The sequence below is a fragment of the Nicotiana tomentosiformis genome, chromosome 3, assembly GCF_000390325.3.
Source record: "Nicotiana tomentosiformis chromosome 3, ASM39032v3, whole genome shotgun sequence".
Lineage (NCBI taxonomy): Eukaryota > Viridiplantae > Streptophyta > Magnoliopsida > Solanales > Solanaceae > Nicotiana > Nicotiana tomentosiformis.
The window spans coordinates 44,952,113-45,096,291 of NC_090814.1; the positions used below are offsets into that span (position 1 = coordinate 44,952,113).

Genomic DNA, 144,179 nt, shown 5'->3' on the forward strand with positions numbered 1-144,179 from the left:
TGAGTTGGTTGAATAACATTGAGTGTACTTGGGCTAGTTTAAAAACAGGAAGAATGTGAAATTCGCGTGTTCATGCTTAATTGCCGATATCGATCATAGTAAAAAAGGTAGGGTGCTTGATTGAATTAATTGTGAAGTGCTCTTTCATAGTGATAAGTACATTTTGGGGGTGTTAATATAGTTCCATTGCTAGAGGACGAGCAAGAGTCTAAGTGTGGGGTGTTGATAATCGGCTTAATGTATGCATATTTTGATATATATCGCGTCACATTTTGCTCATGTCTCGTAGATTTCGGATGTATAATATAATGATTTGTGCTAAATTGTGATATTTCTATGTGTAAGAATCATTCGGATGCAATTTGGGACGAAATGGCGCGAATTGGAGCGAAATTGGGAAGAAAAGGCAAAGAGTGAAATTTGAGGGCCACAAGCATCGTGGGGCGCTGCCTGTGGCGCAATTTACAGTAGCCTTAGTTTTTGAGCGCCAGGGCAGCGCCCCACGCTGCCCTAGACGCTCAAGATGGGAAAATGGCCTTTTTCGACTAGGACTCGGTTATTTCGACCCCTAGACGCCCCAACTCATATAAAAGCCAACCTAAACCTATTTTGAAGGGGGGAACGTGACTTTGAGTGAAGAACAAAAGTGCCAAACACTCGGAAGCACGGATTTGATCAATTCTTCCATCCCTTTCCTAGTACTCATTGATTTTATGTTTGAAAACCTTATTTTTGACACTTCCTTGCTTGTAAGATTCTTCCATCCCTTTCCTAGTACTCATCCACGTATCACTTAACACTTTTTGGCTTGTAAGAATGTTAAGAGACTCTCCATCAAGTCCAGATGCACTCTTGGGTTGTTATCACATCACATTTATCTCTCCCACTCATTCCGTATTTCTTAAAGCCTTGGAACTTTAGCTAAATCGCAAATATGTGATTAACTCATACTAAGAACTCGCAAGCCTTTCACATTTAATCTATATTACTTCCTTGGGTTCCATTGTTCCTGACCCCCTAACAAGTATAAAATCCCTTTGTAAACCTACCCTTAGTTTTTAGGATCGTTGACCCTCTCATTCACATTGCCATGTATGAAGAATTTACCTTCCTTAACCTTTCACTTTTTTGGGGTACTAGTGGTCTATCATTAGCATATCCTTTCAGAGAATCATGCTACCCATTATCTCTTTTCTAGACTACACCTGTCTTCAACAAAATATTCAAACATCATAGCTACATGGTCTTACTCTTATTTCATTGTATTTAAGTGGCCTCTCTATGGCCCTTCCTCCCCCACTTGGGGTGAATGATTCACATTTTGACACAAGTCTTGAATTTAGCAACTTCAAGGGACATATGTCTCATGTCTCTATCCCTTATATATATGTTCGACTATTAGGGAGATTTAAGTCACCATGGTATTAACCTCATACGTTCTCTACTCTTATTCAGCCACATAGGCTTGTGATCCAACTCCCTCATGTCAATATCCTTTTTGGAGTGTAACACCACTTTGCACATTCCTAGGATTCTTATAACGTTCATAGTGCTAGGGTCTTCTCATTGTGGGTTCAATCAACTCTCCTTTCATAACTTCTTGTCTCCCGTGAGAGACCTACACATTTATCATTACTCTCCAGGCCATGCCTTTCATATATCACGTGCCTATGTAACATGTTTACATCTTAGAATCATATACATGGTTCCCACACCATCCACATGTACTAGTTAAGCTTATGTCTCATTTATCACGTCAATGCCTCTTTGGAGGTGGGTAATCACTTCTAGCACTCTTCTCATATAAAGTATGCTCATGGTACTATATACTTGTCTCATATGGTCATACCGTTCATTCAACATGATACACGTGCCATCTATTTAATATTCAGGCCTTTACCCATTCGTCATGTCACATGACAACATTACATGGAATAAACCAAAAGAGCATTTAAACTTACCTTGAACCTCAACGCACGAGTTAGAGGAAGAACGGTTTAACAATCAGTTTCATCGCACGATTCAGAATATCAAAGAAGGGTATTATTCCTAAATGCCCATGTAGCATCCTAATTATAGATGTGATCGGCAACACACTAATAATAAGGACTCTACTAGACACAGCTCCGAGACATCCTAGGATACTTTAAAACCTTAGGCTCTGATACCAAGTTTGTCACGCCCCAAAACCGAGGAGCGCGACCGGCGCCCAACCGAGTGAACCCGACCGAGCAAGCCTCTTAGATTTCATTCTACCCAAACTCATCTACGAATAGAGATAATACATATTTTCATTAATTAGACGAAAATGTATTCATGTCTACAATACCAATTCATCTCCAATAGTTTCATCATTTTTAAAGTCTCAAATGGACAAGTAATACATCCACAACATAACATAGTTTGTCTTTCCCAGCACCAATACACAACCCACACTATGTCTACGGAGCCTCTATAGATAAAGAAGAGTATAATAATAATGCCGGCAACAAGGCGGCTCAGGCTATACCTCAAACAGAATACACAAAGTACAAAAGATTCATGAACCCGGAATGAAGTGGGTCTTACCAAGTAGCTGGGAAGAAGGTGCACTGCTATCACTGACCAATATCTCCTGCTGTGGAACCACCTGCATCCATTGAAAGATGCAGCGCCCCCGGCAAAAGGGACGTTAGTACTGTCGAATAGCACTAGTATGTATAACTAAACACCCTCTTAATAGAATGACAAATAATACAAACAAAATTATCATAATATCAAAGGAAGCTTTAATCAACATCAAACCTCAATTTAGGATCAAGACACTGTGCAAATTAATTTCCATATCTCACATTGGGAGATTTTTAGTATCGATATACCATTATTCACAATACCATTATTCCCCATACCAATACCACCGTACTCTCAGCACGGAGTCCGATCACGACCCGATCGGCTAGGCTATCTCATTAGAGACATCAACCACAATTACTCTCAATATCAATACCACCGTCTTTAACACGGAGTCCGATCACGACCCGATCGGCTAGGCTATCCATTAGGGACATCAACCACAATTACTCTTAATATCAATACCACCGTCTTTAACACGGAGTCCGATCACGACTCGATCAACTAGGCTGTCTTATTTGAAGACATCAACCAAAATATCAATTTCAGTTACAATTTCCAACACAATCACCGCCATGTGTGCGGCATGTGTACGATCACGACCCGACCGGCTAGGCTGTCTTATTTGAGACATCAACCTTTTTATATCAATCATCACATTTCATAATACTTTCGCATCTTTTCATTTCATTGGCACTAGTGGCCATAATTATAAGATCATTCTTCGCACGTTGGCCATATTCAGTATTTCATGCTCACCTTATCAATTTCAAATATCATCCTCATCATCAACAACAAACACAATTCAAATCAAAGTGTGTAGTACACATGTGAGCAATTTAGAGTCTAATGCACATAGAGATATTTCACAAAATTTGGCATAATAGCCTTTATTTGAACTTGACTTAAAGTCGAAACATTATTAATGTACAACCCATATTTTAACACATTCTTAATTGGTAACATAACATGAATAAAGCATTTCAGATGCTTGTTGAACATATATCTTTCAACCCAATCTTACTCGGAATAGCCAGTTTCATAATGAATCACTCGGGACTTACATAATTTACATGAATATTGTGGGATTCAATTCTAAGAGAAGAGTTTAGCCAACATACCTCAATTGAGCTTTCTTAAACTCTAAAACATTCCAGAATTCTTAGCAACTTCAATCTCTAGGATGAAGACCTAGTGAGCTTGCCTTCTTAATCTTCCAAAACTTGAGCAAGAATTGAAGAACAATTATTGAAGAACACCTTCTCACTCTACCGCATATCGGTCGCATAATTGGTTACAAATAGCCAAAAGAACTGTCTGTGTATGCGGTCACTATGCGATCCGCATAACTGTTATGCGGTCGCATAATGCACTGCATAACAGTTATGCGGTCGCATAGTCGACCGCATAGTTGCTTCCAACTGACCCAATTAATTGCCTCACTCTGCGGCCATTATGCGGTCCATAGAGTGGTTTTGCGGTCGCATAATGGACCGCATAAATGTATTTTTCCGCCAAAAATTTTCTTTTACTTTCCTGTGCATTGTTCAACCCAAAAAGTCCTAGCCGCGGCAGAATTTTTACAATCCTCAAACACGTAAGCCTAGTCCGGCACCATAAAATATTATTTTCTTTGCAAAGTTTACCGGGCTTTACACTTAAGTACTTCAAAAATTTTTCGGGGTATTACAGAACACGAGTGGCTAAGAACCCTATTATTCTAGGGTCATGGGTGATACATGAATGTTGATGTTTGAAGTTTAATTTGACGAAGTTGATTTTATCATATTGGGTTGTTTATTTAATTATGTTCTTAATTATTTTGCTGAGTAGCTAACAGTGAAATACTATCTACGAATCTAGAGTTGAACTCGAAAGTGGGAATTCTAGATTGCATATAGAATTAAATAGAGCAAGTTCTTGAACCTGGGCACCGGGGAATAGATTCACAATTAGGATAGACATATACCTAATTGTCTTGCTTGGTTGAAATACATGAATTGTAAATGCATTCTTGTTAATCTTAATTCCATTGACATATAGGCATTAAGTTAGATTGAATAGGCGAGTAAGGACTCGACAGATTCTTATGAGTAATATCAACCCTGTCAATCAACAATCCAGATAAATCAATTAGTCATTTTAAGCTAAGAACGCAACATGATTGTTAGCTAACCCGTGACCCTGGAATATTATCTCCTATTGATTGTTATTTGAAATTATTTAAGTGTTGTGGTTGATTTCTAGTATTTCATTACTTGACAGTTTTTAGGTAGTAAATTAGGAAATTATCTATTTTGTGAGAAATCGCTTGAATCGATAAGTTATTTGAGTTTGAATTAGTCAAAAGTTAATCATAAGTCTTCGTGGGAATGATACTCTACTCACTACTCTATTTTGACGACCACGTATACTTGCGTGAGTATGTTTTGTCGCAACACACACTCAATCATATTCATTCATTTCATATCATGTCTCAGTCTCTGCTGCTATTTATTGATACGTCATATTATTATTTTTGGGCTGATTTTCATGACATCTTGATCCCGAGAGACTGGAGAGGTTGATGACTGAGTGAGGCCGAGGGCCAAATTATGAGAATATTTATGGGATCGAGCTGCGCGCCACAACATGTTTCATTGTTATATGCCATGATTGGCTTGATATAGCGCTTGGGCTAAAGAAGCTCCTCCGGAGTCTGTACACACTCCCAGTGAGCGCAGGTACCTACTGAGTGCGAGTATCGAGTGGCGAGTGGCGAGTGACAAGTACTGAGCGACTGAGAGGAATGAGTGATCGTAAGGATAGAGTGACTGTGGTTGGAGTGAATGGGAGGACTGAGTGACTATTACTCCGAGAGGATGCATTAATTCCATTATTGCTGCATTTCAGCTGTCTATCATTGTTTTGGAAAAATATGAAAGACATTATTTCTGTTTCAGTCAAATTTGATATGAAATTACTGTGGAGTTTTAAATGTTGAACTTGAAAGCATGCCTACCTTTTATGTTGGAAAGTATTGTATTTGGACTTAGCTATGAAGCTCGTCACTACTTTCACTTCTTTATTTATTATTGTTACTTGCTGAGTTGGTTGTACTCATATTACACCCTGCACTTCGTGTGCAGATCCAGGTGATCCCGGACACAGTGGGCGTTGATTCTTTCACACAGTCGATTTTTTCGGAGATTCAGAGGTAGCTTCCATGTTTAGCAGACCTTGTCTCTCCTTCCCTATCATTTTGTTTATTGTATTTGGTCTCAGATTATTATAGACCGTGCTTTCCATACTTGTAATGTATAGATTCTCATGTACTCAGTGACATCAAGTTTTGGGAGTATATTTATGTTCGATATTTGTCGGATTTTTCCCTTAGAAATTAATTATTATGTTTTCAATATTTAAAAGAAATTGTGGGTTATCAAGGGTTTCAACTTGCCTAGTATTGGGATAGGCGCCATCACGACATGTGTGATTTTTGGGTCGTGACAAGTTGGTATCAGAGCCTAGGTTACATAGGTCTCACGAGTCATGAGTAGGTTTAGTAGAGTCTTGCGGATCAGTACAGAGACGTCTGTACTTATCTTTGAGAGGCTGTCGAACCCTTAGGAAAATTTCACCTCCTTGTAGTCTGTCGTGCAAATTTGTTGATTCCGGAAACTAAATTTCTGTTATTCTATTCTCTCACAGATGGTGAGGACATGTACTACCGGATCGGAAGGTCAACCATCAGTGCCACCAGTTAGGGTCGTGAGAGGTTGAGGTCATGGTAGAGGCCGGGGCCGAGGTAGAGGTCGAGGTGTAGCTTGTACAACAGTTGGAGCCAGGACCTGTAACACCACCAATTGCTCCAGCTCAGGAACAAATTTTGGATATAGTTGAGCCGGCGGGACCAGCTCATGCACCAGCTACACCTATTATGATTCTAGGCCTTCAGGACACTTTGGCCCAGATATTGACAGTTTGCACTGGCCTTACTCAGGTGGTTTCGGTTCAGGCCGCACCTGCCACTTCTCAGGCCGAGGGAGGTACTCATACCCCTGTTGCCCGTACTCCAGATCAGGTAGTACAGGGACTTCAGATACCGGGGGCACTACCAGCCCAGCCGGCTATAGCTGCTCAAGCCTCAGTAGTTCTTGTTATGGAAGATGATGAGCAGAGGAGACTTGAGAGATTTGGGAGGCTTCGACCTCCATCATTTAGCGGTGCTGAGTCAGAGGATGCTCAGGGTTTTCTGTATAAGTGCCAGCGAATGCTTCGGACAACGGGTATTTTGGAGACCAGTGGGGTCTCGTTCACTACTTTTCAGTTTTCTGGAGCTGCCTTCAGTTGGTGGGAGGCTTATGAGAGACGCAGGCCGGTCGGTGCAGTACCACTTACATAGCAGGAGTTCTTCATTCTCATTTTTGGAGAAGTTTATGCCGCAGTCTCTCAAAAAGGAGCTGCGCAGACAGTTTGAGAAGTTACGTCAGGATGGCATGTCTGTGACGCAGTACGAGATGAGATTTTTTGAGTTGGCTCATCACACAGTTTGGTTGGTTCCCACTAATAGGGAGAGGATTAGGAGGTTCATTGATGGCCTCACATATCAGCTACGGTTACTTATGACTCGGGAGAGAGTATCTGGTGCTACTTTTGATGAGGTTGTTGTCATTGCTCGGCAAATAGAGATAGTTCGTAGTTAGGAACATGGAGAGAGGGAGGCCAAGAGGCCTTGTGGTCCAGGTGATTTCAGCGGTGTTCCTTCAGGGGTCAGTTTTACCATGGTAGGGGTCGTTCTTACAGACACGCTCAGACAGTCGTCCAGTTCACCGTGGTGCGTCATCCGGCCATGGTTCATATAGTTCTCATCAGGGCCAGTCATCTCTCAGTGCCCTTCCAGCCTAGAGTTCGTTCCATGCCCCTTCAGTTCAGGGTTTATTTGCACCGGGTGCTTCTAGCAGTTATTCTGGTTCTCGGGGCTCGATTCAGTCTGCACCACCACTAGTACCGGGGAGCTGCTTTGAGTGCGGGGAATATGGGCATATATGGAGACAGTGTCCTCGTCGCTCGGGAGGTCCAGTGCAGCAGAGGAGTTAGACTATGACTTCACCACCCGCCCAGCCAGCTTGAGGTCAGCTAGGGGTCGCCCAAGAGGGGAAGGCCGATCAGGTGGCGGTCAGGTCCGATTCTATGCTTTTCCTGCCAGGCAAGATGTTGTTTCTTCAGATGCAGTGATCATATGCATTGTTTCAATGTGCCACAGGGAGGCTTCTATATTATTTGACCCTGGTTCCACTTATTTGTATGTTTTATCGTATTTTACTCATTATCTGGATATGCCCCGTGAGTCCTTAGTTTCACCTATTCGTGTATCTACACCGGTGGGCGATACTATTATTGTGGACCGTGTGTACCGGTCGTGTGTGGTAACTATTGGGGTACTAGAGACTAGAGTTGATCTTTTATTGCCCAATATGGTAAATTTCGATATAATTCTGGGTATGGATTGGTTGTCTCCATGTCATGCTATTCTGGACTATCATGCAAAACCTGTGACATTGGCGATGCCGGGGTTGCCAAAGATCGAATGGAGAAGTTCTCTAGATTATGTTCCCAGCAGGGTAATTTTTTATTTGAAATCCCAACGTATGGTTGGGAAGGGGTGTTTGTCATATTTGGCTATTGGGAGACATGTTGATGCAGATACTCCTACTATTGATTCAGTACCTGTCGTGCGAGACTTTCCAAATGTATTTCCTGCAGACCTGTCTGGTATGCCACCCGACAGGGATATTGATTTCGTTATTTACTTGGTGTCGGACACTCAGCCCATTTCTATTCCTCCGTATCGTATGACACCAGTTGAGTTGAAAGAATTGAAAGAGCAACTTCAGGAACTCCTTGATAAGGGGTTTATTAGGCCTAGTGTGTTACCTTGGGGTGCACCGGTTCTGTTTGTGAAAAAAAAGATGGTACTATGCGGATGTGCCTCAATTACAGACAACTGAACAAAGTTACAATCAAGAATAAGTATCCTTTACCGCGCATTGATGATTTATTTGACCAGCTACATAGAGCGAAGGTATTCTCTAAAATTGATTTGAGATCGGGGTATCACCAGTTGAAAATTTGGGATTCGGATGTCATTTGGGCTGAACAACGCCCCAGAAACATTTATGCACTTCATGAATAGCGTATTCCAGCCGTATCTTGATTCGTTTATCGTGGTATTTATTGATGATATCCTGGTGTATTCACGTAGCCAGGAGGAGCATGCACGACACTTGGGTATTGTATTACAGAGGCAGAGAGATGAGAGACTTTATGCCAAATTCTCTAAGTATGAGTTCTGGCTTAGTTCAGTGGCATTCTTGGGACACATAGTGTCTAGTGAAGGAATTAAGGTGGATCCGAAGAAAATAGAGGTAGTTCAGAGTTGGTCCAGTCCATCTTCAGCTACTGAGATTTGGAGTTTTCTCAGCTTGGCCGGTTATTATCATCGCTTTGTGGAGGTTTTCTCGTCTATTCCATCGCCTTTGACTAAATTGACCCAGAAAGGTGCTCCGTTCGGGTGGTCAAATGAGTGTGAAGAGAGCTTTCAAAAGCTCAAGACAGCTTTGACTACAGCCCCAGTATTAGTGTTGCTTATAGGTTCATAGTCTTATACTGTGTATTGTGATATGTCATGTATTGGTCTTGGTGCAGTGTTGATGCAAGACGGTAGGGTAATTTCCTATGCGTCCAGACAGTTAAAGGTACATGAGAAGAATTATCCGGTCCACGACCTTGAGTTAGCAGCTATTGTTCATGCCTTGAAGATTTGGCGACATTATTTGTACGGTGTCCATTGTGAGGTTTATACCGATCACCGGAGTTTACATCATCTGTTTAAACAGAAGGATCTTAATTTGCAGCAGTGGAGGGGGTTGGAGTTGCTTAAGGATTATGACATCACCATTCTCTATCATCCCGGAAAGGCCAATGTGGTGGCTGATGCCTTGAGTCGTAAGGCGGAGAGTTTGGGCAGCTTAGCATACTTACCGGTAGCAGAAAGGCCTTTAGCCTTAGATGTTCAGGCTTTGGCTAACCAGTTTGTTAGATTGGATGTTTCGGAGCCGAATCGAGTTTTGGCTTGTGTGATTTCTCAGTCTTCTCTTTATGATCATATCAGAGAAAGTTAGTATGATGACCCCCATTTGCTTGTCCTTAAGGACACGGTTCAACAAGGTGATGCCAAGGAAGTCACTATTGGGGATGACGACATATTATGAATGCAGGGAGGCTATGTGTGCTTAATGTAGATGGTTTGCATAAGTTGATTCTCCAGGAAGCTCACAGTTCGCGGTACTCCATTCATCCAGGTACCGCGAAGATGTATCAGGATTTGAGGCAGCACTATTGGTAGAGGCGAATGAAGAAAGATATAGTTGAGTTTGTAGCTCGGTGTTTAAATTGTCAACAGGTAAAGTATGAGCATCAAAGACCGTGAGGATTGCTTTAGAGACTTGAAATTTCGAAGTGGAAATGGGAGCGTATTACCCTGGATTTTGTAGTAGGGCTTCCACGGACCTTGAGGAAGTTTGACGCTGTTTGGGTGATTATGGATCAGTTGACCAAATCCGCGCATTTTATTCCAGTTGATACTAATTATTCTTCGGAGCGGTTGGCTGAGATTTATATCCGCGAGATTGTTCACCTACACGGTGTGCCGGTGTCCATCATTTCAGAACGGGGCATGCAGTTTACATCACAGTTTTGGAGAGCAGTGCAGCGAGAATTGGGCACACAGGTTCAGTTGAGTACAACATTTCACCCTTAGACGGACGGACAGTCCTAGCGCACTATCCAGATATTGGAAGATATGCTACGCGCTTGTGTAATTGATTTTGGGGGTTCTTGGGATCAATTTCTGCCACTCGCGGAGTTCGCTTACAATAACAGCTACCAATCTAGCATTCAGATGGATCCGTATGAGGCTTTATATAGGAGATGGTGTTGGTCTCCGGTGGGTTAGTTTGAGCCGGGTGAGGATAGACTATTGGGTACTGACTTGGTTCAGGATGCTTTGCAAAAGGTTAAATTGATTCAGGAGTGGCTTCGCACGGCGCATTCTAGACAGAATAGTCATGCCGACTGGAAGGTCCGTGATGTTGCTTACATGGTTGGGGAGAAGGTTCTGCTCAAGATTTCACCCATGAAAGGTGTGTTGAGGTTCAGGAAGAAGGGCAAGTTGAGTCCTCGGTATATTGGGCCTTTTGAGGTACTTAAGAAGATTGGAGAGGTGGCTTATGAACTTGCTTTGCCACCTAGTCTATCAGGTGTTCATCTAGTGTTCCATGTATCCATGCTCTGAAAGTATGTTGGGGATCCGTCTCATATTTTGGATTTCAGTACAGTGCAGATCAGTGAAGGTTCAGTGGAGAGGCCAGCCAGTTGGAGAAGCTACTTGGGAGATTGAGCGCAAATATCCACACCTTTTTGAGACTCCAGGTATGATTCTAAATCCGTTCGGGGACGAACGTTTGTTTAAAAGGGGGAGAATGTAACGACCCGACCAGTGTTTTTGAGTATTATAACCCCGTTCCCCCATTTACTGCTCAATTTATGCTTTATAGTTGTTTTATGACTCACCGGGTTAGTTGATTCGGGTCCGGAAGGATTTCGGAGTGAAATGAGACACTTAGTCTCATAATTGAAAATTTAAGTTGAAAAAGTTGACCGGATATTGACTTATGTGTAAACGACCTCGAATTTGAATTCTGATAATTTCAATAGCCCCGTATGGTGATTTTAGACTTAGGAGCGCGTCCGGAAAATTATTTGGAGGTTTGTAGTGGAATTAGGCTTGAAATGGCAAAAGTTGCATTTTTAGGAAGTTTGACCGGGGGTTGACTTTTTGATATCAGGGTCAGAATCTGATTCTGAAAATTTGAATAGGTCCGTTATGTCATTTATGACTTTTCTACAAAATTTGAGGTCAATCGGACGTGATTTGATAGGTTCGGGCGTCGTTTGTAGAAATTGGAAGTTTCAAAGTTCATTAGGCTTGAATTGGGGTATGATTCGTGGTTTTAGCATTGTTTGATGTGATTTGAAGGCTCAACTAAGTTCGTGTGGTGTTTTAGTACTTGTTGGTATATTTGGTTGAAGTCCCGAGGGTCTCGGGTGAGTTTCGGATGGCTAACGGATAAATTCGGACTTAAAACCACTGATGGAAATTTTGCTTCTGGTTTTCTCGCACCTGCGGAGGTCTGATCGCAGGTGCGAAGCCGCATGTGCGCACCAGCCCAACGCAGATGCGGCCAAGCTTGAAGAGGGGCAGTGGTCACAGGTGCGAAGAAATTTTCGCACCTGCGAGGTCGCAGGTACGAAGCAATGCACGCAGAAGCGGAAAAAGGGAAGGGAGATGGCTTCGCAGAAGCGAAGAAAACGTCGCATGTGCGACTCTGCAGAAGCAGACTTCTTTTCTGCAGAAGCCATGAAGCCGCAGAAGCAAAGGAATTATTGCATCTATGAGACCGCAGGTGCAGTTAAAAATTTCATAGAAGCGAAAACCCCTGGGCAGTACAAAAAACAGAGGGGTTCCGAGCTTTTGTCATTTTTGGGCATTTCAAGCTCGGGTTGGGCGATTTTTGAGCGATGTTTTCACGGGAAAACTTGAGGTAAGTCCCTTGTGATCATTTATACTCCTTAATATTGAATTATCATCGAATAATACGACTAGATTACATGTTTTTGAGGTGTAAATCGGGGATTTGAACTTAGGGATTTGAAAATAAGATTTGAAGATTTGGAGGTCGAGTTGAGGTCGGATTTTGGTAAAATTGGTATGGTTAGACTCATGGTTGAATGGCTTTTGGATTTTATAACTTTTGCCAGGTTCTGAGATATGGGCCCCACAAGCGATTTTTGAGCTAAATTTTGAATTTTGTTGGAAAATTAATATTTTTTATGGAATTAATTTCAATAAATTTTATTGACTGAATTGAATTATTTGTGGCTAGATTCGAGGCATTTGGAGGTCAATTCACGAGGCAAAGGTATAGCGGAATAAAAAATTACACGGTTTGAGGTAAGTAACCGTTCTAAATTTGGTCCTGGGGTATGAAACCCCGGATTATGTGTTATGTGATTGGTTTTGAGGTGACGCACATGCTAGGTGACGGGCGTGTGGGCGGGCACCATAGGAATTGTGACTTGGTCAAATTTCATGGAAATGTATAGTTGAATAATCTGTTGATATCCGTGCATTCTCTACGTGTTAGAGAAAATTGAGCTGAGACTCGTATTAAAAATCATGCTTAGACATATGTTGTTATTATTGGTACCCACTGGGGCCATTTCTGTGGTTGAATTATATGTTCAAATTGTAATTTCATACTCAGTCATGTTCATTCATTTCATATCATGTCTCAATCTCTGTTGCTATTTATTGATACATCATATTATCATTTTTGGCTTGATTTTCATGACATCTTGAGCCCGAGAGACTGGAGAGGTTGATAACTGAGTGAGGCCGAGGGCCTAATTGTGAGGATATTTATGGGATCGAGCTGCGCACCGCAGTATGTTTTATTGTTATATGCCATGATTGGCTTGATATAGCGCTTGGGCTGAAGGAGCCCCTCCGGAGTCTGTACACACCCCAGTGAGCGCAGGTGTATACTGAGTGCGAGTGCCGAGTGCCGAGTGCTGAGTGACTGAGAGGAATGAGTGATTGTGAGGAAAGAGTGACTGAGGTTGGAGTGAATGGGAGGACTGAGTGACTGTTACTCTGAGAGGATGCATTGATTCCATTATTGCTGCATTTCAGCTGTCATATATATATCATTGTTTTGGAAAACTCTGAAAGACATTATTTCCGTTTCAGTCAAATTTGATATGAAATTACTGTGGAATTAAATGTTGAACTTGAATTCATGCCTACCTTTTATGTTGGAAAGTACTATATTTGGACTTAGTTGTGAAGCTAGTCACTACTTTCAGTTCTTTATTTATTATTGTTACTTGCTGAGTTGGTTGTACTCATACTACACCTTGCACTTCGTGTGCAGATCCAGGTGATCCCGGATACAGTGGGTGTTGATTCTTTCACACAGTCGATTTTTCGGAGATTTAGAGGAAGCTGCCATGTTTCGCAGACCTTGTCTCTCCTTCCCTATCCTTTTGTTTATTGTAGTTGGTCTCAGATTATTATAGACCATATTTTTCAGACTTGTAATGTATAGATGCTCATGTACTCAATGACACCAGGTTTTGGGAGTATATTTATATTCGGTATTTGTGGGAAATTTTCCTTAGAAATTAATTATTATGTTTTCAATATTTAAAAGAAATTGTGGGTTATCAAGGTTGTCAGCTTGCCTAGTATTGGGATAGGCTGCATCACGATAGGTGTGATTTTTGGGTAGTGACAAGCCACAAATGCATTGTGATATTTAGTCGGTTTGTGAGGCTAGGATTGTTATGAGCATGTTGTGTTGTTGTTGAATAAAATTTTGAATTATGGCATAAAGTAAAGGGAAGTGTGTGTTGAAGGAATGCTAAAGTTTATCTGTTTCTATCAACAATAGTCATAGGTATGATGTGCTTCGGATGTTCTAAAAGAAAATAAAGTGCTCAGGGTTAGTGTGAATTGGTGGTTGACTCGAGGACGAGCAACGTTTAAGTGTGGGGTAGTGATGTTTGTCCAAAATGCTATATTTTTAGTACATTACTCGCCTTACATATTGTTAGTTTAGTAATTAATTGTGCGACGTTTGAGCTAAATTATGTTGTTTTATGTGTAGGAGTATCGCAAGATAAAGATGAGTGAAGGTTGCACAAAAAGAGGACGAAAATACAAGAAAAGAACACAAAAATGCCAAGCACCTAAACTATGCTACAAGCCAAGCATAGCCAGCTCGACCGCAGTACAGGCCAGGCGTAGCCAGCTCTGTAGCCAAGTTGACCGCGCTATAAGCCTGGCCTCGCGAGGTTTATAGCCCGGTGATCAAAAGTGCGTGAATTAAAAGACTCGGACCCAGATTTGGACTGGGAGACTTCAACCCTAGCCTATAAATACTCCCTAAACATGTCTAAGAGGGAGAACTTTTTTTGAGAGGGGATTCGACCTAAGAAGAGAAGAACACACTAAGAGCAAGGTGGAGAATTCTTCTACGAGTTTTTCATTTCCTTCTTCCTATTTTCATTTTTTGTTATGAATTCTAGTATTGTAGTTTTGCATACTATTATGAATAGCTAACTTGTTATCTAGGGTTTTGATGAAACCTTTTGTAGGATGAAGTCTTATTACCTTTTTATATAATCGAGCCATTGGATTTCTCTACTTGTTCAACTACGTGTTTATTGTTGTTGATTGAATGGACATCAATTGTTTGCGCCTATTTAGTATGTGTTGCTTAGAAAAGGCTACATATTTAGATAGTTGTAGAACAACATCACTCCTAACGTATGTGAGGAATCAATATAGAGGGTTTAAAGGTGGGATTAGGAATAATAAAACCTTGGTGTAATCTTAGTGATCGGTGAATTAGTGACAGCTAGCGTAGTTTAGATGAATATGTCTAGTAGATTGTGGTACTTGCTCGGATGAGAATTACGACACCCAAAGTACTCACGATCGATGTAGAATACTTAGGCGAAATTATAAACGGCGCAGCGGGAAGCATTCTGACAATTGAGAAAATCATAACTCTAAACCTCCTTAATCTTGTCTCCAACCCTTAGTCTTGTTAGTTGATAATTTTACTGCTTTTAGTATTCGATAATTAATTAGTTTAAAATAAAAATTACAACATTTATAACTAGAAAATTATTTGAATTTGTATTTCTTAGCAATACTGAACAGTTGTAGCTAAGCCTTAGTTGTATTTCTTAGCAACATTTATCACTTCTTCTTTTACTGATTCCATGAATTCTAAACAATCAAATACCGAATGGACAAAGCAAAAAATAACATGAATCTGGTTCAGAAATTAACAAGGACAAAAAAAAGGCAAAAGGAAAAATCCAGAAAAGAAACTCCATGCAGAAGGGATCACATAACATGAAAAATAAATCTAAGGAATGAAAGCATTAGGTCACACACTAGTATTGTGGTTATCACTACAATTAGGCATAATCATCTGATCTCCATATCCAAATCTAATCTGTTGTTCACTTGTATTGTTATTCATCCAATCATTAAACCACTCTGTTTGTGTCCTCTGTATCCCCTCCAACCCTAATTCCACCACTGACTTTTGCTCCACTAGTGGAGGAGCAGCAGCCTGTGAAACAATAGCAGAAGAAGAAGAAGAAGAAGTGGAAGCCCCTTTTTTAAATGCTTCAATCCCCTTATTAATCTCCTTCAAATTGATGAACAACCCAACCAAGATCATTCAAAAGGGCTATCAAGAGCACGCGTTGGGCTCCCATGGTGTTTGGCCATACCTCAGGTTGATTTTCATAAGGGCTATAAATAATAGCACAAGCATCAATTCCACAAAGTGTGCTCAATTCACTCACCTTCTTCATCAGACCCTTCTTCCTTTTCTTGAATGTTGCTTTTCTTGCCGAGTCATTAGTTATGAAAGCTAACTTCACCTTCTTCCTTGTCATTTTCTTTCTTCCTTGGATGCAACAAATAGGCAAACAAGGTAGAAGTATTTGGTAGATATGTGCTAGTTTTGACAAGAGATGTTGGGATGTTTTTTGTTGCTTGGAATGGAAATGTTATATACAAATATGAACATGTTCTCTAATTAGTAGTGCTGGATTTCCTAAGGTTCTTGTTCAAATCCCCATGTTTAATGAAAGAGAGGTAACTAAATTCATCATTATGTGTGTTTAATTTCTCGATTTGCTTAAAAATACGTAGAGATTTGTTTAATTTGTGTTTAGTTTTTTGTTATTGAAATCCTTATGGCTTGTTTGGTTTAGGTGTATAAGATCTCTATTGGAGTTGTGTGTAATCTTTCCCGGCCGTCGGATCGTCTCGTGATTCAAGTTCTTGATGATTCTACTGATTCTATCATTAAGGTAATTTAAACAGTCCTTTAAAACTGCATTTCCAATGTAATTATGTAAGCATCTTTTTTTTTTTACAATTTAAATCATAATCATTGCGAAATACAAACAACAATGCACATGGTACTACATTTAATAGCGTACTTCGATAAATATTTTTTAATCACAGCCTTTTTAAGAAAATGCTTGGATTTCAAGTTTGGTACCTTGATCTTTGTAATGTAATCCTTATATAAGATTTGGAGTTTTGACCATTTACTTAATGTTTACACTTCTTCCTATATATTCCGACCCTCTAATCTGGAGTACAACTGTTGAATTTTGGCCCTTCTTTTGAAATGCATTTAATTTAGTTTTAATTGAAAATGTCGACCTTTTATGACACATTATTCACCTACCAAAACCGACATTATTTCCCTTAAATTTCTCCTTACACTAGATGTGTAACTCAATTAATAACGATTAATATTGATGTATTTTTTCTTAATTAAACATTTATTATTATGATAGGATATGGTTGAGACAGAATCCCTAAGGTGGGCAAGCAAAGGACTTAACATAACATACCAAATAAGAGAATCCCGCGGTAATACAAAGTTGGAGCTCTTAAAGAAGGATTAAAGCATAATTATGTCAAAAATTGTGAGTACGTCGTAATTTTCGACGCCGATTTCTGACCCGAACCCGATTTTCTCCGTCGATCCATCCCGTTTCTCATACATAACCCAGAAATCGCCCTCGTTCAAAGTCAATGGCGATGTTTGTGCTGTATACATGATGTGACAGCTCACTTAAAATGTGATATTCAAAGATTGAGATATGCCAGATAACACTACAAGGAATAAAGTTTTCAGTGACGATATTACGTGGTGATCACTTAAGTCGTCACCAAGAGTGGTTCTATATTATTTTTATGATTAGATTTTGTAGCGACTAATCTTGCCACAAAAAGTAAGTAAATGCATCACGAAATAAAGTTTAGATAAATTGCCACAAAACGACATTAATAAAAATTTTATTTCATGTAGTGCTCTAATAGTAACGAACATAGAGTGAGTTGTTGAAGCCAAGTAGATTATTCTTCAAAGTATTATTTTTCCCATAAAAAATATTGGCTAATTGAGACCATTTTATTTTTATTTTAGAAGTTTTTCAACCAAGACTTGGAGCCGTTTGAATTTGCATCCGCTCATGTTGTGTTGCTAGTATTAGCTTTTGTAGCGACTAAACTCGCTACTAAAAGTAAACAAATGCGCCACAGCATATCATACTACTTTTGGTGGCGACTAAAGAGGTCGCAACAAAATATCACCACCGAAAATCTTATTTCATGTGGTGCATATACTAAGTTGGAAATAAAGTTGAAATTAATGGGCAGATCGGGTTCATTATCAAAAATATTATGTACCATTCATCATTATCTCCTAAATTTCACAATAATGCAAAGAATTCATGGTCGGATTATATACTTTGTAGAACGTTATCTATTGTATTGTAACATTATAAGTTTCCAAATTCCAATCACGTCCATAATTCATAAAACAAGCAATAGTAACTTCATATGTGATATCAACATAAATGAAATCCCCATCCCATTTCTTCTTCTCATATTAGCACTTTGATATAAAAGAGCAACTCTTGGATTTCTCTCGTGTTATGTTCTTGCACAAGGAGTACTGCCAACTTTAATTAACCGCATTAGCTTAATTTATCCCTTTTTTTTTTTTTTTTTTTTTACTGAAACCATGAATTATAAACAATCAAAAGGAAGGAATAAATTTCTGATTGTTACAAGAGGCGACTAGAGGGTGAAGCAAGTGAGACAATTGTTTTAGGCCCCACATTGTTTGGAGCCCCAAATTTCTACCAATAATACAATATAGGTTTTTAAAAAAAAATAAAAAGAAGTAGACTTATACGTAGTCTCTTGCGGGTAGAAATAGACCAGTCCACTTTCAAGAGTGGAGTATATGACTTTGATTAATGTGACAATTTAAGCTAAAATTGGAAATTGAAAAAGACTCCTAAAATATAGTGCTTCCTTTTTAGTTTTCTCCAAAAGTTCGTAATTTTCTTGTTCCTTTTCTCCGACACGTATATTGAAGATGTCAGAGGTTATCAACTAGAAAGTATGAATCTATTTATTAAAAATTTTTATTCTTTTTTAAATGACTATATTTTTTATAAAATATTGTTAACAGTTTCGATAATAGTTGTTTAAGTGGAAAAAAGTTTTTAAAATTAAAGTTGATACAATATTCCTTTAAATCAATATTGTTTCAAGAGAGATTAAACGGGTTGACTGTATTATCAACTAGGAAAAACAATCTTTCTAAAAATCTATTACAAAATATTATTAGTAGCAATAATTTTGCATCTCAAAAGTATATATGATATTTCTTCTAAGAAAATTTAAGACCTCTCTTTAAAGTTTGGCTTTAGGATATTGAGCCGCCCCCGATTGTTACTGAAAAGTATTGCGGGAGGAATGGCTTGGTTTCAAATACCAAATGGACAAAGCAAAAAATAAGGATTAATTAGAGGATAAAAACCCATTATGAATTGAATCTGTTTCAGAAAGTAACAAGGATTAAAAAAACGGAAAAAGAAAAAAACCCAGAAATAAACTCCATGCAAAAGGAATCACATAACATGAAAAATAAATCTAAGGAAAGAAAGCATTAGGCCACACACTAGTGTTGTGGTTATCACTAAAATTATGCATAATCATCTCATCTCCATGTCCAAATCCAATCTGCTGTTCACTTGTGTTGTTATTCATCCAATCATTAAACCACTCTGTTTGTGCCCTCTGCATCCCTTCCAACCCTAATTCCACCACTGGCTTTTGCTCCACTGGTAGAGGAGTAGCAACCTGTGAAACAAGAACAACAGAAGAAGAAGAAAAAGAAGAAGAAGTGGAAGCCCTTTTTTTAAATGCTTCAATCCTCTTATTAATCTCCTTCAAATTTTGATCAACAACCCAACCAAGATCATTCAAATCTCCCAAGTTCAAATTTTGCAGCCCTTTTCCAGCCAAACACTGGTACATAACTTCAGTCATCTCCTTTTCTCTGTTCTCTTTGCTTTGTTTCTTCAGCTGCTCGCTCGCTTTTGCAATCCTTTGTCTGATAAAACTCTCTTGATTCACCATTTTCTTGCTCTGTTCCATCTCTGGCATTCTCTTGAACTCCGCGAGCACGCGTTGAGCTCCCATGGTGTTTGGCCATACCTCAGGTTGATTTTCATAAGGGCTATAAATAATAGCACAAGCATCAATTCCACAAAGGGTGCTCAATTCACTCACCTTCTTCATCAGACCCTTCTTCCTTTTCTTAAATGTTGCTTTTCTTGCCGAGTCATTAGTTATGAAAGCTAACTTCACCTTCTTTCTTGTCATTTTTTTCCCTCAACAAATTTGCAAAAAAGGTGGAAGTATTTGGTAGATATGTGCTTTTTGTTGCTTGGAATGGCAATGTTATATACAAAAGTGAAGATGTTCTCTAATTAATATGGAAGATATTGCATTTGTTTGCATAGCTGGAAGGAGACATTGATGACCCAAGATATTTGGAAACAATTTAGTACTACCAAATTTTTGCATTAATTACATTTCATTTAACTAGAGCAATGCAATTTTGTTTTTCCTGATTACTACTAATATATGTTTTTTCAAGAAAAAAAGATTAAACTTATAAATAAATAATATTTGTAAGAAGTTTTCTGTAATCATATATGATATTTTATCAACCAAGTCGTAATATTATAAGCTAGCTAAGTTTGTACAGAAACATAAAAGATTGAGTAACTTGGGGCTTTGTTGAACTACTGTAATATATACTTTGTACCAGAATTTGATTAATCTTTTTTTTGAGGGTTAAAAAGAGCTAGTACTATATTATATATAATTAATATGCGTCATTACAAAAGTAGGAGCCATTGATAGCCTGATGTTCATACTACCACTACTGTCCGAATTATAGCGGAATAATCCTACGAAAAATATTCCTAATTTTGTTTGCCTTTAATGCTTTCAAAAAGCAAACATAGAAAGAGGTACAAAATTGATTATCCTTCCTTAGCCAGTAAATGCGTAGTTTTTTTCCTTCATATTTAACCAACTAATAATACATCTTTTTATTGACGAACAAAAATAAAATCTGCAGTATTTAATACCAAAAAAGAGGTTTTTTCTACCCTTGAAATATCAAGAAAATCTTCATAATAGTTCTACAACAAAATACGACTAATAGTAACAAAATTTGCAAGATGAAATTTGTCTTTGACTTATCCACAGGCTTTAATATGATCAACAAAAGGTGCGATGTGTGTAACTTTCATACATTTTACGGATCCTATGGTGCATGTAAATATTTTAATACACAAGCCGTATAGAAGGTAACTTTGGTGAACTTTAAGATCAAATTATAACTGTTATTCTATGTGATCTCATGTAATTATTAGATACATGGATACAAATGTAGTCAATCAATTTGGAAATTAATAGATAAATCATACATTAGAGACACTACATTTCTTTCCCATTAGAGCCCACAATTTTATAGACGGAAAATAAATTATAATTAATGTGCAAATTAACCAAGACATACATGAATCACATGCTGAAAATTGATTAAAACGTAAAATAGGGAAAAACTTAAATACTACTACTAAGTACTCACCCGTTTCAATTTATATAATACTTCTTGCATTTTTAGTTTTTTAAAATATTTGACACCATTCTATTTCTACTCAACTTTCACAAATGTCAATAATTTAAATTCATTAACTTATTTACAATTTAACTATATGATGTGAGCATTTCTCTCTTTTCAACTGCCACTCTTTTTTATCATTACTGGTGCATACTAAAAGTCGAATTAACATCTGAAATTTCATACTCAATCAAATACCATAACATATAATAATATACAGTGGTAGTAACAACTACTTTTAACTCCCCCACCCCCACCCCACCAAAATAAATAAATAAATTAAGTGTGCATACACATATAAAGTTGTAATAAAACTTAGCATCCAATAATTAAGGCTACAAAAGAGCAATTTGAATACTATACAGATTTTATTAGAAACCTTTGCCCTTGCCCAAAAAAAAATAAAAATTAGCCGTAACATGTCAAAACACAAGAGAGGTATGTTATACAAAAATAAGTGTGAAGGGTGATCTCTTGAATTTTTCTTAAACATGACCAATTAACCAACCAAAATAATCATTTGTTACTAATAAAATCTCAAGATGTTATTTTCTTCCTATTTCCTTTTATCAGTCAAAACGGAGGAGAAAATATGCTTCACCTTTTGCTTATGCTGTAAATACACTTGCCATAGGGTGCTAAATAGTTGAATTGCTTTTACATTACAAACTTATATACAAAGCATCTCGAATTCTTACATACAATCTTACATAACTGGATGAATTGGTTGAAGTTCAAGAAAGAACTACTACTAATTTAGACTGGGCCAGGCTCCCTTGTAAGATAGTAAAATCATGGAAATTTTACCTCCTATGGCAAAAGTATACACCCTATTTATTATAAATCAAAATTATTTTAAAATATTATTTTCTATAGCTACCTTTTATATTTTATAACAAAATAAGTATTTATGGTATATACTACTATTGACGCATGAAATACGCTATTTATGTTTTTCTTCTCTCTTAAACAGCTGGACATACTTATTTTTAAGGTGATTGCCGTTACTGTATTCATGAATACATGACGCAAATACATGCACATACAACTGGATTGTGTAACACCCCAAAATTTTTTGAAGTATTTCAGTGTAAAGCCCCGTAAATTTCACAAGTGAATTCAAGGTATCGTGGTGCCGGAGTAGGCTTACGTGTTTGAGGATGGTATAAAATCTTCGTGGCGAGCTTGCGAGCCACGGTTCAAACTTTTTAGGTTGAAGAATGCATCGGAAAGTAAAGGAAAATTTTTGGCAGAAAAGCGCGTTTATGCGGTCCATTATGCGACCGCATAATCACTCTGCAGGCCGCATAATGGCCGTAGAAGTAAGCAGGAGAAGGGCCAGTCTGGGGGAAATTATGCGGTCGGCTATGCGATCACATAACTATTATGCGGTGCATTATGCGATCGCATAACAGTTATGCGGACCGCATACACGGGCAGATTTTTGATCGTTTTGGTCTATAATTATGTGACCGATATGCGGTCCGCATATCCATTATGCGGTCGCATATGCGACTGCAGAACCTGTTCCGGAGCACCATTTTTGAGTTTTAAAAACCCGACCCTACTTCGTTAAATACACGCTTTGGGTTATTTTTGAGCAAAAATTTGATATTTTAGAGAGAAGGGAGAGTGTTTTAGAGAGAGGAAAACCCTAGGCTAATTATTCATCAAGTCTTGCTCAAATCTTGGAAGATTAATAAGGAAAACTCACAAGTTCTTCATCTAAGAGGTAAGGTTCTATAACCTAGTTTTTAATTTCGAATTTGGGTAGAAGATGGTTAATTAGGAGTATGATTCATGGGTATGAGATTATTATTTATACATGCATGTACCAATAAGAATTGTGGGAAGATTGCTCAGCTGAAATAAGTAAGGATTGGGTTGTGGAGTGAAGAAAATCTTGTAGGAGAACCTTGTGGTTAAAATTGCACACCTAGTGTCTGATAAAATGCTCAAATGAGCCGAGACCATGAATATCTTCCTAATAGTTGTTAAATTTTGTTATGTCTCAAAATAGATTGGGATTGCTAAAATTTTCGGAATGTTGTAGTAATTTAAGGAAAGCTCAATTGAGGTATGTTGGCTAAACTTTCTCTCTTGGAATTGAATTCCACAATGTTTCCGTGAGTTTCAAAGTATGGGTTGCGTATTAAAATTTCTAGTTCAATTCCCAACATTAACCATATCCCACAACCTATCTACGGAGCCTCTAAGTACAACTGAAGAGTAATATGGAAATACCGGCAATAAGGTCCCGGCTATACCTTAACCATAAAGTACATGAGAAACAAAAGATACATGACCCCGAAATGAAGTGCGGCTCACCAAATTGGCTGAAAGGAGTGTACTGCTATCACTGATCAATGCCACCTGCTGTAGAACCACCTGCATCCATTAAAGATGCAGCGCCCCCGGCAAAAGGGACGTTAGTACTGTCGAATAGCACTAGTATGTATAGCTAGAAATCCTCTTTCAAAATAGAATACCCATATGATCTATACGTGGAACACATAATATAATGTAATTGAAACAACCTGTACAAAAAAGGACAACAAAAGGGACACCTATTGTCTGCATTAATAATGTGTCTCATTAGACCGTCCTTAGTGTTCACATATCATATTATACACTTATGCGTTTCATAGACCGTCCATAGTATTTATTCATACCGTACATCTATACCTCTTATACACAATGTACCTATGTATTTCATAGACCGTCCACAGGATTTCATATCACAATGGATTTCATAACACAATGTACCTATGCGTTCATAGACCGTCCACAGGGTTTCATATCGCAGTGTACCTATGCATTCATAGACCGTCCACAGGATTTCATAACACAATGTACCTATGCGTTTCATAGACCGTCCACAGGATTTTATAATACAATATACCTATGCATTTTATAGACCGTCCATAGGGTTTCATAACATAATATACCTATGCGTTTCATAGACCATCCATAGGGTTTCATAACACAATATACCTATGCGTTTTATAGACCGTCCATAGGGTTTCATAACACATTGGAAACAAAAGTACAAATGCGTACATCTCATAACCTTTCACACCACATATCACCTAATCCGTACTTTCAATCACTTATAACATTATTATTTCATTGGCTCTCTTGGCCATGCATATGATTCTTTATTCATGGCACAATGGTTGTATTTTATATTTCACGCTTTCATTTCTTCCCTTTCATAGATCATCATCATAATTATCAACAAGTAGAATATTCCGGAAATCATAACTTTAAATTCGTTAGTAATGAAGGCTTTAAACACAATCAATTTCTTTCCAATAAATGGAGTAAAATGATTGGCAATCGAAGGACAAGTTAAAATCATATACAGTTTCCACTAACGAATATGTAAGAACGCAACACACATTAAAAATTACTTACAAAGCATAGCATTAGCTAAAACTGCCACATATGGGCATCACTTGAGTTCATAAACGTTTAGCTGATTATATTGTCGAAGTCAATTTTAGAATAGTTGAGTCAAAGCTCATTTCATAATATTTCTCACATTATTTTATTTTATTGGTATCATTGGTCACAAGTATAACTTTCACTATTGGCATGTTGGCCAAACTTTATATTCCCAATTTACTGATTTCACTTCCAACCATCTTTATAAGTTATCAACAATAAGACATTCCAAATCAAGACTTTAGGTACACATATGAGAAATTAAAACTCTTAAGAATATTGAGATTTTCTCACACAATTTGGCATACTAGCTTTCATTTGAAATACGATTCAAGCCACCACATGGTTAATCATTTTGATGACATCATTGATTCGACAAATGAGGCATAGAGTTGCATAGTAGGCATTGATAATGTAGGGACCATGTTCGTGATTATGAGATTTAAAAGAAATGAGTCATTTAGACATGTGACATATGAAAGGCATGGTCGGGAGGATAAAGACATTAGCGTCAGTTATTCTTGGAAGACTTTGAGTCATGAAAAGGACAACAACAATTGTTTCATTCCATATGTGCCTTGTTTGGCAATAGTAGGCCTCAAAGAGAAATAGCCAAGTACGTGACACCAGTCGCCTCTTGGAATGTAGGGAAAATCAGTTCAACTCAAAATGAGAATATTTTGGCACCCCGAATGTGATATGGGTTTCAAAATACATGAAATTGCATTATGCTCTTAACAGTAACTAGCACAAGGAATCTATGCCACAAGCCTACAAGGATGAAAAAGAAGTTGAACACTTGTTATATTATTATCATTCTGACGTCTTAACCCTTTACAATAGTTGATCCTATATGAGAGGACTAGAGATACAACAAACTTGTCTTTCAATTCAATATGCTCATCATAAGGTTGTTGAACTTTCAACCACACACGAGTGAAATCATGTAGATAGGACATCTTAATGTTTGGATGAAATCATGTGTTGGTTAGAGAGAATGAATACTTTGCTGTGAGCTAGACATGTTTTTGCCATAACAACTCTCAAGATGCAATACTAGGCCACTTCATGGGCAACTACAATGCTAGGAACAATGTGAGTTACTCGCTAAGGCATGATCTAAGTTGACATGAAAGTCATACTAAGATGGGCGAACCATAAGATCTTCCTATGACGAATTAGTGAAAATCTCAAATTTCCAGAAACTTTATGCGGACAAGTGACCCCTTTCAATTGACAGGTACACATATGATGGTGCTGAGATATACTCTCATGTTACTAGACAGTGAAAAAGATTCATGATACTATTCATAAATGAGTAAAGTGACTGTTCCAATCATAGGAGCCACATACATGGAAGAGTGGCTCAAGAAGGATCTCAACACTAGGCTGCTATAAATTGGATTTGATACCACACAAGTAAACTTTATACTGTGCATGCATAAACACAAGTGAGCGGATGTTATCTATTTGAATCAAAAGGTTCTGAACAAAATTCATCAGGTATGGTCTCTTGTTCAGAATTTAGGAAATCAAGTGGGAAGTATTATTCCTAGAGTTATAACTCAATTCAAGGACATACTTATAGAGCTCAATTCCTCAAGAGGTCGTAAATAAGAGAATTTGTGATAGAGTGGCTTCATGAATACTGCGTCTCGTTCAAAGAGTAGGTACATGCAATAATTTGTGATTCAACATTTTGGTTACGACCATATTTATAAGGCTCTTCAATATGGATGCACATATACAACAAGAAAAAATAATGCGATGTTCATAATGATGTACTAAGGAGTGACTTACTTGATGACTTTAGATTGACAGGGCAGTACCTTAATTGAAGCCCCTCTACTCCAGATCCAAAACATACATTAGTACCATAGTGCCATATCCCCAAATGACATCTCATACACTTCACACAACGAGGATGGGGTTCGCTAAACTGACTCACCCCACTTACCTGATATTTACCCTTTTTGCATACATCATAAGCATTCCCCTTATTCTTCCTCCAGGACCCGTGACAGGATTAACAATCTCTACAATAGCTCGTTGTATGGGCTTTTGGAATTGCCCAAATCTACCACCCCCAACACGCTTCTGAGCGTACTCACCACACGACGCCAAATGTTCCTTCCCGCACATCGGGCAGACCGGGATGGGTGTACCCAACCTAGGGCATTTATTCTTCTTGTGCCCCCCTCTTTCCACAACCGTAACATATTTAAAGAGTGACCCAACATAAACCCGAGTGGCTCTTCTTTCATATCAAACATTCTGGCTCATTGATGCCAATAATCCTCTTTAATTTCTTAGGTGCTCTCACCACATAATCTGGTGGCATGGTGACATTAAACACTTCCCCGGCAATTGGTTCTTTCATTCCCTCCTCGATGTCTCAAACTCGTGGTTTACTCACATTGAAAATGAGACATGACGAGGAATTTAGCTTCCTATCTTTAGCTCTATCGAACGATCTGGAGTATCAAAGAAGGGTGAAATTCCTAAATGTCCAAGTAGCCTCCTCATTATAGATGTGGTCGACAACACACCGATAAGAAGGACTCTACTAGACACGGCTCCGAGACATCCTAGGACACTTTAAAACCTTAGGCTCTGATACCAAGTTTGTCACGTCCCAAAATTGGGAAGCGCGACCGGCGCTCAACCGAGTGAACCCGGCCGAGCAAGACTGTTAGATTTTCTTCTACCCAAACTCATCCATGAATAAAGAGGAGATGTACTCCATTAATCAAACTTTCAAAAGATTTCATTAACAACTCTCATTTCATTCCCATTAAGCAGCTTCATTCATAATTTCCAAAATATTACGAGTTTATAGAATTAATAAAAAACATGATTTCCAAATACCAACATTTTTAGTTCAATTCCCAATATCAACCACAACCCACAACCTGTCTACAGAGCCTCTAAGTACAATAGAAGAGTAATGTGGAAAATGCCGGCAATAAGGCCCCGACTATACCTCAAAACACAGTACATGAGAAACAAAAGATACATGACTCCGAAAAAAAGTGGGGCTCACCAAATTAGCTAAAAGAATGTACTGCTAACACTGATCAATGCCGCCTGCTGTAGAACTACCTGCATCTTTAATGGATGCAGCAACCCCAGCAAAAGCGACATTAGTACTGTCGAATAGCACTAGTATGTATAGCTAAAAATCCTCTTTCAAAATAGAATGCCCATATAAGAAAAGGCAACACATAGAGATAGCAAGTCACAATTAACAATATCCAAATGTCCAGTTAAAACATAATAATTTTCAAAATACGAACTTCATATATAATTTTTGGTTGGGAGATCATTAGCACCGATATTCCACCGTCTTTGTTAGCACGGAGTCCGATCACGCCCGATCGACTAGTCCATCTCCCCACGGACAATGTGGTTTGACAGGTGATGCGAAAGAAAGTTGTTACCAAGCGTAGTACCACCATGTGCACAACATGGAGTCCGATCTCCACTCGATCAGCTAGGCCGTCTTCCCACATATGCCGTGTGGGTTGACTTTTCCATTCCACAATTATTACCAGTTCATCCCAATTAAGGAAAATAATATCACAATTTCATCCCAAATAAGGGGAATAACCACAATTCACCCCTACACCGGCACATGTAGTTTCAGGTGTGGGCCTTATGACCCACCCTTCCTCGGTTTTACTAATGATGCTCCCAAAAGCATTTTATTTTTGTTTTGCACGCAGAGGTAAGATAATAAAAATTGTACTCACCTCAACATCTTTCACATTGTATAAATTCTCATTAGTATTTCCAGTCTTTCATAACGACAATATTTCCTTGGCTCATTAGGCCATTCACAAGATTTTTTATTCCTAGCAAGATGGCCGTATTTCATATTTCACAATTTCACCTCTTTCAATTTTAAATATCACCATCAAATATCAATATATAGAAAATTTCAGAAATCATATACTTCAAATCCATTTGAAATGGGAACTTCAAACACAAATGGTTTCTTCCCAAAGAATGAGGCATACCAACCAACAATAGAAACACACATGAAAAATTATAAACAATCAATACACCATTTACTCTTGCAATACTCTTCCCCAGAAATGACAATGCACAATTTCAACACATGAGTATATAGAACTCGTATCACACTGGATATATTTATGAAGCAAAGCATTAGTTAAAGCAGTCACTGATGGGCATGAATTGAGTATAAAAGCTCTTAGGCAAATTCTATTTTCCAAATAACTTTTAAAACAATGGAGTCGAGGGTCATTTCATATTCTTTATCGCATCCTCTCAAATTATTTGCACTACTAGCCACAACCATACTAAAATTCTTGGCACGTTGGCCGCACTTTATTTTTTCAATCCGCTTATTTCATTTTCAAGCATCTTTAAAAATTGTCAACAACAAGACACTTCCAATCAAGTCTTTAGGTACACATATGAGCAATTATGAGTCTTAAGCATATCGAGTTTTTCTCACCCAATTGGTATACTAGTTCTCATTTAAAACACGACTCAAAGCCACAATATTTTAATACGGAAACCATACTTTGAACATCTATCTTTCGATATATGGCTCATTCGAAATAAACAAGTTTATAGGGAATAACCCGGAATATAGAAGTTAGGAATCTTGAGCCAATCATACTTGATCTTACGGAAACATTATGGAATTCGATTCTAAGAGAGAAATGTTTAGCCAATATACCTTGATGGAGCTCTTTAGCGATATTAAAACCACCAACTACTCTTACAACTTCAATATACATCAACATAATTCAATTGGATCAATATTAGTAAATATTTCCAGGTTTTTGGTCATTTTGGCATTTTATCAAACACCTAGAGTGCATAGCATTCAACTACCTCTAGTAATGGTGTTTATTCCTCCAACAATACCTCCTTACCACCAACAAGAGATACTACAATATCCTTTGTCCACTAACTACCTTCTTAGCACCATTATAATCATCAATGAACTCACATCTATCAAATTTTACTAATTAACTCATTACAAAATCTCTACCACACCCAATAATCTAGTTTAAGTATTTATGGCTTCCAATCACCATCTCATAAGTGCTAGTACTTATTCCTTGCTCATTTATTCACTAACAATCCATGTATGTAGGTTTAAGGGTGAAAGATTACCTCTTGTAGACCAAATCTTGAAAGTCAACCTTTGGGATGTTCTTGATATTTTGAAGAAATCCTACGGAATTCAATACAAAACCTTGTTGTAACTAGTGATTGAGAAGTGAAATCATCATAAAAACACACTTAAAAACTCACCTTAGATGTGTATTTGAATCCTTGGCCGGATGGGTGGTGGAGACAAAAGCCCTAGTCTTGAAGAAATGACTTAGTCCTTCTCTATACTCGTCCTTGGGGTTATTTAATGAGTTCCTACATGCGCGGCCGCGCATTGGCCACGCACCTGAGGTAGAAACTCTCAAATATGCGCGGCCGAGCATCTGGGCGCGCATATGACACATGTCCAGTAAAATGGCCATAACATTCTGTATACATATCAAAATGGCAAACGGCTTGATGCGTTGGAAACTAGGTGCAAAGGGCTTTACTTTGATAGGTAGATCACCACCTAAGTCATTATATTGAGGGAGTTCTATTCATTTGAAGTTGGGTCTTGTGCCAATTGAAACATCCTTTCCACTTAATGTGTCCAACTTGTTCCACACAAGTTCTTGCCAATTCCAAAACCCCTTAGTATGTTCCAACACACCTTAAATACATTATCAATTCAACATGATGTGGCTCTATCCCATAGGTCTCCTTTAATACTCAAATACGTTATTCCCAAATACCGTTGGCGCACTTTAAAATCTTAAATCATTAGAAAATGTTTACGGGGCCTTACAACCGACCTCTAAAATCTATGACACAAACTCTCAACATATCCTCCAAAAATCTGAATGGTCCGCACTGATTGCCCCTCCGTCTGAGAGTGAAATGTGGTACTTAAATCAACATGCGTGCCCAACTCACAATGCAAAGCTCTAGAAATGCGAAGTAAATTGAGTGCATTAATCCTAGATGATAGACACAAGCACACCATACAAGTGGACAACTTCCTTGATGTAGATCTTAGCCAATTTCTCTGAGGTGTAGGAAGTCATGACTGGAATGAAATGTGCAGACTTGGTCAGTCTATACACAATGACCCAAACAACATCAAATCTCCTCAATGTCTGTGGCGAACCTACCAAAAGTCCATAGTGATGCACTCCCACTTCTACTCTGGTATCTCAATCTTCTGAAGCAATCGATTATGTCTTTGATGCTCAGTCTTGACCTTCTAACAATTCAAACACCGATCAACATATCGAACAATGTCTTTCTTCATACTCCGCCACTAATAATGCTACTTTAAATCATGGTACATCTTCGTAACCCCCAGATGAATAGAATTCCGCAAACTAATAGCCTCCTCAAGAATAAACTCTCTCAACCCATCCACATTAGGAACAAAAATCCGGCCCTGAAGCTGCAATACACCATCATCACCAATAGACACTTCCTTAGCACCACCTCCTAGCACTGTGTCCTTAAGGACAAGCAAGCGGGGATCATCCTACTGACAAGCCTTGATGTACTCAAACAAAGATGAATGGGATACAACACAAGTATGAACCTGTTGGCCAAAGCCTGAACTTCCATAGCCAAGGGTCTCTCCCTTGGTAGAATAAATTCCAAACTCCCCATGCTCTCTGCTTTTCTACTCAGGGCATCTGCCACCACATTGGCCTTTCTCGAATGATAAAGAATGGTGATATCATAGTTCTTTAATTGCTCCAACCACATTTGATGCCTCAAGTTAAATCCTTTTGCTTGAATAGATTTTGAAGACTCTGATGATCTATATAAACCTCAAAATACACGCCATATAAGTAATGCCTCCAAATCTTGAGCATGTGTACAATAGATCCTAACTCCAAATCATGCATTGGGTTGTTCTTCTCATAGGGCTTCAATTGGCGCGACGCGTAGGCAATCACCCTACAGTTCTGCATCAACAAACACCCAATTCCAACCCGCGAAGCATCATAATAAACCATATATGACCCTAATCTTGTAGGTAAAATCAACACTAAAGCTGTAGTCAAGGATGTCTTGAGCTTAGAAAAGCTCTCCTCGCATTCATCCAACCACTTGAACAGAGCGCCGTTCCAAGTCAAATTAGTTAATGAGGCTTCAATAGATGAAAATCCCTCGATGCAGTGACTGTAATAACAAGCCAAACCCAAGAATCTCCTGATATCTATAGTGGTAGAAGGTCTGGGCCAACTATAAACTGCCTCGGTATTCTTCGGGTCCACCTTGATCCCATCAGTAGATACCACATGACCCAAAAATGCGACCGAGTCTAACCAAAACATACACTTGGATAACTTAGCATATAACTTCTTCTCCCTCAATGTCTAAAGCATGGTCCTCAAATGCTGCTCATTCTCCTCCCTACTTCGGGAATACACCAATATATCATCAAAAAAAATGATAAACGAATCCAAATAAGGCTGGAACACACTTCATCAAATGCATGAAAGCTGCTAGGGCATTAGCCAACCCAAACAACATCACCAAAAACTCATAATGCCCATAACGAGTTCGAAAATCAGTCTTAGGAATGTTTGAAGCCCTAATCTTCAACTGGAGATACTCCGATCTCAAATCAATCTTCAAGAACACTCTGGCACCCTTAAGCTGGTCAAATAAGTCATTAATGCACGACAATGGATACTTGTTCTTGATGGTCACCTTTTTCAACTGCTGATAGTCAATACACATTCTCATAGACTAATCTTTTTCTTAACAAACAACACTGGTGCATCCCAAGGTAAAACACTAGGTCTGATGAACCCCTTAGCCAACAACTCATGTAACTGTTCCTTCAATTCCTTCAACTCCGCTGAAGCTATACGATATGGAAGAATAAATATAGGCTGCGTTCTCGGCACCAAATCAATGCCAAAATCAATATCCCTATTGGGTGGCATTCCCGGTAGGTCTACTGGAAACACATCCGAAAATGCCTTCACTACTGGAACTGATTCAATTATATGGGTATCAACACTAACATCTTTGACAAAGGCTAAATGTGCTAAACATCCCTTCTCAACCATCTGTCGAGCCTTCAAAAATGAGATCACTTTACTAGGAGTGGAACCAAGAGATCCCTTCCACTCTAACCTCGATAACGCCGACATTTCAAATGTCACAGTCTTAGTGTGACAATCAAGAATAACATGGTACGGAGATAACCAAGACATACCCAAGATCCTACAAAGTCCACAATATTTAACAATACAAAGTCTGCCCTCATCTCAAAACCACAAATAGTAATCACACAAGACCGATATACTCGATCCATCATAATGGAATCACCAACAGGTGAAGACACATGCACATGAGCATCAAGACAACACGAGGCATATCCAGACAAGAAGCAAAGTATGATGACACATTAGAATAAGTAGAACCAGGATCAAACAATACTAAAGTATCCTTGTGGCACACAGAAATAATACCTGTAATCACTGTATCAGAAGCAATAATCTCAGTCCTCTGCGGGAATGCATAGAATCTGGACTGACCTCCACTAGACTGAGCTCCCCCTTTAGGACAAACACATCCTTGATGATCTCCACCCCGAACTATCTGAGAGGGTGGTGTAGCAACTGGCACGGGAATCATAGTTTGACTTCCTTGCTGCATTGGACCTCTGCAAAAATGGGGGCAATATTTCCTGACATGCCCCAACTCTCTACACTCATAGCAACCTCTGACTAGGAATGACTGCGGGGCTTGGGCCAAAGCACGTGAACCAGAATAGCCACTAGAAGAACCATGTACTGATGAGCCCTAAACAGATGGAGTACGATGAGAACTCTGTGCTTGAAGTGCAGTAAATAAAGACTGCAAAGAGGCTACTCGACTGGGTAGCAGTAAATGATAAGTTGTCCTTCTAGACTCGCCTATCCGAAATCGACCTCGTCCTCCAGATGAGGCACCACTGAAACTCCCTAAACTTTATGACCTCTTGTCCTTACCCTGCATCATCTCTTTGGTCTCAATGCAAATGTGCTCAATACGACATGCCATCGATACAACCTGGTGAAATGGTGTCCCAATATCCACCTCTCTAGCCATAGCAATGCAAATACCATGGTGAAGTACATCAATGAATATCATCACTCTTGTCATGCCCCAAACTCAGGGAGTGCAACCCAGCCGAGCAAGCCTATTAGACTTACTTCTACCCAAACTCATCCATGAATAAAGAGGAGATGTACTCCATTTATCAATCACTGAAAAGATTTTATTAACAACTTCCTTTTCATTTCCATTAGTAGCTTCATTCATAATTTCCAAAACATTACAAGTTTATAGAATTAATGAAAAACATAATTTCCAAGTACCAACATTTCTAGTTCAATTCCCGACATCAACCATAACCCACAACCTGTCTACGGAGCCTCTAAATACAATAGAAGAGTAATATGGAAATGCCGGCAACAGGGTCCCGGCTATACCTCAAAACACTGTACATGAGAAGCAAAAGATACATGACCCTGAAATGAAGTGGGGCTCACCCAATCAGCTGGAAAGAGTGTACTGCTATCACTGATCAATGCTTCCTGCTGAAGAACCACCTGCATCCATTAAAGATGCAGCGCCCCCGGCAAAAGAGACGTTAGTACTGTAGAATAGCACTAGTATGTATAGCTAAAAATCCTTTTTCAAAATAGAATGCCGATATAAGAAAAGGCAACACATAAAAATAGCAAGTCACAATCAACAATATCCAAACGTCCAGTTAAAACATAATAATTTCCAAAATACAAACTTCATATATAATTTTGGTTGGGAAATCATTAGCACCGATATACCACCGTCTTTGTTAGCACGGAGTCCTATCACTCCCGATCAGCTAGTCTATCTCCCCACGAACAATGTGGTTTGACATGTGATACGAAAGAAAGTTTTTACCAAGAGTAGTACCACCATATGCGCAATATGGCGTTTGATCTCCACCCGATCAGCTAGGCCGCCTTCCCACATATGCCGTGCGGGTTGACTTTTCCAATCCACAAAGGTTCCAGTTTCATCCCAATTAAGGGGAATAATATCACAATCCACCCCTACACCGGCACGTGTAGTTTCAAGTGTGGGCCTTATGACCCACCCTTCCTCGGTATTGCTAATGATGCTCCCAAAAATAGTTTTGATTTGATTTGCAAACAGAAATATCATAAATACAATTGTACTCACCTCAACATCTTTCACATTTTATGAATTCTCATTAGTATTTCCAGTCATTCACAACGACAATATTTCCTTGGCTCATTAGGCCATTCACAAGATTCTTTATTCCTGGCACGATGGCCATATTTCATATTCCACACTTTCACCTCTTTCAATTTCAAAGATCACCATCAAGTATCAACATATAGGATATTTAAAAAATCATATACTTCAAATCCATTTGAAATGGAAACTTCAAACACAAATGGTTTCTTCCTAAAAAATGAAGCATATCAACCAACAATAGAATCACACATGAAAAATCGTAAACAGTCAATACACCATTTACTCTTGCAATACTCTCCCCTAGAAATGACAATGTACAATTTCAACACATGAGTATATAGAACTCGAATTACACTGGATATATTTATAAATCAAATCATTAGTTAAAGCAGCCACTAATGGGCATGAATTTAGTACAAAAGCTTTTAGACAATTCTATCTTTCATTGAAACACGACTCAAAGCCATAACCTTTTAATACGTAACCCACACTTTGAAACTTACAGAAACATTATGGAATTCAATTCCAAGAGAAAAAGTTTAGCCAACATACCTCAATTGCGCTTCTTTAGACTCTACAATTTTCGGAACCCTTAGCAACCTCAATCTATTTTAGCAATATACAAATTGAACCCAAAATTAGGAAAACGTTCATCGTTCTAGTTCGATTTTTTTTTTTATTTTTCCCACACTCTTTATCACATGTATGCAAGATGAACCACCCTCATACCCATGAAGTATCACATTAATACCCCATTATAACTATGTTTGAAATTGAGAGCTGCGGTGATGAAGCCTTACCTTTTAGGGTGAAGAATTTTGGTGCTCTACTTGAATATTTCCAAGGCTTTGAGTGATGATTGAAGATCAATTTGATGAAAACTTAGACCCTCCCTCTTGAACCCCCTCTCTCTCACTCTAGAAGTATCAGAAAATGAGCTCAAAATAGACCTAAGGGGTGTTTTAACGGAATGGGGGTCGGGTTTTAAATTAAGAAAAATGGTGCCCTGACACAGGTCTGCGGTCGCATATGCGACGCATAATGGTTATGCGGTCCGTAAAGTGACCGCAGAAATGGCCCTCAGGGGCCTAAACATTCGGCTCAGGTATGCGACCAGTATGCGGTCCGCATACTCATTCTGCGATCGCATAATGTACCACAGAACTCCCTCCGCAAAAACTCAAGAGGGATTATGCGGTCGCATAATTGACCGCAAAACTGACCCCAAGTTGGCCAAACTTACCGCTTTACTCTGTGGCCATTATGCGGTCCGCAGAGTGATTATGCGGCCGCATAATGGGCCGCATAAACGCGCTTTTCTGCCAAAAATTTTTCTTTACTTTCCGGTGTATTGTTCAACCCAAAAAGTCCGAACTGCGGCGAGCAAGCTCGCCGCGAAGATCTTATACCATCCTCAAACACGTAAGCCTTCTCCGGCACCACGAAACCTTGAATTCACTTGCAAATATTACGGGGCTTTACACTGAAATACTTCAAAATATTCCGGGGCTTTACCAGCTTACAAGATACGACGAGTTTGTCTTTCAATTCAATATGCTCATCATAAGGCTGCTCAACTTTCAATCTCACACAAGTGGAATCATGTAACTAGGACATCTTAATGTTAGATAAAATCATGTATTAGTTAGAGAGAATGAACACTTTGCCGTGAGCTAGACATGTTTTTGCCATAACCACTCTCAAGTTTCCATTTCATGCCAATTCACGGGCAACCAAAATACTAGGAACAAGGTGCGTTACTCACTGAGGCATGATGTAGGTGGACATGAAAGTCATACTGAGATGGGTAAACAACAACACCTCCCTGTGACGAATTTGTGATAAATCTCAAGTTGCTCAGAAACTTTATGCTGATAAGTGGCCCCTTTCAATTGGCATGTACGCACATGATAGGTGCTAAGATATACTCTCATGTTACTAGACAATGAAAAGGATTCATGATATTATTCATAAAGGAGTAAAGTAAATGTTCCAACCATAGGAATCACATATACCGGAGAGGAAAACAGTGACTCAAGAAGGATCTCAACACTAGGCTGCTTTCCATTGGATATGATACCGCATAGGTAAATATTATAGTGATGCATGTATAGGCACAAATGAGCAGATGTTATCTATTTGAATCAAAAGGTTCTGTACGAAATTCATCAGGTATTGTCCCTTGTTGAGAATTTAGCGAAGCAGTGGGAAGTATTAACCTAGGGCTATAACGCAATTCAAGGAACCCATTATAGAACTCAATTTCTCAAGAGGTTGTAAATATAAGGAATTGTGATAAAGAGTCTTCACGAATACTGTGCCTCGTTCTAAGAGTAGATACAGAGAACGACTCATAAAGTTGTTTCGGTTCTATCCCAACTTCCATAGTAACATAAGAGGTGACATATCTTGACATATGCCGCAGAAATGACATATGTCAGCTGGCGTCACATTTTTTGAGTATAAACCTTTCTTTACCTCTTCTGACCACCTTGATATATCTGAGATATTACCTATACCGACCTTTGAGGAGTTTACTATAGCTCCTCCTTCACCTTCCGCCATAAAAGTTTTACCCATTCCAACCATTGAGGAGTCTAGTGTTGCTCCTCCTAGATCCCCAGCCAAGGAATACCATTCTTGACTTATCATCTTTGTCCGCGCCCAGCATCAAGCCCAACTGATTCACGTCCTGAAGCTGACCCTGCTCCTACTGTGGACTTGTCTCTTCCTAGTACACCGATTGCACTTTGGAAAGCTATACAAACCATACTTAATCCTAATCATCATTATGTCGGTTTAAGTTATCATTGTCTGTCATCACCTATATATGCTTTTATATCTTCTTTGTCCTTTGTTTCCATCCCTAAGTCCACATGTGAAGCATTGTCTCATCCAGAATGGCATCAAGCTATGATTGACGAGATGTGTGTTTTACATACAAGTGGTACTTGGGAGCTTGTTCCTCTTCCTTCAGATAAATCTACTATTGGTTGTCGTTGGGTTTATGCAGTCAAGGTTGGTCTAGATGGCAAGGTTGATCGACTTAAGGCCCGTCTTATTTCCAAGGTATATACTTAGATATTTGGGCTCGATTACAGTGATACCTTCTCTCCCGTGGCTAACATAGCATCAGTCCGCCTATGCGACCAGTATGCAGTCCGCATACTCATTCTGCGCTCGCATAATGCACCGCAGAACTCCCTCCGCAAAAACTCAAGAGGGATTATGCGGTCGCACAATCGACCGCACAACTGACCCCAAGTTGGCCAAACTTACTGCTTCACTCTGTGGCCATTATGCGGTCCGCAGAGTGATTATGCGGCCGCATAATGGGCCGCATAAATGCGCTTTTCCGCAAAAAAATTTCCTTTACTTTTCGGTGCATTGTTCAACCCAAAATGTCTGAACCGCTACGAGCAAGCTCGCCGCGAAGATCTTATACCATCCTCAAACACGTAAGCCTACTCCGGCACCACGAAACCTTGAATTCACTTGCAAATATTACGGGGCTTTACACTAAAATACTTCAAAATTTTCTGGGGTGTTACAAATCTCTCCTCCTCAGTGGGTATCAAAATAATAACATGACGGGATAGCTCCGTGAACCTCATCTCATACTCAGTAACTGACATTGGACCATGCTAAAGGCACTCAAATTGCCTCCTCAGCTCCTCTCTCCTAGTGTGGGGTATGAAATACTCCAAAACAACCTTGGAGAACTGAGCCTAGGTAAGAGGAGGTGATCCTACTGGTCGACCCATCTTGTAAACCTTCCACCACCTCTTTGCTAGACCCTGCAGGGTGAAATCAACTCCATTGGACTCTACTAGTCCCCAAATTGCACAAAATCTTAAAGTAACAATGCAAGGGTCCTTGAGCACCCTCTGAAGGCATACCACTGAAGTGATGAGGATGCAAGTTGGTGAACTTATCTAGTCTCTTCAGCTCATCATCAAAACTCACAGGCCTATCCCCAGGCTGCACTACAATAGTAGGCTGAACTCCTCCAACTAGTAACACTATAGGAGTATGATAACCATGGGCCACCTACTTTGTTGGTACGGGTAGCTAGAGTCTGTGCACCGCCCCTGCATGTAAAGTAGCTAGTATAGCAGGAAATACCCCAACCTAAGCCAAACTCTTGAACAAGCCAACCATATAGATCAAAGCATCCTGAACAGCTGGTGAAATATGTAGGCCTTAGGGTAGATAGTACCTCCAGCCCCTCATAGTCATGAAATAGGTCCTTAACAAGAGCGACTGGTGGCTCCACAGTAGTTGCACAAGCAGGCGCTCTAGCTACGGCGCATGTTCTTGCCCTACCTCGGCTTCGACCCTCCCACGGCCCTAGCTCGGGGTACCGGCGCATGCTCAACTAAACTATATCGCATCCTCACCATTTGTAAGAAAATAGAAAATAATCGATTCAAACATAGGGATAAATAAATCTACATGATATAATAGCCCTGTAGCCTCTCAAAGATAAGTATATATGTCCCCATACCGATCCACAAGACTCTACTAGACTTGCTCATGACTCGTGAGACCTAAGCAACCTAGTGCTCAGATACCAACTTGTTACGACCCCAAATCACACTAAAGCCATGACGGTGCCTAACCCCACTTACTAGGCAAGTTAACATCAAATATACATAAATAAACCCTAACAATAATAAGAACTATCCTCCAAAGAGGTATAATAAATATAACTGAAGGAATATAGCGATACAACTTAAATACCATCCCAGAACCTGGTGTAAACGATTATATGAGCTCTATGGAATAAATAAGTACAACTTCCTGAATAATGAAGGGACTCCAAGGCCTGTGAACAGAAAACAACAGTGCTACCTAAAACTCGCTAGCGGAAACTGGTGCAACTCTCTAACGATCAGCTTTATCAACATCACCTACAGAGTATAATATGAGTACAACTGACTCTATGTATTCAATAAGTAGCAAGCCTAACCTCGGACTGAAGATAGTGACGAGATTATCAAAGTCCGCTACTCACTTTTCAGTAATCAGCAATGACAGAAACAACCTAATAATAACAAAAAGGAAAACAACTCAAGAATAACAAGTCCAAGTTATTCACATTAACAAAAAAAGCATGCTTTCTAATCAAATTAGTTAAATCATCAAAATGACTATAAGATATACCTTAACCCTAAAACCTAATTTTTTTCTCTCTAGACAAGAAACTGCTTTCTACAGTGCTTTTGTAGTGCCTTTATGGCCATTAATCCGCCATTAGGCGGTGGAATTCCCCTAGATTTGTATCAAAAGAACCCCATCATCACTATGCACAACCACCAGTTGGTTTCATCGCAAAATTCCAAACGACATGATGCATATTTACAAATGGGTGAAGGGTTCACTGTAGCACCGAATCGTTTAAAGACGTCAAATGATGCCCAGAACAATGCTGGGAAAATTCCAAGTACACACGGCAATAGAGTTTCTTCTTCACTACAAACACTACCTCCCAACCAAGCCTTAGAGATCTCGACTATGGGAATTAAGAGTTCCATTCATTCCCAAATCGGTTGCAACCACAAAGCTGATGGAGAAGACGAAGAATGTATCCAATCAGATCCAAACCAATGGGAAATAGCTTCTGCACATTTGGAGAATATATCTGAGCAAGAAAATCAACACTTCATCGATCCAATTTTCACAACAATCAAAACAACTTTACCTTCAAGTCCTTCCACTAAGGTTGCTCGACAAAATGTCTCAACTAGGTTTACCACTCCAATTGTGATCCAATTGGATGGAAAAGATTCAATGCAGGGTGCTGAAAGTCGTCAGCATGTCCAACTTCAATTACAACATAGGAATTCTGATGATTGATCAAATGTTGTCCCTTCTACTATGCTGATGAATGTCTAGATTGTTCCCACTTCTTCAAGTGGCAAAAGAACAAGTAAGCAAATTTCTTTAGCTGAGGAGAAGGTCACTAAACCAACTCCTACTGATCGACCTTAGCCAATTCTTTCATCTTCAAATTTGCCATCATCGGGTAATGCATCTGCAACTCCTCTGCCAAACGAACATCTGACCACAAACAATGTTAGAACTCCATATGAGCAGACACAAATAGTTACTACAACAGCAAATGTGTTAACTATAAATGTAGATGTTCATACAAAGCCCCAACTCAATCCCATACCTCCACCATCGACATTTCCTAAAGTTTCTACTAATTTTGATAAAACTCATCCCACTCAGACTCAAAAACCAACTACAAGACAACACCAAAACACCAATACTCCTAACTCAACTCCAAAGAAATTACTCCTCAAGAAAAAGATTACAGTCAAAACCCAACTTTACTACCTGCATACACTAATCCAATGACCGCAACCACTCTTGTCCAGCCAAAACATCCAAACACCTCCAAACCACCTGCATATGTGAACTAAAATGCCCAGCTTTAGAACATTAAAACAGCTGCCCCAACAAATCAAAAAGATTACTACACCCAACCAAATAAACTACCTTCCTATCCTACACCACCACCTCCTACTATCACACAGTCCCTAGCTACTAGGTTAAGAGCAAGGCAGGCTGCAGAGATAGCCCCAATACAGTTCACAACTCCTAGAATAACTACCAAGCGGCGCCAATTAGCTGTCATCTTCACCAGAAAATATTACATGTTCACTCTAGCAAACAGATGCCAATATACCATTGTAGGCAAGTTTCTAAATACAATGCCTAGAATGGAACAGATTAGGAGAAGTTTTATTTTACAAACTGAACTAAGAGGATGAGCTAAAATAGCTCATTTCAATGCTAGAACAGTTTACATTGCTCTAGACAATGAGTATGATCACTCCACAGTCTAGACAAAAGAGTTCATGTATATTCAGGGTCAAAGGATGGAACTACATGCTTGGACACCCAACTTCAATCTAAAAGAGGACACTCTTAAAGTCCCTGTTTGGATTGTGATCCCTGACCTTCCATGGCATTTCTACTATAGGGAGGTCTTATCAGTTTTATTATCTCCTATTGGGAAAGTTCTGGATCTTGATCTAGCATCAATGCAAAAAACAAGGGGAAGTGTAGCAAAGGTTAAGATGCAGGTAGATTTAACTCAAGACAGGCCACATCATGTGTAGCTTGGATTTGATGATGACTGGGATGTTAATGGGGATGGACAGTGGCTAGAAGTTGTGTATGAAGACATCCCAACATACTGTCTACACTACAGGCACATTGGACATAAAGACTACTACTGCTCTATTAAAAAAAGATAAGACCAAGAAACAAAGAAGACTGCAGCAGAAACATCAAGCACAAATGAAATCCAAACAACCAAAAGGAATGAAGGATCAAATGGCACACAACACCAACATGAGCAGATTATACAGGGGCAGAACAAAAACCAGAATTCAAAACCAACATTGGGGGAAAAAGACCAAAGTGCAGAACAACAAGGCAGAATAAACCTCAATTTAACAGCAAAACAGCCAACAAAGGACAATAATCCCAAGGATCAATGGCAGTCTCAAAAGAAGAAGAACTTAAGAGGTATCAACCACAGAAGCAAACAACAGAAATTCAAACAGTGAATTGTTCAAATATCTGAAGAACAAGTCACTAAGCCAGACCAGATTCCAAACATCAATCCCATATCACACAATGCTCATCCAAATACTTCAGAGAGTGTGAAGGATCCACTACCCAATAACACAGTTGCTATTACTGAATCTGATGAAGGTAAGATGTATGAACATAAACTCCCTGTACTTGATCACTCAGGGGAGCCAGAAGGTTTGAATTCTTCTCAAGTCCTACATGCCAGTGCTGATGAACAAACACATGCTTCTCCTACTGGCAAATGTCCAATTGCTGAAATTGAAACATATGTGGTTGATGATTCTGCAATCAAAGAAAAGGATACTAATACAGCCTAACAGAAGAAACATCTAACAATGAATCCCACAAGAATCGGGAGAACCAGCATATTGGGGTTCTGGAAAATCACAGCTCTAATCCTAAATATAAAGGGAGTTCTAGGAGAAACACTCGTACTGGTACTGGGTTGAAAGGAGCAGCTACAAAGGAGAACACACTAGACTTGGTGCAAAGGAGCTTTGGAATACAAAGCAAGTTCATAATGTAACTCTAAATCACTCATGCTAGGAATTACCCTCACAGACTTTTGTGGAAACATCTAATTCCACTAGAAGTGCTACAAAACTCTTCAATTATGAAGCACAACAAGTTGAATACAACTCAGAAACAAATATAGGGCAGACGTCACCAACTGTTGCAGGTGCTCTATCGAAGGTTTTACCTAGGGAGCATGGTCCTGGTGTTGTTGAAGAGGTGTCACATTAAATAGTTAGGTCAACATTATAACTTATTTGTCAACAGAAGTCTAACATGGGGGATGACCAGATAGAGCTTGCAACAGTATAGAGGGATTCAACAACAATTGAGACAATTCCCATTGCATGTTCTTTATGTACTCGATCTCCAATGAAAATCAAAATCAATGTACCACTGATCTCTCCCAATCAGATTTTACATGATATCATCACCCATAAGGAGTTGCATGTGAAAATTCATACTGCTCTGGTTGATAAACAGCAACTCGAAGATGAAGGTGATGATGAAGCAACTGCTGGGAACTTTAAAGTTGTGGCAAAAGAAGGAGATTTGTCACCCAGGATCTCATCCAGAAATAGAACGAAAGGCAAGAAGGAAACACATTCTAAGGAAACACTACCACCAACCAGGATCTTGCCCAAAAGGGCAGCCTCAACAACTAGATGATGGTTAAGACACTAATATGGAATATAAGATCTGTTAAGACTCAGCAGGCCTTCCAAAGAGTTATCACCATGCAAAAGGAACATGGGTTTTTCATTGTGGCACTTATGGAGCCTTTTCAAACGCAAGGGTTAATTCAGACCTACAGGAGAAGACTGGGTATGGAATTTGCAATATCAAATGTCAATGGGAAGATATGGTTATTTCTAGATGCTTCGGTAGAGTGGGAGTTGTTGATTGATACTGATCAACAACTAATAATCAAAGTATACCATCAAGAATTGAGTAAGCACATTATGATGACTTTCGTATATGCAAAGTGTTCATCACTTGATTGATTAGAATTGTGGGATAATCTATACTACCTTGATACTGATATGGAGTTACCTTGGGTGGTCGGAGAGGATTTTAGTGTGATTCTTGCTGAAGAAGAGAAGATAGGAGGACTTCCAGTTTATCCCCCAGAGATTGAGGATTTTGCATTCTGTGTTAATTCCTGTGGTTTATTTGATACTAGTTACAAAGGAAGTGTTTTTACATGGTGGAATGGTAGATCCAGTACATAATGCATATTTAAGAGACTTGACAGAATTTTTGTTAATCAACATTTCCAGGCTATCTTCCCAAACATTGAGGTGGAGCATCTTATAAGGACTGGATCTGACCATGCACCATTACTAATGCATTGTAGGGAGGATGCTATGCAGTTTGTCAAACCATTTAAGTTTCTCAATTTCTGGACAACACATGATCTTTTAAAGAGGTGGTAGGGCAGAATTAGGTGGCAAATTTTGTTGGAGATTCTTTTCTAATGTTAAAACAGAAGTTGAAGAGAGTGAAAATTGCACTATCACGTTGGAGTAATCTTACATTTGGTGACATCTCCAAGCAATTAGCTATTAGGGAAGATATTGTCAAGATTAAGGAGATACTTTTTGAAGAGGATCCAATAATGGAGAACAGGATTATGCTACAACAGGCAGAATTGAAGAGGTATCTTAGCATTGAAGAGCAGTATTGAAAAAAAAAGGTAGTAATGAAATGGTTTTCTGAAGGTGATAGAAACACCACATTCTTTCACAACCATGTTAATGGCAAGAGACAAAAGTTACAGCTTAAAAGAATTCAGAATCTTGATGGTGATTGGATTGACACACAAGAACATAATGCTATTGCTGCAGTTGAATACTTCCAAAATTAGTTCACACAAGAAGGTGATTTTACAAATTCTGATTTACTTAACAATGTACCTTCAATGGTCAACTCAAAATCTAGAGCTTTGTAAATTTTCCAACCATTGAATGGGGATAGTGCTAGTGGACCTGATGGCTTTACAGACTTGTTCTACCAACACTGCTGGGACACTGTGGGAGAAGACATATTCACCATGCTTCAACAATTCTATGGAGGGGCATCTCTGCCAAAATCAATAACACATACAAACCTGGTGCTGCTGCCTAAGACACAACAAGTCCAAACATTTTCTGATCTAAGACCTATAAGTCTTAGTAATTTCATCAACAAGGTTATTTCAAGGGTGTTACATGACAAATTGGAGAAGATCCTTCCATCACTAATCTTTCACAACCAGTCTTGCTTTGTGAAAGGAAGGAGCATATTTGAAAATATCTTGCTCACTGAGGAGATTGTCACTAATATAAGGTTAAGAGGAAAACCAGCTAATGTGGTCATCAAGCTTGATATGGAAAAGGCATATGACACGGTTTCCTCGAAATACTTGTTACATGTTCTTAGGAAGATGGGATTTTCTAAACAATTTATAAACATGATATGGAACTTATTGGCTAATAACTGGTATTCGATTCTAATAAATGGTCAAGCTTCAGGGTTTTTCAAATCCAGTCGAGGGCTGAAACAAGGTGACCCTTTATCACCATCATTGTTCATTCTTTCTACAGAAGTTCTGTCAAGATCACTGAACAAACTATTTGAAGACAAGAGGCTCATAGGTTTTGGAATGCCATAGTGGAAAGATCCACTAAACCACTTGGCATATGCTGATGATACAATAATCTTTTCTTCTACAGACCCTTACTCTCTAAGGAAAGTGATGGAAGTACTCACCCTATATGAACAAATATCAGGTCAGCTTATTAACAAGACTAAGAGCTCTCATTACTCGCATGGTAAGGTGGCAAGGAACTTAGTTGATTTTGTGGGTTCTATAACAGGTTTTCAAAAAGGTAGATTCCCATTCACGTACCTTGGGTGTCCAATTTTCTACACAAGGAAAAAGAAGGACTACTAAAATGATCTCATCAAGAAAGTGAAAGCAAAGCTACATTCCTGGAAAGGTAAAGTACTATGTTTTGGAGGCAAAGCAACTCTCATAACTAGTGTGCTTCAAAGTTTACCTACTCACATCCTATCAATAGTGGACCCTCCTAATAATGTCCTTCAACATTTACACAAGATATTTGCTAGATTCTTTTGGAGTACAAAGGAAGAAGGCAGATGTAGGCACTGGTCAAAATGGACAAATTTGCGTCTACCAAGGAGGATTAGGGTTCAAGTCTCTTTTTGATGTTTCCAAAGCATTATTTGCCAAGCTATGCTGGAGGTTTATGACTCTTAAATCATTGTGGTCAAATTTTATATGGAATAAGTACTGTAAAATGGAGATGCCTACTGTGGTGCAGTTTAGAGGAGGATCACATGTGTGGAGAAAGATGTTAAAAGCAAGAGAAGAAACTAAATATCAAATCCTATAGAAGATGAATACATGTCCCACCAACATATGGCATGAAAATTGGACTGGTATTGGAGCTCTATATCATGTCCTCCCCCAAGAATTCAATATCAATAAAGATCTACAGGAGGTGGCATAGTTAAGGCATGGCAATGAATGGGATGAGAAACTTCTTCATCAACTTTTCCTAGAAGATATAGCTGAGCATAAAATAGAGGTAGTAAACTTTGGAAAGTAATATCAGAGTAGTTAGAACTAGGATACACCTAAATGGATGCAAACTACCTCAGGAAAGTTTTCTGTTGGTAGTGTTTGGGATTTACTTAGGCATAGGGCTCCTAATAATCCAGAATACAAAAACCTATGGACTAAAGGTTTACCTTTCAAAATCTCCTTCTTCATATGGAAATTGTGGAAATGGAAGATTCCTATAGATGATCTATGGAGAAGAAATGGATATATGGTTGTCTCAGAGTGCTGGTGTTGCTTACAACCATATGAGGATTCATTCCAGCATCTATTTCTCAAGAATGCTACTGCAGAAAGAGTGTGGAATTATTTCATCCAGGAAGCAAGTTTATAATGAACATGGTTTAGGTACATCAACTGATAAGGGCATGGTGGAATGAACCATGTTTCTCAAAACTAAAGCCATTGTTTCAGGCTGCACCAACAATTATTACTTGGGAACTCTGGGAGAGGATAAACACAATGAAGCATGGAGGAACTGTCTCTGCAAACAGGGTGATACATAAGGTTAACAAGACTTTGCTTTTTCTGGAAAAAGTAAGGTACCCATGGCTGTCAAACATCCTAGATGGCTAGATATGATAAAATATTTTGAATGCTACAAACCTTATGTAGTGACCAGAAGAATGAACTGGCAGCTCCCCAATGAAAGGTGGATCAAATCTAACACTGATGGGGCATCTAAAGAAAATCCTGGACCTAGCTCCTACGGATTCTGTGTACGAGATAGTTCTAGTTATTTGATGTACGCAAAAGCAGTGTGCTTGCCCTTACTTAGATACAACCAACATAGTGGAATAAGCAAAAGAAATTCTACATGGGCTCATATACTGTGTTGAGAAGCAGCTGCATCCCCTTATAATGGAAACTGTCTCTTTGGTTATGATGAAGATCATTGATGGGGAATGGTAATATCCATGGAATATAAGGACAAAAGTAAAGAGGATAAAGAAGATCAAGAATAGCTACAATGTCCTGTTTCAACACGTGCTTAAGGAGGGCAATGTGCTTGCCGATTACTTAGCTAACTTAGTTTTTTCTTTTGCAGGTAATATCACCTTTCATTCATTCCAAATTCTTCCTACTGCATGAAAAACACTTCTGAACATGGACAAAGCACAAATTCCTAACCTTCGGATTAGGAGTGCAAAAAGGAAATCAACTGACTGTTAAATAAATTCCTTTTGCCAATTCATATTCTGATTATTACACATTATGCATATCTTACCTGTATAATGTATAACAAATATCCATTTGTATTGGCAAAATGATGTTCTCAACCTAGAGTATCAAGCTGCTCTCCAGTGGTGATAACATAGACAAATGATATACCTGTTGGTTTCTTGATGTTGTATGGGTTCTCAACTGTCGTAGAGCATCTACATCTGTTGCACTCACTGCTACCAGCTGAGGTATTATTCACATACATGAACAGTTATGTAGCTCAGTCCACATACCGTTGGGTGCCCAATGCAGTACAAATAAAAAGATTATCACAAGTATACCACAAGGGGATCAGAGATGTCAAGCTGCACTTACACAGATTGATTGTGCTAGACTGTTTTGGAGAGTTTGCCTACTGCATTGAGATGTGCCAATACTCAGTGGTATTAGCATTACATAATGCTCAATCCGGGACTGGTGCATCGCCAGATGGGAGGATACTCTTCAATGTGACCATAAACGATATGCCTAGATTTGCTTGGTTGTTTTTGTATTCAAAACTACATCACAAATATGCTTGGCTACTCCTACTACTATCATGCTGTGCATACATAAAGCATCATATCCAGACTTCTAATTGTCATCTAGTACTTTGAGTGGTGTCGTTTGAAAATTCACATCAGCATTGACCTTTGGACATCAGAACTTGGCGATTGGTGAGAGGTGCTACATTGAGGTTTTGCACTTGGCTAGTGGATACACGCATCATGCTTTGTTAGGAATAGACAAAGCCATCAGATGTAACTTGCACTTATCAATTCTGTGCTTTAGGCTAGTTTTATTTACACTCTCTTCGACAATTTGTAATTTTGGATTCTTTGTTTTCTTTCACATATATTTATATAATACACTAGGCATGCTGCCTAGTGGTCTATTTGCTTAAAAAAAGTTAGGTCATCAATTTCAAGATATAGAATTTCAATTAGCATGAGGAAGATACATTTCTATGCTTGCATGACAAGTAACAATGCCAAAATCAACGAATTCATAGTGAAATCATCAAATAAGCACACTCTCAGCATTGTACTAGTGCCTAACATAAAGCCCCTCACTCAGCACATATCAAGTGCCTGCACTCACATGGCCCAAAGACCATAGGTTATCACATGACTTCAGAGGGGCATAGCCTAGCCTAGGCGCTGATCGGATCAAAAGTCAACGATCATCCTAACTCACCCCAAATGGGCTGGTGTACATTTCACCTTAATTTCAATACCACTCAGCCCAATAATGTGGCCTAGCTCATGCGTCACCTCAATATCATTATAATTATGGCTCTATGACCCCAGTTCTGTCATTGATCCACTTAAATCACAATATGCTAATATCTCACAATATCAGAAATCATTAAACCACACAAATTATATCAACGCCATGTGAGATAACATGTAAGACATATGCATAATGATGATATAACACACAGATATAATATCATGACTGAAGAAAGTATGTCTACAATCAAGGCAAATAGCTCAACATAGCAACATAGCCTATCATGTAGGTGCATTGCACTCAACACATAGCAAACATTGAAATCTATGGGGAAAATACCCTTAAGCCAAGCCTAGGTAAGATACTTACCCCAAAGTACGACAATCAATACTCCAAAAAGCCCACCCCATGCGAATCGACCTCCAACGGCTCGAATCTAGTCAAAAATAACTCAACAATATCAAACACGGCTATAGAAAATCACTCCAAGAAATAAAGCTCCAATCTTTATCAAATATCAAAAAGTCAACCTGGGCTTGCCTCCCGGAACAAGAAAAAAGTAACAAATCCCGACTACCCTTTAGAATATGAGTACAAATATCAAGGTTCTCTGAATTGGGGTCCAAATCTCCATTTTCACTCTCCAAAATCATAGACAAAAGTCCCAAATATCTCCTTAAAAATCATAATATATGTGTAATAATCCATGGGTAATCAAAATATAATGTAAAAATAAAGTAAAAATCATTTACCCTCTTACCTTGTGTGAAAACACCCTTCAAAAAGCGCCCCTCTCCAAGTCAAGGGCTAAAAATATAAAATAATGGGTCTTAAAATTAGATAACTTATAATTCTGCCCAGTGATACCCTTCGCAAACGTGGCCCAAGACTCACGTTCGCGAAGCATAAACTGACCCAAGCTCAAAAATTCTCTTCGCGAATGCGGTCTGCCACCTGCGAACGCGATGCTCAAAATCAACTGGCCTACATGAACGTGGTCAACCCATCGTGAACACGAAGGCTTAGCCCCAGCCGACTCCCAACATAGCTCTCATCTATGCGAACGCGAACCCTTCGCACGCGAACACGAAGACCAACTGCTTCAATACATCGCGAACGTGATGCCATCTTTGCGAACACGAATAACAAAATACTGCTGCTCCAAAATAAGCATTTGCGATTGTGAGACATGCTCAACTATAGTGAAGCATACCAAACACACCTGCAATCTTCAGCATTTCAACAAGCTCCAAATGATCCGAAATCCATCTGAAATACTCCCAAGCCCCTCAGACCCTGTTCAAACATACCAACCAGTTCCAAAATATAACACGGACCTACTCGAGGTCTCAAACACACAAAGAAATATCAAAACTATAAATCACACCTCAATTCAAGCTTAATGAACTAATCGACCTCCAACTTTTAAAACTCATGCCGAACCATGCCAAACAAACTTGGAATAACCCAATAGTTTGCACACATATCCCAGATGACATAATAAACCTATTCCAACCCTTAGAACAACAATATGAACCTGATAAAATCAAAGTAAACTACCGGTCAAACCTATAAAGCTTCCAAACCTTCAAATTTCTAACTTTCATCAAATAGAGGCAAATCAACCTAGGAGCCTCCAAATCTAAATTAGGACATACGCCTCAGTTCAGAATCACAAAAAAAACTATTGAAATTGTCAAAATACCATTCCGAGGTTGTTCACATAAAAGTCAAACCTCAGTCAACTTTTATAACTTAAGCTTCCAACCTTGGATCTAAGTATTCCAATCCATTCCGAAACTTTCTCAAAAGAAAACCAGCCATCCCCGCAAGTCATAAAAAAATAAGAAGCATATGGGAAGCATCAAATAGGGGAATGAGGTTCAAATAAATAAAATGATCGGCCGGGTCGTTGCATCGATGCACCAAAACTTGAATTGCCAAATGACACCAAAATGCTCCAAAATCATTCTAAAACACACCCGAGGCTCCCGGATCCCTGTTCAATTATGCCAAAAAGTCCTAATACCTTATCCAAACTTATACAAATTCTCAAAACACCACATTTATCATCAAAACCATGAATCAACAATAAAATCTACCTCTTAACTTCCAAAAGTTCTAACTTCAATAAATACATTGATGGTAGGCGATAATTACATGTTTTAGTCGCTTATTGCACTATAATTTACTGTACTTTAATTGAGTTTGAGCTTTAATGGCTAGTGTTTTGCACTTATTGTGTGTTTTACGCCTTGTAGGAGTGATTTTGAGTGATATAGATGTTATGAAGCTAATTCGAATGATTTGGAGATTTGAAGTTTGAGTAAAAGCCCAAGAGATTAAGCCGGGATCGTGTTCGGGGTCGAGGACCAAGTCTGGATGTCAAAATAGAAGCAAAATCCGTACTTTGAGAAATTTACACTAATGCGACACACTGTGCGATGCGCTAGTGCAAATTCCTGCTCCTATCAAATTACATGCTCTCTGAAGTTTCCCACTGCCGCCCGCCTGGTGCGTCGCCCCATGCGGCGTGCCTGTGCAAATTTTACAGAGCAATTGTCCTATTTTGCGTAAGAAAAGTTGTTTTCGTTTGGGCCCGACCTTACTTAGTATAAATACATGGAAAAATATTTTTTTTGGGACTTTGGATACATCTAAGACTGAAGGAGGTGAAGAAGGAGGTGGAGAAGAGAAAGCACAAGGAATTCATCATTCAATCCTCACTCAAGACAAGAGTTTGGATGGTTTTATATTTTTCTTTATATTTGTGATGAATTACTCCATATCTATGGAGTAGTTCTCTTTAGGGATTGATGAATTTGGTGTATTGATATTTGTTTATGGATATTAACTCTAGTTGTTATGCATTGAATCGTTTTGGGTGTTTTAATTATTGCATCTATATTCACATGTTCATGTAATCGAGAGAGGCATACTTGTGATATCTTGCATTATCTTGTTGGTTGAATTCATTAATTCTTCTTAGTAATCGAAAGAGTCTAGTTGAATTATTGTTTAGACCTAGTTAGGAGGATAATCGAGAGAGTTTCTCCTACAGACCAATCCACTACGAACTCTTGCATAATTTCACCGAGCTTAAATTGGTTCACATTGTGAGTTGAGACTTAATCGAGAGAGGAGTTTCTACTAAAAGTTTGAACTAATAATTGAGTGAATTCGAGAGACTCACTCGAATATTAGAATTGAATTAACTAGAGTTAAATCTCACACAATTATCTTGCACCTATCCAATCAACCCCTATTTTCTCCCATTGATATCTTCCTTGCTTACTTTTGTTGCGATTGTCATAGTTTAGTTCTAGATTCTTAGTTAATTTTAGTTTTAATCACATAATTCTCAACTGTTGATCATCTTGGATAGTAATCTAGCTACAAACTACGATAATAATATTTAACTCCAATCCTTGTGGATACGATATTATACTATATTATATTCGACTAGCGAGCATATTTAAGTATGTATTTTGCGCTCGGCAAATTTTGACATCGTTGCCGGTGATTGGCGATCAATAGTGTTTGAAATATATATATTGGCAAATTATACTACTAGGTTGTTCACGTAGTAGCTATTTTAATTAATAATTCCTAAATTGGGTCAAAATTACAAATTGTTCAATTAAATCAGACCAAAAAATAATAAAAGAAAACTAATGGCTACTGCTATGAAATACATGTAGGAGTAGTGTAATAATAGATGAAAACTAAAAAGGTAGTAATTTTGAAACGTCCAAATGTTGCCGACTCAAGCAAAGCATTGCGAACATCTTCTCGGTGGGGCTGAAAACTTAATGCAACTTTATTTGTAAAGAATACTCGTTTTCTTTGGTTGTGATCCACTTTTCTATGGTACATTTTGTATAAAACTCAGCTACGTGGCCATGACTCATCTCCAGAATTTGAAGTGCCATATCCAGCGCATCCAGTGAATGAAAACACCAGCTCCATAGTATAAGTACAGCAGGTCAGATAGTCCCTTGAAGTTGCTGAGTACCAGATATCTTCCATGATGTCCAGGATTTCCTCTTGATTTTTATCTTTGAATATGAGTCCTTTTCCACAAAACCTTCCTTGTAGCTCAGTAGTATTATTGATGTAGAGCAGTTCCTTGATATCTATCTAGTATAGCCCGTGCAAACCAATGAACTACCCTGCCTCGACCTTATGAATCTGGGCAATGCTATAACTGTGGTCTCTTGTGTCCAGAATTGCAGCTCAATCCTTGACCACATGTGTGACTTCTCTTCAAGAACAACTTCTTTGCATGTTAGTAGTGTTGTTGGTATAAAGCAACTACCTATTGTCCAGCTTGTGCATCTTGTGAATTCCTTTGAAATACACTGCCTTGTGCATGTAAATCTGGGCAGTGACTGTGTCTTGTGTCTTTTTGGATCGTTGACAGCTTGTATCTTCAAGCAATTGCTGAGTTAATTACATTCCTGATCAAAATAGAACCATGAACATGGAAATTCTCGTGACAAAGTTCCCAAGAAGCACGTAATATCTTAGTGTTTTGCTGAGTATCTCCAATGCCATGCTTGTGTCTACCCCTGCTTCTCTCCCATTGGAATGAGTACATAGTACTAATACCACCAAATGGGAGTTGTTCAAAGGATAGGGCATGACCACAGTAACATTCCCTGCAAAAAAGAAAACTAGGTTAGTAAAATTTATCACCATACTCTCTTCCATATGGATTTGAGCATGATGATCTAGTGTGTTCCCAGCATTCCTCATGCTCCTGCTACTTCTTTCCTCCTCTCCTTCTAGCTTCTTGCAACCTTCACTCTTAGATATGGGCATTGAAACTTATCACTATTCACAATCTTTCTCCCTTTGACATCCAAATCCCAGAAACAGTGGCATTTCAAAGGTCCTGTGTCTAGAGCATATTAGCAATGTGATCTGCTAATTGGTTGCCTTTTCTGAGTGTGTGTGAGAGCTTCAGATTACATCCTTCCATTAACTCCTTTATCTCCTCCACTTCTGCTGCAACTGTCCATGGGACAACCCATACCCCTTGTAACACATTCTTGATTATCATCAAGTCTATATGTAAGTCAATGAGTATGTAGTCATTGTCCATACAGTATTTCAAGGCTTCTACAATGGCTCTTACTTCAGCTTCTGAATTTGTTCCTTCCTAAATCTCTTTGCCACATGCATAGACAACATTCCCTTCTTCATTACTCAAGACATAACCAAATGAACTCCTTCCTGGGTTGCCTCTTGATGCACCATCTGTATTCACTTTTTATCCAGCCCTGCTCAGGAAGTTCCCAGAGAACTTTAGTGTATTTCAACTTAGGAGTGTACTGCTCCATCATGTTTATTAAATCTGGCCATTTGTGTGGGACATTCTGCATGCTTGGTTTCCTGTGTTTCACCGGTGATTGAAGCATAGTTGAGACTTGGTATATCACCCTATTGACAGAAACTGGATCCCCATACTTATAACCATTTTTCCTTTTCCATAATTCCCAAACAATGATCGAAGGCAGATCTTGAAGAGTTGGTTGCAGCCTTGGGATAACCTGCACTGTCCAGCATTTCACGATAGCTTGAAGGAATGCCAATCCTTCCACAGCAATTCCTGCAGTTGCAATAAAATAATGCCACTTTTCTGGCAGTATATGATGTGAAAAATAAATGTGACATTGTTTCTTCTTGTGGTAGCACACAACACCAGCACTTTGATGCCATTAAATATCCCAACCTCTTGAAGAAATCATCCAATGGTAACTTATTTTTCAAAACCTTCCATATGAAGAAGGATACTTTGAATGGCAGAACCTTCACCCAAATATTCCTATATGCAGTGCTTGGATCTTTTCTTTTCCTAACATATTCCTATGCAGACTTAACATTGAATTCACCTCTTGGTTCAAGCTTCCACATAGGTTTGTCTAAAGTATCTTGATGAACTGGAGGCTTCAGATTGTTCTATATATAGTCAGCCAAATCCTCAGGTAACAGTTCCCTTAAACGAGTTATATTCCACCTATTCCCCTGTACCACTTCATATACATTTTGAACTATTTCATCCCACAAGAAATCTGGGGGAGTTACAAAATGTAGATTACCTAAGTCTGTCCAGTTTTCAAACCAGAAGAGAGATGAGACCATTTTTGGCTGCCATGCAATTTAATGCTCTATGTAGTCTCTACATTCTAACATTTTCCTCCACACATGTGACCCATCCCTCCAAGGAACTACCATAGCGTTCAACATTTTACAATATTTTTGGCTCATGAATGAACTCCACAAGGAAGGCTTCGTTCTAAAATTCCACCATAGCTTGCAAAATAAAGCTTTAGACACATCGTGCAATGATCTAAAACCTATTCCTCCTTCTTTATATGGCAAACATAGATTATCCCAAGAAGCCCAATCTCTGCTCCTCCCATCAACTAAGTTACTCCAAAAGAATCTATCCATAAGCTTATGTATTTTGGTGATCACAAATCCAGGTGCATTGATTGCTGAGAGTAGGTGTATTGGCATACTTTGTAGGACATAAGAGATTAAAACTGCTCGACCTCCTATAGAAAATAGTTTCCCTTTCCACGACTGTATCTTACTTTAATGATGAGTCCTTGATAATATGCTAGCTTTCTTCTAGCATAAAAGATTGGACATCCCAAGTAGATGAATGAAAACTCTTGCCTCCCTATTCCAGTTGCTCTTTCTACCTTCCTTATCACAGCTTCATCAGTAAGGTGATGCATGTACACAACTGATTTAGCTTTGTTTATCCACTGACCAGATGCTACCTCATAAGCTGCCAGTACTTCCATTATCAAATGCAGAGAAGATTCATCAGAAGAGAATAAAATTATTGTGTCGTCTGCATAAGCCAAATGGTTGATCTTGGGGCTCTATTTAGGCAAACCATAACCACAAAAATAAAAGTTCAAATGAAGAGCATTCAATCCCCTTGATAATGCCTCTGCTGTAATGATGAACAAGGCAGGTGGTAGACGATCACCTTGCTTGACCCCCCTAGTCGACTTGAAAAGTCCATGAAGCTGCCCATTTATAACCACTGAGTGCCAGTTATTTGAGATAGTTCCAAGCACTAGGCCAATAAATCTCTCATCAAAGTCCATCCTTCGCAGCACCTTTGTCAAAAAGATCCATGACAATCTATCATACGCCTTTGTCATGTCTAGTTTGATAACTACATTAGGTCCTGCCTTAGTTCTCAACCTAATATCTGTGATAATTTCCTGAGTTAACAGGACATTTTCAACAATGCTTCAACCTTTGACAAAGCCTGCCTGTTCATAAAAAATAAGATTGGGAAGCAAACCAGCTAGTCTTTCATGAATGACTCTAGAGAAGACTTTGTTTATGAAGTTACTGAGGCTTATTGGCCTCATGTTTGAGAAGGTGTTGATCTCTTTTTTCTTTGGTAATAGCACTAGGTTCGTATGGGTAATGAAACTAGGAAGTTCCTGCCAGTAAAGAATGCCTTCAATATTTCCACCACATCTGCACCAACTATATCCCAGCAGACATGAAAGAAGTTGCCATTGAATCCATCAGGACCCCAGCACAGTCTCCATTAAGTCCAAACACTGTCTGCTTCACTTCCTGTGCAGTAGGTAATCTTGTCAAGTTCTGGTTCTGTTCCCTAGTGATCATACGAGGTACATGATTGATACTTCCAAAATGTGTAGGCACATTATATTCATGGAATTGAGCTTGAAAGAACTTCACTGCTTCCTCAGCCATTGCCTCTGTATCTTCAATCCAGCTCCCTTCACTATTTTGTATTCTCTTCAATTGTAATCTCTTCCTTTACCCATTAACATGTGCATGGAAAATTTGATATTACTGTCACCCTCATTAAACCAGGTCATCCCTGATTTCTACTTCCAAAACTGCTCCTCCAAAGCTAAATATCTAAACAGCTCTGCCTGGACTTTCTGCAATCTTTCTTTATTTTGCAAAGTAGGACTGAATTCAAATTGTGCTTCATGAACTCTTACCACCTCTTCTATACTCGAGATCTTTTGGAATATATCACCATAAGTTGTCCTGCTCTATGATGTCAGTGCCTTTTCAACTTCTTAAGCTTGTGATTGAACAAAACAAAAGGATTGGCATGAAACTATGCTTGCTAATTCTCCTTAACAACTACCTTGAATGTATCATGCTTTGTTTAGAAAGATAAGAATCTGAAGCTCTTCTTAATTTGGACAACATCTGGATTACATGTGATCAGTAAAGGGCAGTGATCTGAACCAATCTTGGGTAGGTGTGCAACTTCTATTCCTTGCCACAACTGTTGTAACTCAATATTTTCAAAACATCCATCCAATCACTTGAAAATACAGTCTTCTTCTGCTCTTCCATTCCACTAAGTGTAGATACTTCCTTTGAACCCCAGATCAGATAAGTTGCACGTGTTCATAGAATGTCTAAAGTCAGCTACTTCATTAAATGAGACTGGTAGGCCTCCAAACTTTTCTTCTTCATCCCATATATCCCCCCTACCGGCCATGGTATAGTCATGTCTCTAGCTAGGTAATACAAAGAATCCCAGAGCTCAATTCTCTCTATAGCATCACACTTAGCATAGACACTACATGAAAGTGGAGATACGGCGACATTTAATAAATGTCGTACTAAGCTGTTTAAATGTCACAAATTCATTTACCGACATTTAATTTACATTTGCATCAAATGTCGTTAATTTCAATGTCGGTAATTTTCTGACATTTAGGTAAATGTCAGTAAGAAATTATGACACTTATTTTATGACATTTAGGTAAATGTCAATAAAATATTTATGACACTTATTTTACGACATCTAGGTAAATGTCAATAAGAAATTTATGACATTTAATTTACGACATTTAGGTAAATATCGGTAAGAATGTTACGACATTTAATTTACGACATCTAGGAGAAACGTCAATTAAAATTTTTGACGTATGATCTTCACAAAATGTCGTATTGAAATTTTCGACATTTTGGTAAATGTCAATAAGAAAATTCACAACATATACAAAATGTCGTATCCACTTTACGTGAATGACATTAAAAAAATTAGTGACATATCTTTTACAACATAGCAAAATGATGCATTAAATGTTTGACATTTAAATTAATGTAAGTATCATATTTTCTAGAATGTAAATAATAATGCTCTGTTTAGTTTCATCATGAATACATTTACATTCACAAATGTCAACTTTTATAACAAACATGAAATAAATGTAAAGCAAATTTTTTTAATACTGTAACCAAAGAATAAAGTAGCAATATAAAATGTACTTAGTACAAGATAGATAATGTCAAATCAAATAATTTGTTCTCATGTAAAACTCAAATATAACTAAATCATAAAAGATAGTAACTTCAACGTGTAAGTACATTAAGATCACTCCTAATTCGAATTAATTTCCTTAACTTCTAGACTAAATCTTATAAAACCAGCTCTCCACAGGTTAAGCTTTTCATTGCCAGTAATTGACATGTATCACTTCCTTCAAAAATGCTGCACAAGAAGTCATAAAAAAAAGAATTATAACTTTTTAATAAAGTGAATTATTTCCTTCTCTAAAACAATTGGAATACCAAAAATAATAACTGATTGAGGTTCTAAAAGAGAAACAAATTGATAATGAATGTAATACTAGCAGCTGAAGAGAGAAAGAAACAACAACATAAAGCAAAAAATCCAACAAAGTAAACGTAACCGCCCAAACCCAACAACAACGGAAATAATCTAATATCATAATGAGAAGGGTTGAATTTTGAAATATTAGTTTCCGTAAATGGTATAGTGAGTTGAAAACTAATGAATGTTATATAAGTTTTGTAAACTATAACATGAAGAGTGGGTTGCTCTAGTGGTGAGCGCCCTCCACTTCCAACCAAGAGGTTGTGAGTTCGAGTCACCCCAAGAGTAAGGTGGGGAGTTCTTGGAGGGAGGGAGCCGAGGGTTTATCGAAAACAGCCTCTCTTCCCTAGGGTAGGGGTAAGGTCTGTGTACAAACTACCCTCCCTATACCCCACTAGCGGATTATACTGGGTTGTTGTTGTTGTTGTTGTAAACTATAACATGAAGGGTTTCTCCCTTTGAAAAGGAAGAACAAGAATCTTATAATTTTTTCAAACTTACCCGCTTCTTTTTCTTTGTGCCAACTTCACTAACTCCGGTCTTCTTGATTATGTTAACCTGAGAAAAAATATAAGATTGGTATAGTTTAGAAAATTATGAATACAAGATATAAAGAACAGGACAAAGTCAAATAATAATTTTTATTTCCTAATATGATGGCGTTTCAATCATAGATCTTTATTTCCCTGATCTAGGCAAGAGTCTTTAACTTACTCTTTCTTCCAGGTTCTACAAGAGTACAAATACCTTATGTAGGAGGGTAAAATCATGCTTGATGGGAATCTTATCAACATACTGGAACTTAACTACTAATAAAAATTTCTCAATCAAAACCCTTTATAATATGTTTCATATTAGTAATGACATCTCCAAAATCACTCAAGATACTTCTATTAATTGCATTTGGAAGATAAGGTCGCTAAATAAGATAAAGTAAATTTGACTTCTATGCCAAGTAAAACTGCCCACTAATTATCTCTTAAGTAAGGGATCAATTTAGCTAGCTGAAATGAACCATACATCAGAATATACCCTTCAAATTATTTTACACTCAAGCAGCACATAATAGCCACATATCCCAAAAAAAAGAAAAAAGGCAGACATTAGAATTCTGAACCTTATAAGAAATATGCAAGAGAAGAAACCAAATAACTTATAAATCAAACATCATATGATGTTAAAAAATAATCCAACCTTCTATGTGAATAAAGAACAATTGAATCAAATATATGAGCAAAAATAAACTTGTAAAAACTTACGGTGTGACCTATTTTATACGACCAATCAGCCGCACTCCAACCACAAACATAAGAAAATAACTTTTACATAATCCAATACAACATTTTCTTAATCCTTAAGCCCTTGGTAAAGTAATTTTTCTTTTTCATGGCAGAGATAAATCAAATTGTGCAACTAAATGTGGCAAACATAAACCGCCTTTTAGATTTGATTGTCGCATTAACTTCTTTAGGTCACAGGATTACATGGAATTGTCCTAAAGAAAGCTCCCTATCAATAAAAGTTACTTGAAAGAGGGAGACTAACCCATGTCCCTACAAAAGACCACCGAGTCAATATGCTAGAGATAATTCAGTTAAGAAGATGGGGAAAATGGTGTGGAATTGGCTAGAGAGAAACAATGAAGATGATAACCCAGGCTATTAAAACTAATCCACTCTGACTTCCCCTGCTGGCTTAGGGCCGACTGCTAGCCTCTATGATCATCACAGTGCCACAAACGTTAGCCACTATTACTGACCACCCACGTTTATTACAGCTTGAATTTCAATCAAATGCACATATGCAAGAAAAGGAGAAATACTCGGTCACTGCAAAGTTTTTACCAATAACTTAAACCGACTATGTGTGCTTAAACAAAGCATTGTTCTTTTGAAATTATCGGAGCCCATCTGGTTAAAGTGCAACTAGCACAATTACACCCTTAGGCAATAACTCCAATATAATGTAGACACATAAAAGATTATAATTAACATTTTCCCAAAATAGCACAAGCTACAAATCCAAGATTCTTTAAAATGGGAATGCAACTATCCCTGAAACCCATGTGAGGTACATACCCAAAAAACATATACATAACTTTCTTAAGTTAAAATTAGACACGAATAGAAAGTAAAATCAATAAACTAAGGCTGCAACCATAGTAACATCAATTCGTAATTTATAGTTAAAAAGATATAGTTAAAATGAGTTGATGAACTCACCTTCTTTGTGTGAACAACTGAAACATGTGATAGTGATTGTTGGTGATCGTCCATTGAGTTATCATAAACCTATCACAAACTAGTGAATCTTACAAACTAGTTCACTCCATTGCCACAATATATAATATTTTATCATGACTAAGCAAAATCAAACTATAGAATACCATAATTAACATCTTGAGTAAATATAACTTTTAAAAAATAAGTATCAAATTGATGTTCGATTGAACTTTATTTAGCACTATTTTAGATTGAACTAGTAAATGACATCATACTAATCCAATCTTTTCAAATAGTACCATTATTTCTATACATAAAGTTTAAGTATTACAAACATACTTTGCAAGCAAACTTAAATAGCCTAAACAACTAGGAAAGAAGAAACCTAGTAAGTATTTTTAGAACACAAAAATCTTATATTAGAGATATGAATAAAGCAAAATAAATTAAAGAACTGCCCCAAATAAATGAACTTTCTTCCATCCATCAATTTGTCAAACTATGTCTCATCCCCAAATAAGTTAGAGTTGCCTATAAAAATCTAGGTCTATTGTGTTCGTTATTATTTATCTGTTCTTTTATATTTAAATCAATATACTATTTCTATGTTGGTCAAACAACCTACGGGAATCTCTTCCTTTATCAGGTTAAAAAGATTAACATTCTTCAAAAAAAAATCTGAACAACTAAGAAAAAGAAAGAAAATGTTTAACCCAAATCCGAACAATTAAGAAAAAGAAAGAAATCTGTTAACCCAAATCCAAATAACTAAGGAAAAAAAAGAAATCTGTTAACTAAACTGGTACCTTGACTTTGTAGAAAATAAGCTTTGTGAATCTCAGCAGCAAAAACCTCGGTGATAAAACTTTTTTCTACTCCAAGTATCTATTATAGCACAGCCAATTGTAAAAAATTAGGTTTTTTGAAGAATTATAACTAAGGAAGGAAACTGTATTTTTTAGAATTGGGAGGAGGTAAGCAAGATTCTTACCGCCAAAATTTTTTCCTTCTGAATCTCCAATACTCTCCATACATAGCTCCTTGTAAAAATTCTGGCCAAACCCAATTTGAGATTTTGAGCCAAACCCGATTCCAGATTTAGATCGAGAAAGGAGCGGATAGGTACTGAGGACTTCTAAGGCTTGGAGTACGGCTAATTTCACTTATGTTTTAAATTGTGGTCAATTGTGGGTTCCTTGGTTGTATCAATATTTTTGTTTTATTTTAAATATTTCATCTTTAAATAAATCCAACATCTAGTAAGTAGTAGTAATAATAATATATATTTTTTTACTAAACATATATATTTTAATAAAAAGTTTTAAATAGGCACAATATTTTAAAATGCGAGGCATACGTGATACGACATGGAAATTTTATTTACTATCGTGTGAGGTGCAAGCTTCATGAATCTTCATATTTTTAGTTTAAGAAATCGAAAAGAAAATAAAAAGATAGAAAGTAGATTAAAAGTTTAAAAAATCAAAGGATTAAGCAAACTCATAAAAAAACAAAATATCTAACAGTTTTAAAAGTATAAATAATGCAATAGTGTTAAAATTATTATCAAAAAACACATTTGATTAGTTCCCTAAAAGGCTAAAAGTTATATATTATTATCAAACTACAAATTTAGTTACCTTCCTAAAAGTAAATAATCAATCAACTTTATCAATATTATAATTCAAAATATTACTCCTTCATAAATAAATATAAAATTACTTTTAAATAGTAAAATAATAAAAGTCTCATAATAATTTTGGGAGATAAAAAACTAATAACAAAAACCAATTATAGCGAGTGAAGATATAAAGTTCGGCTATATAGATATATTCAAAAAAAATGTTCAAATGATATTCACCCTCACGATGTTCTCACTTAGTAAATATGTAATACTATGACTCGTTATTTGAGTTAAGATCATTCAATTGTTAATGTATTTTGAGGGTCAACACTATTAATTAGAAAATTTAACATATGATATATTTAGTAATTGTTGAGCGAGCCTCGAACGCGGAGCGATCGGCGTGTTTAGGGCGCATAATCATATGTTTGGGGTATAAGCCTCACAAATTAAGCCCTACACTTGAGTTGTTGCAAATGCTTAGCCCAGGAGCTAGTCCTAGATGAACATTTTAAAATATTAATCAATAATAAGAGAAATCGTTTATACAATAACAACAACAACAACAACAACAAAAACAACCAGTAAGATCCCACAAGTGGGGTCTGGGGAAGGTAGAGTGTAAGCAGACCTTACCCTTACCTCGAAGAGATAGAAAAATCGTATATGTTGTAAGTAATTATCACTAATTAAATATTAAATATAAAAGATGATTTTTTTCAGACAAAGAATGATTTAAAATTCGAAAAATTAGAGAAATTTTCAATAGTAGATGTAAATGTTCGTAACTACCGACAAATAATATGACATTTAAAGTATGGTCATATTTTTTGTCATTTGTATCAAAATGTTTTTACAACATTTGATATAAGTGTCGTATTTTTACTAAATATTGCATAAAATATCGTTTTTATGACATTTTGTACCAAATGTCATCTTTTTTACGATATTTTGTATCAAATGTCTAGTTTTTACAATATTTTGTAGCAAATGTCGTACTTTTTACGATATTTCTTCAAAAATGTCATTGTTCCGACGACATTTCGTATCAAATGTCATTTTTTTACGATATTTTGTATCAAATGTCATTGTTTCTATGACAATTTATATCAAATGTCGTAGTTTTTACGATATTTTATCATAAATGTCAAAAAATTCTTTTGTCCGACATTTATTTCAATAGTCACTAAATAAATATCGTTGTATCCTCAATTTCTTGTAGTGAGATTAGTGTGAGCATAACCTCTTTCTTCTCTTCTGTATCAAATAGCCTTAGAGTTAGTTGTTGCACTGAATCAATCTCCACTGTTACATAATATTTTTTGTCTATGAAAGCCCAGATTTTATTAGAAGTGTTCACAATAGCCTGTGCAAAACCTATCTGCCTCCTGTATCTATCCAGTTTTCTTGATTGCTGCATTGGCTCCATTACTCCTATGAACTGAAAATGGTATTTTCTATGCATTGTTATGAGCCTTTCAAAGTCTCTTTGTGTATTAACTGATCTAATGCTCCATAGTAGAGAATGCATCTCTAATTAAAGGATTTAGACATAGTCCTCCTTATTTGGACTCCAGCTGGTTGTACATTAGGTTCCTTCACTTGCTTTTTTCTGCCTCGACCAACTGATTTTCTTTTCTCTATATGTCTAGGAGATAAGTCCCCTTACCTAGACACATTCATGAGATTTTGGCATGTTGATTCTGCATACAAATATCTTCCCTTACCTGCTGTATTATCCTCCAATTTCTTCTGTTGTTGAGGTGCTACAACCATTTTAGCAGGCTTAGGAATAAACCTTTTTTCTGTATTTTCCTTGATCTTCTGTTCAACAACATTAAGGCTTGTATTTGTAATACCTTCAGGATTCTGCATCAATTCCAAGATAGCATGAACTTGATTTTCAATCACCTTATCTGCACTTTGCTGCTTCTCACCTCCACCAGAATCACCAGGATCCACCAGAATCACCAGGATCAATTGGTTCAATAGATGCTTTTGGTATAGAAGCTGTATTAGAGCTATTAGTTAAATTTTGCATTTTTGGATTTGAACCTTCAACCTCAGCTGAAGCATCAGTTATTTTTGAAACCTTCTCAATTGTATGCACATCATCTTTGCTAGTTTTTCCATTAACACTGATTTCTTATCCTTGAGGCTTATCCTCAGCTTCCAAAATAGCATTATCTTTCTCCATAAATCACCTTCATCTTAATCATCCTCCTCCTGATCACACTACAGCCTTCCACCTGTGAAATTGATTTTTTCCTTCAACAATTCCTGCTCAGCAAGTGCAACAGTATCAAGTGACTGTGATGGTATTTCTTGGCATGACTGATTCATAGTGACATTGTTGGTAACAAAAGCTCGATTAACCCATTGAGTTGTGGTTTCCTTTAAAGTGTCTTGTCTCTTCTCCACATCATGATTGCCTTTCTTTGTAACATTAGCCTCTTTTGTTGCATTAATCTCAGATGAAGTAGGAATGAATCTAGGTGCTGCAGGGTTTAAAATTATCCTAGTATCCTTAGGAGTAGGATTTGGACTTTTTTGAACATTGTTGGTATTCACTAGTGTTTTCCCAGTAGGAACTGGACTAGGTCTAGGAGTTCGATTATTACCATCTTCTACTACTACCAGCTGATTGTTAGCCTCATGATCTCCCCCATTATTCTGCACTACCAAAGCATTATTATCAGTTTGAATGTGCTTCTGCACTACAGTAATATTCTCATTCCCAATTTCCTCAACTTCCAATACTGCAAATTTATTTCTCACTTGCATCTGCTGCCCTTCAACTTGAATAACTGGAACTATTTCTTTTCCAGTAGTTCTTTAAGCTTCCTTCTATTAACAACATTTTTAGCACGGTTATCCCTAACTTCTTTCCATTGTTCCTTCCCATTACCAGTCACATTGCCTACAACTTTCCCACTCGACAGAATCATTAAAGGTCCCCGTTGATTCAAATTTGCTGGTACAATAGCCTGATCAACCTGTTTCTCAGTCTCATTCCCAGCCTGTTGCTCAGCAGAGTTATTCATTAATTTTGGATGAAGCCTCTAACAATCAATCATGTCATGGTCCTGTAGTTTACATTCTTTACAATATTTGGGCAGGTAATCGTATTTAATGGTCACCCATTCAGTCCTCATGACTCTAGTTGCCTCATTCTTGATGTCCATATGCACCTTCTTAGGTAAGTCAGCTAGAAGATCAACAAGTGGCAACTTTGGGGAAACTTCGCAAAAGCAAAGCTTAGTTCGCATTTGTGGAAGGAGGGACCTTCGCAAATGTGAAGGTTTTGTCGCATTTGCAACTTCTATGTATCTGATGTACTGTTCACATTTGCAACCAGTGTCTCGCATTTGCAAAAAAGTGTTCGCAAATGCGACATTTGCAACTGGGTAAAAGATTGAGAAATTGGGACTTAGCTCATTTTACACCTTTTTTTCAACCCTAAGCTCTCTAGAGGTGATTGTTGAAGAACTTATTCTTCCCAAATTCATTGGTAAGCATCTCTAGTTACTTTTCAATCAGTTTCAATTACTTTTCATGAATTTTTAACATCAAATCTATGAATTTCATGGCAGAAATTAGGGGGTTTGGGAAGAATTTAGGGATTTTATAAAATTGAGATTTAGACCTCAAATTGAGGTCACATTTCGAAACAAATCACATAACCGGACTCGGGAGTGAATGGGTAATCGGGTTTTGAATTATTTGATCTATAATTGGCTAGATTTGATTGATTTGGAGGCTTGTTCAAAAGGCAAAGCCGTGGTTGATTGTTGATATGGTTGCGGAGTGAGGTAAGTGTCGTGGTTAACTTTGATTTTAGGAAATTAGGACTTGTTTGGTCTATTTGCTATATGAACTAAGTGTGGGGATAGCATATATGCAAGGTGACTAGTATATATATGTTGTCATGGGTTAAAACATGCGGGTGGAATTTGTCTTGTTTGTACCATGTTGATTCATTTACTATGCTTTCCATGTCTTAGCTAGATTGTTTATTCTTTAATTGTTCGCTTTCATGTTCATCTCTCAAGTTGAGATTGTTGTGATATTGAAAGTTGAATTTGCTTATTCTAGCACCATGGTTGAAGTTGAAATTTACTTCCCACCTTGCTTGATACTTTGGGTTATTATTATTGCTTGGTGAGGAAGAGTGAAAAGCACGAAGAGTGTTAACGTGCCATATTTTCATATTATTATCATTGATTGCGTGAATGTGAGGCTCAAATCACGGAGGGTGGTGTCGTGCACTTGATTGCTCTATTATTATCATGTGAGGATGAGAGTAAAAGCACGAATGGTGATGTCGTGCACATGCTTTATTCATTTATATTACATGGTAAAGATGAGAGTAAAAGCACGAAAAGTAATGCCGTGCAATTGCATTTATATTATATGGTGAGGATGAGGGTAAAAGCATGAAGGGTGCTGCCATGCAATTTGATGATTTCATTGCTTTTACTTGATACTTGGATTGTAACTTTCACTTGGCGATTTTGTTGCTTATTTAAGAAAGAGACATACTTGGTAATTCTGTACTTAATGTTCTTATTGTTGCCCCCTTTATATGTCCCTACCCCGTTATTACTTTTAATGCTTTACTTGTTATTTCTAATGTTTTATATATACATCTGCATAGGTTTTTAGTATATGTCTTATCTTAGTTTCGTCACTACCTCGTCGGGGTTAGGCTCGACACTTACTGAGTATATTGGGTCGGTTGTGCTCATACTATACTTCTGTACTTCTTGTGCAGATTTTGATGTTGGTACCAACGGAGTCCCAAGAGGCGCTTAGCATATACCAGTTAGTGACTCGAGGTAGAGCTGCATCCCATTTGCATGCCTTAGAAGTCACTTTCCTATTTTATTGTATTATTTTTATTTTATTTCGGACAGTATTGTATTACTTTTGAAACCTTGTATTTAGATAGATCTAGATGCTCATGTACTTGTGACATTGGATCTTGGGGTGGTTTATGTTATGTTATTGACCAGTATCAATCTTTTATTGCTTTTCCTTCTCTTGAACTATATGTTGTGTTGGCTTTCCTGACATACGGTGTTAGGCGTCATCACGGCCCCGCGGTTGGGATTTCGGGTCGTGACAGTATTAGAACCAAAACACATATACAAAAGGATAGCCATTAATACTATTAACTTACTTTTTCGTTATGGAAGTAGTTTTTACAAGGGCTCTCTTAATGCGGAGATTTCATATCTAAATAACATAACATCCTAGGAAACTCGCATTCTCTGAATTTGACAAAGTCTTTTTTGCCTGGAAAGCTGGGAATAATTCCATTATCCAAACATAGAAGGCAAAAGGAAAGCCAAGTATAGTATAAGTGTCCTTCTCTTTCTCATTCTCATTGTCTGAAGTATTTTGTTTGGACTTCAAGCAACTTTTCAGTGAGTTGACTAACTTTTAAAAATAAAAAGAGCTCCAATGGAAAGAAGAGCAGAGTTGATCATCATCAATGATTTTCATTACCCGCTCAGATACATTTCTAGTCTTACGCTTACCCATCAACACATACTCAACAAAATAGATTGTTGCCAGCTTCATTACGTAGTCGTCGCTGCCTACAAATGATGCAAGTGTGTAAAATGGGCGAGTAGCAATAAAATGTCACAAATCCCCTAAATCAATTCTTTCCTTACTAGGGAAGTAAATTAGAAAGTCTATTCTCTCTTTCATTCAAAAAGTTGAAGTCCCCTGAAGAAGAACATTTCAACCCAGTAATTATATGGAAGGCTTCACTTATAAACTTCACTTCGTGATCAAAAACCTTAAAAGTCATTGAATTTATATCATTGCTTACAATTTCATAAATCAACATACAATGAATTAATTTGCCACATAATTTAACATTTTTCAGCCAGAAAATTTTTTCAAAAACACCCTCTCTCAATTTCTTCCATTACGCTTTCGACAAGAAACTTTTTATTGTTTCCTTATAATGAAAATCTCCTTTCGAATAACTATTCAGATTACGCCAATCGTCAAACTCGAAATATCGATCTCCTTCCATTACCACAATACTCAGAGCCTGTATTTATAACAAATTCAGTTCACCAATAAATAATATATTAAATATATCTACTAATCTACAAAGAAAGAAATAGCAGGTATACTTCGGAACTATTTTTCTATAATGTCTTGAATATTTAAATTAAAAAACTAATATTCAGGACCTAATTTTAGTCTAATGTCTGAAAGTGCTAAGGTCATATCTCTGAACTTAGAATCAACAGAGAAGGAAATAGGAGGTAAACGACCATTTTTCTGAAATGTCCTGAATATTTAAAGTAAAAAACTAATATTACGAAACAAATGAGAGTGAGAAAAGATTATCAAAAAACTAGTAAGCAACAAACTCTAATCAGGCAATCGCCTAGAAAAGAGACGAAGAAAGGATAAAAAATCTCTTAATATTAATTATAACAGATTAGTAGCTATTTTTGCTCAGCATTAAAATTGATAGCTAAACACTAAATAGCAGGTTAAAAACGGGCCACCTCACGTCATTTCCACAATAATAAGCCCTTCAAACTAGGCCCACATGCATAGGTCTATAACCATCTATTAAAGGGGTGATTTGCACAAACGTGACACTTTCACTAGTATTTAAATTTTGTTACCGTTTTGAGAGCTATGCAAAAAGGGCCTTATTTTAGCTGAATGAAATTTGTTTCGACTAAAACACCCTAAAACGCAACACTAATCTCTTTCATCACCCAAATTGAGCCAATATTCCACAGCTTTTTGGCTTTTATCTATGGCTGCTGCTATTGCCACTGCTAGTATTAATAAGCTTATCATGCGAATGACTATTAGCTTCTCCATTTCCGTCTTGTTTCTAAAAGAAATAGGAATTCTTAGGATTGATTAAAAGAAAGAAGATATATAAAGATTAGTTCTATAGAAAGATAAATCACCTATTGGAAAGTTATGTTTGCCACTTTGATTGTCATATTAAATCTGAATAATAATACTTTTGGCTGGCCAAAAAACTAATAGCCCGCAAATGTATATATTTTGTATATTTGAATAAATATACATATAATATATGTAATAAGTATATTTTTATGTATTTGGGCTACCGCCTGTAATTATTTTTGGTTGTTGGGCTAAAAATAAAAATAGCCCAATCAGAAACACCCTTATCAATATCATTGATTGAGAAACGAGTTTATCAATCTTAATTAAATTTATTCCAACCAATAGTCGGAGACTTTGAGTGTTCAATTATTCACAAAATTCTACCAGGTTGGCATAGTTTTGTGTTTATTCTTTTTACCAATTTTGTTTAATTATTCATAAATTTTAATGATTTGCATGACTTTGCTAGTTCAATTGTTCACCAAACTCTATCATATTGACATGATTTTGGTGCTATATCTATTCTATCTATCTCGTTCACTGGTCACAGTTTATACTGGATTGTCATGACTTTGTGCTATATTCATTCTACCTATCTTATTCAATTATTCATAAATTCTACCGAATCGTCATAAATTTATGCTATATTCGATCCAGTTATCTTGTTGGATAACTCAAACTCTACCGACCTGCATGACTTTTGCTTGTCCAATTATCCACCAAATTAGCATAACTTAAAGTTATATGCATTCGACTTATTTGTCAAATTGTTCACAAATTCTACTCGATTAACATAATTTATATGTACTGTTCAATAAAGTGTTCTTCAAATTTGCAATTTAAAATTTTTAGCAAATCTACTCCAAATGATCTCAAATTTGAACAAAGCCTCCAAACACCAACTCAAATGATCCACAATCACCAATAAAACAGATCACTAAATCACTATTTGAAATAAAAATTTAAACACAAATAATCAGCACTTAAACGATTTTCACAATAATCAACCATTAACTTCAAATTTCAATCACCAAACCAAAAAAAAAAAAAAAAACAAGATTAGCATAACTTTAAGTTATCTGCATTCGGCCTATCTATTAAATTGTATACAAATTCTACTCAATTAGCACAAATTTATCTGTGGTGTTCAACAAAGTATTTTTTAAATTTGCAATTCCAATTGAGACCTACTCTAAATGATCTCAAATACTAAACAAAACCTCCAAACAACAACACAAATGATCCTCTATCACCAATTTAGTCAAATAACACCAAATCAACAAAGACTCACTGTCTTCTTCAACACTTTCTAAGGACTAATAATGGAGTTTTAAGATTTTTAAAGCAAATCACTAAATCACTATTTGAAATAAAAATTTAAGCACAAATAATCAACACTCAAACGATTTTAACAATAATCAACCATTAAGTCCGAATTTCAATCACCAAACAAGAAATTCAAGCTTCTAAAATTGAAGAACTATGATGGTCTTAGTGAAAAACAAGAGTTGGAGAAGAAACATAAGAATGGACGGGTAAAAATGTCAATTATGTGTATATAAAACCAAAGAAGCCTACTTTCACAACAAAATCAAAAATGGGGATAAAAAATGAATACCAGTCCCTCGTGAGGGCAATCTGTGTAATTTCGTGCTAATAAAGCATATAAAAATAAGCTAAATAAGCCTTAAAATGTGCGACCATCATGTGTCACTTCTTATTGTGTATAAACCAAAGCTTAGCTTACACAACAAAATCAAAAATGGGAACAAAAAATGAATATCAGTCCCTCATGAGGACAATCTGTGTAATTTCATGCTAATAAAGCATATAAAAATAAGCTAAATAAGCCTTAAAATGTGTGTTAATCATGTGTCACTTATTATGATAAGTTCCTAAAAGTTCAATTAAAAGAACATGGCCAATTCATCTCAAGTCAGCAAATGTCGGGCTTTTCTTGCTCGCAAGCCCAAAGCAAAACAATCTTGAATCTTCTTTCACGCTCCTTAATTGGTCCAAGGAGCTTCATGTCTCCTCCATTCATGGCTTCTTTGGTCTTCTTAACTCTAGTTCTTGTAATTGATCTCTTTGTTTGCAACTTGATCGAGCTGTCTCATATCACATTGCCATAGATGTCCTGAAGCTGAGACAATGGAAGCTGCTTCTGCAAATATAGGTTGCCTTAGCAACGTAATTACCAGCTTAAGACCTCAGAGCTCTCTATACAAAAAATTACTGCTCAACTTTGCTATCCAGTTTATGTTATCTTGCATTTTCCTTGCGAGGTTTCACCTTTTTTGACACCACAAGCTGCTTGGACAATGACTCAGCAATAAGTTGATGGCCAAACAAGTGAGAGTTCTTCAGAATCAAATTTCTTGTTGATGAATCAATAACATAGCCTTGACCAGACATCCACTCCAGTAACTGCAGAAGTAGTTCCTTCTTTTCTGGTTTTGGAACGTAGCGTGATATAGCCATATTAAATAATTCCTGAGAAGAGTGTTTCAAGAGAGGAGATTTTAGCATCTTTGCTAAAGTACGCTCCTATATAAATGCTAGAGTTATGTTTGCCTCCAAATTGACAACCAAAAAAAGCCAACAACCAAATTCTGCATGTCAAATAAGTGCCCGATACACAAGGTATAAGTCAGTGCAATCCAAATTCTTGACGTGGAAGAGAGGCTTGGTTTTTGCCTCTCTTTTCTTCTTTTCTCTCTTTCGGACAAAGACCGGCTAAGAAACAGAGTTGAATCAGTGAAATATCAAAAATCATAAAATAGAGTTTCTTCTTTCACTTAATAAAATAGGAATCGCCAGTCCATAGGAGTAGGTGAACACGTATATGGGACAGCGTTGTTTGAAATGCTCAGTGACAGTCTATCTGAAACAGGTTTGGCACCCATTGTGGTTTGCTCCTTTAACTTTTTAAAACTCAGATACTTGTATAAACCATTTTGGATGTTTGTATTTCTTCTATTGGACACCGACAGGACATCACCCTGCTTTGCAACGGGTCGTGTCTTCTCTGGTGGAACTTGGCTTCTCTGCTTTCTCAGGCTGGCCACCTACTTTGTCGTTCATTTTGAAAGTTAACAATCCACTACAATCAAGAGCGGATGATGTTAAAAATAATGAAGTAAGGTTGCTTGATGCCTATTTCGCATTAATCTTACGTAAAACTGAGTAACATTAGACAGATGTTATTACTTTTAATTTTATTAGTTTACATTTAGCCATTTCGTACTACGTTTTAAGATCTTGTCGGTACTATTTACGATATTTTCTTAATCTTCATTGAGATGCCGACAAACTGAATCTGTTTAGTTATTTATGTTTTAGTTCTATAGTTATTTATTTCTTATGGTAGATGCAGTGTTGTGAAAAGCGAGCGCTTCCTCGCTTAAAGCGAGAAGCGAAGCGAAGCGAGGCGAGGCGAGGCGAGCCATCGAACGCTTCTGTTAGCTGAAGCGTAGCAGGTTTAAAAAAGCGCTCGCTTCCCATTAAAAAGCGAGAAGCGCAGATGCGAAGCGATGCGTAAGAAGCGAGCGCTTCTCTGTATTACAGGGCTGCCAACCTATTTAATTAAAAAAACTGTTCTTTTTTTAAAACATCATCGACCAGCGGCAACAGAGAAAGAAAGAGGCGACCTAGGGTTCAAGTTTTCTACACTTTTCAACTTCAAGATCATCAAGTTTGGTCCAGGTATGTGATTTCTTCTTCTTCCTCCTCCTCCTCCTCCTCCTCCTTCTTCATTCACTATTTCAGCGTCCAAATAGCAGCGAAATGCTGGCGAATTTGTTTTTTTTCCCTTCAGTTCTTCTTTCTCATTCTTCTCCTCCTCTTCTTCTTCATTTTCTTGCACTGTTTTTTCGTTTGAAATGCTGCCCAATTTTTTCGTTTCAGTTATACTTATACTGCCCTTCTTCTTATTTTAATATCCTTTATTCTTAGTTCTTATTGCCTTTCTTATGTGTTATGTAATTGTTCTTTTAATGGCCTTCTTCTTAGTTCTTATTTTTTCGTTTCAGTTGTTCTTATTTTAATTTTTTTTTTTAAATTCCGCTTCATTTCAAAAAAGCGAGCGCTTCGCTTCTCGCTTCTCGCTTTAAGAGAAAAGGGGCATGTCGCTTTTCCTCGCTTCACGCTCTTCACAACACTGGGTAGATGAAGGAAACATAACAATGATAAATTTTGTCATGTTTGTGTTGTTCACCCTAATTTTTTAACATCCCGTGTCATTGCACGTTTATACATGCTCCTCAGGCTATGACAGATTTCTCGATACATAGAAAAATACATTCTCCAATACTAATGGCCTATAAACATATTTGCTTGAATACATCTTTTTTGTCATTTCAATACAATCTGGATTTCATCTTTATTTAGTTCTGTTATTTCAGTTTCTACGCTTCATAGCAGTAAAGTGTGGTGACCTTTCTCCTATGATGATCACTTATGAGAGAAGACATATGCAACATTCTCACCCCAACGAACTTAGGTTATGCCAACGAAGGCATGTTCCATGCTTCATACTAGAACCACACAAGCGAGCGCGGGAAAAAAAGAACCCAAACCTTAGTATAGTAATATCAAATAGGCACACACAATCTAAAACAGATTGATCAATCTTATTGCCAGAAAAGTTCGATGACCTTCTCAACACAATATTAGTTAAGTCCATGATACCTGATATTTTAAAGGACGATGCTTATCTAAACAATAATGATAGAGGCAAATTGAAACTTCTTGTACCTGATCAATCTTGTGGCCAGAGCTGTGCATGGCCTTCATCACATCATTGATTAAGTTTACATTGCCAGATCTCATGAAGTTGACAGCAAACCTTTTGATAGCCGGCCGGGAGATGAATCCTGCATTGTCCTGTATAGCTAGTGATTAAAATAGGATTCTTTATGAGAAACAGCAAAACACAGACGAAAATTGCAAGAAAAAGTAGGTATGGAGTACCTTGACAACTACATAAGCATCTTTGAGAAGGCGCCCAGCAATCAGAATGTGCAAAATCTTCTCATGAAGGGATTTGGATATGGTTCTTTTGCTATATCTCAGCATGTTATATACAGAAAATGCTTCTGAATGTGCATCTGTCTTACCAAGATGATAAATTAAAGAGGAACAAAGTCCCTGAAAAGGGAAAAAGTTAAACAAAGAGAGTGTTAGAACTACTGATAACATTTATGTCATATTTTTCATTATAATTACCAATGTATAGTTTAAAAAAAACTAGCACCTCATACAAATTTTTCAAGTCTCATCATTGATTCAATTATGTCTAAAGCTAAAGTGAAACTTCAGGCACAAATGGGGTTGAGAAGAACGGAGCAACCTAAATTTTTAGCTTTTCCAAGGTCGAAGAAAGAATACTTTAAAAAGAGAAAGAGGATCTAATTATTCTATTCAAAAAAGAAAAAAGAACAAATTCTTCTACTAGCTATCCAGTGATTATATTTTACTTGTGCATTAGCGCAAAATATAGGGGAACACATCACAAATTAACTAAAAACTGGACATCAGCAATTCGGGGTCACCAAAGTAGAGGCAGTTGAGACTGTTGCTATTAAAAAGGGCAGACCAATACACCAAGCTCCCGCTATGCGCAGGGTCACGGGAAAGGGCCGGACCACAAGGGTCTATTGTACGCAGTCTTACCCTGCATTTCTGCAAGAGGCTGTTTCCACAAGGGTTTGTTGCTATTGGAAAACCAAAAAACAAAGAGAAATTTTGATGTCATGTATTCTTTGTGAAGTGCACAACAGAATTTATTCCAAATTCAGCCACTGCAACAAATTTTTCTGCTTGATGGTTGACCTAACCCTGATGCACTGCCGTTTAAATCATTTCTATAATTAGATGCCTCATTGAGCAACAATACAAGTTTACTTTTGACTCACATCAACCCACACAAACAAGCATCTGCAATTGAGCATATTGTTTTCTTAATCACTGGGCCACAAAAGCAGTTAAGAAAAAGTAGTTTAGGATGTTATCTTAATCTAGTGAGTCTGGGGTCTCTAGAATGCTAAACCGTGTACAGAATGCCAACAACAGTTAACCCTGCTATAAATGCCACTTTATTTCTTTTTATTGATTAAAAAAACAGTGAGAGTTTTTAACTTCTGCCTACCTCCTCTGGCTGGTGACCTTTTCTATGCATGTCCTCCATGGTACGATAAGCAAGCAAATATAGCTTCTCCTTGCAGAAATATCTTATAAGAATATTAAAGGTATTCCAATCAGGACTAATTGCAGAGTCATCCATCTTCTTCATCATGCTCATTATATTCTCTATTTCCCCTGCTCTGCAATAGGCAGAGAGCATTGCATTCAAAATAACTACATCATATTTGTCATATTTTTCTTCAAATTCAGAAGCTAATTTCTTTGCATCTTCGAGAAGCCCACTGCGGCAGAATGCTGAAATCATAATGCTATAGGAGTATCCATCTGCTCATTTATAACCAAAAGACCAAATCAAATAAATATAAATTACAAGAAAATTAACACAGAACGTAAAACTTTAATCCATGTGCAGGAACCCCTCAAATATAATAAAGTGAGGCAATGATAGTGCACAAGGAAACACATCGAGTAGGTAATCTCTAAGTTGATAGTGCAGGCAAACTAGGAAGAAGCAGCGCTTGTCGACACCCATTGTTTGAGAGCATAGAGAACCCGGGCAGACACCGGACTTAAAACATCGCAAAGTAATTTGACCAGCTTGAACATATGAAGAAGCATCAACATAATGTACTCAAACCAGCTAAAATACATCTCGGCTGCACAGATACATGAAGCAAAAGGCACCAAGTACACTCTGATCGAACTGACAAAAATTGAAGAGCTCAAGAATAAATTTTTACTCATTTCACTACTGAACCTCACAGTGAGTTTCCAACATATTTTATTAGAAATTTTAGAATGGCCAATAGCCTGTCCATAGTATGAAAGATGCATACCAGTTTTCACATGTTTTCCCATCATCTCATCAAATACTGATTTTGCTTCAAGAAGATGTCCAGACTTTACAAGGCCATCCATTAGGAGACAAAATGGCATCTGTAAGTAGCATTTTGTAAGCCATAGAACACTAAAAAGTACGACAAGAATTAAAGTACAGAGCAAACAATCTGGAAGTGAAAAACTTCAGGTATACCACTTTCAGCAGATTGGTGATAAAATCAGAAGACTTTCTCAACATTAGGATCCATAAAGTACACAAGAAGTCAGGAAAACATTTGGATCGAAAGATTTGTAACTTCAGAGCAATAAACAATGCTATCAATGCCATTATTTCAGGAAAATAAATTGCCGGAATATCACTGCTGGAATCTTCTGGACATAATTAAAGATGTAAATCAACTTCTAATATGCTGGAAATGTGAAGAAAAGTTGGTCGGACGATGAGAAATCTGAAAACTCTTATTACTATCAGTAGTAAATCGAGGTTAAAAAATTTCTAGAAAGCACCTGAGCAGAGTGGCAAGGCTCGATGGCTTCCCCATCAATTAGAAGATTGGAAAAAAGTTGGTCGTAGCGCAGAGAACTTCATCATAACACTCAGACAAGTGAATAGGTAGGTTCCGACCACAAAAATAAGTTGGAACTTGGATGGCTCACTTCGGAGCAAGCAGTCGACCTCCAGGAAGATGAGAACCTCGCCAAAAGGTGATTGAAAAGCTTTATGTCAACCTTTTAGTGAGAACCAATAATGAAAAAGTTTCTTCTCTGTGAAGGGACGTAACAACACATGAGATGTCCAATGGTGGGTACTGGTTATGCACGGCACTCACGGAAAACAAGGACTTGGCTGATTTAACAATTGCCGACGATGAAACTCCCTCACATTGCTGCATTCACGAATAAAATCTTTTTTTCTTTTTGACAAGGTAACATATTTGTATATATATAAAAACTGGAACTACACAAAGCAATGTAGTCCCACATAATTACAAGGTGGAATACACACTGACGCCCAAATCCATTACATCTACAAATAATCTAGCACCTCAAAAATAGACTCAGCATCCTGTAAGTATTCTCGTTTACAACAAAAATAAAAAGGGCTAAATAATTCATCTTCATCTTCTGCAAGGAACTTTGTTGTCTTCAAAACATCTTTGATTTCTCTCCTTCCAGATTGTCCACCAAATACAAGCTGGGGAAATCCTCCATCTCTCTTATTGGTTGGAAAGGCTGCCATCTGTATTCCAACATGCTAGCACATCTAGGATACTCCTTGGTCCACCTAATCCCCCTCAAATTAATGAAGATCATCCATAATTGATCTGTCATTCTACAGTGTAAAAAGAGATGATTGATTGTCTCCGCCTCTGCACCACATAAATAGCATCTAGAACATAAATGGAATCCCCTCGGGGTAAGATTGTCTTGAGTCCGTACAGCTTCTTTCGCCAGTAACCATGTGAAACAAGCAACTTTGAATGGGATCTTAACCTTCCATATCAATTTCCAGGGACAACAACCAATCTGATTATTGGAGAAGTTAACTCCTTATAAGTTGACATCACAGTAAACTTTCCTTGTGCACTCCCACCCCATAATAAGCTATCTACATTTGTAGACAACCCTGTGAATTGTTCTAGGGTATTGTAGAACTCTGCTAGCCTGTCAATCTCCCAGTCATTTAGAAACCTTCTGAAGCTAAGGTTCCATCCTGGATCACCCCAAACCTCTCTCACGGTTTCTTCCTGCTGCTGATTCAGACTGTAGATATCAGGGAAAAGTTGCTTCAAAGATCTTTGGCCTAGCCATTTATCGTCCCAAAAGGATGTTTTCACTCTATTTCCCTCTGATTTTGGGTTTATTTCCAAATTTTGGCCATAATTTACTGATGGATTTCGACAGACCTACTCCATATGGACTATTCCCCTCTTTCGTAATCCACTTACCTTTCATTCCATATTTTATCCTAATAGTATCCCTCCACAGGGACTATTCTTCAGCAGCAAACCTCCATAACCATTTCATCATCAGGCTTTGATTCTTGAGAGCATCCAAACCTCTCTCACGGTTGCTTCCTGCTGCTGATTCATACGGTAGATATCAGGGAAAAGTTGCTTCAAAGATCTTTGGCCTAGCCATTTATCATCCCAAAAGGATGTTTTCACTCCATTTCCCTTTGATTTTGGATTTATTTCTAAATTGGCCATAATTTACTGATGGATTTCGACATACCTACTCCATCTGGACTATTCCCCTCTTTCGTAATCCACTTACCTTTCATTCCATATTTTATCCTAATAGTATTCCTCCACAGGGACTATTCTTCAGCAGCAAACCTCAAACAGGATGAGAATCACCCTCAGAACTTTCAATTATTCTGTATTAGCATCACAGAAAACTAATGTATCATTAGCATATTGTAAGTGTGATATCTCTAGACCCTGATTCACGCCCAGCATCAGTTCCAGCTGATTCACGTCCTGCACTTGACCTTGCTCCTACTGCGGACTTGTCTCCTCCTAGTCAACCGATTGCACTTCGGAAAGGTATAAGGATCACACTTAATCCTAATCCCAATTATGTCGGTTTAAGTTATCATCGTCTGTCATCGCCCCATTATGCTTTTGTATCTTCTTTGTCCTCTATTTCCATCCGTAAGTCTACAGGTGAAGCACTGTCTCATCCAGGATGGCGACAGGCTATGATTGACGAGATGTCTGCTTTACATACGAGTAGTACTTGGGAGCTTGTTCCTCTTTCTTCAGGTAAATCTATTGTTGGGTGTCGTTGGGTTTATGTAGTCAAAGTTAGTCGGGATGGTCAGGTTGATAGACTTAAGGCCCGTCTTGTTGCCAAAGAATATACTCAGATATTTGGGCTCAATTACAATGATACTTTCTCGCCCGTGGCTAAAATAGCTTCCGTCCGCCTTTTTCTATCCATGGTTGTTGTTCGTCATTGGCCTCTCTATCAGTTGGACATTACGGTGACCTTGAGCATGAAGTTTATATGGAGCAACCACCTGGTTTTATTGCTCAGGAAGAGTCTAGTGGCCTTGTATGTCGCGTGCACCGGTCACTTTATGGTCTAAAGCAGTCTCCTACAAGGCTGGTTTGGTAAGTTCAGCACAGTTATCCAATAGTTTGGCATAACTCGTAGTGAAACTGATCACTCTGTGTTTTATCGGTATTCTGCTTCAAATCTCTGTATTTATCTGGTCGTTTATGTTGATGATATTGTTATTACCGGTAATGATCAGGATGGTATTATTAAGTTGAAGCAACATTTCTTTCAGCACTTTCAGATAGGCGGCTGGTTGGTAAATTAAATTATCTCACAGTGACTAGACCTGACTTTTCCTGTCCTGTGAGTATTGTGAGTCAGTTTATGAATTCTCCATGTAATAGCCATTGGGATGCAGTTGTCTGCATTTTTCGGTATATAAAATCAGCTCCAGGCAAAGGTTTATTGTTTAAGAATCAAGGACATGAACAGATCGTTGGATACTCAGATGCTGATCAGGCAGGATCACCTTCTGATAGACGTTCTACGTCTAGATATTGTGTCTTAGTAGGAGGTAATTTGGTGTCTTGGAAGAGCCGGAAACAGAATGTGATTGCTCGGTCTAGTGCAGAAGCAGAATATCGAGCAATGGATATGGCGACATGTGAGCTAATTTGGATCAAACAGTTACTCAAGGAGTTGAAATTTGGTGAGATAAGCCAGATGGAACTTGAGTGTGATAATCAAGCCGCTCTTCATATTGCATCAAATCCAGTGTTTCATATGAGAACTAAACACATTGAGATTGACTGTCACTTTGTCAGAGAAAAGTTACTCGGGAGATATTGCTACAAAGTTTGTGAAGTCGAATGATTAACTTGCAGATATTTTCACCAAGTCCCTCACTGGTCCTCGTATTAGTTACATGTAACAAGCTCGGTACATATAATTTATATGCATCATCTTGAAGGGGAGTGTTAGAATAGTTATGTGAATATAAGTAATTAGTCCTAGTCCCGTATGTAATAGGAGTAGGTTGTGTTATGTATACATATAAATAGGGCTCATTGTAACATAGAATTTTTAAGCAATAATATTTTCTCTCGTGCTTTCTCAGAAATATCAAATTTAGTTCTCCCTAAGTTGCTCGGACTCTTCACTTTGGGTGCCTCACCCATGTCGACAAGATGTGGGTGTGGGTGTGGATGCGGGTGTGGGTGAGGGATCACTACCGGATCTGGTCAACCGATTTTGGATACTTTGACCAAAATCAACGGAGAAATTCGGGACCGATACAATGATTTTTTAATTCAAAGCAAACGCTAGGTGAAATTGTAGAAGATGAAATACTTCGTATATAGAAATTTCTATGTCAGTCATTTTCCTTTTATCTCCTTCTCGGATTCTCCTCTCGATCAATATTTTCTCCTTCTCGGAATACCTTATAAGTTTTCCACATAATGTTTCATAATTTAGACATATTTTTATAACTCTGGTTTTAGATATTTGAATTACTTTTAGTCGAATCCCCTCACCCGTATCCATACCTCGATCCGTGCGCCCTAATCTAAAATTTGGATCACGAAGGATCTGCACTCGTATCGGACACCCGCACCCAAGTCCGAGCAACTTAGAGCTCACCAATCAGGATGAACTCGTGATATGCGCCTACCACACATCTCGTGTTGTACTACCTTTGTCGTGTAACAAAAGCCAGGGGGCTTCACGGGAACACACTTATTAAGTACTACTGTTTCTTTATTACTGAGAAGTAATTTTATTAATAAAACTTCAGTTTCACAATCTTATTGAGGCTGTACAAAAGTTTGCTGGATTTATGTCCTTTATAACTATAAGAATCCCAAGATATCCAGTCGTACATAAACATCAATAACAAAAGAAGCCTTACTCCATAGTTTCAGATTGGATACATACAGAAACATATTCCTCCTTTCTCTCAAAATATCTAGTGTCTCTCTAACGGAATAGTCTGCACAGCATGCATAAAAGGATGGTTTCCATATGAGCTTCTGTTTCTTCCTTAGCTTCTGACCCTACCAGCTGCACAATACTTGATTTAAGTTGCCTAGCATTACCCACTGATTACCATATAGGTTCAGGAACATGCACCAAATCTGCCAGACATACTTGCAATGTAATAATAAATGATGCACAGTTTCAGAGATTTCTTCCCATAGATAGCACCAATGGCATAATCTAAAGCTCCTCTTTTGTAAGTTTTCCTGTATCAAACAAGCTTCATGTGTAACAATCCAGCCAAAGCTTGTTATCTTTCTAACCTTCAAAAGAAAAAAAAAACTATCCAGTTGTTTTCCAAATCATCTTCCATGATCATTCAAAACCATTTCTAGGGTCATTCCTCACGAGTAACTGATAACTGAATTTCACCAAGAATGCACCGTCCTTGCTACCTATCAATTATAAAGTATCTTCCTATGTGGCTTCTAAAGTGGTTACCTCAATGATACAGATACTGAATTTCAGAGGAAGAAAAAGTTAACTAGGGCTAAGCTAAAGCTTAAAAGAGAAGAAACTAATGCAAGTAAGACAAAGGTTTTTCATTCATCTATACTATATTAAAAGCACGAAGGCCCTTAGCGAAATATTGTTCGACTTTTTTACCCTTTAAAAACAGATTTTACGCTAGACAAAATAGTAATTAAGTTATTTTTCTAATATTTTGGACTTTAAAGTTAGCTAAAATTTTGGTAATCAAAATCCCTCCTTATTTAAATTATGTAAAATCCCTAATATTTAGGAATTTAAACTCAAATTAAAATTTACTTATATAGACTACTAACGGAAGCTAGGAAGACAAAGAGAAAACATATTACACGTTGGAGCAAGTACAATCTTCTTCTATGTTTGACGTAAAAATTGAGAATTATACAGATGCATCTTTATAATTACAAATATTATATAACTAATTCAATTAAATTCATCATCTTTGCATGTTCAGAAGATACTAAATTCAGCTATTGTTTTAATGTATGCAACAATTTATTTTATTTGTATATATTTTATACTGATTGACGCGAAATACACATGCAATGCACTACACTAAAGCTAGTAGTCTCTAAAAATGGCAAACTCAGTAATAACTGGTAGGTAAATAACAAGCTCAACTCCCTTGTACACTTCCGGAATCATAGAGTACTACTTCCCACAGCTGCTCTATTTCTAAATCGTATCAGTACTCCCCCGTGAAAACCACCCTTGTCCTCAAGGGTGAGGAATCTAATCCATCCAGGATCAAATGGAAATTTTTATGAATCCCCAAAAACTAGAAGACTTTGAACCTTAGCTGCAATAGATCACAACTGTCCTTCAAAAGGCACTAGCTGCAAGCACTGAACAACAAATGGAAAGTTGGCAAAATTGTGTACCAATCTCCTTCAGCAATGTTGCTATACCAAATGGAATACAAGATTTCCTATCATTTTGACATGCTAACTTCAGCAACGAGAGAAGCAACCTCAACTTCTTGGTACTAGCATCATCAATTGTAGTTTCAGTATTGATCAAAACAATTGTCGGCTGGTGCTTTTGACAGTGATGAAGTCTAAGAAACTGAATTTTCAGATTCTCACAAGCAACGGCCATGAAATGCTCCTCTACTCCCACAGGTCCTATTTGTTCAAGAGCTTCTGCTGCATCTAAAACAGTTGCAGCCTCTCCCATGTCAAACTTCATTAGCTCAAGCAAACAACCAGGTCCAATCTCGATGTTGTACCCACCATTGTCAAAAACCAATCTGTTTCCAACCATTAATACTCCTTCCTCCACATTGGCTTGTACTTCTGAATGTGTTAATTGAACATTAAAACTACTCCATTTGATGTCTCCAACACAGTATTCAAGTACTATATTCTTGACTGCCTCCGCTTCTCTTCTCATCCCATTGTAGATCAAGCAAACAGACAATACCATCTTCAACTTCTTCAATAAGTGGATATCATCGCTATGTTCTTTCATAGTCATCAATAATTCATTTATGAAAGAAGATACAAAGGCCTATTTACTCAATTGAACAGCAAGTACTTCGTATTCCTTGTACAGATTTTCACCAACCATTGTCCCCAAGTAATCCAAAAAGCCAATTATCTTTGAATGATAAGTAGCTATGAGGATCATCATGCCCACCTCAAAACTCACTGTATGACTTATCCGTAAGCCCACATGAGTGATTAATACCCCAAGAACCTTCTGTGTTAAATAACCGGAGTACAAACCTTCAGTTGGAATGACAATTGACATGAAAGTGTGTTCACTATTATACAAGAATTGCGGCTGAACAGAAGAGTTAAGCACACAGCTTGTGTTAACCACCATACTTAGACAGTCCACTTGAACAAAAGAATCATATGCACCATGATAAGATTTAGTTGCATAGCAAGATGCACTGAATAGAAAACTATCATCATTGATAAGACCCTTTTCCTCCAACCTTCTTTTGGATTGTTCGCGCCACCCGACATAGGTAACCCCATACACTGAGGTTACTATTATCTGCTTCACCAATGTGTTCTCAACTTGATTAGGTAATAGTTTGGCTAATAAAGCATTGAAATCAGTTGCATGGTCCTTAGTAATATTTCCTACGATAATAAGATGAACACTGAGAAATTTCGGTATAAACATATGCTGGCTGCTCTCCAACAACTAAGTTGACAGCTACTGCCACCATAACATCTCTTTCCAGAGATACATAGTATTCTAGGCCATTGCATGAACCATCCTTAGAAATTCCGGCCAACGAACATGAATAAACTATTTGGTCAAGCACATGAACCGAACGAAAGTCTGCAACCACTTCCCCATCAAGCCACCCTTGTCCTCAAGGGTGATATGTGAAAATGAAGAAATAACAACACCTGGATCGAATGGGATCTCAGAGAAGTTCCCAAACAATAAGATTCTTTGTAACACTGGAAGAACTTTAATGGTAATAGTTAGCAACTGTCCTCCTGAAAAAAATCGCTTCAAGTGTTGGTCAACAGAGCAATATTGACTAAAGTGTGCACCACTGCCCTTCCACTGCATCTTAATGTAAAATGAGGGGCAATGTAATTGGCAGACTAATTTCAACAACCAGACAAGTAAGCTCCACTCCTTAATTTCAGTATCACCAACAAATCCAAAAGAATGTAATTTCATATTTGGCCACTCCCATATTAGTAAAAGGGTTAAATTTGAAAAGTCAAAATGGGGGAAAGTGCTAACCTACTACCTTCATGTAGTGTTAGTAAGACATATATATATATATATATATATATATTAAGAGTGTACGTATTAGATGCCATATCAGCAGCAATTCGACCAATCACTGCTCTTGTTTTTCCTTTTATCGATGTCTTGGAGTAAGGGTTCCGCACATAATATTCTAAAAGTTCTTTGTATAGGTAAATGCTTCACTATCTATTGAGCATGTCCTGAAACACTCAGTAAGCATGATTCACGTGGCATAATCCTACGATAGCACATTTTGCAAGTTTTGCTTGCTCAATACCGCACTAGATATTGATATTTTATTAGGACTCGTATAATTAGTTATTTCAACCATAATTTCATTTTTCAAGTTTGTCTAGAAGATACCCGAAGAATGGAGATGAGTACGATGGTCCCGCTGTATAAGAACAAGGGTGATATCCAAAGTTGCAACAACTACCCAGGCATCAAGTTACTAAGCCATACTATGAAAGTCTGGGAGAGGGTGGTAGAGCTGAGGTTGAGGAAGAATGAGGAATTTCTGAAAACCAGTTTGGATTTATGCCAGGACGTTCGACTACGGAAGCTATTCATCTTGTTAGGAGGTTGATGGAGCAGTATAGGGAGAGGAAGAGGGATTTATATATGGTGTTCATCGACTTAGAGAAGGCTTACAGTAAAGTATCATGGTAAGTTCTGTGGATATGTTTGGAGGCTAGAGGTGTTCCTGTTGCTTACATTAGGGCTATTAAGGACATGTTTGATGAAGCTAAGACTCGAGTGAGGACCGCGGGAGGGGACTCGGAACACTTCTCGGTTATGATAGGGTTGCATCACGGATCAGCCCTCAATCCATTTCTATTTGCTTTGGCGATCGACGCGCTGACGCGCCATATGCAAGGAGAGGTGCCGTGGTGCATGCTATTTGCAGATGACATTGTTCTGATTGACGAGACGCGAGGTGATGTTAATGAGAGGTTAGAGATTTGGAGGCAGACCCTGGAGTCTAAAGGTTTCAAGTTGAGCAGGACCAAGATAGAATACTTGGAGTGCAAGTTCAGTGGGACGACTCAGGTTATGGATGAAGAAGTGAGGCTTGACTCTCAAGTCATCCCTAGGAGAGAGTTTTAAATACCTTGGGTCAGTTATACAAGGGAATGGAGAGATCGACGAGGAAATTACACATCGTATTGGGGCGAGATGGATGAAATGTAGGCTCGCTTCAGGTGTTTTGTGTGATAAGAATGTGCCACCTAAACTTAAAGGTAAGTTTTATAGAGCGGTGGTCAGACCGACTATGTTATATGGGCGGAGTGTTGGCTAGTCAAGAACTCCCATGTCCAAAAGATGAAGGTGGCTGAAATGAGTATGTTGAGATGGATGTGCGGCATACCAGGCTAGATAGAATTAAAAATGAAGTTATTCGGGACAAAGTGGGCGCGGCCCTTGTGGAGGACAAGATGCGGGAGGCGAGACTTAGATAGTTTGGGCATGTGAAGAGGAGAGGCACAGATGCACCGGTGAGGAGGTGTGAGAGGTTGGCTCTGGAGGGCCTAAGGAGAGGTAGAGGTAAGCCGAAGAAGTATTGGGGAAAGGTGATTAGACAAGATATGGCGTTGCTCCAGCTCACTGAGGACATGACCATGGATAGGAAGGTGTGGAGGTTGAGAATAAAGGTAAAGGGTTAGGATAGGTCGCCAAGCGTTGTCCTTGTCTGTAACAGTAGCTTTAGTACATGAGTTAGCGTTATTTATGTATTTTCGTATTCCTTGACTTCTGTGTTTACTTGTCGTTGCTTTCGTTCCAGCCTTCTGATTACAATACTCAGTTTTAGTTTTGAATCTTTGTATTTTTGCTTCGGTTTCTAATTGGTGTGGTTGCTGCTGCCCTACTTTTTATTTTTCCGAAGCCGAGGATCTTCCGGAAACAGCCACTCCGCCTTCTTGAAGGTAGGGGTAAGGTTTGCATACATACTACCTTCCCCATACCCCACTTCTGGGATTACACTAGGTTTGTTGTTGTTGTTGGACACTCCCATATTACACTTTCTACAGTCTTCTTTATCAATTCACTTTGTCTCACTTCTTCATCAATCAATGAAGCTGTCAAAGTAGAGATGAGGGCAGAGTTGTTTAGTTCTTGCAATTTATGCACAGAAGCAATTGCAATAGAATTCCCAAATCCTTCCTTTGACAAAATAAAACTGCTAGAAAGATCCCATAATACCACATTGCACTCACTAGTAAACAATGAAGCACCCAGGTAGGCTGCTTGTAAAAAACAGAGGAACTAAAACTTATCCACCAAATGGTAGAATCTATATCAACAGACTCATACTTCACCAGCTCTTCTGACACCTCAAGATAGCCATTCTGCACATAAGAAGTCTCTGTAATCACCAAAGCCATCTCAAGATATCCAGTTCTCATATCGTCTATTCCAAAATGGGCAGAGAGTTGTACGTGACACCTAGGAATGCCAAATTAAACAGGTGATTCATCACTAAAAAGAGTTGGATTTAGAGCAACATAAAAATTGTCTTTTAGGAACTCAACTTTGATCAAATACTTCTCAACTGAATCCTGAAGCTCCCTATCTGCCTCAAGTAATGAAAAGAAATCATATCCTCCTCCTCTGAAGTTTTCTCACATATGGTCATAATAGAAAAACTATCAAGAGCAACAGCTTCGCGTTTCTTGGGATTCACACTCTGTTCAAAGAGCATTTCAAAATCATGTTCATTAACTACAACTATCCCTGAGTCAATATAATAAAGCTCACAGCCGCCTATTTGTCTTAGCTGCTCATGAGACATGGGAGTTAGGACCAAGGATTAATATTTAATTTCGCCACCTCAATAATGCAGAGTTAAATTGTTTCTCCACCTCTTGTAAATCATTTCACAAAACTTCTTTAAGAGTTTCACAATAAGCAGTTCAACAAGCCTCTTTTCCATGGGTAGAATTAAAGTTTGCTCAAGAACCTCATGACAGAAAAACGAAATTCCGAATTGTCTTATGCATCTATAGGAGTCACATTACAGACTCCACGTCTGATATACTCTCTCCATACTTCAACAATCTTCTCAATTTCAGATCTCAAATTAGCTTTCTCCCACTCTTCATTGCGCACATGAGTTTCTTGAGTTGGACAATTACTCTCTTCCAATTGTTTGGCTTTTTCTAGTGTGCTGTTATGATCTTCCTCAGCAAACTTGGTGCTTCTGTGCGTCCTCCCGATATCACCATTGATAGCATGAGAAATTTGATAATCCGGGTGACGTTTCAACAGATCCTCAATAAGAGGCAAAGCTCCAGCTTCAGTGTCGAGTGGTTTGTGCTTTGGAGTTACAATCGTTACGGATGAAGTGTCAGCCACGTTGACTTTGAGACTGTAATTATTTTTAAGTGGACTCACTGTTGACTCCAACAGCGTCTCAAGAACCGGACCCTCCACCCCATTTAGAGGTTCGACTCCTCCCGAGCTCCCTTTCTCCGGGGAAATTTCTGCTATACCGACAACCTTTGATATTTGTTCGGTGTCTGCCATTCTCGTCTTCTCTAATTGTCCCGTCTATCAGATTTCAGATACGGAAACAAATTTGTCAAAAGGGCTAGCTACCTCCATTCTAGCTTGTACAATTGAAACACCTGCATGTATCATTGCTTCATCAGAGAGAGAAGCTAATTTGTCTAAAGGCATCACTACTTCAATAATTGGCATTTCATCAAACACCTGGTGCTCAGGAGAGAAGTGTTGTTCCTTTTTTCATAGCTCAAATTCTGCCAAACCTAACTCAGTAGGGATAACTTCTTCATTGTTTGCAATAGTGACACCGAGAAACAGAGTTTCAGGAGCACCAACCTCGTGAGAAGAGAAAAGACCAATTGTAAATCATGTGGTAGAAGGAAGTTGGGCAGAATTGTCTGCAAACCCACCATGGAAACCAGCTCCAACGTAATTTGGACTTGAACTGGAATTTGTATCGCAATAATGGTGCGCATATAGATCCTGATAAGAACCACCAATGTAATACTCGATGCCGCCATAGGAGTTTGGATATGCACTGTAATACTGATAGGCGTATGGATCCACACCACCAAACTTGACACAATGGGGGAGTATGGATTACGACTGAGATCAGCACTGTAATACTGATGGGAATTACACGTCGCGTAGGGAATCACGTTGGTGTGACTGATTTAAGCACTGCTTGTGAACTCCCATCGGCCAAAAATTAGGGGAAGCGGCAACGAACTCTGATTGCCGGTAAAGATTAGAAGGAAAAGGTTGGTAACCCACGAACAAATGTTGCTTTGGGTTTTCGAATTGAGAAGTGGGTGGTATGAAATTGTGGGTGTATGGTGGAGGGTTTTGCAATAGTGATGAGTATGGTGTTTGCGATGGGTTCTCTAGTTCCCATTTCAAGGTCGAGGTATTTAGAGACCCCAAATTCTCGCCACATGTGGGTAACTTCAAATTGCAGACAGAATTTATCAAATTTAGCTCCATTCTATCATAACTCTTGATAATATTTGATATTTGTGAATCGAATTTCTTCACAATTTCTCTTATCTTCTCCATATCTGTAAGGTCCCGTAAAATTTTCGCCAAGGAATTTAAGGTTTGGTGGAAACTTTTGCAGAAGGAGGCCATTCTGCAGTTAATTTTGCGACCGCAGATCCATTCTGCGGGCCGCATAACCATCGTGGAGTTGAGCAGAAAAATAGTTGAATTTTAAAGGTCGTTTTGCGGTCCATTATGCGATCGCATTTTCGTTTCGCGGTTCGCACTTCCGACGCAGATTTGGCATGAAGAATTTCGGAGGGTGATTCTGCGGTCCATTTCGCGGCCGCATAACTGGTCTGAGGATTGCAGACCTGCAGCAGACTTGACCAGGCCAGCCCAATTTTTGGGGCCGTTTTTGCGGGCCATTTTGCGGGCCGCATACCTGTTCTGCGGTCCACCCTGCGACCACAGAATTGAGTTCGGAGGGTCCTTTTTTTATTTTTATAACCCGACCCCATTTTGATTAAAAGCCTTTGGGGCTCGTTTTGAAAGCAAAAACCTAATGTTTTAGAGAGAAGGGAGTATCTTAGAGAGAGAGAGAGAGAGAGAGAGAGAGAGAGAGAGAGAGGGAGAAGACCTAACAATTCTAATCATCCATTCTTGCCCCAATCTTTAAGAATCAAGGAAGCCATTCACTAGACCATCATCTATCTGGGCAAGTCCTTCTCCTAAGCTTTCATGCAAGAGGTTATGGGTATAAGTATGTTGTGAGGTTGGAGATAGGCCATGCATGTGCCGATAGGAGGTAGTATGTGGGTTTGTTGAACTATTTCGGGTAGTTTCTTGTTGAAATTAGTTGAGGGAGGAAGGGATTACCATTGTAGAGCTTTGTAGTCGATTTTGCATAGTAGGTGTTTGACGAAATTCCCAAGAGAGTTATATCATGAGAATCCTTCCAATTAATATTCGATTTTTCCCTATCTTCTTATAGATTGAAATTGCTAGAAGTATTGGGACGTAGTAATCTAAGGAAAGCAAGCAAGGTATGTTGGCTAAACTTTTCTCTTAGATCGAATTCCATGATGTCCCGCAAGTTTCAAGTATGGTTGGCCCAGGTTCCTAAATCCCATGTTACAAGTTGTTCCTAATATATTCAGTTATCCCAAATAAGCATTGCGTCGGAAATTATATGCTCAAAATGTGTTTCAATTGCTCCTATCACATTATGCTCTCCTTCGCGAATGTGTTCAAGTATGGCTTATGTATTAAAATATTATGACTTCAATTTGTGTTTCAAATGAAAGTTTATTAAGCTTAATTTGGAAGGAAAACTCAGTGTGCTTAGGGCATATTGCTCATATACATATTTGAAGTCTTGATTCCAAAAGCTCTTATTGTTGATAACCTATGAGGATGTTTGGAAGTGAAAGAAGTGAGAGGGAGATATAAAATGTGGGCATGGTTGTTGTAACTAGTGCATATGATTTGAATCTATGTTTCAATCGTAAATCACCATAATCTCCTTTGTAAGAGTTTCCAATGTGTTTTGAGTTCTTATTTACCCATGAGTTGAAACTGTGTATTGCCCTTTGGGAAAAAGTATTTCAAGAATAAGTGGTGTATCACTCGTTTATGATTTTAACTTGTGCTTCAATTGGTAGTCATTTTGCTCCATTCTTTGGAAAGAAACTCATTGTGTTTAAAGCCTTCATTACTAATGAACTTAAAGTTATGATTTCCGGAATATTCTATATGTTGATGTTTATGATGATAATCCTTGAAAGTAAAGAAATGAAAGTGTGGAATATGAGATACGGCCACCGTGCCTTGAATGAAGAATCATATGAATGGCCAAGAGAGCCAATGAAATAATGATGTTGTGAGTGGTTGAAAGTACTAATGAAGCTATACATGGTATGAACGGTTATGAGATGAACCGAGAGGGCACCCGCATCCTCTTCAGGCGTGGCCTCGACAACCTGGCAGTTCTTCTATCTCCACTTTTGGGGCGGGAGTGCTATGTCGCTTCCTCAACCAATTCAGTTGTGTCACTCTTGAGATTGGTTGTTTACACCAATCACTGACAATAGCCAAGGATCTGTGTGACAGGGCCTGAAGGTGTATACTTCTTCTATACGAGCTTATCACTTTATGCCAATAAACTTCTAAAAAATTATACCACCAAGTAGAATACTAAATGAAATGTTTGGGAAGTTTTTTGAAACACATGAAATCCTAAAGCAAGAAGGTTACCTCATCCTTAGCATAGCCAAAAGCTTCTAACTCCTTTAATAGTTCCTTTGACTTCTCAAACAAACCTCCTTTCACGTATACCTTCAACAAAGTTGTGTAGACTACCTGCAAACACATCATGAGCAGCATAATGAGTTTTTAAAGAAAATTTTGAGCGCTAGAAGTGACAATTCGGAATTTAAAATGGAAAGATGAATTAAGTTGCCAAAAACAGTTTGATTCTAGGCATATTGCAGTCTGCAGTGGAACAAAAAATACTAATCTTAAACTTGTCAAAAAAATTCATTTAGACACCACAACAAAGGTCATGACAGCCACCTAAAGTATGCGCAAAATGTGCTTATTAGAAGACATGACATGGCAAATGTGTGACTTTCACCCAAAATCAAGCCCATGTTGCTGGAAAGATTTAAAGTTTTTCCCTGGAAAAATGAATTTCCAGCCATTTCCCAAACAACTGCATTTTTGCAACCATCTTTCTCAACGCACTTTCTTCCTCCTCTTCTGTGAGGCTCACACCAGATTCAGACCCTATAATCATCATCTTCTTCTTCTAATACTTGTGAGGGATCATGCAATTAAATGTGATTTTCTAAGTGTATTACTCCAATGATTTCGTAAGCATTCATGTTTATTTAATTAATATACTTTAAATGAAAATTTCACATGCACGTTTATTCAATAAGAACTATTGTACTTCCGAGTTAACCATTTGATTTCAAACTTAATTTTTTGGACCTAAACATCAATATTCAAGTATCACTTAATGAACTCCAAACACTTGCAATTAGTTTTACTATCCAACAACATTTTGTTTCCTTTTTTCTCAAATTTCAACAAAATGGTGAAAATTGAACTAAAACTAATTTTCTCCAAAATTCAAGCTTCTATTTAGAGATGTTATCTTTCCACATTATTAATCGACTTTAGACATTAATTTTACTTCTTTAAAGTGGGGACTCGCTTTTAAGAAATTAGTGTCTATTACTCTTTTGGAGACCATCAATAACCAACTTGAGCATATAAGAAAATATTTATTTCCGAGTATAATATATTGAGCAAGTTTTATTTAACAAAACCCTCCATCCAATTTAGGGTTATGTGTGTATCCCAAAGTTTTGGCATTCAAAGAGGAATTAAAAATCCAAATATACTAATATTGTCAACTAAAGTAAATTTTCATTTTTGAATCATAGTTTCCTTTATGCTCCCTTAGTTAGTTTTTTTTTTTTTTTTTTTTTGCTATCTATTTTTCTAGGATTTTCTCAGAGATACAAACACAATATAATACGTAGTCAAACTTAATCATCTCTACTAATATTTTGAATGAATTTCAAAAAAAGATATGTCATAGCTATTCCTTCCTCCACTGTTATATTTTTTTCCTAGCCTCTACTCTTGTTGGGAAATCTAACAATAAAGTTCTATTCCTTCTTTCATTTCATCAATGTTTCAACCTTTATATTTTTTTCTTACGGGAAAGGTCCAAATATCCCCTTGAACTATGCGAAACTGAGAGGATTTGCTCGCCGTTGATACTTTGGCACAAACATGACCTTGTCGTCCAATACTTGCTCCAAATATGCCCTTATTTTAAACAGCCCTATATGGACATATTTGGTCCCACGAACAGCATATTTGGCCCAATAAAGTTCTTAAGCTTTTATGTTATCTAGTTATCTTGTTTGGTTCATGACAATGTGATGGAAGTTTGGAATGAAAATTTCCCTCAAATCGATTGTTTTCCTTCCGTGAACCTTAAATACGAACAAAGAGAAGCAAAGTGTAAAAAAGCCTAAACCATTTGTGGAACACCTATATCAATAAACGTCTGAACGGCCTCATATGCCTCAAAACACCACTAAATAGCCACTCTCGGCATCACAATCATAAAAACTAATACAATACACAAGTCTAGCCACCATAGGCAATAAATAAATCAACTGCATCAATCAAATTTGCCGAATCTCAACTCAATACCAAAAAATAAATTACTTACTCGCTCCATACAAACAAAACATGATACACTTGTTTTGGGAACAAAGAAAAGCATGGTTTAGGAACAAAGAGAAGCAAAGTGTATAAAAACCTAAACCATTTGTTGGAAGAGAAACCTCTCAAATTGGCCGGCCATTGTATAGGTTACTCTTCCAACAAAATGGTTTAGGTTTTTCTACATTTTGCTTTTCTTTGCTCGTATGTTATTACAAACTTCTATTACATTGCTATGAACCAAACAAGATAACGCGCTTAAGAACTTTAATGGGCCAAAAATGCTCTCAAAGTATGTGTGTGGGACCAAATATGCCCTCTATATAGAAATAAGGGCATATGTGGAGCAAGTATTGGACAACAGGGTCATGTTTGTACCAAAGTATTAACAACGGGCAAATACGCTCAATTTTGCATAGTTCAAGGGCATTATTTGGACCTTTTCTGTTTTTCTTATACAATTCATCGTTTTCTTTTTGTCAGTAAATGCTTAATGTTATAAAATTCTTTTTTGGCATGGAATCGTGAAGCCAAGGAATTACTTGGTACCAGAAGTAGCTTACATTCACATCATAAAATTTAGAGCGGCAAATTTGGAAGTTGCCCTTTAAATTAATTAATACTATATTAAAAGTACGAAGGTCTTTAGCGAAATGTAGTTCGCCTTTTTTACCATTAATAAGTAAATTTTATATTGGATAAAATTATAATTATAAACACAAAAATTCAGCAATAACTATTACAATGTCATGGGATGAAAAAGGAGAAATAGAAGAATATATGGCAGCAATTAATTTTAAAATTGCCGTTGGATAAAAATAAGGAAAAAAGAACAAGAATGATGCTACTTTATGTTTAGGATTCTTCCCAATTAATGTCAATTTAGGAACAATTACTGTCAATTAAGGTTTAGAATTCATTTCCAGAATTGTCAAAGGAAAAAGTGAAGAACGCGTTTAGGATTCTGCAATTAATGTCGCTTTAGGTTTGAAATTCAAAAATTAATATCACTTTAGGATTCAGTACTCGATCCTCCCTTTTTTATTTTCTAGAATTTTAAAAGCAAAAACATTTAGAATAAGGTGTTGTACACTTCTATAAAAGAAGACATTGTTCCACTTGGTTTTTCATAAACTCTTGGTACTTGCTTATAATTTGAGGTAAATTTTCTAACCTTTATACTTTTCTTTAAGTAATGTAATATATAATAATAGAGTATTGATAGACAATTGCAAATTAAAAGTTGTCAATTGTGGTTTCTGTTTATGTTGTCTCATGTACGATTATCAGTTTACAATTGATGTATTTATAAATTTTGTACAAGTTGTTTGGATTATTGCATTCGGTAATAGAAAATTGGTTAGGCACTCTAACTCACATCAATTAAAGATTTTATTATTTCAAGATTATCTTTGCCCAATGTTTTATAATTATAATCTATACTAGGTCAAGTTGTGAAAAAATTATATTCAATCACCTCTTTTAATATACACGATTTAGAATTTGTGTTATTTAAGAGTAGACATTGGCAATTGTCATCCTTGCATCTAGCAGAATTTTGACAGGTTCATCGATTCATGTATAAATTATCTAATTTAATGAATTTAAGTTTTATCAGTTAATCCGTATAACTTGATGCATCGTGATAGAACATTCTACGCGTGCTTATTGTTGACAAGTTAACTTTAATTGATGTAATTGTGTGTAGATATTTTTATTTTTGTGAGTGAATAAATTTTAAACCAAAGCTATGGAAAACTATTCAAAATAAAGCGTACTGCTCAGTTTGATGTTAAAGGAAGAATTTGTTCTTTATTCGGGGATCAAGTTAATCAGTTGCGTAGCCTTAAAAAAATTTATGTTCACAAAATATTATTAGTTTTTATTTCCTTTATCATCATGAAACAAGTACATTGAACATTACTTTTAACGTTATCTTTGAAGCAAATTTGTCATTTACATAATTTTGTAGTACAATTTGACTTTATTACTATCTTTATTTGGTATTAATATGTAAATTTGTAAATAAAACTCTGTTTAGATGGAAAAAATCGTTGTATGATACAACAACATCATCAACAACAACAAACCCAGTGTAATCCCACAAGTGGGCTCTGGGGAAAGTAGTATGTACGCAGACCTTACCCCTACTTTCAAGAAGGCAGAGAGGTTGTTTCCGGAAGACCCTCGGCTTAGAAAAAATAAAAAGAAGGGCAGCAACAACCACACCAATTAGAAACCGAAGCAAAAATACAAAGATACAAAACTAAAACTGAGTATTGTAATCAGAAGGATGGAACGAAAGCAACGACAAGTAAACACAGAAGTCAAGGAATACGAAAATACATAAATAACGCCAACTCATGTACTAAAGCTATTGTTACAGACAGAGACAACGCTAGGCGACCTATCCTAACCCTTTATCTTGTTACAGACAGAGACAACGCTAGGCGACCTATCCACACCTTCCTATCCATGGTCATGTCCTCAGTGAGCTGGAGCAATGCCATATCTTGTCTAATCACCTCTCCCCAATACTTCTTCGGCCTACCTCTACCTCTCCTTAGGCCCTCCAGGGCCAACCTCTCACACCTCCTCACCGGTGCATCTGTACCTCTCCTCTTCACATGCCCAAACCATCTAAGTCTCGTCTCCCGCATCTTGTCCTCCACAGGGGCCACGCCCACCTTGTGCCAAATAACTTCATTTTTAGTTTTATCCAACCTGTTATGCCCACACATCCATCTCAATATCCTCATTTCAGCCACCTTCATCTTTTGGATATGGGAATTCTTGACTGGCCAACACTCCGCCACATATAACATAGTCGATCAGACCACCGCTCTATAAAACTTACCTTTAAGGTTAGGTGGCACATTCTTATCACACAAAACACCTGAAGCGAGCCTCCATTTCATCCATCTCGCCCCAATACGATGTGTAACATCCTCGTCGATCTATCCATTCCCTTGTATAACTGACCCAAGGTATTTAAAACTCTCTCTCCTAAGGATGACTTGAGAGTCAGGCCTCACTTCTTCGTCCACAACCTGAGTTGTCCCACTGAACTTGCACTCCAAGTATTCTATCTTGGTCCTGCTCAACTTGAAACCTTTAGACTCCAGGGTCTGCCTCCAAATCTCTAACCTCTCATTAACACCGCCTCGCGTCTCGTCAATCAGAACAATGTCATCAGCAAATAGCATGCACCATGGCACCTCTCCTTGCATGTGGTGCGTCGGCGCGTCGATCGCCAAAGCAAATAGAAATGGACTGAGGGTTGAACCCTGATGCAACCCTATCATAACCGGGAAGCGTTCCGAGTCCCCTCTCACTGTCCTCACTCGAGTCTTAGCTTCATCAAACATGTCCTAAATAGCCCTAATGTAAGCAACAGGAACACCTCTAGTCTCCAAACATCATCACAAACCTACCTTGGTACTTTATCGTAAGCCTTCTCTAAGTCGATGAACACCATATGTAAATCCTTCTTCCTCTCTCTCAAAATAGTAAAAAGCGAGCGCTTTCTCGCTTAAAGCGAGAAGCGAGGGCTGATCCGTGATGCAAATAGAAATGGACTGAGGGTTGATCCGTGATGCAACCCTATCATAACCGGGAAGTGTTCTGAGTCCCCTCCCGCGGTCCTCACTCGAGTCTTAGCTTCATCAAACATGTCCTTAATAGCCCTAATGTAAGCAACAGGAACACCTCTGGCCTCCAAACATCTCCACAAACCTACCTTGGTACTTTATAGTAAGCCTTCTCTAAGTCGATGAACACCATATGTAAATCTTTCTTCCTCTCCCTCGGGATAGTAAAAAGCGAGCGCTTCCTCGCTTAAAGCGAGAAGCGAAGCGAGGCAAGGTATCTGGCGCTTCTGTTAGCTGAAGCGTAGCAGATTTACAAAAGCGCTCGCTTTCCCTGAAAAAGCGAGAAGCGATGAAGCGATGCGAAGCGTAAGAAGCGAGTGCTTCTACTTATAATTGGGTTGCCAACGTATTTAATTGAAAAAGCTATTTTTTTTTAAAACACAATCGAGCAGCAGCAACAGAGAGAAATAGGCGACCTAGGATTTAAGTTTTCTACACTTTTCAACTTCAAGATCATCAAGTTTGGTCCCAGGTATTTGATTTCTTCTTCCTCTTCCTCATTCTCCTACTTCTTCTTCTTCTTCTTCTTTTTCTTTTTCTTTCATTGTTTCAGCGTCCAAATAGCATCGAAATGCTGGCAAAATTTTTTTTTTCCCTTCAGTTCTTCTTTTTCATTCTTCTCCTCTTCTTCTTCTTCATTTTGCTGTACTGTTTCAGTGATAAAAAGATTGATATGCTGCCCATTTTTTCTTACAGTTACATGTGTTGTCTATGCAGTATTTATTTTAATATATTTTTTAAAATTTCGCTTCATTTCAAAAAAGCGAGTGCTTCGCTTCTCGCTACTCGCTTTAAGGGGCTTGTCGCTTTTACTCGCTTCACGCTCTTCACAACACTGCTCTCCCTATACTGCTCCATCAACCTCCTAACAAGATGAATAGCTTCCATAGTCGAACGTTCTGGCATAAATCCAAACTGGTTTTCACTTATCCTCCTCAAACTCAGCTCTACCACCCTCTCCCAGACTTTCATAGTATGGCTTAGTAACTTGATGCCTCGGTAGTTGTTGCAACTTTGTATATCACCCTTGTTCTTATACAGTGGGACCATCGTACGCATCTCCATTCTTCGGGCATATTCTAGACAAACTTGAAAAATGAAATTATGGTTGAAATAACTAATTATACAAGTCCTTATAAAATATCAATATATAGTGCGGTATTGAGCAAGCAAAACTTGCAAAACGTACTATCGTGGGATTATGCCATGTGAACCATGCTTACTGAGTGTTTCGGGACATGCTCAATATATAGAGAAGCATTTACCTATACAAAGAACTTTTAGAATATTATGTGCGGAGCGCTTACTCCAAGACATCGATAAAAGGAAAAACAAGAGCAGTGATTGGTCGAATTGCTGCTGATAAGGCATCTAATATATATATATATATATATATACATATATATGGGTCATACTAACCTACTGCATGAAGGTAGTAGGTTAGCACTTTCCCCCATTTTTGATTTTTCAAATTTAACCCTCTAAGCACATGCTAACACATTAAATATAAGGACATTTTTGTCTCTCCACTGAATCTTTCTTCTCACTCTACATTTTGCTGCCAGATTGTACTTGCAAAACCCAACCATTTTCTTGCCCATCTCCACCTCCGACCAAGTGCAGCAATTTATTTCCTTTTGTTAGTTTACAGATATGTATAGTGTAGTCTTGTCCCACATTGGAAGAGGTGTATTATCTCCTTGTAGTGTATAGCTATAAATAGGGACCTCTTGTATTGTATTTATCATCCAATATCAATAACATATTTTCTCCCGTACTTTCTCACATGGTATCAGAGCATTAGTGAGAAAAGATCGTTGTGCGTCATTCCAGCGTTAACCGGGAAGAAAAAACTTAGTCATCGTTCAATTTTTCCGGTGACCTAAGGCTTGTCTAAGTGAAAGTCACTTTCTGTCGGTGTTGTGCTAAAACCAACACCACCACGAGGTAGATCACCCTCCGACGACCAACCCCTGAAATTTTATCCGGCAGAAAAACCGCCACGCTCCTCCACGCGCCGGCAACAACTTTTCCGGCGAGGGTTCCAGCCATTTTTTCGCGAAGCTTATTCAGGACAGTGTGCTCTCCTCAAAATTCCGAGCCTAGCCATCTAACTCAAATCAAATTCCGACCATTTTTATATTTTTCCGGCGTGAACAGTGACATTTCCGGCCATTGTTTGAAAATATTTCTTCAGGACAGCTTGCTCCCAAAGGAATTCCGAGTCTATCCATCCTGGTTACGACAAATTCCGACAACTTTGGAATTTTCCGGCGTGAATAGTGTTTTCGGCACAAAATAGTGTTCTGTTTTCCTGCTGTAAACAATGATTTTCAAGCTATTTCTTCAGTTTTCTCACAGGAGTTACTTATTTCCACTATTTCAAGTTAACCCTACTACAACAAATTGTAGCGACATGGGAGCCGATGCTTTGAATAGTCGGATGGTTTCTTTAGCAGAGTATATTGAGTTCCTTCAGTATAAAGCATGTAAGCAGACATCTTCTGAGATAGCTTCTATTGTTCAAACAGGTAATAGCGTGACTTGTTTCTCCCAATCTTCATCCTCTCAGTCTTGGGTCATTGATTCAGGTGCATCAGATCATATTTCTGGTAACAAATCTCTTTTCACTACTATTTCGCATTCTCAATCTCTTCCAAAAGTCACAATGGCCACTGGGTCTCAAACCATGGCAACTGCAATAGGTCAAGCAAGCCCACTTCCTTCCTTACCTTTAGATTCAGTCCTTTATGTTCCCAATAGTCCTTTTAATCTCATAATTGTTAGTCGCTTAGCCAAATCATTTAAATACGCTGTTTTATTTCTTGATGACCATGTTTTTATACAGGAACGCAGTACGGGGCGGATCATTGGTACCGGGCGTGAATCAAACGGACTTTATTACCTTATCCTTGTTAAATCACATGGACTCACATCTTGTCTTCCTTCTACAACTTGTCTTGTTACTGATTCACCAGATTTATTTGGGACATCCCAGTTTGTCAAAACTTCAGAAAATGGTATCTGGTTTATCTCACTTGTCAGCTCTAGAGTGTGAGTCATGTCAGCTCGGTAAGCATACCCAATCCCATTTCCCTCGGCGTCTTGATAATCGAGCAGAGTCACCTTCCACGCTGAAATTCAAAATCAATTTGGGGTTTCTGTTCGCACATTTCGTAGTGATAATGCCCGAGAGTATTTGTCTTTCCCATTTCAGCAATTTATGAAATCTCATGGGATTATTCATCAAACATATTGTCCGTACACATCTCAACAAAATGGGGTAGCTGAAAAAAAGAATAGACATCTTATTGAAACTGCTCGTACCCTGCTCATACAATCTCATGCTCTGTTGCGTTTTTTGGGGGATGCAGTTCTTACATCTTGCTATCTTATTAATCGTATGCCATCTTCAGCTATCCAGAACCAAGTTCCATTCTCTGTCATGTTTCCCCACTTACCTTTGTTCTCTCTTCCACCCCGTATCTTTGGAAGCACTTGTTTTGTCCATAACCTTACTCCAGGAACAGATAAGTTAGCTCCTCGTGCTCTTAAGTGCGTATTTCTGGGTTTCTCGAGAACACAAAAGGGGTATCGATGCTACTCTCCTGACCTCCAGCGGTACCTTATGTCCGCTGATGTTACCTTCTTTGAAACCCAATCATACTTCACAGGTTCAGGTCATCACTTAGATATTTCTGAGGTACTACCAGTTTCATCTTTTGGAGATTCAGTCACTCCAGCTCCACCACCACCTACAGCTCCAGTTGTAGCTCCACCACCTATAGCTCCAGTTCCACCACCTACAGCTCCAGTTCCACCACCTATAGCTCCGGTTGTAGCTCCACCACCTATAGCTCCAGTTCCTCCACATAATCCAGTTCAACCTTCTGCAGCTCCACCACTCTTGACTTATCATCGTCGTCCACATCCAGCATCAGGCCCAAGTGATTCACGCCCCGCATCAGATTCTGCACCTACTGCGGACTTGTCTCCTCTTAGTCAACCAATTGCACTCCGCAAAGGTGTACGATCCATACTTAATCCTAATCCCCACTATGTCGGTTTAAGTTATCATCGTCTGTCGTCACCTCATTATGCTTTTATATCTTCTTTGTCCACTGTTTCTATCCCTAAGTCTACAGGTGAGGCACTATCTCATCCAGGATGGCGACATGTTATGATTGACGAGATGTCTTCTTTACATGCGAGTGGCACTTGGGAGCTTGTTCCTTTTCCTGCAGGTAAGTCTACTGTTGGTTGTCGTTGGGTTTATGCAGTCAAAGTCGGCCCGAATGGCCAGGTTGATCGGCTTAAGGCTCATCTTGTTGCAAAAGGATATACTCAAATTTTTGGGCTTGATTATAGTGATACTTTCTCTCCCGTGGCTAAAGTAGCATATGTTCGTCTCTTTTTGTCCATGATTGTTGTACGTCATTGGCCTCTTTATCAGTTAGACATTAAGAATGCTTTTCTCCACGGTGATCTTGAGGAAGAAGTTTATATGGAGCAACCACCTGGTTTTGTTGCTCGGGGGAGTTTAATGGTTGTGTGTGCAGATTGCGCAGGTCACTATATGGTTTGAAACAGTCCACTAGAGCTTGGTTTGGTAAGTTCAGCACAATTATTCAGGAGTTCGGCATGACTCGTAGTGAGGTTGATCACTCTGTGTTTTATCCGCATTCTGCTCCTAATCTGTGTATTTATCTAGTGGTTTATGTTGATGATATTGTTATTACTGGTAATGATCAGGATGGTATTACTAATCTGAAGCAACATCTCTTTCAGCACTTCCAGACTAAGGATCTGGGCAGATTGAAGTATTTTCTAGGTATTGAAGTCGCTCAGTCTAGCTCAGGTATTGTTATTTCACAGCGGAAGTATGCCTTAGACATTCTTGAGGAGACTGGAATGATGGGTTGCAGACCTATTGACTCTTCTATGGACCCGAATGCTAAGCTTCTGCCTGGACAGGGGAGCCTCTTAGAGACCCTACGAGATATAGGAGGTTGGTTGGCAAATTGAATTACCTCACAGTGACTAGACCTGACATTTCTTTTCCGGTGAGTGTTGTAAGTCAGTTTATGGTTTCTCCCTGTGATAGTCACTGGGATGCAGTTGTTCGCATTCTTCGGTATATAAAGTCAGCTCCAGGCAAAGGATTACTATTCGAGGATCGAGGCCACGAGCAGATTGTTGGGTACACAGATGCTTATTGGGCAAGATCACCTTTTGATAGATGTTCTACGTCTGGATATTGTGTTCTAGTAGGAGGTAATTTGGTCTCGTGGAAGAGCAAGAAACAGAATGTAGTTGCTCGATCTAGCGCCGAAGCCGAATATTGGGTCATGGCTATGGCGACGTGTGAGTGTGGGTCAAGCAGTTGCTCAAGGAGTTAAAGTTCGGAGAAATCAGCAAGATGGAACTAGTGTGTGATAACCAAGCTGCTCTTCATATTGCGTCAAATCCGGTGTTCCATGAGAGAACTAAACACATTGAGATCGACTGTCACTTTGTCAGAGAAAAAATACTTTCAGGAGATATTGTTACAAAGTTTGTAAAGTCGAATGATCAACTAGCAGATATTTTCACTAAGTCTGTTACTGGTTCTCGTATTAGTTACATGTCTAACAAGCTCGGTACATATGATGTGTATGCACCGGCTTGAAGGGGAGTGTTAGTTTACAATTATGTATAGCGTAGTCTTGTCCCACATTGGAAGAGGAGTAATATCTCCTTGTAGTGTATAGCTATAAATAGGGACCTCTTCTATTGTATTTATCATCCAATATCAATAACATATTTTATCCCGTGCTTTCTCACACCTTTCTTTATTATGTTTTTCTCTTCCTCCACCATATCTATCTCCATCTTCAAAACTCTATCTTTGCACCCAAAATTTGATGAAAACCCACTATCTGTTTGTTTGAAAAAGATGATTTTTTTGCTGTGGGGAAGGACCTAAAAATGCTAAGCATTTTTTAGTTGTGGACTTTAGGTTTTAGTAAAGGTGACAAACGGGTGGGCCGGGCCGGTCCGAGTCGAGAAAAAAAGTGACCGGTCGGTCACCAATCCGGGCTGGGTTCCGGGTTCGACAAACCGGGCTTAACGGGTCCGGCCCCATCCGGTCAAAAAAGGAACCGGAACGGTTCCGGGCCTACCGGTCCGGGCCGGGCCAGTTTTGTGTATAAATTTTTTTTTTTTTTATATAGATTTTGTATAACTAAAGTAAAAATATAAAAGAAAAAAATAATCCTATCACCACCCTGCCACCAACTCCAACGCGATTGAAGAAGTCGGCGATTCCTCACTGTGTTCAAAAACGTTTTTCTAATTCTCTTGTAATTAGGGAGATTCTAATTCAGTAACCATAATTAGCAGGTGTTTTGCACTTTCAAGGAAAAAAATAGCTTAAAATACAAAGATAAGCGTGCTTTGTCTTGGATTGGACATATCTTTATGACTTTATGGGGACATGCACCTTTAAAAAAGCTAAGCTTACTAAAGTTTGAACATTATTTAAGTAATACAGACACTACTTCTTGGACAGGACTATTGAGTTTAAAATCATTTTACAAAAACATAATAATATAAACAATATAGTAATTATGGCGTGGTCGATGCTTAAATGGTTAAAATAATTAAACAGCCAAACCGGTCCGTGTCGGTCCGTGGCGGGCCGGTTAACCGATACCCATATGACTAGACCATAACGGGTCGTACTAGTCCGGTTAACCGGTACCAAAAATTTACCCGGCAAAGTCCGGTCCCCGTCCCAACCCAACCCTGCCCAGCCCCTTACTACCGGGCCGGTCCGATCCGGTCCATAACCGGTCTGGGCCGGTCCGGAACCGGGTCAAACCGGCCCGTTAAACACCTTTAGGTTTTAGGCCCCATAGCATTCTGAGCCCTGGGTTCCGAAGGAAAGATAGGGAGAAGGGGAAGGTTAGCAAGATCTTATATATATATACACACACACGTTCAGCCTGTGTGTAAATTTATCTAACTTAAAATAATTTTTTTATTTTGAAAAAAATACATCAATCATGTTACTAAAAAGTATGGATCCTTCAAACGGGTTATGTAATAGTACAAGAATGATATGTAGAGGTTTTGACAACAATTTCATACATGCAAAAATAATAATGGGCCAAAGTGCTTCCACGCATGTGTTTATTCCCAAAGTTCAACTTTCGCCTCCAGAAAATGAAGGATACTCTTTTGAATTCATTAGAAAATCATTTTCGGTATAATTATACTTTTCGATGACAATAAAATAAAGTACAGGGTTAAATGATCACTAATGTTGAACTGTACTTGCTGCAATACACTTTTCATACGGACAACTATATGTTGCAATTTCAAGGGGAATATCAATGGCAACAACAAGGGTTTTCATCAAGGCAGAGCCACTGAAATAATAGAAAGAAATACACCAAGAACATCGTCTACATAGAGATATTAGGACAGATACAACAATACAACATATCAACATCTCATATAATAAGATATTTTTAATAAAAGAATATATAACTAACTTACCTAAAATCTTTATTGTTGCAAGTTCAAAAGATATCAATTACTTTGAATTCAACTATTGTGCGCGTAAATGTAGTGACATTAATTTTTTCCGTTTAAATGAACACTGCATCTTTGCTATTACGCATAACAACAACAACCCAGTAAAATCCCACAAGTGGGGTCTGGGGAGGGTAATGTGTACGCAGACCTTACCCCTACCCCGAAGGAGTAGAGAGTTTGCTATTATGCATAATTCATTCTTTTTTTATTTTTTTACACTATTTTATTAATAGACACATAATACACGTGCAATGCACGTACACTAAAACTAGTGATTCTAAAAGAGTAAAAAAGTGAGTATAAAGAATTTTCGATCTTTTTGCTTCATTTGTCATTACCGCACCAAAAAAGTTCTCGGGAACACAAATTATTACTCCTTAGGCAATTGATTGAGAAAAATCATTGACGGCAGTGTTAGGTAAAGAGTAAAACGGTTAAAAGTCAACAAGCCCATCTATATGCTATCACACTTCACACCTATAAAAAAATATCATGTATGAAGTAAAAATAATTACTTTTAAAATTTTGGTGACCGTAGTTTACTTCAGTTTCAAGTAGCAAAGTAGAACAATTAGATTCACTCACGCTAATTAAGGGAAAAAGAAGAAATTGAATGGTCCTAAATGCTACATTTCTATATATAGTACTTGCATAATAATATTACAATCTGAGGCCTAACTTGAATTCAGCTTTGCTTTACAAAAAATTTCCATGTATAACTTTCCTGATTTATACTCTAAGTTATCTAGCAGAAAACAATTGAAAGCTCCTTGACTTACTTAATTCGTTATTACTATCTTTCCATGGTAAATAAAATAGTACTCGTTACTATTATTGCAAATGTAAAAGAGCTAGTACAGTACGCACAAGGACACTTAAATGCGCCTCTGAAAAGGCTGGAGATGCTGAATAAGGTGCCAAATGAAAACTAAAGAGGGACCATTTTTCAGAAAGTTGTGTATATCTCCAGAGGATAGGGACGAAATTAAACAAAAATCTTCTGGATTTTTCGTCCATAACGGTAAAAGTACACCCACAACACCTAAAATACACTGTGGCGTTAAAGCAGATAACGCATAAAATACAAAACGTGTCCCCCAGGTCGGCAAGGAGGACGACGGGAAGCTCCTGAATGTTTGAAACTGTCCCTTATATAATAGTACTAATTTTCAAATGCCGCCATAAATAGCATTTTTTTTCAAAGCTATGCCAGATTAGTGGATTCTCATCCAAATCGGATTAATGAAATCACTCAACTCTATCCCTGACACTGTTACATAGATCCTACTAAAATTTGTAAACTCCACTGTAACCCAAATTGCAAGAAAGAAAATTCATACATAAAAAACTTCAAGAACAAAGATTTAAAACCAAACAATTATTTATAAGGAACTCAGTAGGTAGAAACAACCAACCAACTCAACAAATGAACACAAACTCACCATCCAACAAGCAAGAACTTAAAAACCCGCAATGGTAAAAACAACCGGCAAATCATATCCTAAACCACAAAAAAAAGGTAACAATAGCATTACGGTTTTTTCTCAAATGGTGCTCTCTAATCTGCTATCTTGAAACCACTAAACATACCTAATAAAACAAAGATGCAGATATTGATAGTTTATTTCCTTCACTGGTAAGAGAGCGTAGAGACATACCTTATTTAATACTAAACCTGCAGATCTCATTTCTTCAATCAATGCTTCAGCCTTCTCGTAATTTCCATCAACCGAATAAGCATTAAGCAAAGAGCTACAGTGGTAGACATTAGGAGACTGGCCTTCAGCTTTCATCTTCTGAAAGTACTTTTCAGCTTCATTGCACTCTTTATGTGAAGCACATACCGAAAGAAGCGACCCATAAGTCACACTATCCATTAGCAGTCCATTAGACATCAGCTCCTGAACCAGCTCTAGTGCTTTACAGTATCCATCTTTTACTTTGGCACAGCCTGCAAGAAGCTAAAACGTGGTAGATGAAAGTTTAAAAGGGGTTAACAACAAATTATATTGTAGCTTTTGTAATCAACAAGTTTAATAGGCAGCACATTGCGCAGTTCTATGTTTTTATTGCCAATTCTAAGATTCAACAATCAAAACCTATTTAACACGACTAGGTGACTCTTAACTGCTAGGAGTGGGATTTACAATCTGAAGCAGCATACCGTGCTATATGTGACAACATCTGGTACTAAACCATCTCGCTTCATTTGAGTAAACAGTTTGAGACTGCTCTCAGATTTTCCGTTCTTAACTAGACAACTAAGAAGCGCATTACAGACTGAGACATTAATCTTTGTTGACCGATCTTTGATGCTTTTGTACATTTCTAAAGCCTCAACAGAACTGAGGCTATTTCCCATTAGCTTTACATAACTGCTGTAAGATGCAACATTGATCTTCTGATTTTGCTGCATCCAATCAAACACCTGAGAAGCAGAAACGAAGGTCAAACTCCTGGTAATAACACAAATTCATGTAAGGAAAGATCAGATGCCAAATCTGAAAGATTTCATGGTAATTTAAACTTAAAGGATAAATAATATTCTGACGACAACAACAACAACAATATACACAGTGAAATCTCACAAGTGGGGTCTAGGGAGAGCAATGTGTACACAGCCTTACTCCTACCTTTGTGAAGGTAGAGAGGTTGTTTCCGATAAACCCTCGGCTCAAGGAAAGCAAAATCCCAGCAATCATTAAAAGGACAAACAAAGCAGTAACAACAGCAAGAAAAATAGCATAACTGAAGCAAAGAACTGATAGATAATAATGGAAAAACTACGAACTGAGAAAGTAAGGGGTAATACTAATGCTACCGGTATGAAGAAGAGAAACGCACGACTACTTATGAACCTACTACATTAATCTTCGACCTCCACATCCTCCTATCAAGGGTCATGTCCTCAGTAAGCTGAAGATGTGTCGTGTCCTGTCTAACCACCTCAGTGTTATAAATAGCGCTCGCCTCAGCACTAATAGCGTGAGGCGAGGCGATGCGAGCAGCCTGCGCTATTTTGGCTCTGTTGCGTTGCGATTGTAAAAGGCGAGCGCCTCTGCCTGTGTAGCGAGAGGCGCTGTGTAGCGAGAGGCGAGTTGTGGCGTCGTTTTTTGAAAAAAAGAAAAAAAAAGGCACAGATATTTAAAAAAAAGACCAGCGACTTAAAACATTGAGGCTTGCAGTGATTTCACGTTTCTTTTTTCTTCAACCTTCAAACAACAGAGCAGCCAAATCCACCCAGCCCAAGTAACCTTCTTTCTTCTTTCTCCTTTCTTCTTTCTCCTTTCTTTCTTTCTTCCTTTTCCTTCTTCTTCTCTTCTTCTTTCTATTTTTTTTTGCTCTGTTTTTTGTCGAGCAACAGTGCAGAACAGAGAGTCTATTGCTCTGTTTTTTTTTAGTTTTTCTTCTTCTTCTGATCCTCTCTTCTTCTTTCTATTTTTTTTGCTCTGTTTTTTGTCGAGCAACAGTGCAGCAAAAAACAGAACAGAGAGTATGTTTATGTTCTGTTTTTTTTTTTTCGTCTTTCTTCTTCTTCTTCTGATCTTCTCTTCTTTTTTTTTTGGGCTCTGTTTTTGATTGAGCAGCAGTACTGCACCCTGTTTTTGCAGAGGCAGAGGCAGAGAATTTCTAACTTCAAACCTGAAATTTCCTCCTTTTTCAGTTATAGAGTAGAATTAATTGCATATTGTGAATTGATATATTTATTAATATATTATTGTTATTGAGTTTTTAGTTATATATATAATATTTTATTTTTTTGTATAAATTGTCGCTTCACATCAAAAAGGCGAGCGCTTCGCTGCGTGCCTCTCGCCTCAGTGAAGCGGGCCCTCGTCGCTATTTGTCGCCACACGCTATCCAAAACACTGAACCACTTCTCCCCAATACTTCTTCGGTCTACCTCTGCCTCTCCTAAGACCCACCATTGCCAACCTCTCACACCTCCTTACTGGGCATCTGGGCATCTCCTCTTCACATGCCTGAATCATCTCAACCTCGCTTCCCGCATCTTGTCCTTCACAGAGGCCACTCCCACCTTGTCCTAGATATCCACATTCCTAATCATATCTCTCCTAGTATGCTCACACATCCACCTCAGCATCCTCATTTCCGATACTTTCATCTTCTGGATCTGAGAGTTCTTGACTGGCCAATACTCCGTCGCATACAACATAGTCAGTGGAATCACCACTCTATTAAACTTACCTTTAAGTCTTGGTGGCATATGTTTTCGAATCACCACTCTATAAAACTTACCTTTAAGTCTTGATAGCACCTTCTTATCACACAAGACCCCGGATGCGAGTCTCCATTTCATCCATCCCGCTCCAATACGATGTGTGACGTCAGCATCAATCTCCCCATTACCTTGGATTATAGACCAAAGATACTTTAAACTTTCTCTCTTGGGGATGACTTATGTATCAAGCCTCACTTCCACGTCAGCCTCATGCGTCACGTCACTGAAGTTGCACTCCAAATATTCTGTTTTAGTTCTGCTCAACCGAAAATCTTTAGACTCTCGTGTCCGTCTCCAAATCACTAGCCTATCATTAACCTCGCCTCGCATCTCGTCAATCAATACTACGTCATCTGCAAATAGCATGCACCATGACACCTCCCCTTGGATGTATCGCGTTAGCTCATCCATCACCAAGGCAAATAGGAATGGGCTGAGAGTTGATCCCTGGTGCAACCCCATCATGACTGGAAAGTGTCCCAGTCTCGTCCCACTGTCCTTACTCGGGTCTTGGCTACAACGTACATGTTCTTAATCGCCCTAATGTATGCGACAAGTACATCCTCTAGCCTCCAAACATCTGCACAAAACCTCTTTTGGGACTGTCATATGCTTTTTCTAGGTCAATGAACATCATATGTAAGTTTTTTTTCCTCTCCTTATACTGCTCCGCCAATCTTCTTACAAGGTGAATGACTTCTACAGTCGAACATCCCGGCATAAAATCGAACTGGTTCTCGAAAATTAACATACTCCTCACTTTCATCTCCATCACCCTCTCCCAAACTTTCATGGTGTGACTTAGCAGCTTGATACCCATATAGTTGTTCCAATTTGGATATCAACCTTATTCTTGTACAACATAATCATTGTACTCCACCTCTATTCCTCAGGCATATTTGCCGTCCTAAAAATGACATAAAACAACTCAATAAGGCACTCCAAACGTGTCATGTCCGCGCTCTTCCAAAATTCCATTGGGATCTCGTTTGACCCAATCGCTCTTCCCATGTGCATCATACGCATAGCCCTCTCAACCTCCTCAACCTAATACGCCAAAAATACCCAAAATCACGACGACAATCTGAGTGCTCCAAATCGCCCAGCACAATACTCATGTCCCCCTCTTCATTCAGGAGTTTATGGAAGTAGAGTTTATGGAAGTATGTCTACCATCTTCTTCTAATGTGTGCCTCTTCCACTAATACTTTGTCTTCCTCGTCCTTGATACACTTTACTTGGTCCAGGTCCCGAGTCCTCTTTTCTCTCGCCTTGGCTAACCTGTATAGCTTTTTATCCCCGTATTTGTTCTCAAGTTCAACATACAGGCGTTCAAATGCTGTTATCTTTGCTACCATAACCGCTAACTTTGCCTCCTTCTTCGTCGTCTTATACTCCACCCTATTTGCCTTTTTCTCCTTCTCCTTGCTTTCCACTAACTTCGCATAAGCAACCTTCTTGGCTTCCACTTCCCCTTGTACCTCTCCGTTCCACCACCAATCCCCTTGGTGTTGCCTTTTTCTCCTTCTCCTTGCTTTCCACTAACTTCGCATAAGCAACCTTCTTGGCTTCCACTTCCCCTTGTACCTCTCCGTTCCACCACCAATCCCCTTGGTGTCTACTAAAGCTACCCCTCGAGACCCCAGCATTTTTCTAGTTGCTTCCCTAATACAACTAGTTGTCCAATCCCACATACTGTTTGCATCCCCACTGCTCCCCCACGCCCATTGCCCTCGACTTCTCCCCCATGTCCTAAGCATTGGCGGTAGTCAAACTACCCCACTTGATCCTAACCCTGTCATACACAACCCGCTTTTTCCTTTTCCTTTTAATTTGTAAATTCATTACCAAGAGCTTATATTGGGTTGTAAGATTCTCACTCGGTAAAACTTTGCAATCCTTACAAAGAACTTTATCACACCTCCTAAAGAGTAAGGAGTCTATCTGGGTCTTAGCCACCGAACTACAGAAGGTTACTAAGTGCTCCTCCTTCTTCGGGAAACTTGAATTAGCTATCACCATCTCAAGAGTTTCCACGAAATCCAAAAGGAAGACTCCTCTTTTGTTTCTATCCCATAGCCATAACCTCCATGCACCACGTTATAACCTCCTGAAGTTGTTCCGATATGGCCATTAAAATCTCCTCCTACGAATAGCTTCCCGGTGAATGGTACGCCTCTCACAACCTCGTCCAAATCTTCCCAAAAACATTTTTTCACCTCCTCTTCCAAACCCACTTGGGGTGCATATGCACTAATAATGCTCAAAGTAAACCCCCAACGACTATCTTAATCGCCATTATCCTATCGTTTACCCTCCTAACTTCTACCACCTGCTCCTTGAGTTCCTCATCAACTAAAATGCCTACTCCATTACTATTCCTCGAGCCTCCTAAGTACCATAATTTAAACTCGTTCACATCCCGTGCCTTAGTTCCTACACATTTGGTTTCCTGGACACAAGCTATATTGATCTTCCTCTTCTTGAGAATCTTCACCAACTCTATAGACTTTCCCGTTAATGTCCCTATGTTCTAAGGCCCAATTCTCAGTCTAGAGGTTTCCTTAACCCCGCTACAACCCTTATCCCTCGCCCCCCGCCCTAAACGAGGACATGACCTTAGTCTACCACCACTCACTAGCGCCACTAAAACATGTGTACGTTAATAATATGTACACAAAAAAGGCACGAAAACAAGTAGCGGTTTAAAAGTTAAAGACAGACAGACAAGTCGAACTAAAAAATCAAAAATCGCTAATTCTAGACGAGCAAGCAATTACAGCCAAGCTAAGCAGATTATAACAAAACAAGAGAGAGAAACATAGAACCCGGAAAGCGTGGCAGTAGGTCTCCGAAAAGCTCACCAGAAGAACTGGTCACGTCAGAACTGACCGGAAAGGGTGCAGATCAGGTCGATTTGGTGTCACTCTTATTTTGTCGTATTCTTGGATGTCTATCACTATCAAATGTTGCTTATGCTTTTTTTGGTTAATATTTTGCTATTGTTGCTGCTTTTCCATGATATATATATATATATATATATATATATATATAACTTTAATGTTGCGACTTTGTTGGACTGAGCCGGGAGTCTATCCGAAACAGCATCTCTATCTGCACAAAGTAGGGGTAAGGTTGCGTACACATTATCCTCCCAAACTACACCTGTGAGATTACACTGGGCTTCTTGTTGTTTTTAATAAATCTCTTTTCTCTTCTATTTCCTATTCTCATTTTCTTCTTGTTTGTCACATTGCCAATGTTTCACAAACCACGGCAATCGGAGTAGGCCAAGTTATCCTATTTCCCTTTATGACTTTAAACTCAGTTTTATGTTCCTAGTTGTCATACATTAGTCGCTTGTCTCAGCACTTAATTGTTCACTTAATTGTTCACTTAATTGTTCAGTAACCTTTCTTAATCACTTAGTTGTTATGCACGATAGGTTATGGGAAGATCATTGGTACCGAGCGTAAGTCAAATTGAATTTAGTACCTTAACTCTTTAAGGTCACTCACAGCCCAACCTATTAATAACTCTCCAAAGTTACTTCGTAAACAATTAGACATCCGAATCTATTTAAGCTTCAAAAAATAGAACCTATTTGTCTCACATGTCTACTTTAGTTTATAAATCATGTAAACTTGGTAAGCATACTCGTTTATTCTTCCCTCGTTGTCCTGATATTGAAAAAAGTCTCCTTTTCACCTTAGTCCATTCAAATTTTTGGAGTCCTAGTCGAGTTAGTTCTACTCTTGGATTCCATTACTTTGTCAACTTCTTGATGAATATTTAAGTTGTACATATTTTCTTAATGAAAGATCGTTGTAAGTCGATTCCTAGTTTTCATATCAGTTTGGGTTTTCGTTTGCACTTTTACTAGTGATAATGCACAAGAACATTTGTCCTCTCAATTTCAGAAATTTTTGCAGTCAATGGGATTATTCATCAAACATCTTATTCTTATACCTCTCAACAAAATGGGGACCTGAGAGGAAGAATAGTTTCCGGGCTTCCACTTGATAATCCCCAAGGCACTCTGCTGCTTGGATTGCCTTAGGTAACGTGTCTACCCTTTGTCTTTGCAACTCCATGCGGGCATAAGGTTTCAACCCTTCCAGGAAGGTGAAGAGTTTGTCTTTGTCCCCCATGTCGCGGATGTTCAGCATGAGCGCAGAGAATTCCCGCACGTAATCCCACACTGATTTGGTCTGGCGGAGCTCCCGTAGCTTTCTCCTAGCATTGTACTCTAACATTTTCGGGGAAGAAGTGTAGGCGTATGGCTGCCTTCAGTTCTGCCCATGTCTCGAGGGCATCTTCACCCGCCTTGATGGCTTCGTATTTCACCTGCCACCAGAGTTTGGCATCACCCTGAAGATACATGGCAGCAGTTGCTACCTTCTTAGCTTCTTCTAGGCCCCCCACGGCATCGAAGTATTGTTCGATGTCGAAGATGAAGTTTTCCACTTCTTTGGCATTCCGAGCTCCACTGTATGGTTTTGGCTCGGGAATTTTCAGTTTTTGGGCCACAGGGGCAAGGTTCACAATACCCCCGATTTGGTTTCCACCTCCTCGAAGCGGGCCTTGTAAAGCAGCATTGACAACGTTGAGCTGGCCTGTCAAGTTGTCTATGGTTTGTTGCATGGCAGTCACCCTGTCTGCCTCTTGTGCCCTGTTGGCTAAATCCTCGGCGCGCTCCTGTTGGAGAACCTCAAATTTACCAAAACTTTCGGCTGCCTCTGTGGCTGTCGTTTGCCGGTCTCCTTCAGAGTCGCGGCTGATGTTTTCTATGTCAACTTCGGCCTGGATCAGTCTGCGGTCCAGGTCGTCCAACCTTTGCACTAGGCTGGTCTTTAGGTCAGGCACCATTTCCACGATGGGCCGTAATGCGTCAACCGTTCCCTCAAGGGTCGCGATGCGATCCCCATAATTCACCATGGTCAGAAATGGTGGTAATTGCAATGTAATCCCCCGTCCGATGTCGAGCCTAGGCCCTGATACCAACTGTTACGCGGCGCCTTCCTGAAGTTCCTTGGAAGGGCGACGTAAGGCTAAGCAACCGATGTCAGTGCGATTGTTGTGCGCCAACTGAGGTCCCCTCCGTACGCTAGACTAGATTGTCAGTGCCGTATGGGAAAACCAATGTCGTGATCAATTGAAAGAGAGAGCAGAAAAGAGAATTGAGAATGAAAGAAAGCTTGATTGCATTGAATGAAAGCTATTACATTAAAACAACGCGGTGTCGGGGGGGAGAGACACCAGTACAGAGAATTGTTTGCTTGCTTGAAAGTTTGATTGCTTGGTCCCCCTTAATAATGCTTAAAAAAAATAAACCAAAGTTACATGACTAAACCTATGAAAGCTGGAAAATCACACTTAAAGAAAATGCAGTAAAACTACTCTATATTTACAATGAAAAGGACTTAGTCTTCTACAAAGCAGAAACAAGTCTGTTGGCAGCAACTTTGTCTTTAGCATCAGGGTCTGCGCGCGCGGCGCTGTTGGAATCTGCCTGTGGCTGGGCGCTGGCGATGGCTATCGATGGGGCGACAGAGGCACATGCGCGCTTGTCACTTGGAGCTGCCGAGACCACGGGGCCGACCGTGGCGACGGACGTTGGGAAGCTTGCCAGGACGCCACGGGGCGCGTCCAAGGGGTCATGGGGCATGGCTGGAAAGCCGCCCATGACATGTCACATGCTTTCGACAAGTTTGCTAGCACGGCCAATATGTTACAACCATTGTGGTCTACCGTAACTCATGCAAGAACAGGAAGGCCAAGAATCTAAGAAATTCAAGAAGTCCAAGAATCTATTCAAGAATATGATTTCTTTTCCTTGAAGATTAGGATTTCTTATTTCCCGTTTCCTAGTAATTTGATTCTTGTTTTAGTAGGATTATATTTGTAGTTCTAATCAACCTAGGATTGTTAGTTGTTATCCCTTCTTACTAGAATTCTTCTTCCTATTTTAGTTAAATAGGTTTTTCTTAACCTTATTCTTGTTCTAGCTTGATTAGGATTAGTTTTCCTTAACCTTATCAATTTTACTCATTGTAAGGCCTATTTAAAGAGCTCAATATGCTGAAAATAAAAAGGGGTGATTAGTTTCTTTGAGCATTAGCTTCAAAAACGTGAATGACTTTTTTGTTTCCTTTTCTTCGCTTATTCAATGCTTCTTGCAATCTTGTGGGATTGAGGAACGTGTGGGTAAAGTTTTTTCATCTTACATTCTTCTAACGTGATTTTAAAGAACACTTTGTGAAAAACTTTAGTAGGATGCTTTTGTTTTTCTCTCTTTTTTGTGCTTGAGAGGTACAAAACCTTGAAAGTACATCAATTTGGTATCAGAGCACAAGTTCCAAGTTCCGAGTCTTGATTTGCTATTATTCATCATGTCGCTAGAGAAGCAAATAGCAAGTTTGGGATCCTCTTCAATCGATCTAAAATTTAAATTTCAAAACTAAAAACTATGGTCCTTGAACGAGATAATGAAGAAATTAAAGTGCATCTAAATGGCTTGAAGGAATCAATGGTTAGTTGATCGTTAGTGCTTCAAAATAAGCCACCAAATCCATCACAAAGCCTACAACCTCCACCACCACTACCTCACCACCACATAACATACCAATGCTACTGCCACATCTACCACATCAATATCCTCACCAATTCAACTTCGTAGAGCAAGATATATTGAGCAGACTAAAGAGGTTGAAGCCGACCAAGACATGAGAGTACCAAGGCACCATATGCCCAATATGATATGACAAATATTTAGATAATCAAGAGAAAGAGGACGAAACTGATGAAGACCATTATCAGAGAGACAAGGAACATGCACTAGATCCACAAGGTGAGGGTTTTACTACCAAAGTTTTATGACAATCCATTGGAGTATCCAACGATGTGTCATTGACTTTCTTCCTTTCAGAGATGCTAAATACAATATTGACTTGATTGTTGACTTTATCGTTCCAAACAAGGTAGCATATTGCGTTAATTACTAACTCCAAAAAATATGCAAGAACAAGAGGAAGGATTACCTAAAAAAGAATGGATAATAGAGAGTTTGAGGTATATTGGAGAAACAAGATGTCTTCATGATATAAATATATACTACTATCATCAAAGTGATTATTAATGTACAAGCGTTGCAATTGATGCATTCCCAAGAAGAGCATTGAACTCCATGCTTAATTCAAAGCTAGACATGGAATTGGTTAAGTTTTATGCAGTTCTAACACCAATAACTTCATATCGTAAGTTGAAGTTTGATAGTCAATACAGAGAGATTACACTGGGAAGACTTGGTAAAAAGTTAAAACTTGAAAAGTGGGATTTAGTTAAACCAAATGCTAAGTTTTCTTACAATGTGAAGAAGTTTTATGATAAGCTAGTAAAATGTAACTTAAAACCTAGTGAACATTAGGTCCCCATTTTTCACTATAGCAAAATCTTGCGTTGTCTATGGAAGCCGTTAGACTCGAGGACGAGTCTTTTCAACCAGGGAAGAATGATGCAAGATCAAGAAGCCCAAAAATATAAGAAATTCAAGAAGTACAAGAATATAAAAAAAATTATAGCCACAAAAATGTCATGGCATGTTCCAGACCACACAAGTTTCAAAAGTTTTATAGTTACATAAGTGTTATGCATGTTTAAGATCACAAGTTTTAAAAGTTTTCATATTTTTTCTTAAATTTCATGTCGAATCAAACTTTACCACACAAATTGGAACCAAGGGAGAACCAGATACTACTGATTGCCTTACCATCAGAAAGACTGTAAAAACATTGGAAACTCAAAGCATAATTATTAACAAAATAAGAGAACTTGATAGGTTTGCTAACAGAACCTGAGAAAGCTCCTGTCGTCTACTTAGCTTCCCAAAATATCGCAAAATCACATTCATATCCTGTACTTTAAGCGTCTCACCAAGCCTGAAAAGCCGTTAATACAATTAGATGCATAAAATTAGAAACTCTTTCTCGATTCCCAGTTAAGATTTCAACTGAACATCTCAAGTGTCGTTCTAAAGGACGGACAAAATGTTGCAAATACCCAGAAAATGGGTACCTGACATTTCACCGTCAAAGCACATACAAGAACCAACAGCCACTTACATAAGTTACAGAGAGAAATATTTTCATGTTTTGACGTTTTGTGTCAAATTAAAGGTGACTATAATGTCTGTCGGACAATTGAAACAAGTGAGACTAAAATTGAAAGAGAGAGAATAAAAGTGAATATTTATAGTAGAAAATGACTCCCACCCATAAGTGATGGACTTATAATTTCTCCATTTTCCGTCATACACCCTTATTTTTTTTATTTTTTTTTTAATGGTAACAACAGATGACCCCGCTTGACCAACGAGCTGACTTTAACAGTTGTCATACACCCCTAATTCAAGCCCAAAAAAAAAACTTAATTCAAGTTCAAGCCCCAAAAAAAACCCCAAACCTTGGAAGAGCAGAACCCAAGTCAGACGACTCCTGAATCTGAAGAATTGCCGACTGTCTATCAGTAAAGAAAACAGGAAACTGATTTGAAGAATTAGGAGAGACATAATCTGTGAGTGCGTTCTGAAATTCGCCTGCCTCAGTCCGGGGAATAGAATCGGTTGTTATCTTCGTTGCCGCAGAGGTCGAAGACTGTAACTTGAACTTGTGAATGTTGGGTCTCTTTCTACTGGAAGTTGGAAAAGAAGAAGTAGAAGAAGAAGAAGAGAACAAAGGTGATGAAAGAGCCATTATAGAATGAAACATAGAGGAAATCTCCATAGTTTGCTGACTACCCACAGGCCCCTCCTATTGTATTGAAAAGGGGAAAAAAAGATCTGCGCCTTTTTTGGATAATTTCACAAGCCTCCGTCGAAGTTTGGCTTTGTAACATTTATAAGCTTGTAAAATGTTATTTTGAGAATCTGCTTATTTTGAGAATTATTTTTCTCAAAAGCAAAGTATTTTTGGTTAGAAGCATTTTTTGTTTGGCTAATTAATTTAAAAAGTACTTTTGAGCAATAATTAGTATTTAGCCAAACTTTTGAAAACTACTTCTAAGTGTATTTTTCTCAAAAGTGCTTCTTAGAAAAGTATTTTTGGAGATAAGCTATTTTTTTCTACTTCTCAAAAACTGTTTCTGCTTCTCCTCAAACGTACTTTTTTCCTTCCAAAAACTTGGCCAAACGCCTCAAGTGCTTTTGGCCCAAAAAAATCACTTTTGGCCCAAAAATAAGCTTGGCCAAACAGGCTATTAATATCATTGTAATTTATCATATTACACTTACCTCTTGTAGAGGAAAAATTCTCTACAGTTAAAAATCATAAAGTAAATTTATAATTGCGAGGAATATAAAAAAAATAAGAATTTATATCTATCTATATTCATATCTATCTATCTATATCTATATCTATATTTATCTTCTATACTATATTAAAAGCACGAAGGTCCTTAGCGAAATGTTTTCGCCTTTTTTACCCTTTTAAAATAGAGGTAACAATGGATAATATAGTCATTTAATTATTCCCCTAATATTTAGCACTTTTAAGTCAACTAAAATTTTTCTTATTAAAGTTTTCCTTATTTAAACTACTACATAGAAAATCATAATATTTAGGGCATTAAAATAAATCAATTGAACAAATTGTTTATAGATTTTTCTTTTTCTTATACGTGCATACAAACTAATTAGAAACGTACATATCAAATTTCATTAAGCATTTTATGGTTCCATTAAATGCGTACTTTTATCCCAAATTAAATGATAAAACTATCGTATATACATCAAAATCTATATAATTATTTTCTTGAAAAATATACTTATGTCATTAAAGTGTAGTCTATATTTTGACTACCCATTATCTTTAACTCATTCTCACCATCTAAAATTATGAATACTATGAAAAATTTAAAAATCAAATTTTAAAATAATGTGAACGAAATATATGAAAAAGTAATAAAAACATAAATATATAGCTCACTATAGTCTGGAAATAACATAAACATAATCATAATCATTGGAAACAATTACTGTTATTTTAAAATATGTAGAATTTTAAATCAGTTAAAATTTTGATTATTAAATTTTTTATTTGAATTATGTAGAAAAATCTAATAATTAAAAGTTTAAATAAATAAAGATTTTACCTTAGATAAATTCTTTCCTTATTTGGACTATGCAACTGTCACGACCCAAACCAATGGGCCGCGACGGGCACCCGGTACCTTACTCAATCGAGTACCAACATAACATATATTTTCGTATCATACTATCGTAGATAACTGAGCCGAAGAGGCTGCAGTGAGATAAGTAAAATACAACATGTAATACCAACTTATACATAAGATATATGGGCCTCTAAGACCAAAATAGCCACTCGTACACTGAATATAGGCCGACAAGGCCATGCAATCTTTTACGTACATGATATCTATCTACAAGCCTCTAAGAATACATAATTGTCATAAAGGTCGGGACAGAGCCCCGCCATACCAAACAATACACATCTAAATCGTACTAACCAAAAAAGCAACTCCGGAGCAAATGGAGCGCACCAACATTTTTCGCTGAGCTAATAGCCTACTTAGAGGACCTCGACCTGTCTATCGGGACCTGCAGGCATGAAACGTAGCGTCCCCAGGTAAAAGGGACGTCAGTATAAATAATGTACCGAGTATGTAAGGAATAAAAATCAGTAAGTAATAGACATGAGAGAAACATGGAGTAAAAGACTCGACATATACGTCTGCATAGCTCTGTGAATCATTTCATTTTTATAATGTCATGCATATGCGTATAAATATCATACCATGCATAGGTATATGCGTTCATAACATCATCAAGCCTCTGAGGGCATCCATCATATCATTTCGGCCACTGTGGGCAAATCATCAACGTATACCATCTGATCAGGTGGTGGTGCGTATATAACGCCGTAACCTTTTTCCATATCCCATATACATATATATACATATATACGCGTATATAACGACATCTGGTCATGAGTCAATGTAAATGAATGCAATGCATGATAAGTACGTCAATAAAATCTTTCGAAGTGTCATAAGACCATTATGCCTCTGATTAATAAGATTTCTCGGAATGTCATAAAAATAATAAGCCTGTCGGATAGACTTTAACAAATACATATTTTTCTGAGACCCATGAACAGAAGATATAATAATAATTCATATGGGGAATCAATAATATAGACACCCCTAATATTTCTATGAATAGTCATTTATGAAAATTGTGCATTTTCTCCTTTAGTTCGTGTCGCATAGATCGTGCCAAAAAGAATGAAGGGATAGCCTTAACATACCTGGAGTAGGGAAAAATCCGTCTAATATTTTTGAGAAAGATTGCACCGTACTTCCCTTTGCAAAATCTCACGTTGATGTTCTGATCATTGCAAATCACGCATGCAATTTCTCTGCAACGTGATGCTTCATCTTCTAATCTTAAATGGGGATAAGAAAACATTATCTTGCATTGTTAAGGTGAATGTATTTTGGCAATTCACGTGTAGAAGGCTAAAGAAAATGTTAATCCTTGTCATGCTCTAATAATGTAACACCTTTCTACATATTGTGTGAGTCACTTAGTGGCTTTTCTTAACAAATTTATAGGCTGCCACGTTAAAGGTAAGATCTCTCAAACTTATCCAACTTTTGTCATATATTGTAATGACTAAAAGAGTCATTCATGGGATTTAGGGGGTGCTGCCACGTGAGTACCCCCTCACTTATCCAATTATCCACCCCTTTTCTTAATCAATCCATTAATTCTCTTACTAGTCCAATAATTAACCAATTACCCACATAATTAAGAATTATCTCAAATTACATAAAATACTACTTACTTTTAATATACTTTATACACCTTACTATCATAGCCATATGGTACCTTGTATGGTACTAGTCCATAAATATCGGGTATTATCGCTCGGCCCGTATTTTATCCCAAATCGATAACCTTTAACGAAACTCATTTTCTTCTATTTGCTAACCTTCTCTCCTTCACGAATTTACTCTAATCATGTGTTTGAAATAGCATAATGCATATGATCTCAATAAGATCTCATTCCCGAACTTACGTCGATTAACTTACGACGAAATTTTAACACACGAAAATACGGTATGTAGTATCTCATTTCCGAGCTTCCATCAATTTACTTATTGCGTACTTTCACGTACGAAAACATGAGGTGTAACAACAATATAACTATAACACATTGCATATTAATCTTAATATTCAGAAGTTCAAAATCAACTTAAATTTTATATATTGAATATTTGTATAATATTTAAAAATTACGGTCAGTAATTATTTCAACATGCAAAATCATAAAGAAAAATGTATTCTAAATGAGTAGAATTTACTCAATAATGACAGGATATCATACACACAATAATTATTTTTCTATTAATATTACATACTTGAAGCAATAAGAATGAAATGGTAAAAGATAAAAATATATTCTAAATGTGATGTCATTAATTATTTCTTTTTTGTTTCTCATAAATGTTCCAACAAATGACATCTCCATATATTATTATTATATATTATGTTATTGTTTTTATAAATTATTAATTAAATATTAGTCATCTTTAAAGTTTATAATGCCACTTATCAATTTGTATTATTTGAAAAAATATCATAATAAAAGTATTTTTTTACTTGTTTGTTTCTATATTAGGAAAAAAATTAACAATAATTTTTATTAGTTATCCTTATTATTCTTTGAAGATTTCCATTTGCATGATTTCTCTACTAAATGGGATCAACATTTCTAATTTTAGAAAGTTATCTAATTTATTTTTATTTTATAATTCAATTATATTATTTAATAATATTTAATTTATGTAATTTTTTAAGAAAATCTTATTCATTGACATGGAAAACACGCACAAAGCGCGTACCCTAAGACTAGTACTATATTAAAAGTACGAAAGCCCTTAACGAAATATCTTTCGTCTTTTTTACCCTCTAAAAATTGATTTTACGTTGGACAAAATTATAATTTAAGTTTTTCTCTAATTTTTAGGAGTTCTAATTTAACTAAAATTTTAGTTTAAAATCTATTCCTTATATGAATATATAAAAAGTCCTACATTTTAAAATCAATTAAAACTTTACTTTATATAAACACTTTCCAAGCAAGGTAACGTAACCTTCAATGTTTATTTTTTCTAATATTAATTTTCAGAATAAAGAAATAATGAAAAAGAAATGAAAAGGGAAAGAAGTACATAAAGAAAAGGATTTGCGTTTTTTAACTCCTCGGGGATTCCGCTTTTAACTCCTTTTTCAGTATTAATGGTTAAAATAACTAAAAATCAAAATTAATAAAATATGTTTATAATTGAACTAAACAAATGGTTATATTAGTATGGCAACTTAGTCAAACTATATCTTTCTTATAATAAATATATTAAATGTATTGTTATAAAAAATTTAGAATAAAGGAGGTAAACATCGTAAGCACGGAGGATATTAGTGTTATAAACTCAAACTTGGAGGATGTCTCTAGAATTATCTCTCTTGTTTATTAAATTTTTTTGTTATTTAAACTATGTAGGAAGTCTTAATAATTAGAAATTTAAAATTTATTAACTTTAATTACTTAAAAATAATATAAATTATTTTCTTGTTTAAACAATATATTATAAGTGAAGTTCCTTCCATGTTATCTTCTTAAACTATATATGAACTTTAATATATTTTTATTTTATATTTGAACTACTTTTCTACTCAAATAATATTTTTGATTCATTAGTGTTTGTATAACATTTGAAATAACACTCAAAATTAAAATAAATAACTAAGAAAATATTTAAGAATATAAAAGAGAGAGGGAGAGGGAGAGGGAGGGGGAGGGGGAGATAATTTTTAGTGGATAAAATTATATTATAATTAAACTAGCTAAATGAGATCAACATTTGTCATTTTCAGGAACTTATATTTTTTTAACTTTTACTTTATAACTCAAACACATTGTTCAATAGTATTAATGTAAATTCTAAAACTATGTACTCATTAACATGGGGATCCTAAAACTAGTATCTATATCTATATCTATACTATATTAAAAGCACAAAGGTCTTTAGCAAAATGTAGTTCATCTTTTTTACCCTTTCAAAATAAATTTCACATTGAATAAAATTGTCATTTCACTTATCTTCCTAATATTTAGGACTTTTACATCAATTAAAATTCTATTTATTATATCTTTCCTCGTTTAAAGTCTTAAAAACTAAATTTAAAAATAAATAAAGAGTTTACCTTATATAATGATTCACTTTAATTATGATAAACTAGCTATAACCATAGAAAAGGTAATAGAAAGCCGAAAATTACCGTAAATTAACGTTTCCAAATTTTATTTTTACTAGCCGACTAGGAGTACTTAATTTTGTTGGACCAAAATCAGTACTAATAACGTTGCATATTCAGCTACTAAGTTTTTGAGTATCGAAGAGTTGTTCTTACCAAAGTATTTATCGATTTTTAAATTTATCAAATTAGACACTAGACAAAATAGTTATTGAATTTTTTTTCTAACAAATAAGATTTTATTTATTAAATCTTTATTTTTTACAGTTGTGATGTTCTAATATTACGGACTTAATATCATTTAAGATTTGACCATTAAAATAGTGAAAATTAAATAGTAAGGGCTCTTAGAATCTTTGTGACATTATTCATTCATTATCACAAATCTATCTCTCTATTTATATATTGAAATTAGCAGTAAATTGTACTCTAATTTATAAGATCGTTTAAATTATAACTTTCTACATATTTTTTAAAATCTATGCTTATTTAAGTAATATAAGAAGTCAAATAATATTACTCATGTAATTTTTTAAAATTTATTCCGATCGATAAGGATTTACGCGCAACGTATGTCCTCTAAAACTAATAAGTAAAAAAGGAGAGAGAGACGATATTTTATTAATAGTGTATTCTTAAGACATAATCTGTTGTAACATAAGAAGAAGAATATGGTGGTAATCGGGATCTCGTATCAACATATGTGCTTAAGAGTTAGGAAGTTTGGGATCTCCCTTCTATAATAATAATAAAAAAAATGATTACATATAATATTTTTAAGTGTATAAGAGGACGTGTCCATTATTAGAATGCCTCTACAAAGAGATAAGCGCTTTTATTTATGTTGGACTAAGTCCTCATTTATTTGTACTTAACAGATCAAATCTTAATTATTCAGATTTTAAATATTAAGTGCATTTATTTTCAAAGTGTGAATCTTAATCATTCAGATCTTAATCATTAAGTGTATTTATTTTTTTTAACTTCACAACCAATTAATGGGTCTGAATAGGTATGTATGATTAAGATCTATAACAAAGACTTAATTTCATTAAGATGCTATCATTCATATTTATTACTAATTGCTGTCACCGCCTACTATTATTAACTACTACGACCACCACCATCCTCAACCATAGCAGCCACCACTAGCATCCTCAACCATAACCACACACTCACCCACCTCATTTACCACGACCAACCACCTCATCACCATCAATAACCATAGCCGGCATCGCCCACTATTATGAACTACCACCACCCACCATCACCTCCCTCAATCACAACCACAACAACCACCACCATCCATCATTATTAACTATCACCACCCACCAACTCAATCATAATCTCTATCGCTACCAATCACCACTAGCTACTACTCATAACCACCACCATCAACCAAAAATACCACCAACCACCACCTATAGTCGACACTCACAAGTACCTCAGTTAGTCATCACCACCACCAACTACTATATATATATATCTATATATTAATAGAATACTAGATTAATTATTATTTTATTTGAATTTTATGTTTATTAATTTTTAAATAAAGATAAATTGTATATATTCAGACATGAAATAACAAACAGTCTTAATCATTTAGTATTCAAATTTTAATGCACATCTTAATATTCAGATGTGTATTCAGATGCAGATGTCTTAATTTTAATACACATCTTGATATTCAGATTTAAACGTCTTAATCTTTAAAAAAATGAGGCCTAAGAGTCTGTTTGGTCAAGCTGCCAAAAGTTACTTATTTTGAAAAGTACTTTTGTTCAAAAGTGTTTTTTGAAAAAGTACTTTTAAAAAGTAGCAATTTGTGTTTGGCCACTTCATTTGGGTAGTACTTTTTGTAAGCAAAAGTACTTTCTGACGACAACAACAACAACAATATACACAATGAAATCTCACAAGTGGGATCTAGGGAGAGCAATGTGTACACAACCTTACCCCTACCTTTGTGAAGGTAGAGAGGTTGTTTCCGATAGACCCTCGGCTCAAGAAAAGCAAAATTCCAGCAATCATTAAAAAGACAAACAAAGCAGTAACAACAGCAAGAAAAATAGCATAACTGAAGCAAAGAACTGATAGATAATAATGGAAAAACTACGAACTGAGAAAGTAGGGGGTAATACTAATGCTACCGGTACGAATAAGAGAAACGCACGACTACTTATGAACCTACTACATTAATCTTCGACCTCCACACCCTCCTATCAAGGGTCATGTCCTCAGTAAGCTGAAGATGTGTCGTGTCCTGTCTAACTAACTCAGTGTTATAAATAGTGCTCGACTCAGCACTAATAGCGTGAGGCGAGGCGATGCGAGCAGCCTGCGCTATTTTGGCTCTGTTGCGTTGCGATTGTAAAAGGCGAGCGCCTCTTAATATATATTCAGACATGAAAAAATAAACAGTCTTAATCATTTAGTATTCAAATTTTAATGCATATCTTAATATTCAGATGTGTATTCAGATGCAGATGTCTTAATCTTAATACACATTTTGATATTCAGATTTAAACGTCTTAATCTTTAAAAAAAATAAGGCCTAAGAGTCTATTTGGTCAAGCTGCCAAAAGTTACTTATTTTGAAAAGTACTTTTGTTCAAAAGTGTTTTTTGAAAAAGTACTTTTAAAAAGTAGCAATTTGTGTTTGGCCAATTCATTTGGTTAGAAGCATTTTTTGTTTGGCTAATTAATTTTAAAAGTACTTTTGAGCAGTAATTAGTATTTGGCCAAGCTTTTGAAAACTGCTTCTAAGTGTATTTTTCTCAAAAGTGCTTCTCAGTAAAGTATTTTTGGAGAGAAACTACTTTTTTCTGGTTCTCAAAAACTGTTTCCGCTTCTCCTCAAACGCACTTTTTTTCCTTCCAAAAACTTGGCCAAACGCCTCAAGTTTTGGCCAAAAGTGCTTTTGGCCCAAAAAAATCACTTTTGGTCCAAAAATAAGCTTGGCCAAACAGGCTATTAATATCATTGTAATTTATCATATTACACTTACCTCTTGTAGAGGAAAAATTCTCTACAGTTAAAAATCATAAAGTAAATTTATAATTGCGAGGAATATAAAAAAAATAAGAATTTATATCTATCTATATTCATATCTATCTATCTATCTATATCTATATCTATATTTATCTTCTATACTATATTAAAAGCACGAAGGTCCTTAGCGAAATGTTGTTCGTCTTTTTTACCCTTTTAAAATAGAGGTTACAGTGGATAATATAGTCATTTAATTATTCCCCTAATATTTAGCACTTTTAAGTCAACTAAAATTTTTCTTATTAAAGTTTTCCTTATTTAAACTACTACATAGGAAATCATAATATTTAGGGCATTAAAATAAATCAATTGAACAAATTGTTTATAGATTTTTCTTTTTCTTATACGTGCATACAAACTAATTAGAAACGTACATATCAAATTTCATTAAGCATTTTATGGTTCCATTAAATGCGTACTTTTATCCCAAATTAAATGATAAAACTATCGTATATACATCAAAATCTATATAATTATTTTCTTGAAAAATATACTTATGTCATTAAAGTGTAGTCTATATTTTGACTACCCATTATCTTTAACTCATTCTCACCATCTAAAATTATGAATACTATGAAAAATTTAAAAATCAAATTTTAAAATAATGTGGACGAAATATATGAAAAAGTAATAAAAACATAAATATATAGATCACTATAGTCTACAAACAACATAAACATAATCATAATCATTGAAAACAATTACTGTTATTTTAAAATATGTAGAATTTTAAATCAGTTAAAATTTTGATTATTAAATTTTTCATTTGAATTATGTAGAAAAATCTAATAATTAAAAGTTTAAATCAATAAATATTTTACCTTAAATAAATTCTTTCCTTATTTGGACTATGTAACTGTCACGACCCAAACCAATAGGCCGCGACGGGCACCCGGTACCTTACTCAACCGAGTACCAACATAACATATCTTTTCGTATCATACTATCATAGATAACTGAGCCGGATAGGCTGCCGTGAGATAAGTAGAATACAACATGTAATACCAACTTATACATAAGATATATGGGCCTCTAAGACCAAAATAGCCACTCGTACACTGAATATAGGCCGACAAGGCCATGCAATCTTTTACGTACATGATATCTATCTACAAGCCTCTAAGAATACATAATTGTCATAAAGATCGGGATAGAGCCCCGCCATACCAAACAATACACATCTAAATCGTACTAACCAAAAAAGCAACTCCGGAGCAAATGGAGCGCACCAACATTTTCCGCTGAGCTAATAGCCTACTTAGAGTACCTCGACCTGTCTATCGGGACATGTGGGCATGAAACGCAGCGTCCCCAAGTAAAAGGGACGTCAGTATAAATAATGTACCGAGTATGTAAGGAATAAAAATCAGTAAGTAATAGACATGAGAGAAACATGGAGTAAAAGACTCGACATATACGTCTGCATAGCTCTGTTAATTATTTTATTTTTATAATGTCATGCATATGCGTATAAATGTCATACCATGCATAGGTATATGCGTTCATAACATCATCAAGCCTCCGAGGGCATCCATCATATCATTTCGGCCACTGTGGGCAAATCATCAACGTATACCAGCTGATCAGGTGGTGGTGCGTATATAACGCCGTAACCTTTTTCCATATCCCATATATATATATATATATATATATATATACATATATATGCGTATATAACGACATCTGGTCATGAGTCAATGTAAATGAATGCAATGCATGATAAGTACGTCAATAAAATCTTTCGAAGTGTCATAAGACCATTATGCCTCTGATTAATAAGATTTCTCAGAATGTCATAAAAATAATAAGCCTGTCGGATAGACTTTATCAAATACATATTTTTCTGGGACCCATGAATAGAAGATATAATAATAATTCATATGGGGAATCAAGAATATAGACACCCCTAATATTTCTATGAATAGTCATTTATGGAAATTGTGCATTTTCTCCTTTAGTTCGTGTCGCATAGATCGTGCCAAAAAGAAAGAAGTGATAGCCTTAACATACCTGGAGTAGGAAAAAATCCGTCTGATATTTTTGAGAAAGATTGCACCGTACTTCCCTTTGCAAAATCTCACGTTGATGTTCTAATCATTGCAAATCACGCATGCAATCTCTCTGCAACGTGATGCTTCATCTTCTAGTCTTAAACGAAGGTAAGAAAACATTATCTTGCATTATTAAGGTGAATGTATTTTTGCAATTCACGTGTAGAAGGCTAAAGAAAATGTTAATCCTTGTCATGCTCTAATAGTGTAACACCTTTCCACATCTCGTGTGAGTCACTTAGTGGCTTTTCTTAACAAATTCATGGGCTGCCACGTTAAAGGTAAGATCTCTCAAACTTATCCAACTTTTATCACATATTGTAATGACAAAAAGAGTCATTCATGGGATTTAGGGGGTGCTGCCACGTGAGTGCCCCTCACTTATCCAATTATCCACCCCTTTTTTTAATCAATCCATTAATTCCCTTACTAGTCTAATAATTAACCAATTACCCACATAATTAAGAATTATCTCAAATTACATAAAATACTACTTACTTTTAATATACTTTATACACCTTACTATCATAATCATATGGTACCTTGTATGGTACTAGTCCATAAATATCGGGTATTATCGCTCGGCCCGTATTTTATCACAAATCGACAACCTTCAACGAAACTCATTTTCTTCTATTTGCTTATCTTCTCTCCTTCACGAATTTACTCTCATCATGTGTGTTGAAATAGCATAATGCATATGATCTCAATAAGATCTCATCCCCGAACTTACGTCGATTAACTTACGACGAAACTTTAACACACAAAAATACGGGATATAGTATCTCATTTTCGAGCTTCCATCAATTTACTTATGGCATACTTTCACGTACGAAAACATGAGGTGTAACAACAATATAACTATAACACATTGCATGTTAATCTTAATATTCAGAAGTTCAAAATCAACTTAAATTTTATATATTGAATATTTGTATAATATTTAAAAATTACGGTCAGTAATTATTTCAACATGCAAAATCATAAAGAAAAATGTATTCTAAATGAGTAGAATTTACTCAATAATGGCAGGATATCATACACACAATAATTATTTTTCTATTAATATTACATACTTGAAGCAATAAGAATGAAATGGTAAAAGATAAAAATATATTCTAAATGTGATGTCATTAATTATTTCTTTTTTGTTTCTCATAAATGTTCCAACAAATGACATCTCCATATATTATTATTATTATATATTATGTTATTGTTTTTATAAATTATTAATTAAATATTAGTCATCTTTAAAGTTTATAATGCCACTTATCAATTTGTATTGTTTGAAAAAATATCATAATAAAAGTATTTTTTTACTTGTTTGTTTCTATATTAGGAAAAAAATTAACAATAATTTTTATTAGTTATCCTTATTATTCTTTGAAGATTTTCATTTGCATGATTTCTCTACTAAATGGGATCAACATTTCTAATTTTAGAAAGTTATCTAATTTATTTTTATTTTATAATTCAATTATATTATTTAATAATATTTAATTTATGTAATTTTTTAAGAAAATCTTATTCATTGACATGGAAAACACGCACAAAGCGCGTACCCTAAGACTAGTACTATATTAAAAGTACGAAAGCCCTTAACGAAATATCTTTCGTTTTTTTTACCCTCTAAAAATTGATTTTACGTTGGACAAAATTATAATTTAGGTTTTTCTCTAATTTTTAGGAGTTCTAATTTAACTAAAATTTTAGTTTAAAATCTATTCCTTATATGAATATATAGAAAGTCCTACATTTTAAAATCGATTAAAACTTTACTTTATATAAGCACTTTCCAAGCAAGGTAACGTAACCTTCAATGTTTATTTTTTCTAATATTAATTTTCTGAATAAAGAAATAATGAAAAAGAAATGAAAAGGGAAAGAAGTACATAAAGAAAAGGATTTGCGTTTTTTAACTCCTCGGGGATTCCGCTTTTAACTCCTTTTTCAGTATTAATGGTTAAAATAACTAAAAATCAAAATTAATAAAATATGTTTATAATTGAACTAAACAAATGAGTATATTAGTATGGCAACTTAGTCAAACTATATCTTTCTTATAATAAATATATTAAATGTATTGTTATAAAAAATTTAGAATAAAGGAGGTAAACATCGTAAGCACGGAGGATATTAGTGTTATAAACTCAAACTTGGAGGATGTCTCTAGAATTATCTCTTTTGTTTATTAAATGTTTTTGTTATTTAAACTATGTAGGAAGTCTTAATAATTAGAAATTTAAAATTTATTAACTTTAGTTACTTAAAAATAATATAAATTATTTTCTTGTTTAAACAATATATTATAAGTGAAGTTCCTTCCATGTTATCTTCTTAAACTATATATGAACTTTAATATATTTTTATTTTATATTTGAACTACTTTTCTACTCAAATAATATTTTTGATTCATTAGTGTTTGTATAACATTTGAAATAACACTCAAAATTAAAATAAATAACTAAGAAAATATTTAAGAATATAAAAGAGAGAGGGAGAGGGAGAGGGAGAGGGAGGGGGAGGGGGAGATAATTTTTAGTGGATAAAATTATATTATAATTAAACTAGCTAAATGAGATCAATATTTGTCATTTTCAGGAACTTATATTTTTTTAACTTTTACTTTATAACTCAAACACATTGTTCAATAGTATTAATGTAAATTCTAAAACTATGTACTCATTAACATGGGGATCCTAAAACTAGTATCTATATCTATATCTATACTATATTAAAAGCACGAAGGTCTTTAGCAAAATGTAGTTCATCTTTTTTACCCTTTCAAAATAAATTTTTCATTGAATAAAATTGTCATTTCACTTATCTTCCTAATATTTAGGACTTTTACATCAATTAAAATTCTATTTATTATATCTTTCCTCGTTTAAAGTCTTAAAAACTAAATTTAAAAATAAATAAAGAGTTTACCTTATATAATGATTCACTTTAATTATGATAAACTAGCTATAACCATAGAAAAGGCAATAGAAAGCCGAAAATTACCGTAAATTAACGTTTCCAAATTTTATTTTTACTAGCCGACTAGGAGTACTTAATTTTGTTGGACCAAAATCAGTACTAATAACGTTGCATATTCAGCTACTAAGTTTTTGAGTATCGAAGAGTTGTTCTTACCAAAGTATTTATCGACTTTTAAATTTATTAAATTAGACACTAGACAAAATAGTTATTGAATTTTTTTTCTAACAAATAAGATTTTATTTATTAAATCTTTATTTTTTTACGGTTGTGATGTTCTAATATTAAGGACTTAATATCATTTAAGATTTGACCATTAAAATAGTGAAAATTAAATAGTAAGGGCTCTTAGAATCTTTGTGACATTATTCATTCATTATCACAAATCTATCTCTCTATTTATATATTGAAATTAGCAGTAAATTGTACTCTAATTTATAAGATCGTTTAAATTATAACTTTCTACATATTTTTTAAAATTTATGCTTATTTAAGTAATATAAGAAGTCAAATAATATTACTCATGTAATTTTTTAAAATTTATTCCGATCGACAAGAATTTACGCGCAACGTATGTCCTCTAAAACTAATAAGTAAAAAAGGAGAGAGAGACGATATTTTATTAATAGTGTATTCTTAAGACATAATCTGTTGTAACATAAGAAGAAGAATATGGTGGTAATCGGGATCTCGTATCAACATATGTGCTTAAGAGTTAGGAAGTTTGGGATCTCCCTTCTATAATAATAATAAAAAAAATGATTACATGTAATATTTTTAAGTGTATAAGAGGACGTGTCCATTATTAGAATGCCTCTACAAAGAGATAAGCGCTTTTATTTATGTTGGACTAAGTCCTCATTTGTTTGCACTTAACAGACCAAATCTTAATTATTCAGATTTTAAATATTAAGTGCGTTTATTTTCAAAGTGTGAATCTTAATCATTCAGATCTTAATCATTAAGTGTATTTATTTTTTTAACTTCACAACCAATTAATGGGTCTGAATAGGTATGTATGATTAAGATCTATAACAAAGACTTAATTTCATTAAGATTCTATCATTCATATTTATTACTAATTGCTGTCACCGCCTACTATTATTATCTACTACCACCACCACCATCCTCAACCATAGCAGCCACCACTAGCATCCTCAACCATAACCACACACTCACCCACCTCATTTACCACGACCAACCACCTCATCACCATCAATAACCATAGCCGGCACCGCCCACTATTATGAACTACCACCACCCACCATCACCTCCCTCAATCACAACCACAACAACAACCACCGCCATCCATCATTATTAACTATCACCACCCACCAACTCAATCATAATCTCTATCGCTACCAATCACCACTAGCTACTACTCATAACCACCACCATCAACCAAAAATACCACCAACCACCACCTATAGTCGACACTCACAAGCACCTCAGTTAGTCATCACCACCACCAACTACTATATATATATATATATCTATATATTAATAGAATACTAGATTAATTATTATTTTATTTGAATTTTATGTTTATTAATTTTTAAATAAAGATAAATTGTATATATTCAGACATGAAAAAATAAACAGTCTTAATCATTTAGTATTCAAATTTTAATGCACATCTTAATATTCAGATGTGTATTCAGATGCAAATGTCTTAATCTTAATACACACCTTGATATTCAGATTTAAACGTCTTAATCTTTAAAAAAAATGAGGCCTAAGAGTCTGTTTGGTCAAGCTGCCAAAAGTTACTTATTTTGAAAAGTACTTTTGTTCAAAAGTGTTTTTTGAAAAACTACTTTTAAAAAGTAGCAATTTGTGTTTGGCCAATTCATTTGGGCAGTACTTTTTGTTTGCAAATTGTGTTTGGTCAATCTTTGCAAAAAGTACTTTTGAGTTTCAAATTACGAAAAAGGACAATAAAGATTTAGTTTGTAATTAGTATTGTTTAAAAAGAGCCATGAATTTAAATACTTATTATAAAGAAATTCAATTAAAATATAAAATATAAAGTACAATATAAATTAAAAAAATTAATTAATATAAAATATAGTTATTCCAAAGCAACAAGATTGGGTACCTGGTATTACTTATTATTTACATGATGATTTAAATATATCAAAATACATCATTCAATATAAATTAAAAACATACTCCTATAAATTACTATATAAAAGAAAATATCTATTATAATGGAGAGAATATTCCAAAGAGGAATAGGACAAAGAGAAAAAAAAAATAATGGAAATAAAAACGAGAAGAAAGGTATGGTGGAAAAAAAGGAAAAAAAATTATATTAATAAAGGATAATTTGAAAAATATAAATTTACTATATATTTATCTTGAACAAATTAATTTTCTACTTTTGTTTCTGCTTCTTGGAAGAAGGTAGAATTTGTAGTTTCTTTTCAAAAACAGAAAAGTTACTTTTGCTGCTACTCAAAACTACTTTTTCACCTGGCCAAACATTTCAAAATTTTCAAGAAGTATTTTTTGAGCAAAAAACGTACTTTTAACCGCCAAGAAACTTGGCCAAACAAGCTTTAAAAGTCCAACTATCGACTGCTTTAGCGGGCAGTGATTGAGATCAATGTGGAGCATTATCCCTTGATGTGAGGACGCAGACTCTTTATTTATTGAATAGTAATCATTATCCCAAAGAATAAGGGAATGACTCTTTAAACAAATATGTTGTTAGTAGTATGCTCTAGAGTATATGATGGCAATAGGAATCCTTTCATGTATTTAACACTTATTTAACTTCTGGTGTTCTGTATCATTTAGTACTTATATTAATTCATTTGTTTGTATAAAGTCTTAAACTATAAAATGAAGTCTATAGTACTGGAACACAGTGCAGAGAAAATCAAGAGAGAGTTCACAATGTGAGATTCTTATGTCATGCAAATATGTAAACACCACAACTATCTCTAGTCATTGTAAGATTGGACATTCTTAATGCGGATAGACTAATACATGTTATGCTTCTTGATTTGATCAAGTAGTAGTTCTCGCAGGTTATGAACATGGATCGGCTCTCGGTGACTAAACTTAACCGAGCAAACCTTCTTATCTCTATATCCTTTTTTCTATTCTTATCATGTAGTGCAAGCAGAGGCGGATCCACCTTAGATCATATGGTGCACGTGCACCCATTCTCTTTGGCTTTAAGAGTAGATCTTTCGTACAATTTTTTTGAAATGCTGGTTCTATATTGTAGTGTGAACCCATGGTGAAAAACAGGCACTAGGTCCCTTCTCTTTTTCCCTCCGACGCTAGGTGCCTTAACGTGTATACGGTCGAAATCGGGCATACCCGATTTCGTTGGCAGGGGAGTTGCCTCGAGGGTAACCTCATAATAGATCGGGCTCGAGCTCGAAGATAGAACATCACGCCTGGAGATCGAAGTGTTCATTGAGATCGAGGCCAACAACAATCGAGATCAAGTATGACTGACTTCGAGTAAGGCGTAATAACGGAATGATGAGATATCAGTAACCGGTCGAAGATCACGACGGAAATCCCGGAACAGATCAAATCAAAGCGGTTATTAGTGCCAATCATGGGATCTACTTCCGTTATTAGAGTTGTACCTTATTTAGGATTCCTCTATTATATAAAGAGGGATCCCATTCACTTGTAAATGGCACAATTATTATTCACTGATAAGAATATACACATACAATGCTTTCTTTGTTTTACTTACTGTTCATCGTTGTTTGTTCCATCCTCTATTGTTCTTATTAACTAACCTCGAGACTATCTCAAATCGAGATCGAGGCATTGTTTTCAGACCGGTTTGATTTATTTTATTGTCCAATTTATCTCTTTAGTTTGTTGTTTATCAATTGGTACTGATTTAAATCACATATCCTTAAAACCATAAGTTTAGTTGTTACTCAATTTTTAGGGTAAACAGATATATAGTAAAGTATTTTTCAGAATATGATTTGACTTGATTTCTTCTCATACGTAAGCCAAGGGTCTTTTTAACTTGATTTCTTCTCATACAGGTCTTGGAGATAATGTCGTCATGAGGCCGCCTCCCCCCGGGGAAGAGGAAGTCTCGAAGCCGCCATTCTGTTTGCCGATGTAGTCCAAACTCTACGAGATGAAGACGAGGAGAGAGAAGATGACGACTGCCTGCTGGTGGCTCGGAAGAGGGAAGGCATCGAAGCTTTGAGAACTGCTGAGCCGGTGACGGTCGAGGAGGCTCAGCCGCAGACCGAGGTGATCTTGGAGGAAGGTCCGAGCAGAGTCCTCGAGTCATCGGGTATTGATGATGCCTCCTGCCGTGATGAGCAACCGGCGGGTGTGCCCGGAGGGTCTAGTTTTGAGGCCCTTCAAAGAGAAGAGAATGCCCCAAGTGACTCGCTCGGGGCAATTAACATTGATGATTTGCCGCTCGGTCCCACGTTCTCTGAGGGGCAGTTTCGGGATGCCCGGTCCATGGGGACCTCTGATGTGGGGACGACCCCCGAAGGGGATGATATATTTCGCGGCTTCTTCGCGGGGGTCGATGATGTTTCCGACCTTGGCGCATCACTCATTTTTTATGAGGCTCAGCAGATTCTGAACCAAGTGAGTTTTAGCCCATGTTACCATGCTTGCATTTGTTCTTATTTCTCTAAGTCTGATTTTCTTTCTTTCTGTACAGGCTAGGGCGCTCCATCGAGAAGCTTCCTCCAAATACCGAGCTGAGCTGGCCTGATGTGAGGCTGATCTCAAAAAGCTTACAGAGGAGAGAGACGCCCTCAAATTCCTCTATGTGTAAAAAGAAGAGGAGATCATGAGTATTCGAGTCGAGCTGACAAGGGCTCATCAAGATCAGACCGAGCTCATTGAACAGGTAATGTAAATTTTTGGGAGCTTGTTATGTATTAACTTGACATTGGCGACTAACACTTTGATCCTGCAAGTTCAGCAGAAGGCTGAATTGGTTGAGCAGCTTCGTGAGGAGGCCAAGATGAAAGAGGCAGAGACTTTGGGATGGAAGCAGAACATGGACCGTCTCGCCTCGTAGAAAGATGCAGTTTGGGCCCAACTGTCTTCGGTTGAGTGTCAACTCCAAAGTGTGAAGGAGGAGAACTTGGACCGAGCCTAGAAGGTTGAAGAGCTCGAGACTCGGTTGGCTGCTGATCTTTCAAGGGCCACATTCGAGGTAGAGGCGCTTGTGGCCTCCTACCGAGCCGACGTTGAAGCCGCTAACACTCGGGCAAAGGAAATTTCTGACGCTGTTGAGGTTAGATTGTCCCGTGTTGCCGAGCATGCTAGGCGCCAGTCTCGGAGAGAGACTCTTGAGGAGGTACATGCTCGTGGCTTCGACCTCACAACTGATATCGAGAGTGCGAAGGTTTTGGAGGACGAGGCCGGAGCTTTGCTTTCCGATGATGAAGACTCTGCGAGTGGATCCGAGAACGGAGGAGATGAAGATGAAGCTCCCAAAGATGCGGCTCCCGAGGTTGACTAGGCACTTAGGAAATACTTTGTGTAAGACCCTGTGTGGTCTTTGTAAATACTTTGCATATATGAAAGATTCCTTTTCTTTCCGTTTTGTCTTCGATTTCTAATAAATTCTATTTTGCCTTTGCCTTGTGAAAGCTTTGTTGCAATCGGGTTGTTGTAGCTTCTATAATCGAGTGAGCAGTAGCTCGAACTCAGAGTAGAACAAACTCTTAGATTTTTTAGTTAAGCGAGGGCGAGTCCCCGAGCTCAACAATATGTTCGGAATTTTAATTTCGGATGACTTGATCAAAGCCGTAATCGTACTGTTTTTACAGCCGAGTTCGAGTAAGTTTCGAACTCATAGTAATATACCCCTTAAGGTTTTATATCAAATAATGATGAATCCTCGAGCTATATTCAAGTCAGTTTTATTTAAGCTCGGAATAGTGGAACCCTTAGGTCCGAATTGAGTGAGAACAAAATCTCGAACTCTAAGTTTTATTTCCCCTTTTTCGGCTTATAAGACTTAGTATAAAATTTCTTTATGTCTTAACACGTATTCTTTACCCATTGGGTTCTTGAGGGTTCGATGTCGATTGAAACCCTTTTGCTTTTTGTGTCTTAGCACGTTTGTGTTAAGATAATTTGATACCTCTTAAGGTTTTTCGAGGGCTGATTTCGTCGAAGCCCTTTTGATTACTTGCTGAGGGTAGCCTTTTTTTAACCGGTTTTTCAAAAAATTCGAAGGCTTATTTTTATTGCGGGATTCGGACATCTCCGAGCTGCCTTAATTTTGCTATAGCCTTTGGGTATGCCTCTTGGGCTTATTTCCCAATAACACTTCGAACTTGTTCGAAGTGTTAGTCCCCGAGAGTGATGTCCTTGGCCTATAGATCGAGGGGTGCATCTTTGAGTTCTTATGAATTTGAGTTTAGATTACTCGAATATGTCGATTGTCGACGGCAGTCTCCGAGTGTACGAGGTATATTTGCACTTGGCCCTTGAGCCATTTCTCACAAAATCATAAGTATGGAGCTTGTATAGTAGAAAATTTTCTTTGAGACACAAGATGTTTGATATAGAAAGAATGCTTCTTTGTATAATTTATACATGCGTACATGTTTTGCCATCAGGGCTCAACTAATCTATACGGACACGGTTCATTCGACCGTTTGGCCCATTACAAAGTTTCTCTATCGAGACCCTTTGACACGAAGTATTTTCCTCGAAAGTGTAACATCCGAGGGTAATGCCCCCCAGTATTCGAGGTTGATTGTAAAGAAGCCTTGGATACTGTTTAATTGTCCCCAGGTAGCACATAAGTGTTGCCTCGTTAAAAACCTCGCCGGGAAAACCCACCTGGGACAAAAACCGATCTAAGAAAAAAAGAGTGCAACGCGTGCTTTAAAACCTGAGGTCTCGATGTCTTCGATCGAACACCTGCAGTGAGGTAGTGTCGAATATATAAATGAAAAAAGGGAATAAAGTCATACCTTAGCAATAATACCGTCTGAGAAGCGATATGTTCCAATTATTTGGCAGTTGTTCGCCATCCATCGTGCCGAGCTTATAAGATCCCTTTCCAACGATGTCGAGGACTTGGTCGGGTCCCTCCTAATTTGGGCCGAGCTTCCCTTCATTAGGATCTCGAGTGTTGATGGTGACTTTCCTCAGGACTAAGTCCCCGACTCTGAAGTGGCGAAGGTTGGTTCTCCTATTGTAGTATCTTTCGATTCATTACTTTTGTGCAACCATTTGAACGAGTGCGACTTCTCATTTTTCATCCAATAATTCGAGGCTAGTATTCATAGCCTTATGATTTGACTCTTCTGTTGTATGTCGAAACCTGGCACTGGGTTCCCCGACTTCGACTGGAATCAAGGCTTCGGAGCCATATACTAAGGAGAATGGGGTTGCCCCCGTACTGGACTTTGATGTTGTTCGATATGCCCAAAGGACTTCGGGTAGAATTTCTCTCCATTTTCCCTTAGCGTTGTTCAACATTTTCTTTAGGTTTTGAATGATAGTCTTGTTCGTCGATTTGGCCTATCCGTTCCCACTAGGGTGATACGGTGTTGATAATATCCTTTTTATTTTGTGATCTTCGAGGAATTTCGTCACTTTGCTGCCGATAAATTATTTTTCATTGTCATACACTGTTTTGGTGGGTATCCCAAATCGACATACGATATGATACCAGATGAAGTATATAACCTCTTTCTCTCTCACTTTCTCGAACGCATGTGCTTCAATCCATTTAGAGAAATAGTCAGTCATAAATAAAATGAACTTAGCTTTACCTGGGGCCGATGGCAGAGGGCCGACGATATCTATTCACCATTTCATAAATGGCCATGGGGATAGGACTGAATGAAGTTGTTCTCCGGGCTGATGGATCATCGGCGCAAACCTTTGAAATTTATCACATTTTCAAACAAACTCCTTAGTGTCTTTTTCCATGCTATCCCAGTAGTATCCTGCTCTAATGATTTTGTGAACCAGTGATTCGGCACCGGAGTGGTTTTCACAAGTGCCTTCATGGACCTCTCGTAGAATATAATCGGTGTTTCTTGGTCCTAAGCATATTGCCAATGGTCCATCGAATGTCCTACTGTATAATGTTCCATCTTCAGCCAATGTGAATCTAGCAACTTTGGTTTGTAGGGGCCTCGACTCTTTAGGGTCCGATGGAAGCTTTTCGTTCTTCAAGTATTCAATATATTTATTCCTCCAATCCCAGGTTAAGCTTGTAGAGTTTATCTCGGCATGACCTTCCTCCATCACGGATCTCGAGAGTTGAACGACAACCCCCGAGCTGATCTCATCTTTCTTGACCGATGACCCCAAATTTGCATGTGCATTGGCCTTACTGTTTTGTTCTCGAGGTACATGTTGTAAAGTCCATTCCTTGAAACGGTGCAAAGTTACCCGCAGTTTGTCCAAATACCTTTGCATTCTATCCTCTCGAACTTCGAAGGTTTTGTTTACTTGGTTCATCACCAGTAAAGAGTCACACTTGGCTACAATGACTTATGCTCCCAAGCTTTTAACTAGCTCGAGACCTGCAATCATGGCCTCGTACTCGGCCTCATTGTTAGTAAACCTAGAAGTTTTGATAGATTTCCTAGTAGTGCTACCCGTGGGCGGCTTCTAAACGATGTCTATCCCGGACCCCTTCACATTCGAAGCACCATCTGTGAAGAGGGTCCATACCCCCGATGATGTACCCGATTTTAACATTAGTTCCTTTTCAACTTCGAGTACGAGGGTTGGCGTGAAATCGGCCACGAAGTCCGCTAAAATTTGAGACTTGATGGCCGTCCGGGGTTGATATTCGATATCGTACCCACTGAGTTCGACAGCCCATTTGGCCAATCGGCCCGATAGTTCGGGCTTGTGCAAAATATTACGAAGTGGGTAAGTGGTTAATACGCATATGGGGTGACATTGAAAGTGTGGTCTTAACTTTCTAGAGGCGCTTATCAGTGCAAGTGCTAATTTCTCCAAATGTGGATATCTAGGTTCTGCTTCTCCTAAAGTTTGACTTACATAATAAACGGGAATTGCGTACCTTGCTCTTCTCGAACTAGGACACCACTTACCGCGATTTTTGATACTGCCAAGTACAAGTAAAGTTTCTCATCTGCCTTTGGAGTGTGAAGCAGTGGTGGGCTCGATAGGTATCACTTCAATTCCTCTAATGCCTGTTGGCATTCCGGGGTCCTGGCGAAATCGTTCTTCTTTTTGAGTAGAGAGAAAAATCTGTGGCTTCGATCCGATGACCTCAAAATGAATCAGCCTAAGGCAGCTATCAGTCCAGTTAGCCTCTGCATGGCTTTTACATTATCCACGACGGTGATGTCTTTGATGGCCTTGATTTTATTGGGGTTGATCTCGATCCCCCGATTCGATACCATGAAGCCAAGGAACTTGCCCGAACCGACACCGAAAGCACATTTCTCGGGGTTGAACTTCATGTTGTATTTCCTTAAAATCTCGAACGTTTCCTGCAAATGAGCCAAATGGTCCTCTGCGCGCAGGGACTTAACTAGCATGTCATCAATATAAACTTCCATTGATTTACCTATTTGTTCTTCGAACATTTTATTTACTAGGCGCTGGTAAGTAGCTCCTGCATTTTTTAGCCCGAAGAGCATTATATTTTAACAACATGTTCCATACTTGGTGATAAACGAAGTCTTTTCTCGGTCCTCCGGGTTCATTTGGATTTAATTGTACCCGGAATAGGCATCGAGAAAAGTAAGGATCTTGTGGCCAGCCGTGGCATCGATCATGCGATCGATGTTAGGCAGTGGAGAAGAATCTTTGGGGCACGCCTTGTTTAAATCCTTATAATCTACACACATTCTAAGTTTGTTCCCTTTTTTAGGAACTACAACTATATTGGCTAACCATTCGGGATATTTTACCTCCCGAATGGACCCTATTTTGAGAAGTTTAGTTACCTCGTCCTTTATGAATGTGTGCTTTATCTCGGACTGGGGTCTTCTCTTTTGCTTCACCGGTTTGAACCTAGGGTCCAGGCTTAGCCGATGCGTTGTTATCTCCGGTGGGATCCCTGTCATGTTTAAATGGGACCAAGTAAAACAATCTATGTTATCAATAAGAAATTGAATAAGCTTTTTCCTGAGTTTGGGGGTTAATCCCGTTCCCAGGTATACCTTTCGCTCGGGCAGGTACTCGATCAATATAACCTGTTCCAGCTCTTCGACCGTTGATTTGGTGGCGTCAGAATCTTTGGGAACAATAAAAGTTCGAGGGGTCAGCAAATCCTCCTCTTCTTGCTCTATCTCCTGCTTCCCCGATTCGGTCGAGGCTGGTGGCTGTGATTGCTATTTGACTTCCTATTTACCTTTGATGCTCGACCTTTTCGAGGTTGATAGTGTCGATATCAGTGTTACCTCATCGACCTCAAATATTTCCTTTGCAGCATGCTGCTCCCCGTATATTGTTTTTACACCGTCCGACATAGGGAATTTCATCATTTGGTGGAGAGTCGAAGGGACTGACCTCATATTGTGGATCCAAGGCCTTTCCGAGCAGGGCATTGTACCTCATGTCGCCCTCGATTACGTGGAACTTGGTATCTTGAATGGTTCTAGCCACGTTCACCGGTAGAATAATCTCCCCTTTAGTTGTTTCACTGGCCTTATTGAAACCGTTTAAGACCCGAGCTGCGGGCACGATTTGATTTTGTAGGCCGAGCTGCTCCACGGCCCTCGATCGGATGATATTCGCCGAGCTACCTGGATCCACTAAAACACACTTAACTTGAACTTTATTTAATAAGATAGAAATTACCAGAGCGTCGTTGTGGGGCTGAGAAATGCCTTCTACTTCTTCGTTGTTGAATGATAAAGTGCCTTCGGGCACATAATCTCGGGTTCATTTTTCCCTAGTGATTGATACCTTAGTGCGTTTGAATATGGGTCCCTGTGGAATGTCGACCCCACCGACGATCATATGAATGACATGTTGGGGTTCCTCCTGTTCATTTTTCCTGTTGGCGTCCCTTTCTCTGAAATGATTCTTGGCTCGATCGCTGAGGAACTCTCGAAGGTGGCCCTCATTGAATAGACGGGCTACCTCCTCCCTTAATTGCCTGCAATCCTCGGTCTTGTGACCATGCGTGCCATGATACTTGCACATCAAATTTGGGTTTCTTTGGGAAGGATCGATTTGTATGGGTCTGGGCCACCTAGTATCTCTGATCCTTCCGATTGCCGATAAAATGCCTGATGCATCGATGCTAAAGTTATATTCCGATAACCGAGGTGCCTCTGTAGAATCGACATACTTGTCAAAACCACTTTTGCTCATAAGTCTCTGAGAATTCTGTCCTCGATCACTTCTTCGATCGTTCCAGGCGGAATTGTGTCCTGAACCATTGTTCCTTCGATCTGCGGTATATGGTTGATATCGGTCTTTGTTCAACCTTGTCTCCCTATCGACGTCCCTATGGTTTTTAACTGCCGACTTATTTGGATGTACGGAACCAGAAGGGGCTCCTAATTGGTCGTCCTCGACCCTGATCTTCGATTGATATCGATTGTGCACATCTGCCCAAGTTACAGCTGGATACTCAATCAAATTTTATTTCAACTGACGTGATGCTATCGAACTCCGCTCGTTCAACCCTTGGGTGAAAGCTTGAACGATCCAATCATCTGTGACCGGTGGCAACTCCATGCGTTTCATTTGAAATTGGGACACGAACTCCCTCAGCATTTCATTATCCCTTTGTCTAACCTTGAAAAGGTCCGATTTCCTCGTTGCGACCTTTATGGCCCCGGCGTGTGCCTTTACGAAAGAATCTGCTAACATGGCAAATGAGTCAATGGAATTTGGTGGCAGGTTGTGATACCAAATCATTGCTCCCTTCGAAAGGGTCTCTCCGAATTTTTTCAACAGCACAGATTCGATTTCATCATATTCTAAATCGTTACCCTTGATGGTGCATGTATATGAAGTAACATGCTCGTTAGGATCGGTGGTCCCATTATATTTGGGTATGTCTGGCATATGAAACTTCTTTGGAATAGGCTTCGGAGCCGCACTTGGAGGAAACGACTTTTGTACAAACTTCTTCGAATCCATCCCTTTCAAGATTGGCGGTGCCCCCGGTATCTGATCAACTCGAGAGTTGTATGTCTCCACTTGTTTATCGTTGGCTTCTATTCTCTTCTCCCCTGATTCATTTCTTTTGGTGAGCTCCTCGAGCATTTTCATTACCGCAGGATTAGTCCCCGATTCGTTACCATTCAACCTTTCCGGTACTAGCTCGGTACGACGAGTAATTTTCGGCTCGACCCTATTCGGAGCTCTATATTGATTTTGTTACTGAGCAATAGCGGTTTGCTGAGCCTGAAGCATCTCGAATATCACTTGGAGACTGACTCCTTCTTCTCCTCTGCCCTTTGTTCCTTGGCCACTAGATCGGCCTTCTCTACGTACACTCACATCGAGATCTGCGCCTAGGTCCGCATTTAGAGCAACATGCGAAATGACATCGACTGGGTTTGCAACCGGTGCTCCCCCGAGATTAGCCTGTGGCACCTCGACTCCTGGAGCAATCACATTTTCATTTTCACCATGGAATCCGAGGCCATTGTCACCGTGTGTGGATGCGTTTTGTGAG

At 37.5% G+C, this 144,179-nt stretch overlaps 3 protein-coding genes, 3 long non-coding RNA genes and 1 pseudogene across 12 annotated transcripts; 2 read left to right on the forward strand and 5 right to left on the reverse strand.

Annotated features, from left to right (window-relative positions):
* Positions 1 to 15,674: 15,674 nt before the first annotated feature.
* On the reverse strand, positions 15,675 to 20,262 carry LOC104110503 (agamous-like MADS-box protein AGL80). The gene is made up of 2 exons (XM_009620017.4): positions 19,487 to 20,262; positions 15,675 to 15,863 (listed from the first exon to the last, which is right to left on the reverse strand). Exons 1-2 carry the CDS (start codon positions 20,000 to 20,002, stop codon positions 15,675 to 15,677), a joined length of 705 nt encoding a protein of 234 aa, XP_009618312.2. The 5' UTR covers positions 20,003 to 20,262.
* Positions 20,263 to 43,891: 23,629 nt separating this feature from the next.
* On the forward strand, positions 43,892 to 44,910 carry LOC138907733 (uncharacterized). The gene is made up of 4 exons (XM_070198340.1): positions 43,892 to 44,174; positions 44,232 to 44,419; positions 44,504 to 44,599; positions 44,713 to 44,910. Exons 1-4 carry the CDS (start codon positions 43,892 to 43,894, stop codon positions 44,908 to 44,910), a joined length of 765 nt encoding a protein of 254 aa, XP_070054441.1.
* A 13,617-nt stretch (positions 44,911 to 58,527) lies between these two features.
* LOC104110502 (uncharacterized) lies at positions 58,528 to 62,357 on the reverse strand. The gene is made up of 5 exons (XR_689470.4): positions 62,153 to 62,357; positions 61,968 to 62,046; positions 61,162 to 61,230; positions 59,441 to 59,497; positions 58,528 to 58,813 (listed from the first exon to the last, which is right to left on the reverse strand). It is a non-coding gene; the product is annotated as an uncharacterized lncRNA (long non-coding RNA).
* A 9,012-nt stretch (positions 62,358 to 71,369) lies between these two features.
* On the reverse strand, positions 71,370 to 120,664 carry LOC104110501 (pentatricopeptide repeat-containing protein At1g10910, chloroplastic). Of its 7 annotated transcripts, XM_070196913.1 has the most exons (11): positions 120,457 to 120,664; positions 119,657 to 119,747; positions 116,988 to 117,072; positions 107,057 to 107,320; positions 106,551 to 106,853; positions 91,670 to 91,774; positions 76,669 to 76,768; positions 75,837 to 76,156; positions 74,660 to 74,836; positions 74,444 to 74,572; positions 71,370 to 72,181 (listed from the first exon to the last, which is right to left on the reverse strand). In XM_070196913.1, the coding sequence occupies exons 3-11, from the start codon at positions 117,042 to 117,044 to the stop codon at positions 71,951 to 71,953; spliced, it is 1,686 nt and encodes a 561-aa protein (XP_070053014.1). In that variant the 5' UTR covers positions 117,045 to 117,072; positions 119,657 to 119,747; positions 120,457 to 120,664; the 3' UTR covers positions 71,370 to 71,950. The 7 variants fall into 7 exon arrangements, 5 of the variants coding, with proteins under 5 accessions (XP_070053014.1, XP_070053011.1, XP_070053013.1 ...); XR_011414698.1 differs by lacking the exons at positions 119,657 to 119,747; positions 120,457 to 120,664 and adding an exon at positions 117,596 to 117,998 and having other exon boundaries at positions 74,444 to 74,580; XM_070196910.1 differs by lacking the exons at positions 119,657 to 119,747; positions 120,457 to 120,664 and adding an exon at positions 117,596 to 117,997.
* LOC138907017 (uncharacterized) lies at positions 85,781 to 86,680 on the forward strand (annotated as a pseudogene).
* Positions 108,195 to 116,981, reverse strand: LOC138907018 (uncharacterized). Its single transcript, XR_011414700.1, has 2 exons — positions 111,504 to 116,981; positions 108,195 to 111,473 (listed from the first exon to the last, which is right to left on the reverse strand). It is a non-coding gene; the product is annotated as an uncharacterized lncRNA (long non-coding RNA).
* A 17,640-nt stretch (positions 120,665 to 138,304) lies between the features above and the next one.
* On the reverse strand, positions 138,305 to 138,713 carry LOC138908740 (uncharacterized). The gene is made up of 2 exons (XR_011415143.1): positions 138,514 to 138,713; positions 138,305 to 138,379 (listed from the first exon to the last, which is right to left on the reverse strand). It is a non-coding gene; the product is annotated as an uncharacterized lncRNA (long non-coding RNA).
* Positions 138,714 to 144,179: the final 5,466 nt, after the last annotated feature.

What these genes read in the sequence shown, in the direction of transcription:
- LOC138907733 (XM_070198340.1), top strand. Translation starts at nt 43,892, where the DNA reads ATGGTTAAGACACTAATATGGAATATAAGATCTGTTAAGACTCAGCAG. An exon ending in AGTATACCATCAAGAATTGA is followed by an intron (nt 44,175 to 44,231) that starts GTAAGCACATTA and finishes TTGATTGATTAG; the next exon opens with AATTGTGGGATAATCTATAC. An exon ending in GGGAGGATGCTATGCAGTTT is followed by an intron (nt 44,600 to 44,712) that starts GTCAAACCATTT and finishes ATGTTAAAACAG; the next exon opens with AAGTTGAAGAGAGTGAAAAT.
- LOC104110503 (XM_009620017.4), bottom strand. Translation starts at nt 20,002, where the DNA reads ATGACAAGAAAGAAGGTGAAGTTAGCTTTCATAACTAATGACTCGGCA. An exon ending in CTTCTTCTTCTGTTGTTCTT is followed by an intron (nt 15,864 to 19,486) that starts GTTTCACAGGTT and finishes ATTGTTTCACAG; the next exon opens with GCTGCTGCTCCTCCACTAGT.
- LOC104110501 (XM_070196910.1), bottom strand. Translation starts at nt 117,915, where the DNA reads ATGGAGATTTCCTCTATGTTTCATTCTATAATGGCTCTTTCATCACCT. An exon ending in GACGACAGGAGCTTTCTCAG is followed by an intron (nt 107,321 to 116,987) that starts GTTCTGTTAGCA and finishes TCTGCTTCTCAG; the next exon opens with GTGTTTGATTGGATGCAGCA. An exon ending in TTGGCTATGCTAAGGATGAG is followed by an intron (nt 76,769 to 91,669) that starts GTAACCTTCTTG and finishes TGCTACTTACAG; the next exon opens with ATGCCATTTTGTCTCCTAAT.